General features: G+C 32.2%; 4 protein-coding genes and 1 long non-coding RNA gene across 10 annotated transcripts; 2 read left to right on the forward strand and 3 right to left on the reverse strand.

Annotated features, from left to right (window-relative positions):
• Positions 1-3,104: 3,104 nt before the first annotated feature.
• LOC126739370 (barrier-to-autointegration factor) lies at positions 3,105-6,747 on the reverse strand. The gene is made up of 2 exons (XM_050445018.1): positions 6,501-6,747; positions 3,105-3,419 (listed from the first exon to the last, which is right to left on the reverse strand). Exons 1-2 carry the CDS (start codon positions 6,624-6,626, stop codon positions 3,273-3,275), a joined length of 273 nt encoding a protein of 90 aa, XP_050300975.1. The 5' UTR covers positions 6,627-6,747; the 3' UTR covers positions 3,105-3,272.
• Positions 6,748-14,818: 8,071 nt separating this feature from the next.
• Positions 14,819-15,640, reverse strand: LOC126739361 (uncharacterized). Its single transcript, XR_007661609.1, has 2 exons — positions 15,378-15,640; positions 14,819-14,946 (listed from the first exon to the last, which is right to left on the reverse strand). It is a non-coding gene; the product is annotated as an uncharacterized LOC126739361 (long non-coding RNA).
• Positions 15,641-26,644: 11,004 nt separating this feature from the next.
• On the forward strand, positions 26,645-57,059 carry LOC126739329 (bestrophin-4). 3 transcript variants are annotated; one of them, XM_050444964.1, is made up of 14 exons: positions 26,645-27,209; positions 34,097-34,207; positions 34,264-34,435; positions 34,489-34,691; positions 40,260-40,428; positions 40,483-40,704; positions 40,755-40,938; positions 40,995-41,054; positions 45,060-45,218; positions 45,275-45,474; positions 45,532-45,662; positions 50,466-50,633; positions 55,816-55,870; positions 56,556-57,059. In XM_050444964.1, exons 1-13 carry the CDS (start codon positions 27,139-27,141, stop codon positions 55,856-55,858), a joined length of 1,893 nt encoding a protein of 630 aa, XP_050300921.1. In that variant the 5' UTR covers positions 26,645-27,138; the 3' UTR covers positions 55,859-55,870; positions 56,556-57,059. The 3 variants fall into 3 exon arrangements, with proteins under 3 accessions (XP_050300921.1, XP_050300920.1, XP_050300922.1); XM_050444965.1 differs by lacking the exon at positions 55,816-55,870 and having other exon boundaries at positions 27,124-27,209; positions 56,556-57,019; XM_050444963.1 differs by lacking the exons at positions 40,995-41,054; positions 55,816-55,870 and having other exon boundaries at positions 26,648-27,209; positions 56,556-57,002.
• A 487-nt stretch (positions 57,060-57,546) lies between these two features.
• LOC126739330 (uncharacterized) lies at positions 57,547-68,067 on the forward strand. Of its 4 annotated transcripts, none has more exons than XM_050444968.1 (8): positions 57,547-57,759; positions 62,022-62,297; positions 62,353-62,561; positions 62,616-62,750; positions 65,907-66,103; positions 66,158-66,400; positions 66,452-66,943; positions 67,003-68,067. In XM_050444968.1, the coding sequence occupies exons 2-8, from the start codon at positions 62,176-62,178 to the stop codon at positions 67,186-67,188; spliced, it is 1,584 nt and encodes a 527-aa protein (XP_050300925.1). In that variant the 5' UTR covers positions 57,547-57,759; positions 62,022-62,175; the 3' UTR covers positions 67,189-68,067. The 4 variants fall into 4 exon arrangements, with proteins under 4 accessions (XP_050300925.1, XP_050300926.1, XP_050300923.1 ...); XM_050444969.1 differs by having other exon boundaries at positions 57,547-57,682; XM_050444966.1 differs by lacking the exon at positions 57,547-57,759 and adding an exon at positions 60,660-61,306.
• A 1,617-nt stretch (positions 68,068-69,684) lies between these two features.
• On the reverse strand, positions 69,685-110,382 carry LOC126739294 (proteoglycan 4-like). The gene is made up of 12 exons (XM_050444914.1): positions 109,608-110,382; positions 104,801-105,081; positions 104,429-104,743; positions 97,869-98,144; positions 97,651-97,796; positions 92,761-92,899; positions 92,096-92,703; positions 87,496-87,728; positions 84,118-84,355; positions 79,611-79,980; positions 79,336-79,552; positions 69,685-72,363 (listed from the first exon to the last, which is right to left on the reverse strand). The coding sequence occupies exons 1-12, from the start codon at positions 110,071-110,073 to the stop codon at positions 72,044-72,046; spliced, it is 3,609 nt and encodes a 1,202-aa protein (XP_050300871.1). The 5' UTR covers positions 110,074-110,382; the 3' UTR covers positions 69,685-72,043.
• Between the last annotated feature and the right edge of the window lie 13,785 nt (positions 110,383-124,167).

Raw genomic sequence — 124,167 nt, forward strand, 5'->3', positions numbered from 1 at the left:
GTTCAAAAATTATATTACCGATTTGTATATTTGGGCAAAACGAACTAAATCAGAAGTTGCTTATCAGCATTATAAAAGTGAAAGAAAGAATAACCGCAGGTTTTTATCTAATTATAAGAAGTCAATAAACAACAGCAGGATTACAAACTCAAAAAATAAGAATAAAACAGCTTGGTCAATCATAAATTCTCAATCAAATAAAAGTAAAAAATCGCAACCAATCAAACTAAAATCAGAATCGGGTGAATTGGTAGTTGATCCGGAAAGGATTGCGGAGGCTTTCTCTCAGCATTTTAAATTAAACCCTGATCCCGGCAACAAGGTTCGTGGGCAGATAGTGGATGATGTGCTATGTCCGGACACTTTATACCTGTTTCCTACAGGTGAACAAAAAATCTTGAATATTATTATGCATTTAACCAATAAATATTCATCAGGACTGGACGAAGTACCTGTTTTCTTACTAAAAAAAGTTGCTAGCCTTATCAAAAAGCCATTAAATGTAATAATAAACTGTTGTTTTGAAACAGGCATATTCCCTGACCAACTTAAAAAGGCAAAAATAGTACCAGTACTTAAAAAGGGTAGCCCTCAAGAAATAAAAAACTACAGACCGGTATCACTACTTCCGTCGGTGTCGAAGATCTTTGAGAGATCGATCTACGGTAGGCTTGTTGAGTTCTTAGAACAAAAAAGAGTTTTTTCTGCGAGTCAGCATGGTTTTAGGAAATCAAAATCTACAGAATTAGCAATCTTTAAAACAATAGAATTTATTGCAAATCAAATTGATAAAAACGAACAGGTAGCTGGCCTGTATTTCGATCTTTCAAGGGTTTTGACATTATTGATCATGAAATTCTTTTCCTTACATTATAAAAATATGGCATTAGAGGTCAGGGTTTACAACTTTTAAAATCTTATTTAAATAACAGAGAGCAAATTGTTGGTGTCACAGATGGGGGGAAAACGACATACTCTCTTCCAGCAAAGCTAACACAGGGAGTACCCCAGGGTTCTATTTTGGGCCCTGTGTTATTCCTTTTGTTTGTTAATAACTTAAAGCAAATATATTAGCTGATCTAGTTAGTAAGTTCGCTGATGACTCATCGGTGCTGGAAAGCGTTTCCACCCAGAACGTGATCTCAATAAAGAAAAGAAATAAAAGTGAAGAAAAAAAACTTAAATTAAATACTGAAAAAACTGCCCTGCTTACATTTTCTAAATTCAAAAAAGACACATCACTCTATGTAAAACTTAATGGAAGGTCTATAGTGTTTGAGCAGTATTAAATTCTTGGGTATACACTTGGATGGATGTCTTAGTTACGAAAAACACATAAATTACTTAACATCAAAACTGAGCAGCCTCTGTAGTCTTATTCGTAGACTCAGGGATCAACTATCAATAGAAACCATTAAGATTTTTTACTTTTCAAACATTCAGTCAGTGCTGAATTATGGCATCATGTTTTAGTGGAAGGGATGCCCAAAATATTTTCAAGGCGCAAAAACGAATAATTCGGTGCATATCTGGACTCGCTCCCAGAACATCATGTGAGAAGTATTTTGATGGTTTCGGTGTAGTTACTGCCCCATCACTATACTTCTTATCACTTGTGATGTTCATTAAGAAGCATCCTCAGTTATTTCCAACAAATCAGGATGGGTACTCACGAGACATGACGACCATAACAAGAAACAGAGAAGCTCTTGGAATACCTGCACACGGGTCAGCTTTCTTTGAAAGAAGCCCAACTTACCGAGCAGTAAAGGCATACCACATGTTACCGGCGGGTCTGCGACAAATTCAGAGCCGTAACTTATTTAAACAGAGTGTTAAGCGATTTCTTATTGAAAAAAGGTTCTACTCTTTTAAATTCAATAAATAAAAATGTATCTTTATTACAGAAATTTTTGTGTTTATACCGGGTATTTGTTGATTTTAACGTATTACTTTATAATTTTATTTATTTTGAAAAAAATTGTTTTAGATCTTTTTAACTTAGGTCATAAGATTTTAATTCGAGTCAAAATTTGTTGACGTTGCTTTATCTTTTTATTAAGGATTTGGATGGCAATAAAGGAATTTATTATTATTATAAAAAAAAAAAACTGATCAAGATACATAATTAATTTTAAATATTAAAATGAGTCGTTAAAATACTCTTCAATGCTGTAGTAAGCTTTTCGTAAGATTAATTTATTTAGTTGCCTCCTAAACTTTTTAAGGTCTGTAACAGTCCTAATCGAAAAAGGAACATGATTAAATATTTTACGACTAATAAATAAAAGAGAGTTTGTCGTAAGTGAGGATTGGAAGAGATAAGTTGTTTACTTGACGAGTATTATGACTGGTTCAGGATGGTGGTCTAATGGACTTATGTATGTGTAGCAGTTTCCAATATAAAGAGTGAGAAAACTGTTAAAATTCTTTCAGATACAAAAAGAGGTTTATAAGAGACTCTCAGACCAACACCACATAGATAGCTTAATGCTTTTTTGCGAATAGTAAAAATGTTTTTAAGGAGTCCCTTGGAGCACAAACCTCAAAATGGCAACCCACACCGGATATAAAAGTTTAGCAGCGAGGCCCAAAACATGGTTGTCAAACCTTAAACTCCCATTAATGAGGATGCCCAGAAATTGACAATAATCCCCACCATGTAGTGGGCTGTGCTCATCAAACAAAAAACCCTCCACATTACACTTAAAGCCCAGAATAAGTCTTATCAATATTGAATATAAGCTGATTGCAGATGCACCACTCTTTAATTTTGTGAAGGTCCTCTACTATGAGAGATCTAACTACTTTTTGATCTTTGTTATGCCACAGAATTGTAGTATCATCGGCAAACTGACCGTGGTAGAGAGCTCAAGTCATTAACATATAATAAAAATAAAATAGTACCTAACACTGACCCTTGAGGTACACCACATTTAAGGTGTGCTATCTTTGAAGAAAATCCAGATGCAACCACCCTGCGGGACCAATAATACAGATAAAAGAAATGTACAAGATTATTTTTAAGACTTCATTTCCGATCAACATTATATAAATGTACCAGTTATGCCGTTTAAAATTAGGCAAATTAAAATAAATAGTGCTTTCTTTTTTGTTTACATGTTTACCACATTTATTTATACAATCTCACCTCACCTTATAAAACATATTAAAAATATTAGAAACTAGCATATTAATTATAACTTTGATATTAATCTTTTTAAACTTATAAAAGTAGATCATAAACTTCTTTTTAAAATAATTATCAATATTTACAAAAACTCCTCACACCAATCATTGAGGCACTGCCAGCAGTCTGTAGATTGTTTTGTGTTTGCCGAGCATGTTTCCTTCATCCAATCTTTGAATAATTCTTGGTTTTTCTTTAGTACTAAAAATTGGCCAAGAACTACAAATGCCTAAAACAAAAATGATTCTTAAAAATATAAAGTGAAGTAAAAACACACATTTACATTGCATATAAAATAAAATTTTATGAAAAATATTCAAATTCAAATCAAAGGTTGATTAAAATTATAACAAAAAATAGTCTTTAGATTTGGGTATTATGACCATATATAATTTATATATGTTTAACATTTTTCTTTAAAAACCAACATTTTTCTCAATTAAAAAAGGGAACATAATTATAACACAAGAACATTGAACTTCAAGTATCAATTTCATAAACTTTCACTAACAGAAATATCTCCGAATTATGTATTTAATTCTCTACCAGAACACATAAAAAGCCTTGTATCAATTCGAAGTTTTAAGGCTGCAATTAAGAATATGTTAGTAGCTAGAGCTTTATTCTTTAAGAGACAAACTTAAACCTAAAAAATCTACCGGCCCAGATGAAATTCCTTCTTATATCTATAAAGGTTGTGCTGAGCTTTTAACAAAACCCCTAGTGTATCTTTTCAACATCTCATTTGAACAGGAATCCTTTCCAGATATTTTAAAGTTATCAATGATCTCACCAATTCATAAAAAAGACAAGAAAAATGATATATCAAATTATATAGTAGGCCTATTCATCTCTTAAATTATTTATCTAAAATTTTTGTAAATATTTTCTATGATAATTTATATGAACATGTTAAACTAATTTTATGTGTCAGCATGGTTTTGTTAATGATAAATCCACAGTGACAAATCTGTGTATCCTCTCAGAACAAATCTGTAAGGCAATTGAGTCTAACTAAGGAGCAGTTAGATGTGCTATACACCGATTGGGAAAAGGCATTTGACAAGGTAGATCACTATGTGCTTTTAAATAAATTGGTTGGCTTTGGTTTTTCTAAAAAAGCTTTTAACTTCATGAAATCTTATTTATCAGGGAGAAATAACGTGGTTAAAATTGGTAATTCTCTATCAGATCAATATATGTCAACCTCAGGTGTTCCCCAGGGAAGCAAGCTTGGTCCCTTGCTTTTTGTTCTTTTTATTAATAACCTGCCTGATTGTGTCTCCTCATCTGTAAGTCTGATGTATGCTGATGATTTTAAACTATTTAAAACTATTGCTGTCAAGGAAGATGGTGTAAAATTAAAAAATGACCTATGTTCTGTGGTTGATTGGTTCAAGATTAATAAGATGTCCCTTAATGTTCAAAAATGTGCTGTGGTCACTTTCACTTGTAAACTTAACTATTTTCTTGAAGACTACTATACTGATAGTACCAAAATTCTTAGAAAAAACTTTATTAGAGATTTAGGAGTAACTTTTCAGACCAATATGAAATTTAATTGTCACTATAGTGAAATAGTTAATAAGTCTTACCATTCTTTGGGTTTTGTAACAAGAAACAGTAAAACTTTTAAAGTCAGCACTATCATTAGACTTGATAATGCCCTTGTTAGGCCACATATGGAGTATGCCTCTACTATCTGGTCACCTGAAGCATCATCACATTCAGACATGATTGAGAAGGTACAGAAAAGATTTTTAAGATTTCTGTATGTCAGAAAGAACAAAGAATACCCGTGTCATACAGGGCAATGTTAAAAACATTTGACTTCCAGATGCTTTGTACCAAAAGGCAGAATCGGGCAGTCATTTTTATATATTTCATTGTAAATAATGTTAAATACTTGAGCTGTGATCTAATTGAAAACATTTTTTTTAAGATATCAAGGACTAGATTAAGAATAACTAATAAAGAGCTTTTTTATATAAATAATTTTAATACTACATATCCAATCAATAATATGTTAAGGATTTGTAACAATGTCTTAAATGGCTTTGAAGATGTAGATATATTTAATATCAGGGTTAAGGAAATTAGGAGATTGCTTGAGCATCGGGACATAGTTTAGGACTCATCTTTTACTTTTTTCTTCTTGTCTTTTTTTTTCTCTTCTCTTAGGTTTAGTGTTATTGTTGTGAAATTATTTTAATATTTTTTTTGTTTGTTTTTTTTCCTGTTATAGGCTTTACATGTAATTACTATTACCCGATTTATAGTGTTTGTAAAGTTTTTTGAATAAATAAATAAATAAAATAGAAGGAATCAAATTCTCATGAATAATCAAAGAAGACTTCTATCATAATAGATTTGTCATCTAATCTTTGAACCAAATATTTTACAAGGAATAAAATAGCATCTGTGGTTGAGCAATCCTTTCTAGAGCTGAACTGCTCGATTGGAATAATTTTATTCTTGTTTAGGAAGCTGCTCAGTCTGTTATAACATGTGCTTTTATATATACTTTTAAAAAACCATCATAATTGAAATTGGCGGGTAATTTCTTAATCATATTGATACCACCCTTTTTATGTATAGGATAGACAACTTGGACACTTTTGTTGAGTGGCAAAGTTTCAATAACTTTCATTTTATTAATCACCAAAAAAATTACATTTATTTATATATACTTACTGGAATATTTAGGCATTTTATTAATAGAGAAGCAATTTGATGCTGAACATAAGAACAGTTTTGGATTTACAATTCTTAAGTTCAATGTAGGTATTAAAAATTAATGGAAGCAAATTGTAGATAGGATCCAGCCAAGTCATTAAATTGATAAATGATGGATTTCAGATTCTTAAATTCCTTGTTACCACTTATCTCATAAAGTCTGTTAAATTGATTTGTAATTGTATTCTGAGATCTGTATTCATATATTGACTCATATGATTCATATCTGTATTCACTTTTCTACTAAGGACAGCATTATCAAATGATATAGATAATGCATAACTCTTATAGGCTTCAACTATGGTGTTTAGAAAGACAATAATGGTCCTCTAATATGTTAAACTTGAATATGTAAGGGCCCTATTTATCCAGAATACTTAATTAAACATCACAAGTACTGACTTGAGTTTGATAAAAAGTGCTGTGGAGCCATAATTTACAACAGTTTGAAGGAATTTAAAAACTAGCGTATTGACTACTAAAGTTTCGTACATGCAAACAGTGAATTATATACTTTAAAATAGAGAAAAAGTAAAGAAAAAAGTCCATTTTAACCGTTAGAAACGATACTAACCTTGTCAAAGCCCGCTTCCTTCAGTCTTTCTCCTAAAACACCACCGACTCCAGCCAATTCGGTAACTGGTTTGTCGCCCATAGGTTCCGCTACAAAGTTTCGATGTTTTTGAGAGGTACTCGACATTTTATTCCTTTAAAAAAGCGTTTTTTACTAAAAGAAAAAAATATATTTTTGGACCTGAGTCAAGCCGATTTATGGAGACAGAAAATGCAAACAGGGTTAAATTCAATTTTTTTGACAATTTTGACAGTGACATTTGTAAGAATGTGTTGAAGTATCGATAAAAAAAGTCTGATCACTCGAAATTCTTGATATGTGTACTGCCTGGCTATCCCACTTATATGTAGAACACAAAACATTAATGACATAAATCTATAACTTTCCAAGCTAACTATATTGACTCTGGTTAATTTTATGTATTTTAACCAGAGTGAGAATTTTATGTATTTTTATATTATTAAATGAATACGACTGTTTGTTTATCAAGACTTTCATTTTATAAAATTACAGGAAGCCGCCACGCCAAAGTACAAGACATAAGACACACAGAACACAAATATAGACACGCAACCAGACGTAACCTAATTCTTACATATGTACACACTACAGGAGCAACCTGAAAGATGTAAACTGAACGTTAACGTACGGTGTTAAGGCCGATTCCCATCTAAGCAGCATCGAGCAGCGCAGAGCAGAGCAGCGCAGCGCGAAGCAGTGTTTTCTGGCATCAATTCCCACCTAAGCAGCATGAGACAGTATACACAGTGCAGCGCAGCACAGGATTTTCAGTTTTTGTTATTTTATTCTGGTCGTCAAGATGTCTTCATCTTCATTAGACGATTTTATATTTCTTGCAGTTGCTTTATGCCATGAATTTAAACAGAAAAAGAAAACTAAGCGAAAATATTGGGTCCATGACATATTTCTTGCAAGATTGAATTGATTGAAGGGCGAATTCACTCATACACTTTTCCATGCAATTATAAGTATTATCGAATGTCCTCAGAAAAATTTAATGAACTATTTGATCTTATGCGCATTCCTTTGACGAAACAAAATACTAAATTTCGGCAGTTTTTCTAAGGTAAGCAAATGATTGATTTAATAAGTCCAAACATTTATTTTTAAGTAATATGAAAAAATCATTTTTAATTTAACGCAACAAAATAAACTGATTTTATGTTTGATAATTTGATTGTAAAAATAAACACTAGTTAACAAAATAGTCCTAAGAAAACACATAGAAAAAATAAACTAAAAAGCATATCTCTTCACAAAAAAATGGGCAAGATTAGTGAGGTGTCTATGAGTGAGGTAATTGAGCTGCGAATTGTGAATAGTATGTAGAAGTTTCCCCGAAAAATATAGACGATTCATCTTGTACAGAGATGTGTTGTTGCATTGGCGGTCGAGTTTGTACAGATGGTGGATTCTGCATAGGTGACTGTATTTGCATTGGTGGCTGAAGTGTCTCATGAATTTGGGATGGTGTCTGATTGTGACCCAGTATTTGACTTTCACTAGAAGTTTATGTTATCAAAGAGGAGGAATTTGATAACATTGGCAATTCGTATGAATTTACTATTTGAAATACTTTATTTTTCAGGGTAGCTTGCCGTAGTGGAGGAAATGTAGCCGTTGTTTTGCCCATATTAATAAAAAAAATTCTATTAGTGGGCTATTTTCATTTACTGATGGTTTTACAAGATTTTTGGTCTGCTTTTCTAAATGACTACGTTTTTTGTCATCAATATATTCTTTTAATATTTCCGGTATTGACTCATCATTTCTGACTGCAGCTTTTAATTTCTTAAAACGCTGGACACTTTTTACACTTGTAACACGAGATGATGGTCTTGATGGAGTCTCTACGCTTGAAGAACAAGAAGGTCTGTTTGACTGTGAAATGGAAGACGGAATATCTAAATTATTTTCGGCATCATAATCTTCATACAATATGTCTCCTCTTTGGCTTTGTGTATTATTTTCTAATTGAGTATCCATTTCATCGTCTTCACTTATACCTTCTTGCTGTATTTGGCTAACATTTAAATGAGTTCTTAGATAAATAAATCACTGGTTAATAAATTCATAGTAATAGCATATGAAAAAATTTTCATACTCTCTTCCTTTAATATAAGGCTGAAGAAAAGCCATGGCATCCCAGTATTTCCATTTCTTGTTGCCTTTGGCAGCTTGTCCACTTTTTGTTTGGTTGTTTTTTGCTGCTCTCTGAAAAGCCTCTCTTAAAGTTTTCCATCTCTGCTTACAAACCTCGGCTAAAAAAAAAAGAGTAATAGTATATAAAAATATTTATTTATGTAAAAAGGTTACGAAATGAAAATTCGCATACGAAATTGACAGATGTAAAAAAATATATTTTTATATAGAATACATTAAGTATGGTGTTCTTTTTCAGGTTTTTGGCAACAGGGGCAGACTACCAGACACTCCACAATACACAAGATTATAAATCATACCGCCAATGTTATTTGGGAGACTCTACGAAATGTTGTAATGCCACAATCCACAACAAAGTTACTTCCGTATTGTGCAAACAAATTTGAAAGTACTTGGAATTTTCCTAATTGTGTGGCTGCGATAGATGGCAAGCATGTTACTATACAAGCACCTCTCAAAAGTGGATCCTTGTATTTTAACTATAAGAAATCATTCTCAGTAGTGTTATTGGCGATGGTACACGCAGAATACAGGTTCATTGCCGTGGATGTTGGAGCATACGGTAAAAATAGGGATGGTGGGATATTTACTGATTCGAATATGGGAAAAAGTCTTAAAAATGGTATATTTGGATTGCCTAAGAATCGACCAGTTACTGTAAATGGCAAACCTTTACCACATATAATAGTGGGAGACAAAGCGTTCCCTTGTAAAACTTATTTAATGAGACCTTACTGAGAAGGCGCATTGTCACATGATAAAAGAATTTTCAATAATCGTCTCTCCAGAGCTCGTAGAGTCTCCGAAAATGCCTTTAGGATTCTTTGTCCCCAAAAAATGCAGATAAAATAATTTTATCTAGTCTTTGTTTGCATAACTTCCTTAGAAATGACAATGTCTTCTTGACCGTACTAGAGCAAGAGAGAACAGAAAATGAAGCACCAGTTTTTACAAGTATATCTATCATTGGTGGAAAATGCTCCAATGTAGCAATCAAAATAAGAAATGCATTTAAGAGATATTTTAACATTGATTCAGGGGCAGTTTTTTGGCAAGAAGATGCAATTAATATAGGAAATGCTTAATGTTAAATAACTAACTGTAAAGTTATTTTATAATTGTATAGTATTAAATAAAGTAAATTACCCGTCACTTATCAGTTTTAAAAATAGTGCCTATAAATGTCATTACTAATTATTTCCTAAATAGGAATCATCAATGAGTAATTATGAGTACATTGTATTTAAATGGATAGTAAGAGCAATAACAATTTAATATAAATTAAATAGTTAATATAAATACAATCAATTAACACTTACCCTTTTCATTAAGTTTGTTACCAATTTCCGTCCAAATTATTTCTCTCCTGTGTTAGCTACTATAACTTTTATGAGTCATGTCATATAGCTCACTAAATTCAGCCACAAGAACGATAAGTTTATCAATTTTTTCTCCGTCCATAGTTTAAACTAAATCACTTCAGACTTTTAAGAAATAAAAACAAACAAGTTGGAACGAATTGCTGCCTGCGCGCGAATCTTCCAATTCCCACTTGTCCGTCAATAAGCAGAGCGGCGGGTTTACCAGCGACATTCTGCATGCCAATACTTCACGGGAAATTAAAATTTTGCAGCGCCGCGCTGCTCTGTTCGGCGCTGCAACGCTCCGCTTAGGTGGAAACGACCCCATTGAATTATACGTATCCAATTGTAAGCAGCATTTTGCTGCTCTGCTCTTATTGCAACATGTGTTTAACTTTTGTGATTGTGACTAAACAAATGTATAAATCTGGCATTATATTGTATATTTTGCTTACTTTTTGCCACTTTGCCACATCTCTAACACCAAGTCCTAAGGAATTTAACCTGGTGGTTAAATTTCCCCACAGTGCCTTGAACTTCTCCCTAGCATTCGAGGCAGAAAGTCTACCCCTTGCAAATTCAGGGTTGTCTTCCATAAAGTCTGCCAAAACTTCCACATGCTGTATTTGCATTCTTCCTAGGTACGTCAAAGTCAAAAAAGTTTATTACCAAAAAAATAGTTATAAATATAATTAGCTACATGAGAAAATAAAATTGGACCTGTTTAATAAATATTATTATATGGCAGGCTCCTAATTTAAACTAATAAAATGTATATTTCATACCATAAGCTATTGTAATTTTAATTGTTATTGTAATGATATGCATAAATAAACAAACAACTTACCGGATTCTCCAACTGCACGCTGCCTAAGGTGCGGAAAGGATCGATTTAAAACTTTTGGAAAATATTTGGAAATACTCTGTACTTGTACTCCCAAACAAAAAATCAAAATATCAAAAATTCAAACTTCAACAAAGCTCAAGAACATGAACCAACAACGGATTGTCGTTGTCGATGTCCGATAGAGATAGACACACAACGAAAAAAAGAAATAGGAGATTTTTCGACTAATAGATCGCTTCTTTTACCGTTCTCGGCAGCTTCTTAGGTACCGAGCGAAAATGACAGATGAACTCGATAGATCCCGACTCGCTATCGAGAACGAAATGGATTGGGAATCGCATTTCGTAGCAACTCGAGACGTCACGTCTCGAGAAGATGATTGAGAATCCGCCTTCTGCTCTGCGTCGCGCCGCTTGATGCTGCTTAGATGGGAATTGGCCTTTAGGGCGCAAGACAACAGCTAAGAGTGCTAAGACAGGTAATATATCCCTCCTTAATTTGCGTACAGGATGATTTACAATACAATACAATCAATATACCAAAGTGAATCTTGAAAAAAAAACGACAGAGCACTCGAAAATTAGCCGCTCAGCTTAGTAGACCAAAAACATAAAGTACTTTAAGAACGGCTGTTATACCCTTATTATCTACAAAAAGTGAATGAACTAACTCCAGAAGATTTTTCTTGTAGAATACAGTTCGCGAACCGGGTATTAGATCAGCAGCGAACTAATCCAAACTTCTTTTTACCGATGAAGCAGGGTTTACCAAAAATAGTATTGTGAAGCAAATCCTCATGCCGCTGATGAACTAATATCTGGGCAGATATCATTGGCAATTTTTTGATTGAGCCATTTGTAATACCGCCACGATTGAACGAAGAACTTTATTTGGAGTTCCTTCAGAACATTCTCCTGAATTTAATATGGAGCTTCACCTCATTTCAGCGTTGCTGTAAGGAACCATCTGAATAACGTTTCTCCAAACCTTTGGATAGGTAGAGAAGGATACATTGACTGGCCGCCTCCCTCTCCTGATCTAACACCATTGGATTCTTACCTATGGGGTCACCTCAAAACCTTGGTGTATTAAACTCCTGTCGATATTCGGGAAGAACTTTTACAGAAAATCAGGATTCATTTTGATGCGATTAGGAACAATCCAGGGTTGTTGTGGCGATTATAGAAGTCGACACGATTCGTCGTACCCGCGAGTATATCAGACGTCACGGAGCTTAAGTTGAACCTACTTATAAAGTTTTTAATGAATTGTTTCGAACTATTAGCTTCTTTATTTATTACATTCTTTTTTCAGGTAGTTTTTTCGTTTCCAGTACTTTCTAAGAACCGCACTGCATTTGTAAAAATATCTACTTGTTCAGGATAAACAATTTAAAATGGAACTTCTCTGTTGTTGCTCTGAAAAAGAATAATTATGGTTTTTTTAAATAATATAAAACAGTGAATCCTTAATATTTTTTTTTCTCTAAAACGGTTCATTTTATCGATATTGAACAAGAGCCTTTACTTTAGTTTAACGGTCAAGCTTTCATATTTATTATTTCAAAAAAAATTTAAGCATTATAATGTACAACCTAGTCCGCCCCTGAAAAAATATACAAGGTAATTGTGTTTCAAGAGGTACTTAGTAGTGTCGAGCACGTATAATTTTTATTAAATTATATTAGCTATGATATAACTAGCTAGTATTTTTCAAATATCCAAACAAAACATCGATGCTTAACAACAAATCGTCGACAATATTCTCAAACCTCGTAAGTATGAAACAGGAACTTTTCAGGAGAGCTCAAAAACGGTATTATTTACAATGTGTTAAGTAAAACAAAAATATACTGATTATATACTGTATTTATTTTGTTTATAAAAATGATATGGTATACATTTTTTGTTTTTGGACTAATATTACCGAATTATATAGAAAAATATGACTTACGAGGTTTGAATATTATAAATTAGTTATACTTACGAGGTTTGTGAGGGAACTAAAAAAAAGAAAACAAGTAATCAGGGCATTTTATTTTGAAACTTACAAACTTTGTGAAATATTTAACAAAAACTTATAATATTTATAAATTAATAATAGTTTAAATTTTTGTAAAACAGATGGTAGTCTGCTTTAAGAACTTTGGTTAGCACTTGCAAGTGGTCATACTTGTCCTTTTGAATTCCAGGAGCAGTGGTATATAAATCCGCAGGCTTTCAAGTTAAAAATTTCCCTGGTCTTTGAGGTATAAGCTGCCAAATATCTGTCATTTTTAATTTGTATTCAATAGTAAGGTTTGATCCATTATACTTCCAGGCTCTTATGTCTGTAACAACTGGATCACCTGCCTTTTTTCCGGGACGAATAGAACTATAATATTTTAAATTAGAATATGCTTTAAAAAATGTGTGTTCTAAATAAATGACATTGTAAGGCATAGGATGTTTTCGTGACATTTCAATTATATTCACGTAATCAGCAGGCACACTGATAATTCTATTCTTAATTTTGCGTTCTATTACGCTATGCACAGAATCGCAACTCATTTGTGTATGGTCTTTCTCTAAAATCTTTTGTATAATACTCTTATTTTTTAGTGCTGAACATTGCAGAAGTGCGTTTGATGAAATAGAGTTCTTATTTTGATATGTGCAACCATCACTCCATAGAATTATTTCTTTTAATTGTTCATAATGATTTTTCTCAATATAGTCTACAATGCACGAGGAAAACTCATTAGCTGTAACATTTCCCTCGGCCTCATGCCAGACGTAATAGGTAACTGCGTGTGTAACATTATTAAACAACGTAAAGTTGTGAAATATTAATTTTTTTTCTAGTATATGGCTAAGGGATAATGACTTTATTTTGGCTTCAGCGCAGTTTTCGACGTATACGTCATAAACTTCTGGTTTGGATTTAAAGATAGACTCTAAATATAACTTGCTAGATTGGGACCTGCAGTAATGCGAAGGCATTTTCGGCAGAACATTTAGAAATGATTCAAAATGTTTCTTTTGTTTGGGTTTTAGCTGAACTTTCAATTTTTCTATGTTAAGAGAAGACTTATGGTGTCCTTTTAAAGCCCATTCTCTAGCAGTCCATTCTCCGATGCCCAATGTATTTAAAAACATCTGTTTGCATACGTTTAACCTTTGGTTATCTTTTTTAAGTGATAAACTAAAGTAACAGATTTTATTTGCTGATCATTTTTTCTTGATTTTGGTGGACAAACATCTATTAGTCCTGAAACGAATAGTTAACAAACAGTTATTAAAAATTTTTAAACGATCCTCGTGAGTAAACTGATTACAGTTTCTATTTTGAGTCTTGAAATACGACGCGCGAGAACAAGCTTCACCAAGGTGTCTTTTTTTCTTTAATACTGGAATCATTTTTCCCTTCACTTAACTGCCTACCTTGGTACTCTTCTCCTTTTCTTCTTTTAGCAATATTTATATTTTTTTGCCATAATGAGCAGTCACTTTCGCTTTTGCTTTTCTTTGGGATTTGCAGCTTCTTGTCTGTTTTCGTCATTTACGAAATTTTCGTCGTCAGTGCTTGAGCACTGACTGACGAGAGTGTGAAGAATTTTCATCATCAGAATTATTATTTGCATGCTGATTTTGAACACAAAAACTATCAGAATCTTTAAGGATAATGTCGAAATGCTGAGTATTTATCCCAGTTGAGATGGAAGGCTCTGCTTGGTTTGATTTTGGTTCGCCATCATCGACTGTGATGCCAAGCTCATGAGCAATATCTTCAGGACATTCAATTATTATATTGGTTTTTGTTGCACTTATCTGAGAGTCAGTTATATCCAGTACTAAAAACTTAATACAGTTATTTTCAAAAAAATGTTCCCAAGCATTACTAAAATACCGAGTTAAAACCCAATAAACAAACACACAATCATCTAATTCTATCAACAAAAATTATAATATTAAATTACAGGTATTGGGCGTACATTCTGTTAGGACAAGTAGGAGTGACGTGATTTCTTCAGATTCGATTTGACTAATAGGTTCTGATGCTTTTGGTATTTGGCCTTAAAATAAAATTAAAATTACATAAGCTGCTTGATTTAAAAATAAGATAGTCTTTACCAAAACAAAAACTTTTTAAGCTAGGAAAATAAATAATAATATTATAGGATAATAATAATAAATGCTAACTCAACTACTATTCAATGGTCAATGGGCCAAGTGAATAAGTTTAAATTAGTTGGTTTTACTTAAAAAATATAATATAATTAATTATTCACTTGGCCCAATGTTCAAAAATATTAAACAAGTTAAAACCTATCTAATATTTGGTTTTGTATGACAATTTTAACAATATTTAGCTATGGCATTCATTTTACTTTCTTTTAAAAGTATCCTTAAGCGATGAGAAGATAATTTTATTGCTAACGAAAGTAAGTAATTTTCAAAATAATAATATTAAAAAAATACAATACTATTTATATAAAATCCATACCTGTTTGAAGGTTAGTTTCAGGCATTGAATGTTCTGGAGGTAATACCCTGTCCACTTCAGGAATTTCACTTTGTTAATTATTTCGAACGAGTGCTAACATTCTTAATCCTCTTCCAGACATGTTAGCACAATTTATTTTAAAGTTTAGCACGTAAAAACTGAGACTACTAAGAACAACGCAATTATAAACGTATTTTTTAAATGTAAACAAACGGACATACGAGGTCTAATAATATCGTTTTAAAGCGCGCGAAAACCGCCTCTAGCACAGACGCCACTAAAAAGCACCCGATTCCCGCCGGTGATCGTGTATGTTCGGAGAAAAATTCGGTCGTTTGACGTGAATGACACGAATGTTCCCGCTTTTTTTGCGTTTGTTGTTGGTTGTTTACTTTTGTAAAAAAGCTCCAACTAATTTGATCGATTATTGCGATTATACTGAACTTTCCTTTGTTTCTTTGTGAAATATTGACCATATTGTTGCTTATAGTGTTTTAAAATAATACCTGAAAAGCTGTATTAATTCCAATTCAGCGATTTTAGCTGTAAAGATGGATTCTATTTAAAACCATCAGAATCAGGACCAAACTATCAACAAAAATATGTGCCACTTATGCAGTAAAATGTTTTATTCCATTTCAGCTAAAAACAAACATATTAAGGTTATTCATAAGCAGCAGCTCCCAGATAACCCAAAGTCACACATTTCTTGTCCCTTATGCAAAGAGATTAAGTATTCTTGTTCAAATATCAATTGAACCATTTTTATTTCTTTCCTTTTAAAAGGTTTTGTGCCTTATCGTTATTTCAAGTGTGTCGCACATGTTCGAATTTCTCATCTGGCTCTCTTGAAAATATCAAAATTCTTGGAAACAGAGAAAGGCACGCAACCCTTGGGTGGGAAATATACCTGCTTTTTAAGAGGTTGACAAAAATGTAAAATAACATAAAAGCATTCTCTTTACGACTCTCTCTCAGTTTAGATCTCCGAACTTAATAATTCTTCTCTCCAACTCTCGTCAAGCAACGCTCATTAATTTCTCTCTCTTTAAATTAGTCTCGTTTATTTGTATATCCTATTTATAATCAAAGATAATCATAGGTGTTGTTATAGTTTAAGGCATTGTACATAGGCTGTTGAATAATCTAGAATATATATATTAATTAAAATATATAAAGTCAACAGGCCTTTTCTTTTCCTTCACCGACCTATGGAATTTACTCTGGAGGAAATAAAGATTTTCTCCGTCGATGTTTATGGTGTGCCGAGTCATATCGAAACATTAGTTGGTCCTTCGAGCCGGATATAAATAAAAAAGACTAAAACGTGACATCTAGTTTAAAAATAAGACTTTTTTTCGCTCGTATATAAAAAGAACAAGTTTTCTGTGAAGTGAGGTAGTGCTAGTGTTTGTGCATTGTGCAACAAAAGTGAAAAAATAAAACACATAATTCACAGTTCCAGAACTTCCAGGTAGGAGTAGTTGCTAGAGACTTATGGCCGTTAATCTCTGATAAAACTCTAATTAAATTCTCGTCGTATCACTCCAGTGTGATACAATATATCGCACAATATATGTACTTCAGCTCTTGCATAATTTCTCATCATTTTCTTTCTCTCCTTTTTGTGGTATATCTAAACTCGTTTTAGTTAAAACAAACATTGTTGTAACAAAGTCTAACAATTTTCTAATTGGAATCTGTACTATTTATTGCATGATCACAACTTCTCTATTTTGTAGTGGTTACTTAAATAAGTTGTATTTTTTATTTCGGTTGTATTCTTTTTACGCTGATATGTACTAATCTCTACGATAAGAATTATTTTCTATTAGCATAATAATGTATGCAAGCTATCCTGTGTTAATGTAAAATTATCGTTTTTATTTTGGCAATTTGAATACTATACTCACTGTAACGGGTTGTGGTATTCTCTAAATTCTTTTGTTCCCTTACATTATTAGTTTAATTCTCTATCTTTTTTCTGTTGTAAAATTATTGTAATAATTTAAAATGACTGAACAATTAGAGGCCTTAGTTAAAGAACGCGGAATATATAAAGGAAAAATAACCAAAATTATTAACTGGTATAATAAATCAGTCGACACAGAGACCAATTACATGGAATTTGAAGTCAGACTAGATAGTTTAACTCAAGCCTTTAATAAATATGAAGACGTTCAAATGAAAATAGAAATTATTGATTCAACTAATGAAGATAAAGATAGCGTCGACGACAAATATTACTCTTGTTTGGCGAAGTTGAAGACAAAAATTAAGTCTCTTTGTTTTACTCAAAATCGTGGACAAACAGTTCCTAATGAAACTCTAACGCTAAAACCTAATGTCAATTTGCCGCAGCTGAGTATACCTCAGTTTTGTGGAGAGCTCACAAAATGGAATGCTTTTTATCAACTCTTTAACACTCTTATAGTAAACAATCATATGCTCACAAACATAGAAAAATTAATTTACCTAAAATCATATTTAAAAGGCGAACCTCTACACTTAATCGAAACCTTGCAATTAACTGATTGTAACTTAGAAATTGCTATTGACACTCTTAAACAACGATATGATAATCAGTTATCAATTATATTTGCTCACATTAAAAACTTAGTTGAAATTCCTAGTTTAACTAAGGTAAACGCCCAAACCGTGCGTGATTTTATAGTACAAATTAAACAAAATATAGACTCTCTTAAAAATTTAGCAATTCCAGTCGAACATTGGGATCTAATGCTTATTTATTTATTCTCACAAAAATTAGATTTTGGTACCCGTAAAGCATACATCTCTGATAGAGAAATGCAAACATCCAATAGTCAATCGGCTACCTTTCCTAAGCTAGACGATTTGCTCACCTTTCTCGAATGCCGGTGCTCTGTTTTAGAAAATCTCTCAGAACCTTTGGCTAAAAAGGCCTCACCTCTTTATAACGGTCCACCCCTAGAGAGAAATACATCATCTCAGCCTAAAATTCATCGATATACTCATCTTGTACAAGACAATAATCGTGAACAGGGCCGTACTCAAAGTCAAAACAATAATTCTCAATTAAGGTTTAAAAGATGTAGTTTTTGCAATAATTCCTTTCACAAAATTTATACCTGCATGAAATTTAGAGACCTACCCTTAAGGCAAAAATCTGATTTTGTTTATCAAAACAAGTTATGTGTTAATTGTTTGGGTTCAAAACATCATGTACGTGACTGCAGTTCTCAGTTAGCTTGCTCAAGTTGTGGGAAAAAACATCACTCTCTTTTACATTCTCCCACGCCACAGAGTTCTGGCTCTGATTGGCGACATCCTGGCAATTCACAACGAAACTATAACGATACTCCTAACCCGCAAGTTTCATGCTCACCCTATGAACAACGTAATGATGTTCAACCCAGTTGTAGCGCCAACCCCTCAAGTGGTCCCTCCAGAAATCACCAGCAACAAGACGCTAGCGCGACCAACAATCAAACAAGCCTTGCAGTATTTGCCCACGATGATAATGAAGTCTTATTGGCCACAGCTCTTGTAAATATACTCGCTAAAAATGGTCAGAGCGTCCCTGCAAGGGCGATTATCGATCCTGGCAGTACCATATCAATAATGACAGAGTCATTATTAGGCAGGCTGCAACTAACCCCTGATATTCAAAATGTTCAGATTTCAGGTATTGGAGGAAACGTCGAGCACTCAAATAAGGTAATATCTCTAAAAATATCCTCAACACTCAGTCCCTTCTCCATGAATGTAAATTGTTGTATATTAAATAAAATTACCGAATTATCCCCTCATTATCGAATAAATAAAAACATGCTGCAAATTCCCCCCTCTATTGAACTTGCAGATCCCACATTTAACAGACCCTCTTGTATAGATATGTTGCTTGGAGCCGATGTCTATTACAAAATTCTCTCCGGACACATTGTTCCAGTCAATGAACAATCTCTTACATTAGTTGGTACTCATTTTGGTTATCTTATTTCGGGCCTAATCCCCTCTCATGCCATTTTTAATAGACCCCACGCTAATAATAGTTGTTTTCTTGTCCAAGGACAGAATGAGGAACCCCGATTAGATTACCTCCTGGAAAAATTCTGGTCAATAGAAAATTTTTCAAATCCTGTAGGCATGCAAGTGACCCCAGAAGAATTAGCAGTAGAAAGTAATTTTTGCAATAACACGATCGTGTTGACTGATCATTCATTTCAAGTAAATCTGCCTCTTAAAACTCCCAGGGAACACTTTATGCTTGGTGAATCATTTTATCTCGCAAAAAAGAGATTTTTTAATTTAGAAAAACGCCTTGAAAAAGATGCAGCCCTTCACACTCAGTATAAAGCCTTTATAGATGAATACATTTCCTTGAATCATGCCCGTGTAGTCCCCCTCTCTTTAAAAAACGAAAAGCTAGAGAATAAATATTTTTTACCCCATCACTGCGTACTCCGTGAAAGTAGTCAAACTACGAAATTACGTGTTGTGTTTGATGGTTCTATGAAAACTTCCACGGGGTTGTCTCTAAATGACGTCATGCACAAAGGCATGACTGTTCAACCGGAACTCTTTGACATTCTTTTGCGGTTCAGAAGTTTTAAATATGTGCTTACCGCTGATATAGAAAAAATGTACCGACAAATCCGAGTAAACCCAAATCAAACTTATCTTCAAAATATTCTTTGGCGAGAATCCCCTGCTTCTAAATTACAATGCATTGAGTTATTAACAGTCACTTACGGAACTAACTGTGCTCCCTATTTAGCTACACGTGTGCTTAAAGAATTGGCACTCACACATAAATCAAAATATCCTCTCGCTTCTGCAGCAATCCTTTCTCAATGTTACGTGGATGATATTCTCTGCGGACAAAACTCAATTGATGATTTAGTCGCACTTTATTTTGAACTTATTGAATTATGCAAATTGGGTCATTTTAATTTGCATAAATGGTGTTCTAACTCCAGTGTATTTTTAGAAAAAATTAAATTATCTCTTACCCCTCCTCAACTAAGCAAAGATTACAATATTAAGATAGAAGGAATCTCCAATAAAGTTTTAGGCAATCGATGGAATTCTGAGTTGGACATGTTTTATATAAATGTGCCGACAATTTCTATACAGCAAATTCTTACTAAACGGTTAGTTCTCTCAAACATAGCTCAAATGTTTGACCCCTTGGGTTTAATAGGACCAGTTATCGTAATCGCAAAAATCATTATGCAAGAAATATGGAAATTAAAACATGGTTGGGACGACCCAATTACAGGTACCATGTTAAACGACTGTACGGATTATTTTCAAACTATTTCAAAGCTTAACTCTTTAAAAATTCCTCGATATATTCTCTTCAGCAGAGACTTCAGGTTTTGCGAAATACACGGATTTTCCGATGCAAGCCGGAAGGCATACGGTGCATGTTTGTACATCCGAGCCTTCTATCCTGACAATACCGTGTCATGCCACCTCATAACATCTAAAAGTCGAATTGCCCCAATAAAGGAGTTAACTATACCCAGATTGGAACTTTGTGGAGCCTTACTACTCGCAAATTTAACTGCTCGAATTCTCTCTATCCTTGAAAACCGTTTTTCGTTTCAATCAGTTAATCTCTGGACTGACTCTGAAATCGTCTTATGCTGGTTAAATAGCCAGCCCTCTCGCTTCAACGTCTTTATTGCCAATCGAATATCACAAATACAGTCATTATCTCAAGATTGGAAGTGGCGTCATATAAAATCAAAAGACAACCCGGCAGACTACCTGTCTAGGGGTTTAAAACCTGACGAGCTCATAAACTCGAGCGTCTGGTGGCACGGGCCACAATTCTTACAATACCCCGAAGTAAATTTAAATCTGTTTGATTTTAAGAACTCCACAACCGCAGAAGAAACCAAAAAGGTCAACACAGTTTTACTTACATCAATAAATAATTTTTGGGAGTTACTTTTCAAAAGGTTTTCAAAGTATACAAGGCTACAACGAACATTAGCTTACATTTTACGATTTGTACATAATATTAGGGCTCAGGTAATTAAACGAGCCGGTCCTCTTTCCTTAGACGAGCTTAAAAAGGCAGAACTTCTTATTCTCAAATCAATACAAAGCCAGGCATTCTCAACCATATTCCTCCACCTCTCTAAATCACCCAACGTTAAAATTGCTAACAAACAAATTTTAAAATTAAATCCATTCATTGATTCAGACAACCTAATCCGTGTCGGAGGTAGATTATCACAAGCACTGATACCCTATGATCATAAATACCCTATTTTATTGCCCTCTAATAATAAGGTAGTTAACCTTTTGTTACAAAAGGAACATCTCAGACTGGGACACGTAGGTCCCCAAACACTTTTATCAAATATTCGCCTTCGATACTGGCCTCTTAACGGCCTAAGAGAAATTAAGAAGATTTCTATCAACTGTTTAAATTGTTTTAAATTTAAAGCACGGACCTTTCAACAAATTATGTCAGATTTGCCCAAGGAAAGAGTTGTACCCTCTCGACCATTCTCTAAAGTAGGTGTGGACTTTGGTGGACCCTTTTTTATAAAGGCATCGAATTTAAGGCGCGCTAAAGTTGAAAAAGGATATATTGCCTTATTTGTATGCATGGCAACCAAGGCTGTTCACATCGAACTAGTCTCAAGCCTTTCGACTCAGGCATTTTTGGCATGTCTAAAACGTTTTATTGCTAGAAGAGGTCTCCCTACCACAATTTTCAGCGATCATGGAACCAATTTCTTAGGTGCTAATAATCAAATTAGAGAACTTTATTCGATGTTGTCCTCCAAAGCAACTCAAAATGACATCCATAATTTTTCCTCTAGTTATGAAATTCAATGGAAATTTAGTCCCCCACAATCTCCTCATTGGGGCGGCTTATGGGAAGCTGCAATTAAAAGCACTAAACACCATATTAAACGTGTAATCGGTGATCAGCAGCTTACTTTTGAAGAATTTGCCACTATTTTGACTCAAATTGAGGCTATTTTAAATTCCAGACCGCTTCAGCCCTTATCCGATGACCCCTCTGACTTAAATTGCTTGACTCCAGGTCACTTTTTAATAGGTGCACCACTCACTTCATACCCCGATCGTGATCACTGCAATATTTCAAAAAATCGGTTGGATCGTTGGCAAAAATGTATTCAAATACAACAATTATTTTGGAAACGGTGGATCAAGGAATACCTTAATAATTTGCAGAACAGGCCTAAATGGTTGTCCAAGAAACGCAATATTAAGGTCAATGAGGTTGTTCTTCTAAAGGAAAATAACACACGACCTTTAGAATGGCCATTAGCCAGGGTTCTAGAGGTTATCCCGAGCAAGGATGGGCACGTTAGACTAACTAAGATAAAAACAAGCAAGGGTATTTACGTCAGAAACATAACTAAATTATGCCCATTACCTCAACTCGAAGATTGAATTTAATTAAAGTTACCTAGGCAGTTATATTTTAGAAATTTACGTATATAAGTTAAAGTCTTTGGTATACATTTAAAGTTTTAGGTATTTATGTATAAAGATTTATGTATATACTAATTTTAGTTCTAGCTCTTTATAAAACTCGTTAAGTAACAATAAGTTAATTAGTTTCCGCTTATTGAAGGCAGAGCCTTCAAGGCCGGGGTGTATGTTCAAATATCAATTGAACCATTTTTATTTCTTTCCTTTTAAAAGGTTTTGTGCCTTATCGTTATTTCAAGTGTGTCGCACATGTTCGAATTTCTCATCTGGCTCTCTTGAAAATATCAAAATTCTTGGAAACAGAGAAAGGCACGCAACCCTTGGGTGGGAAATATACCTGCTTTTTAAGAGGTTGACAAAAATGTAAAATAACATAAAAGCATTCTCTTTACGACTCTCTCTCAGTTTAGATCTCCGAACTTAATAATTCTTCTCTCCAACTCTCGTCAAGCAACGCTCATTAATTTCTCTCTCTTTAAATTAGTCTCGTTTATTTGTATATCCTATTTATAATCAAAGATAATCATAGGTGTTGTTATAGTTTAAGGCATTGTACATAGGCTGTTGAATAATCTAGAATATATATATTAATTAAAATATATAAAGTCAACAGGCCTTTTCTTTTCCTTCACCGACCTATGGAATTTACTCTGGAGGAAATAAAGATTTTCTCCGTCGATGTTTATGGTGTGCCGAGTCATATCGAAACAATTCTTGTGAGACTTATGAAAGACTTGAAGCTCATTTACAGGTAAGTCATGATATCAAAATAGAGTCCTCAACTTTCCATTTTTCCAGCGAAGAAAGATTTGAGGAATGGTTAAGAGAGCATAAAATAAGCACAAACTATGCACTTGTTCGCACAAGGAAAATTGAAGACAAGATTGAAAAAGTATATTGTTGCAATCGAATCAATTTTAGAGGTAAATTTGTAGCAATTTCAATTCTAGCAAAGTATTTATTACATACTGTACATATTCATTGTACTATTTAGTGAAGGATTGTTAAACATGTACTTAATGTGTAGCTGGTGCAGGTAACATTATATAGTCCTTTAGGGTATCCACACAAGGGGCCTGGATGATCACCAGTAGCATCGCTGTAAGCCTTATTTTTGTATTGTCTTTATGGTGTGTGAGCAAAGGAAGAGAAGCGATTCTGTTTTAGGTGAACTCCTTGGGGAATGTTCTTCCAATAATATTGAAGCTAGCCATAGTCTAGAAATTGAAATGTTTGTTAATGAGAAGACGACAGAAAATCAACAAGTAGCAGTACAACGATTGAACAAGCAATCAACAAGAGAAATTGAAAGCATATCAAACTTTTTAAAATCTTTAAATGATGAAACTTATGATAAGTAAGTTACCTTTTTATAAAATTATATAAGATGTATTAACATATACCTGTTAATGTCTAGGTGCATGAGACAACTGACATGGATGATGGAACAAATAAATAAGACAAATACAAGTAAATGAAAAATGGACAAACAAGTTTATTTTCCATCAAAGAAGAAGAAGGACCAGTAAATAAAAATAATAAATTGTATATTTTTTTCTATTTATCAGTATTTTTTTTATATAATAGTAGGTATATTTTTATAGGTTTAAGTATATATGTATACATGTATTATAATTTTTTATGTAAGTTTTAGGCAAATAGTTGAAAAAAGATTACCTATCTCATAAGTTTCTTGCAGTTTCTTCTTATGAGTATTAATCGAAACTGTGATTTGTAAATTAGTATTTTAGCATAAAATAATTAAGTCTCTTTTCAAATCAGTCATATACATGTCTTTGCAGCATTTATAAAATAAAACTTTTAATATATGGTACATTTATATAACAGTATAACTAGTTAAATCCATTGTGTTTTCACTTACCAAAATTACCTCTCTACCTAGGTATAAAAGTTATTTTAAAAAGTTATTTAAATAGGTACTTATTTCAGAAAGATTAATAACATTTATATATTTAAGATTAAAATTAAAGTACAATACTACAATATTTTATAAATTTTGTTTTCCATTTATCTATTTTTTCTAAATATACAATAACAGTTATTTGTTCTTGAACTTAATTGTTATTGAAAAAATAATAGTTATCTGTATAACAAAAGGGAGCAAAGTGCATACTTTCCTTAAGTGGATGAAGTTTGATCCAGCAAAAGCATCCACAGTGAGGAAATGACACTGCTCCTACAATACTTCATTTTCTACTTTCATTCTTATTAATAAGCACAATTTAATGTAAAAAATTAATTTTCAGTTTCATGTTTGTGACCCAATATCTTCAATATTGCGGAGGGTTGTTGGGTGGGGTCAGAAATAAAACAGAAACCTGTTTACCTAAATGTCGACGTTTCGACTTACATTAAGTCATCCTCAGGACACTGAAATGGATTCAAGTAATTATAGAGATAAAACAGTAATTTCAAGTACATAAAAAAACACTATTAAAATAAATTTTCTTTAAGTGTACAAAAACTAAAACAACAAAAACCACGACACAGTTAAAATTACATTCAGGTACAATCCGTTAAAAAAATTGTTATAAAAAAAAACAATATAAAATTAATTTTTTATACATTCACCTCTTAACTAAGTCTAGGTTTCTTAAGTTATAATTAAAACACATTTATAATAAGAGCGTAGAATTATTTTTAACATGGGTTAAATTGTAGGTGTTATTGTGGGCAAACTAGAATCAACAATAAGGCAAGAAACAAATGTTTTTATTCTTCCGAGCGTTTGTTTATTTAATTTTTATGATTCAATGGTATGTTGATAAGTTAAGGATTAGTAGATAAGAAAGATGTATGTATCTATACGTTCGACATTTAGGTAAACAGGTTTCTGTTTTATTTCTGACCCCACCCAACAGCCCTTCCGCAATAGTAAAAAATTAATTTTATAAAAAATAAACAAGATATAGTCAAATAAAAAAATTCAATTATGCTTAAGGGAAATAAAATTAAAAATTTTCTTAAGTTATAAGGTAGTAGAAAAATAAATTTTTCAAATAACACTTTCTCAAAAATAACCTGTAGTAATTTTAAATAATATCCAAAATCAAATAAATCCATGTTCGCCCAAAGAAATTTTTTAAAATATTTATTCAAAAAAAAATAATTCAATTTCCATTCCATTGGATCGTTCAACCAAACTGCATTTTTTTATACTTACATTAGGGTATTATGAATAAAATTAATAATTCAATTTTCTTGTTTGCACCCTTTATTTATATTTAATTTATTATTTAAAGAATCAATAATTATTATTATTCCAGTAATTATTTTTTACATTAATTATTCTTATTGCCAGAAACCGTTGCTTCTAGCAGCAAACATTGCTCTTTTGTTGGTTGCCCGCCAATCCCGCCATTCACATAATATTTAAATATCCGAATGGGACTGTCGGAGATAGCCGAATGGTGACGGGAATCGGGAGCTTTTTAGTGGCGTCTCTCTAACACGCGAATGTCCATATATGATGTTTGGATTGTTATTTTTGGACAATAAAATTTACGAGGTTTGGTTTGTTTGTATTATGAAGGTTAACATATTTTTATTTTTATGTGAGGTTCGGTAATATAACGTAGAAACATATGACGATTGGTTTGCTGTAAAAAAACGACTTTGAACCAAAATTGACTTACGAGGTTTGAGAATATTGTCGACGAAATATATCGGTGATCGATGCAAAAATATCGATTACTTAATGCTATCGATGAAGACGGCCCATCACTAATTTGGACCCTTGTCCTTGAATTTTCCAACCTCAATACAACAATTATTATTTTTTACAAAAAAGCCTGCATTCGTGAATAATTGTGAACGCGATTCGCTTTGTGCTGTGATTTATTAGTTTTCCTTTGATTCGCGAGACGCGCGTGTTTATTCACCTGTTAATTATCCCATGATCAATTTTTTGAAATTAATAACAGTACAGCTATTGGTTTCCAGGCCACTTTTGTGATATGAGTTAAATATTGATCATCTATTCATTAAAAAGTACAATAATTATGGTAATTATGGCGATTATGTCAGGAACGCAAACTGCTCTTGATGCACAGAGGAAATGCAAATGAGTCATTTTTCTTTTGAAAGGCATGCCTCACATGTTTGGCAATTAGCAAGCTATAAATCTACATCGTTTCTATTCCCTGAACAGCAGAAGCACTCAGCTTGATTGCTTTTGTGTCAGTTTAATTTCAAAAGAATATTTACAACTCCCGAATTTTAATTTCTTCATTTTGCTAAGCAATAGTGTCTTCTACAGCTACAGTTTAAAATGACTGTCACATATACTGGTGAAGTTGCTACCTGTAGAGGCTTGGGATGTTTTTTGAAGTTACTGGGAAGGTAAGATATTGACTTTTAATGGCATTTGCCGAATATGGTTAAGAGTTAGCTGTTTTGAGATATGTTAGCTTTTAGTTTAATTATTATCAAGCCAATTAAAAGAATAAACCTCAAGTCATTTTAAGTATTTATTCTTCTCATATTTTTTTCTTTTTGCGGTTCATCCATTACTCGCAAATACATCTCAGCCTAAAGGCTTATTGTGCTCAGCCTGATATATATCTATACTACCCAGCCTAGCACTTCACTGCCCTTTACCAGCTAGTACAGCTCTTTTGGTGCTCGGGTACCTAATGCTTCTGGGTCCAGTGTCTCTCCCAAATAATTGTTGCCTTTTGTGGCACAAGGCCTTGCAATTGGAAGTTACATGTCAGTCATTTTTTTCTAACTATTCTATTTGATTTAATATCATATAATCTTTGTCTACTCTAACTTACATCAATTATTTTTGAATTTACCATACTTCATATATTAAAGCAATTATCTGGTTACAAAATTGATTTTTTTTTACATTTTTTTTTTTCTTAATACATATTTATAATATTGCCTATTTCATAAACTTAATAAACACACAAGTCCAATATATAAATAAACTTCTAAGCAATGTTTATATTAGCATTGGTACCGAAGTTACATTTAAAAGAAATATGTTATTGTAACAATGTGGCCATAGAATTACATATTAGCAACTTTGTTAATAGTGTAAGGATTGCTTAACCATTCTAATAAATTTATAATAAGAAACTTCTTGTTTTATTTCATAAGACAGATCATTATAGGTTTGTGTCGCTGCGTTGATTGGGTTTCTAAGGGCAATGTTTGTTCTAGCACTACTTAGTCGAATTTTGTTGTTTCTTAGATTATGTGCATGTATTTCACTAGAATAAACAATAGTGTAATTTGATTTTTGTAGCTTATTAATTATTTTAAATATTAATTTTGCTTGTTCTATTTTAAGTATGTGACTAATTGAGTGGATTTTCAATATTTCAAATATGTCCCCCGCATGCATAAAATAATCAAGATTAAATAAAATCTTGAGTACTTTACTCTGCAAAATTTCAACTCTTTGAAAATTGTACTTACAACAGGTTCCCCACACTGGAATTAGGTACCGCAAGTTTGAAAGAAAGTAAGCATTATATATTTTATATTTAGCTGCGTTACTTAAGAAGTGCTTACATTTATAAAATGCTCCTGTAAAGGGAATTATCTTACTTTTTAAGTAGTCAATATGAGCGTTCCAATTAAGATTCTCATCCAGTGTAAGTCCCAAATATTTTATATTATTTACGTTCTCTAAAGTCGCACCATTTAGACATATTCTAACTTGATTTATTGTCTTATTTTTCTGTTTAAATAGGATATATTTGGTTTTGTCCAAATTCATTTTAAGATTATTTTGTAGTAACCATTGACTATATTTAGTTAGATCATCATTTACCCTATTAACCAATCTATCACAATCATTATCCGAATACAATAATACAGTATCGTCCGCAAATGTATAATATTGGGCGTCTAACCCTGCTACCCGTAAACTCAGAACATACAGTGAGTACAGTAATGGTCCCAACACTGACCCCTGAGGGACACCACAGTTAAATGTTAAGATATTACTTTCTTTATTATTTACATGTACATATTGTCTTCTATTAAGTAAGTATGACCCAATCAAAGACAGTGCAGATCCCCGAAAACCCATTTCTTCCAGCTTGTTTAATAATATGTCATGATTAACTAAGTCAAATGCCTTTCTTAAATCGACAAAAACTGCTATGACAATTTTGCCTTGATCTAAATTAGCTGACACATAATTAAGGAGATCTATAGTAGCACTTAAAGTGCTGCTGTTTTTAAGAAACCCATATTGGTATAAATCCTATGAGATATATTTTTCTATAAATGACATCATCCGCCTCTTAATCACTGTTTCGATAATTTTTGAAAAGACACTTATTATAGATATAGGCCTGTAGTTATTTAATTGGGTTTTAGGACCAGATTTATGAATTGGACATACTTTAGATATTTTGAGGTCAGGAGGAAATTCGCCTATGTTGAACGCATTATTTATAAGTATGACTAGTATATTTAATATGTACTCTTTTATATTAGTTAGATTAAGTATTGTAATTTTATCATGGCCTGGAGCCGCATTTCGTTTTAAGCTTAATATTATGTTGCTTACTTCATTACTGTCTGTCGGCTCAAAAAATATACTATTATCACATTTAATCTCCTTAAAATCTTGTTTTAATATATTTTTTGTATCAGTCCGCATGTCCTCGATTATGGTCGCACCTACCTCCGTAAAATATTTGTTCAAACTGTCTGCAATTTTTTTATCATCATTTTCTAATAGACCATTAATTTCGATTTGGTTTATATTGCTTTTAGTAGAATTATTATTTAAAAACAGATTTATTGTATCCCACTGTTTTCTTGTATTTTGTGTTATAATATTTATTATACTAATTCTAATTGTTAATTTAAATATCCCATAATACACCTATACAATAGCAGCAGATTATAATGTGTTACTTTTACATTCATTTAAAAAATAAACCTTATCTGCAAATGCAATTATATTTATTATTTGGATTTAGATGATAAAATTGAAATGAATCATGCAAAGAAATAATGGTTTCTGGGATCAAAATTTTATACAAATACAAGATGTTGTCTTGTTCATGTAATCACGTGTTATCTTGTTCTACCAATAATTAGCTACCTATCAGCTAGTTTTTAAAGTACAAATATTGAAGAAAATTGGCTGTGAGTTAGGTGGTGAGTTGGCAGTATAAATTGCTAAAAGGCAATCCTTTATCTATGATTCAATAAGTAAGAAATTGAATCCGAAAATATGAGTTCTATTACTGTCCAATCAAATGAAATGCTTATTTCTCTAATTAAATTAAAGTTTGTAGTCCTTATCCTGAAAGACATATCATAGAGCTTTTAACATTTAATATGCCATATCTCATGTTGAATCAAAATTTGGCATGATAAAGCATCTCTATTACAATGATTTGCAAGAAATCTTAAGACCTATGTACTGCCTCTGACCTGAAGCATAAATTATCAATGTTTTATAACCATCAAGTTGGAATAGAATATACCCTAAATTTTTGAATTTTGAGCAGAGACTAGAGAATAAGTTTCTATAAGTATTCTAGAATTTTATTAGTTTTTGTTTTTTTTTTTATATTGTATTTTTTTATATGCAGAACTGATTTGAGTACTCTTTGGCAAGTCTCCTGAAGTATTACTTTCACTGTGTAACAGACTGTTGAAACTTCCTTGCTCATAGCATTAACAAAATTTTAATCAAGTGTGTATTATTATCAGATATTTTGAACTTTTTAAAATCATAAGGTTTAACACGTCTTTATTAGAAGATGATGTTAATCTGCTCTATTTAGAATAGGCACTTGGAAGCCAAGCCAGATCATTGATATATCACAGTAAAATACAAACAAAAATAGAACCATTAAACTAAAATAAAAATCTCAACATACTATAATAATAGAATTAACTTTTTTTTAATAAATTTTGCTAATGTTTGTTTTTTACTAAGATATCTAAAAAAATTTGATTGAATATATTTTTTTTACAAACATATCTCAATGACAATCAATATATCAGAGTTTAGATAAGCTTATTAAATTATTTACTTATTGGTTTGCAGGTGATTGATACCAAGTTCTTATCATAAAAAAATAAATATTTGTGTACACTCTTGTATGTAACTGAAGCAAGATTTTTTCAGTTGTTCATTATTGGGTCAATTTTTTAATTTTTAATGGCTGAAAATTTCTCTGTCTTTTTAAATAATTTCCAAACAACATTTACTTCTGGCTAAACCTTCTGAGCAATCAACATAGAATTTTCAAAAGCCTTGACTGACTGGGGTAAATCATTAGTTACTGTTTTTATAGGACACTTTTCTCTAAATTTAGCTGGTGATTATGTCAGAATTAGCTAATTTTTTTTCAACTATTTTGTTAGGTTTATTTGACTTGTTTATAAATTTAAAAAACGAGTAAACTTGGTTCTCATGATAATTTTAAAAAAGATTCAAGTCAATTTCTAATTGCTATTTTGGGTTATTGTTGAGTTGTTGAAAAATGCATTAGCATGGGGTGTTCTATAAAAGTCAAATTTAAATTTCAAGGTAAGACTAAGTAGTTGTTCATTTTTAAGAATTTTAAATTAATTGTTGAATTGAATAATATGATGTGTGATAAAGATGTATAACTAATGTGATGTGCTTCAGTAGTCCATACTTGAGTATGGGGTACCAACTTATAAGAATTGACTGACACTTTACTTTTTTTCGTTTTTTTAATATGAATGTGCATAAAACTTCTAATATAATTATTTTTTAAAATTGGTATATGTACCTTATTCTATTAAACTCCTCAACTTGGTGTAATATTTTTTAAATATTTCTCAAACTCTTAACCATGAACTTAAATTTCAAAGTAATCGACTGGAAAATAAAATATAGATCTTATTTCAATATCGGATTTAATGAATTTAAATCTAGTCAAATAAATTCATATTACATTTTCCAAAAAATATGTAGCATATGATAACCATGGTACAACAAGAATTTAGTTCAAAGCTTATGACATTGTACTACTATTTTTAATACTAAGATACTTGCAATTAAAATTGAAAAACAATAATATGTCTTTGGAATTTGAAAATGCATATCGGGAGGCAGTAAAATAATGTAACTAACTAAATAGCATCAATATACTCATGGTGGTGTCGCAAAGTATTCTTTTGCATTTAGTCAAACTCAAAGTCAAATATTGCTTTATTGTTATAACATTAAAATGTTTTTAACAAAGCTAGAAAAATTAAAACTTACAAACTACAAGTATAAAATTTAAAATTAAAAAATAAATATTTAAGACACAAATATAAAATACGAACATACATACAAAAACATATCTTAGATAGATTAGATCTTAGCAAATACCTCCGAGATAGTGAAGCGTCCAACAATAATATTCTGGGAACCAAATTCCAGAGAATCAGGAATAGGATAAGTAGAGTTGTCGTAAACTGTAGCAAAAAACTTTGCAAACAAATCAGTAATTGCTTCCCTAGACTCTGCCATTTCCTGGCCCAAAAACATCGAATTTTGAAATGCATTGCTCTTTCTTTTGTCATTGACAAACCTCCAAAAGTAACGACTATCGACACCACTGACCTCTCCACTTTATATATATTCACTAAATACTTATACTTTTAATATATTCACTAAAGCAACGATCGTGTTCTACTTTACATCGAGATCTAAGGGTCGAAAAACGAGCATAAAAGTCAGGTGAGGGAGTAGACGTATATTTCCTGTGTGCAGCCTTCTTTTTACAAATTAAGTCTTTAAGTAAAGGACTAAACCATTTAGGAAAAGATGAAGACCTTAGTCTCTTTTTTGGAACATACAAATCAAGGCAATCCTGTAAAATATAATTTAATTTACCCGCATTAAATGCTCCACTGAGATGTAAGGAGTAGCAATTTTTCTAGAACTAAATTTATTACTAACTGCTATAAGCACCTCTAATCTTTGTACTTGATTCCAGGCTATGGTCAGTGCGGTAGATGGTATACCCAGGCACAAGGATTTCACTGTCAGAGATATCCCCATTCAACCAAGTCTCAACTAAGATTATGACAGAATAGTCAGACAGCTGCACTCTGCGATGAAATTGTTCAATTTTAGTGCGCATACCACCAACATTTTGGCAGTAGAGGCTTAATCGTTTTTTGAGTTGTTATCACCATCTTGAGACCTCACATTTTTCAACGGCATGATCTTGGGTACTCCTCTAATGTACCTGGTTTCCAGATTTTGTTCTCCATTATTAAGGCGATTCGAAAGAGTAAGCTTTAGTTCCTTAAACTGCTTTCTCTGGAGAAAAGTCTGATCAGGACCTAATTTAGCACCAGTGTCACTATACACTCTGCTCCTTAAAATCTTCAATGCCACTTGTTCATTAGCAAGAACAGCCTTGATAGGTCTCACTCCTGTACCCCTCTTCCTAATATGAAAAACTTTACTAATTTGATCCTCTGGTCTGTCCTTAGAACATTGAAAGGCCTTTCAATGTTCTAAGGGTCTGTCCTCCACCACGTTCTGAAGCAAGCTTCTAACTTTGTTCGTATCAAACGCCACTTTCTCTCTTGCATCCTCAGATGTCGACTCAGTCACATATAAATTATAACATAATTAAAACATAAAAGAATCTTAGGCTTTAAAGGGCCTACCATATATAAGTAATTCCTTTATATCTAGTATATTTTAAAAACAGTGTATATTCACATAAGTATTTTCATTTGTGATAACTGTAATTAAAAAAATAAAGTGATATAGGTTATATAAGTTAGCAGTTATCCATGCTTATTTTTATATGTGTATTGCAATGTTTGACGTTGCATGTTAATCGTTTGAATATTAAAATATGCTCTAAATACACATTAGACACATCATTAAAATATTTAATTTGCAAATTTACATTCAATTAACCTTTGTACTTAATTTTAGACCATATGATCATACAGATACAGAATTTATAATTGTCTTTGTAACTTCCATGGATTTTAAATAGCTAATATTAATTGTGGGTAAAAGTACGAACTCTCTACTTTTTGGTATGGTAAGGGGTGCATATTAAAAATGTTCTTTTTTAACAAAATAAAATTTATATCTCTCATGATGAATAGACTCGACTCACTAGAGGACACCTATTTTCTACAGTGTTTATGCTTTGCATACCTGTATTATTTATATTTAAAAAATGTCAGTGGTTCAATATTTATACTAGTTAAAAATATGATTTTTCTAATGCAACACATTTTTTTTCTAGGTGGAAAGGAAGCATTTACAAACTAGTATGGATAGACCTTTTAGTATTCTTAAGTCTATATTATAGCCTAAATTTTACATATAGATACCTGTTGGATAAGGCAGGAAAAAAGTAAGTATTCCATTAAGTATAAATTTCTTATCAATATATGCTAATCATTTTATAAGGCTATTCGAAACAATAGTAAAATACTGCTTTGACTATGGCAGTTTAATTCCATTATCATTTGTGTTGGGTTTCTACGTATCAGTTGTAATGACTCGTTGGTGGAACCAGTATACGGCCATACCGTTTCCGGATCCTTTGGCGGTGTTTGTAAGTGCTACAGTTCATGGTCAGGTAAGAGTAATATTTCAGTTAATCCTTTAGTGCATTTAATATTTTAATCTTAGGATGAGAGGGGTAGGGTGATGCGTAGGACAATTATGCGTTACGTCTGTTTATGCGTCACGATGACCTTCACAATGATCTCGCCTAGGGTGAAAAAACGTTTTCCCACCCTCGACCATTTTGTTGATTCGGGGCTATTGCATTTAAGTGAGAAAGAAATTATGTTAGCATTGAACAAGAAATTCCCAAAGTATTCCAAGCATTGGTAAGTGTAATTGTAGCGAACGTTCGTATTTAATTGACATGTCCTAGAACCGTCGTACAACCTGTAATTACTTGTATAAATTGTTTATAAAAAATCGCATGCTATTTAAAATTCCTTAACAAACACTTGCTTTTGCTTACATAACTTAAAACATTTTTTTCCTATTTAGTTGATGAAATGTATACTTGGAATTATTGGTATTTAACAGCAGTGGAGCTTATCGTTTATAATTGTAATAGGCTCTTCAATTAATTAGACATTTTTATCTGATTATACAAACCCATGTCTTTAACTATAAAAATGTTTTTTGTTTTAATTGATGCATATCAAAAGCTTCTTAAGTGCTAGATCTAAGAGATATTGTAGGAAAGTCGTACATTTTCGCCTAAGAATTTTTTTCTTTAAATATTGGTTCCACTGTATTTAAAAGATAAGTCCCAAATTGATTTAAAAGATTTTTTTTAAAGAATTAGGTGGGGTCAAGTGGTAAAAAGACACGCGATTTCTCTAAATGTTGTAACTATGATGCATTAAATGTAAAACTGGCTAATGGTACTGTATTGTGAATAGAGAGTTCAGTTTTTAGTGATTGTGTCACTGAATTTTTGAACTTGTATTGATCGACTTATTTTTGCGCATTATAAATTTTCAACATTAAAAGTGTTGATTGTCTAAAAGTCAATATGCCAATGTAAACAAAAAAGCCACAACATATGAAGTTTAGAGAGAAGGAAACAATAAAAAGTATTTTCTTGGAACTGACAGATACAAAAAAACTCACAAATATAATTGCAGAGTTTAAGCAAAACAACTTACCAGGTGTAGACAAAATTACCTTTGAGGATGTAAATAAACTTATCAGTGTTATAGGCGATAACTTAGTGGTAATGATTGACAATATATTGGATACAGGAATTATTCCAGAGGATCTAATAACGGCAATTATTATCCCAATATACAAAGGTGGCAAATATAAATGAATTATGAATCTTAATAATTATAGGCCTATCTCGCTTATGAGAACATTCTTTAAACTGATAGAAATAAAAAAATAAAAATAAATACTAATAAAACGATATAGTAATAGCTTAGGAGCTGTCTCAGACCTTCTGGAATATGTATCAAATGAAATACACAAAGAAAAATATGTGATGGCTGTTCTTGTGGACCTTCAAAAGGCCTTCGATACTGTTATTAAAAGGGGCTACTAAAATGGGAATTTGGGGCATGTGTGAAACATTATTGTGGACATATAGTGGCATAGAGGATTTGAATGTGGGTGTGGCATAGGGATCAGTGCTTAGTCCTTTGCTCTATTTACTTTCTTTTTCTTTTCTCTCTTTATTTACTTTGCTGGCTTAAAAGCTAGATACTTCATGTTTGCCTATGATGCAGAACTAGTATTTTCAAGACAAAAAAATTCTTGAAAAAGAAACTGTGGTTTAGAACTCTACTATAAGTGGCTTAGCCCCTTAAAGTAGAAATTTAGAAAATTGATATTTTGCATCTGGATGAATTAAAAAATCACAGTAACATATTCTTTACTTTTTTGTACATATTTATAATAACCCTGTACTAAAATTTCATATGGTAAACATTTTTACTGATTGCGCCCATTAATTACATTTTTGCCGCCCAATGTCATTCTTCCAGTAAGTTTTTTTCAAAAACATAGCGGAAAAGTGGTATAACTTGGAGAGTTATATCACTCTTTACGAGGAAAAGTGATATAACCAAATTTCACAAAACTGATGAACCAAAGAAAAATAATAGCTGTAGTATGTTTACTATGATATCTATTACTGATAAAAGTGTTCAAAAAATATAGAGCTTGAAGAGCAAAACATTACTACTACTTATCTTACATACTAAACTTACAGTAAGGAGAGTAAGAACAAGTTATTAAACAAATTAATCTTCATCAGAATCAACAGCATCTTCTTTTGTCAGTAAGTCCAGGAAGAACTGATGCTGAATCGGGGGAATCCACTGAAGAAATTCTATCATATCTTTTTTCTTAGCTACAGTAACTGATCTACACACTACGTACCATAACACTAAAAAAACCTGATAAACAAGAAAAAGCGAGTTTAATAGGACCTGGCGCGACATCGGAACAGCGTGGTGCCTTGACTTATACCACTATTCCAGCGAACGAATACATTATGTTAAGAGGAATAACGTTAGGAAGCTCTTATCTTAGCTAAGTTAAAATTTTGACTTATACCAGTTTTCGACTGAATATATTAGACCAGTAGAAACATAATTAATGGTATAACTCAAAAATTTAAAAATACTGACATATACCACTTTTCCTCTGAGCGGCTCATATATAGTCATAAGTAATAAAAATAAGTCAAAATGTAATTAATCTGATAATGAACAAATGAAAAGGGCTTAAAGAAGTGACATACTATAAATAACTTGGTTTCAACATTAATAACAAACCTAGTTGGAATAATCATGTACAAGAAAATAGTAATAAAATATCTCCTGTGCTTGAGGCACTAAAAAGATGTTCTCACAAGAAACAACAAGACAAAAAAGTTAAAAAAAAAACAACCTCATTTGAGATATCTTATAGTTTGTTGGGGAAATGTTGGAAATTAAAAAATTGCAAAACAAATCAGTGATGTTTATCTTGTCAATCAAGTTTGATACACCAAGTCAACAGCTTTATAAAATAACAGGGATTTTAAGTATAGAACAAGTACAAGTACTTTTGAACAAATTAAATTTGTGAAGTGTCTATAGCTATATAACATAAAAACTAACTTTGAAGAAAAATTACAACCAATTGAGAAGCTTAAGGCAACAAGGTATATAAGGCCACATTTTATTGATAATCGAGATTTTCGCTGAATATTATGCAGAATATATTGGATATTTTTAATCATTTTAGTTCAATGAGTATAGCAAACAGAGATTACTATCCAACTGATAGTGACCTTAAATTACTTCCTGAGTCTAAAATAACGATAAGCAGACTAAATTGTGTCTTAAAAAATCTTAAAAAGGAATTAAGTATTGGATTGGCCTTCCCGATCACCTGATTTGAATCCTATAGAGATTTTTTGGCCGCACTTGGAAAACCTAATTAGAGAGTTTTTTTTTTGTTTATATTTTTAAAATGTTTCCATACATTTGCTCGCTACGGTAAGTATTTTTAAAGACTATTGATATTTAGAAATGTGCTTAAAATGTTTAAACTCGAGTGTTGCTTATTAAAGCTAAAACTTCTTTTGTACTAAGAGTTACCGACTACCATTTTTGAATGTATTTTACTAGTACAGAAAGTGTAGTAAGACGTACCACCTTTAAAGTCGTTTTTCTCAAAAGTTACTGAATGTGGCTTACGTACAGTAACCTTGTTGCTCCGGGCGCTTCAATTAGAGACTCCTAATTTAGGGAATACATATTGATTACCAAATTGTGTCATTACAGAATTATAAGATGTGTAAAAAACTGAAAATTTTAGTGAGAAGTAAATAAGTGATGCCAGCCATATATCTCAATATATAATACGATTTACTAAGTATGCCTAGCCTATTAAGGACCGTAAAATGTCATTAATACAATTTTGCAAAAAAAAATTCTTCAATACGGAATTATTGGTTAATTCTTTTCAAGTTAAAGTAACGCTAAAGGGAAGTTTGGTGGATGAATTAAGCAAATGGTTGTTGCATATATTTTTGGCTTCTTTTTCTGAATTCTTATGACAAGACAACAAATCGTTACACAAGATGTAATATTTCCACGTCATTTAATAACAACCACCAATTTTAAGGTCATTATACCCTGTAAAGCTTATTAGTAAATGTCAAACTTTCAACAAAATCAATTGTATAATTTATAATCAGTCATTTTTAAAACCAGTCTCTGTATTTTTTTTTCAGATTTTTCTTTAATTATTTGAAAATTATTAAATTTTAGTGCAGTGGAATAAAATTTACAGCAATATACATACACAAAATACATATTGAATGCTGTTTTTTCGTTTAACTTGAAAATCGGAATTTGTCATATAGATCCCTCCTCCAATAATCTATTTTTTTTTATCATCATATAAAACACAAAAGAATATTCGTAGAGACAACTATAACATGACGACTTAATAGATGTAAGTGTCATAAATCTAATTGTCTAAGTGTCATAGTCTTATTAGGTATCGTTAGATATAAATTTTTTAAGAGAACAACAAAAATTGATTTTTGTTAAATGAATGTATTAAAATTTCATAATATGAAAACATCCTAAAGCATTTAAAAAACAAAACAAATAATAAACTCAATGACATTTATAGTGATGAGATCAATCCGGTAAGGTGCAACAAATTTATAGAGCATTATTGGTAAATTAGACTTTTCCTTATTAAAATATTTTAAAACATAAGTTATGTTTTTTCAGGTATTTTTGAGTACCTCAAGTTTCAATAATTCCAATCACGCATACCGGATGAATGAATTGATACTAGTTAATCTATATTAAATACAATTTAATCCAAAAAATATCGATAAGTTCAGATTTGACAAAAAAAAATCATCATCCTCACTAGAAAATCTTTTATAACTTACTTTACACCTGATTTTTATAGACATTATAAGCTTGATAAGATAAATGAAATCGGATAAATAGTGTCCTAGAAAGATAAACGATGTGTTTTATTAAGGTGTCACATCATTCAAGGATTTATATAAAATGCGTGAGTCTTTACTCAATTAAAACTGCTAATTTTTATTACCAAAATAGTGGGTAAACTCTAAGTAATAAAACACACAATTTCTTTGAAACGACTGTAAAATATAAATTTATGTGTAGTTAGCAAAAAAGTTTTGGCTGCTAAAATATTCTCACTAGTTGATCTTTTATTATTCTCGTGACATAAGTGTGAATTAGTTTGGAAATAACGATGTTTACCTATTGGCTTGGTGTTATTGTATAATTTGGTAGGACTAATTACATATTGGATGATTAAAGTCTTAAATTTTTTTTTTTATTTAATCCTTTATTTTGCCTTAATTCTATACCCAGGCATCAGTCATCTTAACTTAAAGTCCCGTGACAAAATTTGAGATGGTATATGAGAGTGTTTCCATAGTTGAGTCATTTATTTTAATTACTTGTAGGATTTTTTGATATTCTCGGTGAATGGCGTGTAAATTCTTATCATTTTTTTTTACTGCTTTTACTGTTTATCAAAATTTATATTATTCTATGGTTTTCAGTACAAAAATCATTCAAAAAAATAAAATCTTACCGCATTTTGCCATATTCTTCATTTAGGATCCTATGGTATTACCATATGATTCAGTCTTCTAGTAATCCTACTAAGCCAATGTGGAAAATAATAAATAGACGCCGAGGAATTTTAGTTCCTTCAAAAACAAAGTCACTGCAAACAATTCGTATAATAGGGAGGGGAAACGAAACTTAAAGAAATAGTCACTTTTGCCTCAAAGAGACAGGCTTAAATTCAATAGCAATAAATGAAACTCAAATATTATGTCTTTACCCATTAAATTGACGCCTTCTAAGAGCCGCAAATATTACATCAGGACAGTTTTTCAGGTTGCCGATAGTGTGGGCTTCGAGTATAATAACCAGAGCGAGAAAAGAGGGCAGAATTCGAGACGATTTTGCCGTAAAAACTTTAATCGATGAATTGAACAAGTTCAGAGGCCAGTGCGGGTTGCTGCTAAGTTTTGACACTATTAGTGTACCTCTAGTGTACACTCAGGTACGATTCGCATGATACATGGATTTTTATTATTGATAAACAATCGTTTTTAAGGTGGTTACTTTGGCGGTTTACAGTTATTTCTTAACCACTTTAATGGGGCACCAATGGGTCGACAATAGCAGCTACAAGTTCGACTTATATTTTCCGATTTTCACCACACTTCAGTTTTTTTTTTACGTGGGATGGTTGAAGGTGGCTGAGAGTTTAATAAACCCGTTTGGTGATGATGACGACGACTTCGAGGTTAATTGGATGGTGGATCGAAATTTACAGGTTAGCGGTATACATCATAAAGTACACATGTTCTTATATCTTTTTTTTAGGTATCATATCTGATAGTAGACGAAATGCACCATGATCATCCCGAACTAGTAAGAGATCAGTATTGGGATGAAGTGTTCCCGCAGGAATTGCCGTATACAGCTGCGGCTGCTGCAGCTGAATCTATGAGGAATACGCATCCTCTGCCTTCTACTGCTAATATTGCTGTAAAGCCGGAAGAAGGAGGTAAATATGATCTTAATATTAGTTTTCTCATTTTAACAGGACATTTTTAAAAATAGGTTTTAAGAATCCTGTCACAATACTCGTACAGGATCCAGATTTAAACGTTTTGCCTTCAGGTGACGGTTGAATTGATGTTTAATTAGCAATAACTGGTTTTAAATTAACTCGTATAGTGCATGTGACTAAACCAGTGGATTATTTAGTTTACTAAAAGAATTATTTAAACTGATGCCCAATATGCTACTAATTATATAAGGTAAAATGAAAATCCTGCAGCCTCACTCCACTTATTTATTAAACATGATTATGTTTTTTTTTAAATCACACTGGTGTCCATCATCAAGGGATAAAATGTCTAAAATTGGTATCAGTTATATGCCCCAGGGTTTGATTCCATGTCAAAAACTCTCTATTTATTTTTATTGTTTTTTTTATTCCTTGGGAACTTAAAAAAACTGAATGATGTTTAATAAATTTGTATGAAACTGGCGGGAGACTGCAGGATTTTCATTTTACCTGAATTTATAACTCCACTGCAAGTATGAACTATTAATTCAGTACTAATTATTTGTTTAAAATAACAATTAATAACTGAGAAAAATCCATGCAGCTTTTGTTCTTTGTCAGTCGTTAGTAGTCGATAAGAAAAACTTTAAAAATATGTATTACTCCGTTGCAGTTTTTTCTAGAGTCTTAATATGATTAATATAATAAACAAAAAACTTAGGTTAGAATATTACTGATTTGAAACATAACTAAAGATATAAAAACAAAAAGTACTAAAAGGTTTCATTGGGGATCTTAGACTCGACCAGTTTGAAAACAGTTAATAAATGGTCTTTTTGTCAGTTGCAAGAAAAGTTTCAACACTCCTTATCTGGGAAAACGAAGCATTTGCGTACATACGTTTATATAGGAAACTGTCATTATCTTTTCATGCATAATCAGTCGCTGATATTTGTCGCACTATTTTACTAACGACCTTGTTTTGGAAGTAGAAAATGAAGATACAGACTTCGCAAATTTTCGGGACGAACGACACTAACATCACAATAGTATCTGACTCTTTTGAAGATGTGTGCCAGTTGATATCAGTGACTCTAGCAAAAGCAAAGGATTATTTTGTTAAAAATAAACTCACATTAAATCAAGATAAAACGCAATTTATTTGCTGTCGAACACTTCAACGAAGTAATATTCCGGACTCAAGTTTATGAGTGACAGACTAGTGAGCTCACTCTAATTAACACTACAGGGTGTTTCAGAACTATCGGATCAAACTTCTAGGGGTTGTTCAGTGCAACAGTAGAATCCATTTGAGTATAGGAACCCATGTCCGGGAATGTGTCACTACGTCACTACGGCCCTAAGACGCGTTTAAATTTACAAAAAATATTAATTACCTAAATAGGATCTGATGCATTTATTTTTACCTTTTGTATATGATACCATCACAACAATTGTTCAAAATGTCTTCCTCCAACCTCAATACACCGATTTAAACGCCGCACATGATTTAGGCGGACTACACCAAAAATTTGATCCTCGTTTTGAATGATTTCAAATGCTGCTGGTATTCGTCCAATTAAGTCTAGCTCTGATTCCCCTGGAGTTTCGTAGACTAAAGACTTTACATGTCCCCACAAGAAAAAATCGAACGACGTTAAATCGGGTGACCTAGGAGGCTAAGAAACTGCTCCACCTCTGGCAATCCAACGGTGCCCAAACCGCTAGTGTTGTAAAATGCTCGAGAATTTATTTTTCGAGACCGTTCCTCGAGCATGAACGAGCACGAACGAGAATTTTCAGCACATACGAGCATAAATGAAAAAAATGCAAAGGAAACATATTAAAAGGAAAATATCTGAAATTAAAAATGTTTGTGTTTATTTATGTTCTATTTATTAAGTTAAACTTTCAAACAACCTATTTAGGAATTCTCCTCCGAACTATCCTCTCCCTTTTCGCGCTCGCTTGATTTTAAATCACTCAGAATTTCCGTTAAATTAAATTCAGACTCGTCAGACTCAGAAGAATCATCTTCAATGGTATTAATTTCAGCCCCAGATTTGGTAGTGAGTTTTATTTTTTTATTTCGGTTCCATTAAATTGGTAGAGATGTTTGGCTGGCCGGTATTTAAGCTTATACTTTGACTCTTTAACGCTATGGGAACGTTCACATTTTTGGGGAACGTTCGGATTCATGCTCATTCGTGCTCTTGAGAATAAACGTCACGAAAAAAGTCGTGAACGTTCGCGAACGTTCTTCGAGAATAAACGGGAACGTTCCATTGCTCACAACACTACAAACCGCTGAGCCAAATACTCGCGTACTTGTACAGCAAAGTGAGCCCGCGCTCCATCATGCTGAAACCACATTTGCTGTCGTTTAGTGGAACATTTCAAGGAGTTCTGGGAGAACTTCCTTCAAGAAACGCAGATAAATAGGTCCTGTTAACCGTTCCGGTAGAAGGTATGGCCCAATTAAATAATCATCAACAATGCCTGCCCATACGTTGTGTTTGTGTTTTCTTGGAAAAATTGCATAAGGATTTTCTTCATCTCAAACATGGCTATTCCTACTATTAAAAATACCGTCTCTTGTGAAAGAGGCTTCATCGGTCCACAAAACATTTTGGTTGTGCAATGATGTGATCCAGAAGCCATCGACAAAATTGAACTCTAGGATGATAATCGGCTGCAGTCATACCTTGAACTTTCTGGAAGTGGTAAGGATGGAGTTGTTGCTCGTGTAGTACCCGCCAGAGAGAAGTATTTATATTCTTAGCGACGTCACGTGTGCTATTTGATGGTTCATCGGCAACTCGCTGAAGCACCTCTTCTTCAAATTCGACCGTTTTTACGGTTCGAGCAACACCAGTATCATGCATCTTGGTCTTAAACTTTTGTATCCAAGATGCTGTCGTTCGGGATAACGTTCATGATACAACCGCGATGCTGCTCGTGCATTGCAGTTTGTTGCTCCGTATGCCAAATGCATATCCGCCAATTCTTGATTGGTAAAGTTTTCCATTAGCAATAAATGTTTAAAAATTGTAAGCTATAAAATTTTTAAACATGACATTGAGAATTGACATTGATAAGCGTTGATTTTATACAATATTTGTTATGGTATCATGTAAAAAAGGTAACAAGAATTCAACAAAAAACTAAACTCCGTTTGTGATACTATACGAATTTTTAAAAAGCAGTCAAGCATAGAAAGGCGGAAAATATGTAATATATTTTACAATTTTTTAAATTTTATCAAGGTTTGGGGTGGATCTAGTATGTTGGAGGTTATTTTTCTTACAAAAAAGAGAGCAATTTGAACAATTCAAAATATGGCATTTAGAGATTCCTGAAAGAGAAAGAAATTAATTTATTAACTGTGTATGCTTTACAGGGTGATTTCAAAGATGGTAAAATCCGGGAAAAATTGAGAATTTTTGAGCTTAACAAAAGTTCTGAAAACAAAGTTCCGAAGATATCTAAAAAAAATACGAAATGTTGACAAATCGATTTTATTGTTTTCTCAGATTATTTCTTATCCGATTTTCAAATAATTTACACATTTGCATTGCCACATTTTTCGGACTACATGATGATGTTTTTAGATTTTTAATATGATGTTTCGCCTTTTGCCAACCATCATCAACTTTGTTTTTTCTTAAAGGCGCCATATTTGGTTTTTGCATTTTTTAAAATCTTTGCAAAATTTCCTTTTTAATGATGTACCATAAGTAATATTTTGTATTTTTAACAGCTGAAATTAAAAAAAAAACTAAATTTGCCGCAGTAAGCTGTGTATAAACCTGACAAGACAATATTTAAACTGTCAGTAAATATTACAAGATAAACCGAAATACTAGCAATGCAATAGTATAATAGTGGACACACATTACTGCAGGTTAAACCCTCTAAGAGACTAAATAATAAAAAAAATCTTTATAATTTCTTAGTGTTTTTCATGCCGACCATCTTACAGGGCCATTATTTCCAATCCATCTTTCTCTAAGATAATTTAAAACTTGTTATCTTTGATTTAAAATAGTACTTTTTTTACTATCGATGAATTTTGTATGTTTTTGCATGGATTTGAAAATGTATGATATTTCTAGAGTTTCTCGAACCATCTTCTGTAAAAGTAGACCAAATGACGAATTCCTACGCAGACAACTTACAAAGTGGGCCGATCACCTTCACCGCTCACAAGCAAAATAGTTTTAAGAGTAGGAAAAACTCTTCGAATAGTATTAGTATAGGCGCTTCTGTACCTGGTAAGATAAATCAGTTAAAAACTGTCCACTGATCTAATATGTGTTCGTTATCACAGACTCGATGCCAAGAGTTGGCTCCGTAACAAGCATGTTAAAGAGGTTCTTTAGTAGAGACGATAGCAAAAACGATTCTAGAGGCGAAAATTGTCTAGAATCGAACGAAATGAATAATTTAATGTCTAACGAAGATCTTTCTAGCAAAGATAAAAAACTCGCAGCTAGCATTAGAAGAATCGCAGACGACGTTATTGAAGAGGTAAGGTAACAGCGTATCTAGAAAATATGGGAGACATTTGTTCTTTTTCTTCTTTAGGTCGATGAACAGACGACGATTACGTCGCAAAAATCGCAAAAAGAACATCGTCCAACTGTGATGCAGGTTTTTGGGCCCCCGAAACCGTCCAAGCCTATTGATGTACCACATTCCAGTAGTTATGGCAACAGGTAAACCATTTTTTCGATTTAATATTTGATGCTTTTCAAATATATATTAAGTTAATATACACTATCGGACAAAAGTAGAGCAACGAAGTTCAATTTTATTCATGTTTGAATGAAAAAAGTTATTGGGTTGTGATTTTTCGCTAAGCTTAATGTCACACTATCCTTACACTGAAAGTAATATTTCAGTACATTTTGGTGTACTTTTAATCATTTTAAGAACGGTAAATATTAATGATTTTAAAAATTCATAAGACTAAAGTAGAGCAACAAATTGTATTTAACAGTATTTTATTTTACTTTAGTTCAACAAAAAATATTTAACACATTTAACAACAAAAACAATTGAAAGTAATACATTAGTAATTGATAGAATATCCATTATTATTAATTACTTGCTGACAACGACGCGGCATCGAAGCAATCAACTTCTGAGTGACATTTTCGGAAAGACTTGTCCAAACTTCACTAATTTTATTTATTAAGGATTGTTTATTTAGAAACATTTGGGTATGAATACGACGTTCTACTTCTTCCCAGAGATTCTCAATGGGGTTAAGATCTGGGGATTGTGCTGGCCACTGTAAAACACGAACATTATTTTACCGAAACCACTGTTGAACAATTTGTGAAGAATGTTTTGGATCGTTGTCCTGTTGAAAAATAAAACGCAATGGCATTTCCTATTCTGCATAAGGAAGCATAACATTCTGCATGATATCCCTATAAACAAATCGGTCCATCGTATCAGTAATGAAGTGCATAGGGCCTACTCCATTCCATGAAAAACAACCCCATAAAAATACACTACCTTTACCATGCTTAATTGTAGGTGTTACATATTTAGGATTAAACATTGTATTGATTGGTCGACTCACACGCCTCATTCCATCAGAATTGAATATTTTGTAGCGCGTTTCATCACTGAATAGAACTTTTTTCCAGTCATTGAAGGTTCAGTTTAAATGCCGGCGTGCAAATGCCAACCTTGCTGCTCTATTTCTTATTTAAACTAACGGCTTTTTAGCTGGACGTCTACTAAATAACTTTGCGTCTACTAACCTTCTTTGTACTGTTCGTATACCAACCGTAATTTCTGGAATTTCGGCAATAATTCGAGGTGCGGACTTCCAAGGACCATTTTGGGAAATCCTTTTGATGCGTCTGTCAGTCATTACTGATGTTTTCCTTAGCCTTCCCGATTTTGGAAACTTCTCTAAATGTCCCTTCTCATTATACGATGATATTATTTTAGAGACAGTGTACCGGGGTAACTCAAACTGTCTTGAAATATCGGCTTGTTTGTTATCTTCCATGAATCCATTCACAACTCTTTGCTTCAAGTCTGTTGAAATTGGAATTCCTCTCGGCATGATTAATCTTACACAGAAATGTTCAAAAAAAACATAAAAATCACCTTACACAATTATTTTATCCCTTTACTTTTGCTAAAACCCTTCTTTTGAACAAATTATTTGAATGTTGCTTTACTTTTGACGCGTTACTATGAAGCATTTAAACTTAAACGTCAAAATAAAATCATTTGTTTTGATCGCGAAAATTTTTGTTGACATTGATAATCATAGCCTATTTTGTAGTTTTAAAACTTAGTGGCTTTGTATACATTATCATGCATTTATAATTTTAAAATCGGTTTTGCTCTACTTTTGTCCGATAGTGTACATAAATAGAAATAATATAAATACGTAATATACATAGGGGATCGAGTGATGGATACATTATCTTAGAGCTCTTGAAAAATGCCTTCTTTTGTATCATTGTACTTTCTATTGTATCATAACAATAGAAAGCCACATTTCAGAAAATTGTTTGTTTTCGTTATTTTGAAGATATTAATAAAGCTTTCTTTCAAATTCTTCATGTATATTTACAATTGTTTCTAGATATAGCAGGGCATTTCTGAACTATTCTATGCTGGAGTGCTCTTGCGTTTTAAAAACCACAGCGAGCGAATTCTCTAACTCGATAGAAAGATAATTTCTTTCTATTATAGAAAAAAAATCTAAACGTCTAAACTCTACTCTCAGTCTTAACTGGCTTCGATCGGGTAGAGTTCGGGTCGCCGTCGGCAACCATCGGAATAGAAATATAGAAAGAGGTTGTATGGTCTTGCTATTACTTTCGTCTCTTTTTAGTACAGTGAAAAAAATATGTATTTATCTTTGTTGTGGGGATGTTTTTGTAGCAGATTTGAAAATCAACGAATTCTCATATTCTCATATTAGACCATTAAGCCCCATTGTGCAAGGACCGACGTTTTTAAGAAGTGATAAAGGGAATAGGGTCGGCTTGAAAGTGGTTCTAAATGAAACTTACTTATAATTAAATAAAGAATAGTATTTTATTAGAAAATGTTAAACCATAAAAGTCCACAAAAAAATAAATTTGTAACACACCAAATATAACGATCATTAAGTTTATAAGGTCATATAGTTTATCCACGCTTATTTACGTCCCGAAATTGGGAAATTCTCAGTGATTCCACAGAAGGGAATAAAATGGGTTTTATTACTCATCACAAATTTTGAAAATACTATATATATATAATTCTTTTATCCTTAATTCAATCGTTTGTTCTTTCTCTTCCATTTCTAAGGCAAAATTAATAATATTTTTATCTTAAATCTACATTTTAAGACAAATATTAAAATATAAATTTAATAGTAAATATATTTTAATTAAAAAAAAGAAAATATAGTAAGCTATTATAAATACACACTGCGAAAGAGATAAGATAAAATTAGGAGGGTCCATAATAAAATTCGCAGTCTTATTGATACCTAAAATTACTTCAAAAATCTATAAGAAAACTTCCCTTATTGGCATCCCTTATGGATATAGGCAGAAAACAGAAACAATAACAAAGCATACTTATTACTTAAAAGATCGATAATGTCGAATGACAAATAATTTCAGTAATTGACATTGTGGGCTGTGAAAAATCCAATTAGCTATAAAAATAGGCTAATGTTTGTAGATTGGGTAGTATAAGAATGCCTAAAGCCGAACGATGCCGAGTGACATAGAGAAAAGGTTATCGAGTGCTAATCGCGCATAGAAAGATGTTTTCTTTCTATATATTTTCTTGTGTATTTCTATGTTTATCAAGTTAGAGAGTACCGCTGCAGATTTTAGGTGAGCCCACAAAAAGAAGTCAAGAGGTGTTAGGTCCAGCGATCTAGGTGGCCATTCAATAGGACCTTCTTTCAATCCACTGGTTAGGATAATGATCATTTATTGCCTAACGGGAACTATATAATGAGGAGGCGCTTCATCCTATTGGAAACGTTCTTCTTAAGATAAATTTCCCTCTGATTTTCTAATTCCCGTACCATTAGTAGTCGTTTCACAGATCTTTTAGCATACATTTAAATTCCCTGGCATAAATATTGGACCAATAATACCATCTGCCAATATACCAGCCCAAACATGAATTTTCTGGGGGTACTAGTTCGTCACGTCAGTAATGACAGTTTTGCTTATTAGCATGCCTATTTAAATAAAAGGTATACTTATCACTACAGCAAATATTTGTAACTAGTTGGGGTTCTGCTGTCATTATTCTGTCATTATTTTACATAACTGGATCTTACTCAGCAAGTTCTTACAGTATTTGCAGTTTATAGGGAGAAAATTCATGAAACTTAATTACCTTTCTTATTCATTTGCCACCAGTGCTTAACGAGTTGATAAAGTTAAATTTATTGCAAACTGACCCAGAATTTCAATTTGCCCCGTTTTGTCGACTAATGTCAGTTGATTTCTCTTTTTATTCGTAATAGAACCAGTTCCATCAAATTTGCCATAAATAACTACCAGTTTATTAACAATCAGCCTGTCAACTAATTCAAATATATATATAGTCTTGTCATCATTTAAAGTACTAAATCTGGGTTTACCGTTAACATTGCCAATTTAGACGATTACGACCAACAATTTTAGCCGAGCTTCGTTATGTTGGATTTTCTGTTGAAGCTGTCTTCTCTTTTTAAAAATTGCGTTGCAACGACCAATCAAATGGGCATTCAAAAATTAGATTATAAAATTTCAAAAAATCTCGAAAACGCTGGCTAGTAGCGACTTTGACCAAGATACTTTTTTTTACGTGAAATTGATAAATTAATTTTTTTGTAAAAAAAAAGATAATTAAACAACAATAAGAAAATGATCACGCTTTAAAGTATAAAAAACCGTGGATGTAGCGCCCTCTACAAGTGAGAACCATATCAAAAATGTCCAGATGGCAATTTGCGTTCAGATATCTGCATACCTATCAAAATTAGTAAGAAAAAACAAAAATAAAAATAAACTATTCCCTGTATCTTAAAAATTAAGCATTTGCGGACATAGGTTTTATAGGGACTTTTTTTATTATTTTTAAGCAAGGAAACCCCCCCTGATTTTTTTCGCAATATTAATGAAACACCCTGTATGTATAATGCTATAGAAATATTTAATAGTTTTGTGATATTTTATAGAGACACATCATAACAAACCTTCAGAAAAAGAAACAGAAAAAAAAGAAAAGTTAGTCTTCTATTTTTAAACCAGTAGAATTTATACATGTTCTTGTTGCTGGTTTTTGCTTTTGTTTTCTTAGTTAAGTTTCTAAAAGATAATTACATTTTATCAAGCTCTCAATATGGTTTTCTTCCAGGAGTAGCATTATTCCATCGCAGAAGGTGCGATAATATACGTTACAGATCATATAGTGAATGATTAATTTTCTTTCAATTGACTTATCGTAATATTGATCTTGGTTCTTATCAGGATTTAATTTTCCAGTTTTGATCATGAAACTGTATATGAGCCGTATCCCCCATTGTCTCAGTCAGCTCCGGGGCGCGAAGGGGGAGATACCACCGATAAAGTCAGCATTGGGTCAGCAACTGACGAAGAGGAGGACGAATTTGAAAATCTAAAGAGGAAACGAGACGAAGAGAGACTTAGTCGGTAAGAATTTTAGAATTCTTATTTTGGCTTTGAGATACCTAATTAGTGGCCATACATAAATTACGTTTAGTACTTTTATTTCGGTGTCGCCTGCACATCAATATTTTTTTATTGAAAATCTTGGAAATTATTATATTAAAACAATACGTCACCTGTACAGGGTCTCAAGTTTGAGACTCACATTTAGGATCTTGGAAACTAAAGAGGCTCATTCACGTTCAGTTAGGCGGCCAGGAAAAAACAAAGAAAAAACGTGTGGGTAAATTTAGTGATTGCAAGTTACACTGACTTAAAAATTATTTAAGTATGAACCATGAATGTTTCTAGTTTTTGCTTAATTTACTTAAACCCACTTATTACCAAGAAGGATATAATAATGTAAAAAGCGGAGAGGATGTTAGTAACATTGATATGTTTTGCATGGTTGATATTCTTTTGCTTTCTTTATTAAATACTTTCAAGTGAATGCTTAAGGTCTTTGATTTTCTATAGCAATCATTTTTATGGTAAATATGAATAAATTATTTAAATAAATAATAATTAACAATGAATTTTACTACAAACCAAAATTTTGCCGGCCATCCAGTATCGGGCAGCGAACTACTTACTACACACGTTTAGTTATTCCTGTGGATTACCAGTACGTCTGAAATAAAAAAAAAATATGCCTGTAGAACGTCACAATGCTAATAAAAAGTTTAAATATTTTCTTCACCTTTTGGCAACCATTATCGACATTTTTTTTATCTTATGGGTGCCATATCTAATTATGCCAAATTTAGATTCCTTTTACATTAGAACATAAGGTGTATGTGGCAACCTACAGTGCCGGCCATAAGTGGAAAAACTTTTTGTTTCTTTATTAAAGTCATTTGAAATATAAATCCTATAAATCTGACCAAATAAATTAAATTTTACAAAAAAAACTGTTTTACTTTAAGAACAAAAATGGAGAAACTTTTGGGTTTCATGCTATATTTCACTCTATTTTACACACACAGAAAATAATAATATAATAATAATATATAATAATAATCTTTATTTAGCATAAAAAAAAGCTACATATAAAATACAATACATTTTTACAAAGTCAATGAAATTATAATATTTTTGTAAACCCAGTACATTATAACCTACTTTCGTAAGCAGGAATAACAAATATCGAATTAATACATACGTGGGTCACCGCAAACCAATGATTTGACAAAACAAGTTATTGTACTATAGAAATATAAAATCGCATAGCGGCAATGACGACACCTGTATCTGGGTCAAGTTGTGACCTAGTTGAATTGGGTTCAATGGGGGATTTTTTCCAGGAACCACAGCATCCCAGTAATCCATGGATGCCGCTTTATTCCGGTCCGCAAACACCGTCTCGGCCCCGACCTAGGCCTTTTCCCACAGTGGCCCATCCAAAAGTTGTTAAAAGCCACATACAAGACCACAAATGCACTCCTACTAACGTATTGTTTAAACAGATAAAATTTTAAAAAAATTAAAAAAAAAACATGAATACTTTGTGGCATAACCCAATTCCTTATAACCTCAGCACATCGAAGACTGTGAATAACATCTTCAGAAATGCCATTACATGCTTCTTTCAAGGCTTGGGATAAATCATGTTTATGATGGAATTTATTAGGATTTGATTATCTTTAATTAGATTAACTAAATTTCTCTCTAAGTGCTCTCACAAGTTCTCGATAGGATTTAAGTCCGGACTTTTGAATGTTTTTTTCACGTGGAACTTTCAATAAAGAACTTTACGCAATTAATGCTATAAGTAACTTTGTCTCTGCAAAAATCATTAATAAAATTTATTTTAAATACGTAAAAAAATATAAGTATTTCTGTAATTTAATTCATAATCCTAAAAACGTGTTTATATTTGGTCAAATATCATATTTTCATTGCATTTAAAATACATATATACAAAATACGTTCTTTATCTTCTTCTCCCAGGGTTTACGAAATTATTTAAATGTAACCAATGTCAGGTGGTGTAAGTTGGTCAGTCTAGAATAAATTTCTTAACCAGAATTAAAGAATATCACAATAATATAACCTCAGTTTAATAAATTTTAAGACACTGATGTCACAGTGACTAAATCAGCTTTTGTAAATCATCTCTTAGAAGCTAACCATGATTTTTCACAAGAAAATATACAAAATAGTTACATCATTAGGTACATTAATGGATGTCCCAAGGTTGTAAGGAAAGACAGCCTGAGAGATAACACACGTAACACGAGAAAAAACTAGCCAATACCCCATTACAAATGTATTACCAGAATGTGGGAGGGCTTCGTACCAAAACTAGCACAAATATATGGTTTTTTTAATATGTACCAACTGGTATCTGATCAACCTGGATCTTCTGTTTACCAACGATAGCGCCATGAAATGTTTTAAGTCTTCAGATCCACTTTTATGTGACTCAATTCATCATATTTCTTATACCTGTAATTTTAAAGTAGACAACAATGTAATGTTGGATTCACTTAAAGTTGAGGAATTTTATTTTGATTTTAAAAATGGGAACTATCAGGGTTTAAATGATTTTTTTTTCTATAAATTGGGATACTATTTTCAATGATAGCAATATTAACATTATGGTGTCAGAGTTCTATAACATTTTAAATTTTGGTATACAATGTTTTGTGCCTCAAAAAAATAGAAGACATCTAGCTTTCCTCCATATTTTTCTACCGAATTAAGAAGATTGGTATTTCTCAAAAAAAGTAAGCATAAAAAATACCAACTATCCCATGATGAAAGAGATTATCATGAATTTACCGTTCTGAGAGCTCAGTGTAAAAGGTTAAGTCAAGAGTGCTACAAAAATTATCTTGCTACTTTGAATGAGAACTTGACTAGTAATCCGAAAAATTTTTGGAAGTTCGTTAATAAGAAAAGAGCATCTAACATTGTGCCAAGGGAAATGTTTTTAGATAATAGTGTTGCAACTGATAGTCAGCAGATTGTTGATTTATTCGCTACTCACTTTTCTGCAGTCTATTCAAATGCAAACACAACCCCATCCGAAAAGTCTTTTAGCCAAATTAATATTGACTGTCCTGTCATAAGTCTGGCTGAGGTGTTTGATAAGCTGGGGGCTTTGCCTAATAAGTTAATGATTGGTCCAGATGGAATCCCCAATATTCTTTTAAAAAACTGTCGATATGCACTATCACAGCCACTATGTAAACTTTTTAACTTATCTCTTATTTCTGGAACATTTCCAGACGTATGGAAGGAAGGTTATATTTCTCCTATTTTTAAATCAGGGTCGAGGGATGATGTCAGAAATTATCGTAGTGTGTCCATAGTGTCATCCATCCCCAAAATTTTTGACAGCCTTGTGTTTGCCCATTTGAATTAGCAATGTAGAGAAATTATTGTTGAGGAACAGCATGGTTTTAGAGGCGGTCGGTCCACTCTTACAAATTTACTCATATACCACAACAAGTTGTCAGATGCCTTGGAGAGGGGGTATCAAATTGATGCTGTATATACAGACTTCTCCAAGGCGTTTGACAAGGTAAATCATTTGTTATTAATTGAAAAATTGAGAAATATAGGTTTTTCTGATAGATTGCTAAAATGGTTGTTTAGCTTTATTAGTGATAGAAAGCAAGTGATTAAACTTGGTAATTTTATGTCTAGGGTGATTGAAGTTTGTTCTGGAGTGCCACAAGGCGGACACTGCTCTCCTTTGCTATTTAGTTTGTTTGTTAATGACCTTAGGGATGTCTTGGAGTATTGTGAATTTTTAATGTTTGCTGATGACCTCAAACTTTTCTTGGTTAATATGAATGAACTTGATATCAGCCTCTTACAGAAAGATCTTGATGGCCTTTCTCTGTGGTGCCAAAATAATTTGTTGGATTTGAATATTAATAAATGCTTCCAAATTTCATTTCATAGGAAAAAAAGTAGGATACCATCATTTTACACAATTAACGGCCAGAAACTTCAATTAAAGGACGTTGCTAAGGATTTAGGAATACTGTTTGACACGAAATTAAACTTCTGCAATCATATAGACCAAATAGTAGTAAAAGCTAATAGAATGTTGGGTTTTACGCTTAGAAATTGTGAGAGGTTATTGCAAGCTTTGATATCTGTATATGTGGGATTGGTACGATCACAGCTTGAGTATGGCTCAATTATCTGGACTCCCCAGTATAATGTCTATAAGTCATTACTGGAGAGTGTGCAAAACAATTTTTTAAGATATTATAACTACATGTTTAATTTGGATCTTATTGCTAATCATGATTATTCCCAAATATTGAATTATGTTAAAGTTTTGTCTTTGGATAAAAGAAGAACAATGTTTGACATCTGTTTCGTCTATAAGTTGTTAAATGGTATTATATCCTGTCCGGATTTACTTTCCCAAGTTAAATTTTCTATTCCTCAGAGAACACTTAGACAAAATAATGTATTTCATATTGGGTTCCATAGAACCAATTATGGTAAAAACTCTTTTTTGGTGAGATCTCTAGATTTTTTGGATCGGGAGGAGAGGCTAGATGTTTTTGGCAATTCATATGGGTCTTTTAAGGGTAGTTTAATGAAAATTTTGAATACTTAGTATTGTTCAATTAATATTTTTAATTAATATGTTGTTTGATGGGTAAACCAAGTGAGAATTTATGTTCCTAATCTGTTAGTTGATACAAAGATATTTCTTTTTTTTTTGTTCATTTACTTTAACTCTTAATAGTTTAAGTAAGGATTATTAATTATTGACATAACTGTATTTTATAATTTATTTTTTTTTTGTAATGGGGGTTTCCCGTTTAATGAATTAAAAAAAAATTGATATCACTTTGTTATAATGTTTCAATAAGACTACTAAAAACTTTAGCGCAATAATAAATTTTTATTAACAATAAATAGGTAGCGCTTTTGTTTTTAGTTGGTAAGTTTTTTATTGTAACCTTTGTAAATATTAAACTTGTGACACTGATTTAGCATTTCTGTTAATAACTATAATTTAGTATAATAATATAATTATATAACTCATTCCTCCTTTCTTGTTACACAATTTTATATTTTTTCCTCAACATGTGATGTAATTTATGGATGGCCTCTATGCATGTATATATTTTGGTTAGACTGAGTTATGTGTTTTTGGGGAAATATTAACAGTAATTTCTTTTATTTTAAGACTGAATTTTGTTTTGAGTCCGATCGGGAAGGATAGCGGATAATACACGAGCTTGGTAACATTACAAGTTCCCTTTTAGTGCTTATTTATCTGCTTAGAGCATTTTTTCTTGTTTGTTTTCTATTTTACTTTGCATTCTTTTCACGTGTACCAATTTCAGGTTGCTTCTACATTTAAAATATTATTACGCGTTGCTTTTTTAAAACCTTATTTTATTAGATTGCAACCAGTAGAAATAAGGAAAAAAAAGACATGCAGTTGAAAAAATTAAAAGTGTAACTAGTATACCATTGGATTTTTAATATTCAATATACAGAAATTATCAAAAAACATCTTATATTAAAAATCTACATATCACAAAGTTGTGAAGTATGATAGTTATATTTTTTTAAATGAAACACCCTGTATATTTTTTACTTATTTTGATTGTCTCAGAAATGCCTATTTAATTAGGAAATGATTTATTTATAGACGAACTAAAAATACGCAGGAAAAAACATAAATTATAAGCGTTCGGCAAATTAACAAATACTTAATTATATTATATAAAAATATAGTATTTCCATGTTTTCATTTTTAACTGCGGAACGATATCAGCGATTTGCTGTACAATACAGCCAAGCATATGAGAACTCTTATTATTTTCTGCATGTGCATGTTTTTTTGCTTTTTCTTATACTGCTTAAAATATATTGTTACCTCAAAAGACATAATTAAAATACCATATTCTTTTCATGCAGAATTAAAGAAAACTTAGCCCGCTCGATAAGTATCCAAAAAGTGGACGGCTCAGACGACACGGAATGCTTGTTAAAGAGGAGATCTTCGAACCTCTCAACTTCACCTCCAAAGTCACCTCTAACCCCATTGTAACAATAATTTTAACTAAGCAATTTTCTAGCTCAGAATACTTTATTTTTGTCACGCTAGGTTTTTATTTTCGTACCAGTGCCTAAAAAAGTATTATATTTGTGATAAATTAGCGACTTTATGATATTAGTAAGCAATTTTATAATATAAGGAAAACTCACATTATTTATTACCACTGCTATAGAATTATATTTTTCAATAACTTTGTAAAAGTACGGGAAATGCCTTTGTAAGATCTGGATATTTTATAACTTGTTTATGGGTCAACCTCATTTTTAGTTTAAGATACGAAATTATTGACTTTTGTAATATTTTGTCTTGGTAAAGAAATACCAAAAAAATATAATAAAATGTTTTGTTTGGCAAGGAAAAGTGTTATTTCTATATAGTGTGTTGCATGGTGAGTATAAGGGGATCTCAAAAACTACTAGAAATTGAAATATTTTATGGGAAAATTTAGCACCTCGTGTTGCTAACTATTCGCTTGTACGTCAACCGATTTAATTTTTTTGGCACTGTTGAATAATGCTGCGTACAATGATCTGTTAGCTAGACGTGAGGAGGCGATTGACAGAACTTTGCCAAATATAAAATTAAACATATCCCTGTATATCTAAATTGCCGCGTTTCTTTTTTTTAAGAAGTTTTTAAGGGTGGTTTGTTTTAAAATGAGAGCAGTGTATACTATATACCCCCGTATGCAAAGATTGCTGCAATTACAAAAAATCGAAAACTCAAAATTAAAGAAAGTAATACAACGAAAGCAGTAAGAAAAATACTAGATTTCATTGAATTAATAACAATCTAACTTAAACAAATACTTGCAAATTATCAAACGATATAAACTTTATCAAGAATGATAGCGTTACATGTTTATTGTTTAACACAATATATACGCAGCAAATAGTAAATATCCAGAAAACTCCACCCACAAGCAACGATGCACCTAGGTGACAGCAGTGCAGTGCCAAAACGCCATAAGCGATCATTAAAAAAGGTTTTTTTCGAAAACATATGACTTACATTCTTTCTCATATTTTTTAATTTTTAGACAATTTCTTATTTTATTTTGAGGTATGAAGTTATGTATTTTTGGCGCATAGTTTAGAAATCTGAAATTAGCATTAGTACTACTCCTAGGCAATTTTTATAATTTTACATTTATACAATACAATTTGATATTTGCTTTTTAATCAAGGTCTACATATCATATTTCCTTTTTGACAGATATATTGCCAGGATTCCTGACGGTTACTTACTTATTTTATTTTTATAGACAAGTGATTTTAAGTATCCCCAGATATTATAAAAAGCTAAGAGGTTAAAATCTAGATCTAAGGACTATGCCCAAGGTAGATATATTGACTACCTCTACCAGTCCATTTAGGAGGATAAACATCGCCTAAGAAAATAGTCACTTGCAGTGAATGATGGGCTGGTGCACCATCGTGCATATACCAACTGTCAAGTGTTAAATTTATAGGCACATCTTGTAAAAGAATAAATAGATCATTGCTTAAGTTTTGGTAACTTTCTTTATCAAGCCTACCTGGCAAATCAAACGGTCTCACAATGCAAAACCAATGGCACCACACAAAATGTTGACTGGTTGAAAGGCCTTTCAATGTTCTAAGGTTGAGTGATAACTCATATTGACAACGGTGTTCTTAGAAAGCATGAGGTATGGTATTTCCATCGAAGAGATATAAATATATCTCTGGATTTTTTTTTCGGACAAATTTATCTTTTCGAGAGATGAAGATCAAAACCTTGGTTGTATATGACAGAATCTATAGCCATCTGTAAGTATTAACCGATAAAAATCTTTTCTATTGTATGGCTATCGAATCTGCGACGACAAAAATTTATGTTGCCTAGGGCGCAATAGCGAAAGAGGAACTGAGGTGGGCAGGAAAAAATATCAGTTCTATCAAGTTTGCATATTTAGTAATCTATAATCATGATTATATAAAATTACACACGCCACTGAGTATTTTATGAATGAAATCAGCTATGGTTTATTTACGACTGCTTCTTTTGATTCGCAGATTGGATTGTCAGACAATACTAGAAAATTTACTATTAGAATACATGCATAATATGGTGCCCAAGCTCAAAGTATTGAAAATGCTAAATTAATTATGTGATATTATAAAAAAAACGTTTTTAAACCAGAGATAATGATATTTAAGCTTATTAAGTTAAGTTTACTAAATTTAGAGACCTTGGCCCTACTCAATTTTTCTTGTGCCTCGTTTTGCTTACTTTTCATTCACAGCTATGCAATGATACACTTCTATGGGGCTGTGCTCGAATTATCCAATCCTTTGCTTACATTTGGGTATACTTTCCTTGCCTTTTCTATACATACATATTGTGAGCAATATAGATTTATTAGCCACTCATCATCATGAGTACATGCTATCACACAAGCAACAAACCATATTATTAAACTTTGGAACTTTGTTGCTTTATTAATTAGAAAATTCAAGATACAAATTTATTTACAAATTCCAGAAATCTAATTTTATAGTCTCTAATGTAGTGTTTCACCTAGACAACTGAATGTATGTAAGCGCAAACTAGAAGAATTAGGTTTGCTCTTAAACTCACAATGCAACACAGAAGTAGATATTAGAAAAAAATACATTATTTTATTTATCTGTTTTTGTCCCTATCAATGCATGTCCCTATCAGTGCATTCTGAATTATAAATGTTTTACTAAAAGTGTTTTACTAACTTGTGTTATATTTCTAATTATTATTGCTAGCACATTATATAGCTTTGGAGCTAATTAATTAAAAGATTTTAAATTAAAAGTCTTGTTAAGACGTACCGGTAGTACTAAATGTCTATTAACATTTTATTCTTGTCTGATGAAAATGAATTATTTTGATTTTTTCTTTTTTATGCATTAGAATATACAATTTTTGAATATTAAGCGCACTATATCATCATACAAGCTCAATCAGTGCTAAATAATTTACTTTTTTTACAAATAACCTTTAAAATCCAGTTCTGCACAATTTGTAAAGGTCGTAATAAAGTTTTATAGGTTCCACTCCACAAATAAACTAGTAAGATTGGTATCTAATATTGCTCTTAAAATATATAATGTATAAACCAACTTTCTAATTTTGGATGCAACATTATTAATATGGGTCGCCCATTTAAGATTCTGACCCATCATAATACCAAGGTATTTATTTTCGTTACATGGCTATATAACATCTGTATCATTTATGTTTATGAAATTGAAAATTGGTCAAACAACCTACTGTGTTTTTTAGATATTAAAGAGAAGTCTTAAAACTAGCTAACCATTCTTTTACTTTCCTAAAGCCCAATTTTACACAATCCCTGACTTTCTCCCATATTCTCCCTTTAAATATTAAGGCATATGGACTGAGCAGGATGGGACCAAGAATTGTACCGTGCGGTATTGGACAGTTTTTGAACTACTTACGCAATTATTAATTTTGGTATGTTGATACTACAAAATTATATAAATAACTTTCAAAAATGTGTAATACTGAATGTTCTAATACTTCAAGAAGTTTTGTATTATAGTATATATGTTATTGTTCGTATTCTGTATTTCATGTTGCTGGTAGCATCCACCGTACTGGAGCCTTTAGTAAAAGCATATTGATTTTTCGATAGTATATCTTTATCTTTCAGGAATCTGACTAGTCTGTCATTTAAAGCTTTTTCAAAAATTTTTGCGACGTTACTCATAAGACTAATAGGCCGATAGATTCGTCTTTTGTGTATTGGTCTGATTTATAAATTGGTGTAATTACAAGCTCTATTATGAGGTTGCACTATTCCAGTTTTAAATATTAAATTTATGATATATATCACAGGAGGACCCAGATGTAAATGAAACAATTTTATTCATTTTACAGATATTCCGTCTTTTCCTGGAACTCTGTTTGCTTTTGATGTAGATATCAGGGTAAAAACCTCTGACTCTGTACTCAGTAAAATTCTTCGTCCTTAATATTTGTAATTTTCAGTTTTTTCCATTTTGTCTTTTTTTCATTTCCTGTCAATGTTTGGATTGTTTCATGTTCCCACTTTGTAAGGCTTTCTCTTTTTTGTAGTAATCGTGCTTTGCTTTTAAAATTAATTTGTTGAGGGTACTGCGGTAGGCTTTAAATTCTGTTTTAAGCACTTGGCTAGGGTTTTTCACTTTTTTTTTTTTAGTTGGTTATTATATAATCATATTGTCGTAAGAAAATATATCGGAGTGGTCCAGCATATTGGGCAATTAAATATTTGAATGTTTTACCGACAAATATTAAGGAAATGCCAGTATCCTCCGCCCATGTTGTTCTCGATTTAAGCGCAATCGGGTGGAAAAGCAGGCGCCGACTCCTGCCACAAGATTCGCCGCGTTTTCGCCCTAAACTGAAATAATCAATAGATTTTCTCAACCCTCCCCCCGTATGCGCTTTGTTTTCCCCCAAATAATATCTCTACAGTTTTGAGGTTAAGATAAATTTAATAATGACCTACATCTAGTGCAGTACATTTTAAATCTAAGAAATCAGATTTCTGGGTTTTAAACTCGTTGGTTTTGGCGATATTGGTGCAGAAGCAAAGGTAAGATTATTGGTAAGTTTAATTTTTATTATTCCTTATAAAGCCTTCCTCAAATTATTTTTGTGTCTGTGTGTTATTTTTGAGCTCTTAACTCTTTTTATGTCTATAAAATTATCAACATGGTTTTATTTTAATTTAAAAAATTATATAAATATAATAGTATAATAACATAAGGAAAAATTATTTATAAAAAGTAGCAATTTGTTCTTACGTTTATTCTTAAATTTCCAGGCGGTTGAATTGGAGTCTCTTTTCTCTCTATATTATTATGATGCTAGCTATAAGTTAATAATAGTGGAAATGTTTAAAAGTCTTAATTCTACTCGTAATTCAGTTCTCTTGCACTAATAACAAAAACAACATAAATCAATTAAATACCATAATTCGCCTTGTGGCCATATTTTAAACCAAAAGTAAAATACATCATGAATTTAATCATTTTTCAGTCTAAGACCTTCAAAATTCGCACAAAAAAGTATCAAACGATTTTAATCTCTGTTTGAAAATAATTTGAAATACATACAACTCTTGCAAAAGTATTACTTTTTTAGAAATCCGTATTTCCAACTTAGGACAGTAATAGGAATACCCATGGATGTCCTAAACCATTAATCCAATGGATGTCCAAAATTGGCTTAGACATAATGAATAATTGTTGGACTAATTTCGGACATCCTGTGCTTTCTGGACAGCAAATGCGATATAGTTACTTCTTCTTTTTCCATAGGTACGGAAGCTCGACTTAACTCACCGGTTTCGTCATCTCTTTAAACCATCTTCATTGTTTGATCCCGGCCTCTAAACTGCTGTACAAGGTGTTTCCGAGTCCCGGCATCGCCCGCAGCGTTTGGGCTTTGCCCCAACATACCCACGACAATAATATGGTGGCGGATCCGGACCATCCAGCCGCCCCCGAGAATCACAGCTGTGATGGGGGCGGTACTGATGGGGCGGACATTACCGAGCAAACCCACAAGAGTATTTTCGATCTGGTCAAGGCAGGGTAAGCCCTATTTAGGTACCAGTTTTAAACAGGAAATTTTGACAATTATATTTAGGGACCTTTCTGAAGTGGAGGAATGCGTAGAAAAAAACGGGATTGGGGTTCTTAAAGAAAGGGATGAGTGGGGCTACACCCCAGCCCACTGGGTATCTTTGGACGGTAATGTGGAGATAATGAGGTTTTTTATCGATCGTGGGGCTCCGATTGATTTACCTTGCCTCGGGACTCAGGGGCCTAGACCTATACATTGGGCTTGTAGAAAAGGTGAAAATGCTGTATTCAAAGATAAGAAATATTCTAGAAAATAAACATTTCTAGGCCATGCCGCTGTGGTTCAAGTTCTTTTGCAAGCAGGCGTCGCGGTAAACGCGGCTGATTTTAAAGGTCTCACGCCTTTGATGACCGCTTGTATGTTTGGCAGGGTGGCTACGGCTGCTTACCTTTTAGGAATGGGTAAGGTATAATAACGTAATTAGACAACGTATCAATAAATGTATACAGGGTTTTTAAAATTACGTCGGTCGTTTAAAATACTAAATTCGTTATTATTGGAGTTACAAGATCGTTAAATAGGCGAACTAGTAGTATTTTTTCCGCTGATTACAATAGTGAAATTAAATAAAAATGTAGCATTTTATGTTCATGAGTTATGTCAAAAGTTTAATTTTTGGGACAACCAGTATGAAAAATTCTCAATCTATAGTAAATTGAATGCTAAACAAAAGTTATCATATGATCTTAAAATTAAAAAGCAATCGATGGATTTTTATAATCGTCAAGGTCCTTATATATCCTTAAAGAGGGAGACAAGAAAAATGTTCAGTATTTAAAAAAACTTTTCTTTATTTAACTCTATTAATAAATTTTAATTTGGTTTAAAAACATTAAAGTTGCTCCAAGGATTTTTGAGCTCAATAATATTATTGATTGCATCAATTATGCTTAGCTGAGGATCTTCAAGAGTACCATACTGCCTTTTATATCATCAACATCTTTTAAATAACCTCAAAAGAAAAGATCGAGGAGGCATACGGATAAGGCCGTTAGTTAAAATGGTCATAAAAAAAGGTCGTGTAATAGGGTATCAATCTGGCGAATATTATGGACTTATATCTTGTGGAAAGTAGATCTGTTGCCTATCCATTAAATTTAAATTGACATTCAACATTTTGACGTATCGCTTACCAGCCAATGCGCCTTGATAAAATACAGGACGAACAGTTGTCAAGCCAATTAAACCACACCAAACATTTACATTAAAGCTCTCTGCGGACTACAGGGATACAAGTTTATCGGATTTTCTTGACTCCAATAGTAAGTATTTTCCTATTATACATGCTCCTGTTCGAGATTGGTTTGACTCATCACTCCAAAGAATTAAGCGCCAAAAATTAGCGTTGAGCCTGACTTGACAAGTGAACTATTTAAAAAACTGAATGCAACTTTCTTGATCTCCTGGTACAAGCGTCTGTATAGGTCTGCACCTATAAAATACAAAGTTATGCCTTTTTAAAATACTGTGAATGGTTCTCAAACATAATTATTGAGTGAATTAGTCGGATGAGCTGACTAAGCTAACAATCATCAATTTCAGTTGCTTGGCATATTATGAATTATGAAAAGTTTTATCCTTTTATTTTTTTTTAAATACCTTGACCTAAGTTATTTACTCAAGATATTTCAATTTGTCACTTTAATATTGAGGACATTCATAAAACAAACGATCGTTGTAATGAAATCAGAACCATCTTGACATTCTAAAAAACTCAATTTTGATTTTAGGGTGAAAGGTTTAGAGTTTAATTTACTATAGATTGAGAATTTTGCATACTGGTTCTCGCATTAAAGAACCGAGCTTTTTGAAATAACGTTCGATTTTTTATTTCATTTTCACTATCGTAATCAGCGGAAAAATGAGTATTAATGTGCCTATTTAGCTGACTTTGTAGCTCCAATAATAACGATTAGCAATAGTGCCTACTTAACTTTGAAAACCTTGTAGAGTGAATATCAATAGTAATGAATGCGTAATAATAACAGTATATAGTTTTGTCAACGATAATCTACTTTATTTCATCTGATCGCTATAGGCCGAAGCAATAAATATTTTACTGTATACTTTACATGTACATGTACCAATATTTACGGCAGTATTTTTATAAAACTTTTGACTAAAAAATGTTTTCTTTAAAAAAAAATAGGACCGATAAGGGAATATATGTTGTCGCGTTTTTACCATTCGTGAAAGCGTGAATTATAATAATTTTACTCTTATGTAAAAATAGTAACCATTATCTGATATACAAATGTGTTCTTTTTTTTGTTTTTCTTTAGCACAAGGAATTAGTAATTTTTTATGGAAAGCAACTCTTAAGATATCTAAAATCAAGTGATTTTATATGTTGTTGTTTAAATTTTGCTTTTTGATTAATAATTGTTTTTATTTCATTTGGTAAGGTATTAAACATTTTTGAAGCCATGTATGTTATACATTTTTGTGAAACTCTGTTTTTTTATATTTCAGCGACTTTTTCTGATATTTGTCGAGTTTGGTACTGATTTCAACTTATTTCATTGATTATTTTGGGGTGTTAGTGTGTTACACATGTATAGTAGTATTTTAGAAGCATGTAATTGGCGCAACCTGATCAGTGGAAAATGCCGATACAATTGATCTGTTGAAATATAGGTCCTTGTTTCAGTTTTGTTTTTATGTTCTTTTATTTCTTCGCATAATTCATTCAGCTGCGTGTTTTTGTCTTTTTGACAGGATCACTTTATCTTATTCAATGCTTAAGGCCTGTCTTTCAAAATCATATTCTGGTCCTAAAGGTTTTAATTGTTTCATTTTTTCGTTATCCATTGCTTCTTCTTTCTTTTCGTGTAATTTGTGATGCTTCTAGCAGCAATATTTAATATTGTTTCTGTCCAGATAATGTTGAGCGACTCATATGATTCTGTGGCTCATTTAAGTCTATGTAACTCCGGTATCAAGGTTCTTGTGTATCTGTCATTGTTTCTCGGATGCTACCTAAGACGTTCATTTATTGTTTTTTTTTTGTTCTTCCGTAGTTTCATGCTAATAAAATTTGATGGATCGTTGCTGCAATCCATACCTGCATAGGTCTTAAGGTTTTTAGCTATAGTTTTCCAGCGAGATTTAATCAGAATGTGATCTATCTGTTTACAAGTGTTATGCAGGTATGTAAATGCATATCACTCAATCCTGTCTTAACTGTAAATAGGTGATCCTCAGTGCAAAAGTGTAGAAGACGCTCTCCTCTAACATTTTTTTCTCAGAGGTCATATAGAATCACAGTGAGATTTCTCTATTTGGTAGTTTTTCTAGCATTTTCTCTTATTTATTATAGAACGCATCAATTTATTCTTCTTATTTCCCTCCGCTCGTTGGAGCATATATTTGGATTACATTCAGATCAAACTGGACTGGCCTTGAAATTTAAAAAAATGATACGATCACTGACTGTTATATACTCTTTTGCAATATGTTCAATATCTTTGTTAACTCCTACTGCCACGTCATTTCTCACTATAAAGACATAATCTTTCACCAATCTTGTTGCCCTACTGACGGTCAAATACCTCCAGGTGCCTTCAACCATCTAGTGGACATAAACGGAGACACCGCCATGCATTGGGCGGCCTACAAAGGCCATCCTGATCTCTTGAAGCTCCTGATGTACTCTGGAGCGAATTTACAAAAACCTGATCATTTTGGATCTACCCCCTTGCATCTGGCCTGTCTTTCTGGATCGTTGAGTTGTGTTAAGCTTCTGTGTGAGAAGGTTTGCTTAATCTATGTAATTTTAAAAATTCTTTAATAAGTTCCTATTTCTTAGAACGATATAGAGTTGGAACCTAAAGATAAAAACGATAAGACTCCACTGAACCTCGCAATAGGGCATCGCCACATGGATATAGTGGACGTGCTTCATACAGCCATTAAAAGACGTTCTGCATGGTTTCCACCTGTTAGTGAAATTTGGGGGCTTCTCTTTGGGAGGGCGGGACATTCGAAAGCCCCACTGGTTTTCTTTATGTCTTCTGTTTTACTTTGGGTTTATCCTATGTATGTTATACGGGTAAGTTATAAATATCTGTTTAAAAAACCACTAATTCAGCAGCATTTATAGGTGATCCCAATAACCTGGAATATCTTACGAGGCTCCCATTACTGTTTCATTTACTGGAACGTCGTTATGTGGATTTGCTGGATTGTAGCTAACCGAAAGAATCCGGGCTACATTCCCACCAACTCCGACTCGTATGCCCGTTCGATAAAACAAATTCCGTACTTTGACAAGTGGAAGAAAAGAAACGCGATGCTTAACCGGTTATGTCACACTTGTAGAACTCTTAGACCTATAAGGGCGAAACATTGTAGGGTATGCAATAGGTGCGTGTCATATTTCGATCATCACTGCCCTTTTATTTATAATTGCGTCGGTCTGAAGAACAGGACTTGGTTCTTTGTTTTTGTCATGAGTGTGGCGATCAATTGTTCATATACGATTTACTTTGCGACTTACTGCATCGCCATAGAGGGCTTCGGGATCATCTATGTGTTGGGGTTGGTGGAAGCGTTTGTCTTTTCTGGATTGGGTTGGATACTTACTTGTACTGCGGTAAGTTAATATGTCTTAAATTATTTTATATTACTTACAGCGAATGTTTTCCCCAAAAGGTTCTTCATGCCTGTATGAACTTAACTACTAACGAAATGGTTAATTACAAACGTTATCCTTATCTGCGAGATAAAAGGGGTCGTTACTACAATCCTTTTTCCAGAGGACCTGTGCTCAATTTGATCGAATTTTTCTTCTGCACACCGGATGATATGGAAGAGGAACCATTTTATGATTACATATGATATAAATATGTGTGCGAAAAAAACCTCAATGCCTTAACTGCCTGTGAGATTGTTACTGGGAAAAAACAGAGAGAGTGGAGATGATGTGGGTTTTAGCTTCTTTAGACAGAATGTATTTTTGCTATGTGAGAATTAAGGGTAATTTTTGTAAAAAATTATTATTAGGCCTTAAAAATGTACCAACTTGAAAATAACTGATCCTTAACAATCTATAGATAGGTCTTTAAATCCAGTTTACTTAGATTGCTCTTAGTCGAGCAAAGAATAATTATTTAGAATCTAAAAAAATCAAATCTGATAAGTAAATAGTACCAAGTATTCGACAAAGAATAATTATCGGCTGTATCTCTTCCCTATAACAAGGTAAAATATATAGTAAGAAACCCTGTTTTAAACGAAATTTTGATTCTTTTGTTCCGATTACCCAATCCGGTTCAAATAAAAATAGATCAATCGCTCTCACTCTCCTATTTTAGCAGATATAACAAAATGGTTCAAAAAATCTAAATATGCTGACGATTAGTGTTGTAATACTCTTATCTAGTGAAAATGTTATAAAACAAAATGTTTATCCGCATTATTAAAAGTTGTGCCCTCTGGTGGCCGTTTTAGAAACTTGGAAATAATTTTCAGGTATTTCTCCTTGCATCAAGACTATATAATTTTTTTCTGCATGCAATTATACTTTTCAAGATACAGCCGAGAGCTATTTTTAGTAGGACATGCGGTACATTTCATGCTTAAGCTAATATTCGTTATTCTCGATAGCTTTTGTGAAAAATCCTTCCTACTAAATGTGTAAAAAGTTACTTTATATCCGAAACTATCTCTGTTCCTAGAATAAATGCTTGTTTTTTTTTAATGAAATAAAATCTGTGCTAGTAATTTGTTTTATTTTTTTGTGTGTAAGTAAACCCTATTTTTATTTATCGAATTAGTATAAAATTAAATAAGGATATGGATGATGAGTAAGAAGTGTTAAATGTGCTAGGTCGCTTAAATTTTAATCTTTATATAGAGGCTAACTGGCATCTTTTAAAATTTTCGAAAAATGTTAAAAAAAAATGATTTCAAGAACGCATTTTAGGCCTACGAGCAGAATTTAATATTCATGTCTATTTAATAATGCAATACTTTTTTGCCTATAAAACAAATATTTCTTTCATTTAAAATCTGTTAGATCTCAATACTTAAATTATCTTAAATGTATAATCAAAGAGACCTATCATTAAATGACAGAACGACCCAAGGTTGCGCTTTGGTTTAGCGATTTATTAAATAATTAGACCAAATTTCAATCTCATTGTGTCGTTATACAGTGTAACAATTTGACAACATAGCTATATCTGATAAAGAGAAAAAATGTAATAGCTATTCCTTATTATACTGAGGCCGGAACCTTTATACGTTTTTTACTTTTAAAGCATTAATAAATAACATAATTTCTGTAACGTCAAGGAAGGTAATAGAAATCAAATTTTTACAGTCGTCTAGATAAGTTCTACTCACAATAGTTTTTCTTGTAATAATTAAGCATGAAATCCGATTTTAAACTGTAAAAATAGTGTTGAGGGAGGTATAGGAAAAATTATAGCTCTGAACATAAAAGAAGTGTAGATTTTTTCATTTTAACAAAAAACCTAATTATTCGCAAAAAGAATCTTTATACGGATTCACACAAAATACAATCATTTTTAAAATTAGACTAAAGATAAAAAAACAATAGATAAATAAAACATTTTAATACCTATTTCATTTTCAAACGATGTAAGGGTGTGAGACATCCCAAATAGTTTAAACAATCATTATAACTGATAAAAAATTTTGTTTTGTGAGTGAGTAAAAGAATATAAATGTTATATTGTAACGTAACTCAGGAAGACCTCCTAGAACGCAGATGCTTCACTTTCACCTACTACTAACTCGCGTTAACTGTCGTTTATTTGTTTCTAAGGTAAACAACAAATCCGATTAAAATGTCATGAAACGAGATCTCTCTCTCCCCTATAAAAACAGAAAATTTCAAAAGAATAGTGACTGCCAAAGCAAGTATACAAGGCCTAGAAAATTCAATCTGCCATGATTAACATTAAAATAACCTAAAAGAACGCGATTCGAATAAATGGAAAAAGAGAAGTGACAATCAGCAAACCTTCTAAATGCTCTTATAAAAAAAAAAGACTTTCAACATGGCTTTGACCAACGGAAAAAACCCATGGAATGGTTTGTGGTGAAGGGGCAGCATTCGATTGTAAAAATAAAACTCTTTCATACACAGTCTCGTTATTTAATTGACAATTTATTTCAATTTTTAAGACTTACCTGACCTTTTCAAACCTCATTGATAAATAAAACAGTAGTTATATTATCTTAAAAAATATTTATTATGGTAAATGAAAAAAAAGATCCTCTCCAAAAGAAAAAAAAAACAGATAAAATTAATAGACATTGTAAACATTGCCTTGCGGAAAAAATAAGGATAAAGAGGAGCAAAACCATAATTATATCTCTAATATAATAATAGCAAATTATTTACACATTAAAAAATGTAAAATTTACAGTTATGACATATCTGCAGCCTTCGAACACTACTATCTCTACAAACATTACGAGAACTTACAAAATATTTTAAATATTTTCTCTTTCTCTACTAAAGTTTTTAATTATTATAATAATCAACTTTTAAATCATAACTCTAAAAAGTGAGATACGCATGTTATGTATACGACATGCCCACGTTAAGGAGAGCCAGTACAAGGATCTCTGTAACCATGAGAGAGATTGGTTAAATGGGCAGAATTTAGCGACTTTAGATGGTCAATAACATGAACTTTGAAATCTGAAAAAATTCCGAGTAGACATCTGAAAAAACCGAAATTTGGAAAAAATTTAATATTTTCTGCTGAATTTATGAAACCTTTTGTAGTTTTTGAAAATAAATGACACTTTCTGATAGCCACTTTTTTCCCTCTTTAAGAGGCCGTTATTAAATTTTAGGTCTTTCGATATCCTGGTTTTTCAATATCAAATATTAAAAGTACTTTTAAGTCGAATTCAACGGTATATAATCATTATTTCACTATACCCTACACTTTACATATTTGAATTTATTTTGTAAAAATGTTTTCGAATGAACGAAAATTTGATATGCTAGCTTGTTACATTTTAAGTTATCGAAATTGTTATAAGGCGGAGAATATGTATTTGAATAAATATCCCGAAAGACGGCATCCAAATAGAAGAACTTAGTTTAAGAACTAACTTACAAGTTAGAATGCAATCTGACAAAATACGGCTCGTTTAAAAAACCATGTGCATTCCCGATAAAAACCAAGTAACGATGACAAAGTGACGAAAACCCTGATTTTCAACAAGGGAAAGAAACTGAATTTCAACACATATTGAATATAACGCAGCCGTGAATAAATCCACGGCACAATTCATTTAAATAAAATACAAATTTCATCCGTATGTTTACAGACTGTCTAGGATTTAGACCCGGTGATGCAGAAATAATGAAAATTTTCCTAACCAGAGCATCGGGTCTGAGGAGAGCAAGGTAACGAAAAATGCTATTTTCAATAGAAGAAATCACCATTATTGGGCTACAGAAAATGCTCGTTTGGTGAAAGAAATACGACACCAGGTGCGTTTTGGATTCGATATGTGGTCTGGTATTGTGGAAAGAAGAATTTTAGGCCACCATAATTCATTTACCAACATAATTTGAATTCTGAGCGTTACCTTGAATTACTGTAAAACGATTTAGAGGAAGCTTTAGATAATTTGCCTCTTGCAGAAATTGGAAACCATTGATTTCAACAAGATGGAACACCTACCTGCTCATAATGCCAGAGTAGTTAGGGACTATTTATCAACTAGATTTCCACGAAGACATATCAGCACATTATTTAGAACGCCATGGCCAGCACGTTCCCCCGACATTACTACCTTAGAACTCTATCTTTGGAGGTATGTTGAAAATTATGTTTACAAAAACAATTTTGTAATCGAAGATTGGAATACCAATGATGATGAATAATGTGTTGGAATCCATGATAAGGAGATGCTATTTATGTTTAAAAAATGAAGGAAATCTTTTTGTACTACCGACGTACATTCTTTTATATACCTTTTTATTGACTATTTATTGTTATTGTTTGTTAACGTTGTTCAATTAACTAATTAGCCAGCATTAAACTAGTTGTATTAAGTAGGCCTTAGATTGATTTTTTCAATAATATTACTGTTCTAAATATTTTTTCAGCCACGAAAACATGAAAAAGCATGTCTCTATGACGACCATTTTGTTTCTAAAGCCTACTTTCTTCTGAGGCATCGAAGATATTTAATAATGCTTAACTTGTGCTATACCGTTGAATTCGGAATTTAAAGCACTTTTAATATTTTATACCGAAAAGTCAGGTCCGTATTTGAAAAAAAAAAGTGATGATGGTGGTCGGAAAATGAAAATAGCAATGAAAAAATGTCATTTCTTTTTAAAAATCTTTTGTTATAAACTCAAAAAATATTAAATTTTTTTGGTAATTTCGGTTTTCTTCGGATATTCCCAGAACTATTCGGATTTTTTAAATTTCATAGCGGCATGTTATTCAGCACCCAAAGCCGCTAAATTCTTCCCATTCACCCAATTTTCTATCTCTTACGGATACGGAGATCCGTGTACTGGTCGTCCTTATCTTGGGCACGTTATATTGCCAGTTTGGTACCTATCGAGATTGTAACGTAGGCGTTGTGTCAAAAAAAACCTGACATTTGACAGGCAAAAGCAATGTCATTAAAACAGTAGTTCACAAAACAGAAAACGAATGTACTTTGTACTTGCACAACACATTTACACAGAGTCTGTTAAGGTCTGTCTCCACGTGGCGTGAAAGGGTATTTTTAATATTTTTACTCTGGTTCCGGGTAAACTGTTCATGAGCAGTTTTTGTAGATTGGGCAACGGCAAGATTTCCACTTGCGGTGGATTGCTGGCCGTTTGGATCGCCCCACCGTTCGATAGATCCGGTACCGGTTTGAGTACCGGGATACTGTCTCCGGTACCGCTCGGTTTTTTCTCTTTTTTGTTTGAATCTTCGCACTGGTCGACGAAAAGCTCGGTCACCCGGAGGAGTTCTAGGGTTACGCCCCAGACGAAATGAGTTAGATATCCTGGAATAAATTTAATATTTAAAGATTTCAAAATGTACTGAAATACCCTGTCTTAAAATAAATTCGAGTAGCAATCAAATCATTAACAATTTCCGGATTTTCATTACCATGAATGCATGCCGTGAAACTATGAGCAGTTTGTCTGGTTGCAACATCTCTGACGCAAGGATGCCAAATGTTTATGTAAAAATTGCAAAAAATTTTTATCGTCACTTATTTTGACAGACACAAAACAATACTGGTTTTACCTAAACAAAATATCAAAAAAATTTTCAATAAACTATAATAAGATACTCTTGAATGAAGTCGATATTCAACGTTAAATAAATGTAGATAATGTATTTTAGAGAAAAAGATAATGACACGGCAACGTCGCTCGATCATATTGTTGATGCATCCGACACAAGGAAAACACTACCAGTGACGTGGTCAAAAAATATTTATAAGACAAATATTTATTAATAATAGAGTCAAAGTTAAATATATATAATATTACCGTTTATGTACTATTTTTTTTAACGCGCTTTATTAGAGTAAAGATTTAACATTTTGCATAATTTTATTGTACTAAACAAAGATCAGTTTTACATCACTTATTTTATAACAAAATGTGGAAAATCTCTCGCATTCAGTAGAAAATTACCAAATTTATGGAACATTCCTATTAAAAAAAATGCTATAGGCCCTCCCTACAAAGATACAACCCCTTAAGGAAACCGCTGGAAATTGGTTTTTCTTGAATAACTTTTGAAGTACTTGCTATAATTTAATAAAAAAATGATCAAAACTACTAAGGACCTCTTAAAACGGAGTCCTTAAAACACATTTACCTGGTTTATTTTATCAGGGGCGGACTAGCTTGTGCATTATAATGCTTAAATTTTTAGCACCCTGTATGATAAGGACTCTAAAATGGATAGCTTGAACCTTAAGGATTTGTACTTGAGGCAATATCTTTTATCATATCTGAGCCACCAAGACTTAAAATCTTTAATACTCAAATTACGAGACAGTTTTACCACTATAATACTCTATTTCAGAAGTGTGTAGAGCAATAAAACCTCATTAGGTATGCAAAAGTGGTACCTGGTGATCCACCAATATTTTATGCCACTACCTTAGTTGAGTATTAGTTTTAATGTAAAATTCTTTCTTTTCGTTGATTGCAGGTAGTGCCACCCGGTTTTGGGTCAATTTATGAGTTTTGCCCATTGTTACCCACTGATAAACATTGAAAACGGTTCGCCAAAGGCGTGCAACTGGGACTTGTTTTTTACCTTATAATTAATGTACTTAAATGCTATTTTATTTTAGAAAGTTACTTTTGTTTAAATGGAATAATATATTTTTTTCACAAATTTATTGAACATAATATGTAGAGTAAAACAGTTGAAAATGTCACTTTTGGATCTGGCACTTTTTGAACAGTGTATAACAATTTTAAATTATAATAGATTGTAGTCTTCTTCGTCATCTGACGAACTGTCATCACCTCTTGACATTATAATTAAAGGATCGACTGTCTGATCGATGAGGTTGTCAAGATCCCACATTTTGTCCTCTTGCTTAATTACATACTGGACTGCTTTTCGCCAATTCTCTGGTGTCGCTTCCGTAATGGCTTGATCAAACAGTAGCTTAACATCTTTCATTTTAAAAGTCGTGTTTTGTCTTGCTACAAATCTTTTTACCTGCGCCCATATCAGTTCTATAGGATTTAGTTCGCAATGATATGGCGGTAAGCGCAGTACAGTTATATTATATTTTTCGGCTATATCTTCCACGGCGTATTTCATGAAACGAGTTTTGTGTAAGTTTGCTATTGCCAGCAGTTCTTTTTTTATCAAATTTGCTTCAAACGCAATACCTTTTGCAGTCAGCCAATCGATAATTTCTTGCTTTCTCCAACTTGAAGTTGGCGTCTTCTCTATTCGCCGTGAATGATAGATTGCGTTATCCATAACCACCACCGAATTAGCCGGAAGAAATTTTATCATTTCACCAAAATAGTCCTCGAAAACGTCTGAGTTCATGTCTTCATGGTAATCTCCTGTGCGAGTCGACTCAAAGGTTAGCAGACCTTCTTTTAAAAATCCCTCTTCGCTTCCAATATGTGTGATTATAAGTCTTTTTCCTTTTCCCGAAGGTACTTTAATACCCGTAGACAGGCCTTCTATGAAAGCTTGGCGAGCACTGGTTATATTTTTGTCTTGCCACATTTTTTGGACTATATAACCTTCGTTAATCCACGTCTCATCAAGATAAAAAACTTTCTTTTGCTCCCTGCGGTACTGCTTGATACTTCTGAAGTATTGTCGTCTCCAACAAACAATTTCGTCGCTCTCCAGTAAAAGTGCTTTGCGGTTATGCTTTTCCCAGGCAAAATCCATATTTTTTAAAGTTTTCCATAAAAGTTTTCTACTTATCAACGGAATACTGTCATCTCGGCCAAGCTCCATTAAAATTTTGTCTAGGGTGGGTATTTCCTTTTTAAAATAAAAAGAGTGAACTTTTCTTCGAATTATACATTTAGCATTTTCATCAAGGACTTTTGTAGGTCGTCCTGGCTTTTGCTTGGGAGATTCCACTTGACCTGCTACTTTTCTTTCCCGCAACAATTTGAAAATGGTGGACTTTCCAATTCCACTCATTCGAGAACATTTTTCAACAATTTCTTGCACAGTAAAACTAGGGTAATCGTGTTTTATGCAATCATGTACATTTAAAATAATAACTTTTTCACTCAGCGATAGTGGAGAATTTTTAGTACATCTTTTCGTTGGACTGAATACCTCCATTTTTTAAATATTGGGATAATAATATTGTGATTACACTACAGCGTAGCAGTGACTACTAACGTTTAAAATATGATTTAAAAGTATTTATAGTCTGTATATATTACCTGACCTCATTTTTGCATGTTACAAAGCGTTAAAAGATAGGTACCTATACAAAAGGATTAAAAGTATTTATTTAGTATTTAATCTCTTTCAAAATAAAGGCATTTAATCCGTGAAAATTAAATTCATAAATATTATAAGTACCTGCGCCTATGAACTACCACGAAATGTAGCCAAACAGAACGGAATTCCCCAGTTTATTGCTCTATACACTTCTGAAATAGAGTATAACCAAAACCCTTTATTTTTACTCATGTCGAGAAGACGTGTTTTGCTAACGATGTTAGCATCTTCGGGAGAAGGTTAAAACTAAACTAAAACTACTTACAAATGGCCTTATATGCTAATAACGTAACTAATAGAGCGGAATTAAGTGGTAAAACTGTCTCGTAATTTGAGTGTCACATCAAAGATTCCAACCATAGGACTAACTTTAATGATAATATTATTATTTTCTATTTCACAGTAAACTTGTATTGCTGACTTTCATAAAAAGTGTTCGATGCTTAATAATATTGAAAGGCTAGAATTAGCATTGTCATGAAACTATGAGCAGTTTGTTGGCTTGCAATATCTCTGATGAAATGATGCCAAGTGCTTATGTAGAAATGGAAAAACCACATTTTATAATATCATAAAAATTTATCAGTTATTTTGACAGACACAAAACAATATACAACTGTTCCTATTTTATAAAAATATGAAGCATTATTTTAAATAAAATATGATAAAATACTCTATAGAGCAGTGAACATTAAATGAATGTAGATAAGGTATATTAGAAAAAAATGCAACAACATCGCAACGGCGTTGCATTGTTGATTCCATCGTCAAAAAATATTTACATAATAAATATTTATTATTAATAGATTATGCTTTAAATTATAAAAAATATTACCATTTATGAACTTTTTATGCGTTTTTTAACGTACTTCATTAGAGTGAACGTACTTATCTAATAAAAGCATTTTTATGGAAATTAAATATTTTATATTTATTATAGAATTCTTAATAAGTTTTTATTATTCTACGTTTAACTCAAACCAACCCAACCCAACCGTCGTCAGGTTGTTCCTTGATACGATGTTACGACAATATCGGTATTTATTTGTGAAAATATCGGCTTAAATTACCTTTTTCCCATGATGCAGCACAAACGGCACAAGTTTTTACTATCATAAGAATTCACAAAAACACTGAAATGAATCAACTTTTTTCCTTTTTAAATCAATAACTAATGAAAAAACACAAAACTTTACAAACGCCGAATGTAAACACAAGGTGTGTCACAAGAGGACATCAGCTTTTGCCTGCGGTGTTCCCATTTGAATTTTTTTAGTTTTAGGGTTAAAAAATTTAATATTTTTTTTGCTTTAAAGATGTTATTTCTGCGCTTAAAATAACATACATCTATTTCTAATTTTTATTTTTAATCCGAAATCTAACATCAATAAGTTAAATTAACATTATCATATGTGTTGATATAAAGCTGAAAATGTCCTCTTTTGAAAATGCGTGTAAACTTGACAACAGAGAATCGATGAATATGTTTGTCAAGAAAACAACCAAAACACACAATGAGTGTACATGTTGAACTCAAACAAAGTTGTTGTTTACTAATTCTGGCCTTTCAATGTTCTAAGGTTCCATGTATTGTTTAACTGTATAAACTAGTTCGTGTCATAGGGGAGAAATTAATGATCACGAAATAGTTAATTAGTGTCTCAAACCTCTCTATTTCAGTTAATGAAGCCAACATTCTCACGGTTGTGTGATTTTTGTTTTGTCCCGGATATCAGTCAAAGAAGAAATTAAAAAAATATATATATTTTTTTTTCTATTAATTAGCAATCTTCATTGGAAACTTTTTTCCTTATACCTTCGAGATAAATGTAAAAATATGCACTACCCGTTTTAATATCATGTAAGTCAAAAACCGAAACTGTCAGTTGATGGAGCTAAAAGGTTTTTAGAGCTAGAACTACATTTTTTGGTCTCAACAATTTTATCTTAAATACCATTAAAGGGTGTCTTAAGTTGATTAATTTAACCTAAAGTTTAGCGTAACTTGACACCTAAATTGACTCTTAGCGAATTATCAAAAGCTAAAAATGTTAATGATATTTTTTGTAATAAAACTACTGTTCTGATTTTATTTATAGGAACTTATTTAAAAATGTTAATTTATAGTACGAGCCCTAATAACTATATATTGGAACAAGTAGTCATTTTACGAATAAAATTCCAGTTTACCGTAATTCTTTTAATTCATTTTTTTTTATTTAAAAATAATAAATTAATAACATTTTTTATGTTTTAGAGAATTATTTTTAAGGTTTAATAAAATTTTGATGTTAAATAATATTTATTTAATTGTTTGATAATCAAAAAATGTTGACAACTAAATGTTGGAACATGGGTTGCTTTTGCTCAAATTTTTCCAGTTTTATTAGCGTGACGCGAAGATGGCTTTGAATAAACAAAAGTAAGTAGTGCTTTGTCAACAATAAAAATGTTGATGCGTCACTTGACCATTAATAATCAATTACTGTCATTTTTATTACGAGTAAAATACACTAATGGCTCGTGGAAAACCTACTGATCTAAAACTGCGAGAAATTATTATCCGGCAGTACCATAAAGGGAAAACAATGCGAAAAATCTCCAGTGAATTAAATGTTGCAACAACTACTATATTTAATATAATTAAAAAATATGGTGAAACTGCCAGTATTGGTGTTCGCGGCAAAAGTTCAGAACGTCCAAAAGTTGTTTCTCAAAGAAATCTAAGGAACTTGATTAAAATTGGTAAGTCGGGAAGAAGAAATACTTTACGAGAAGTAACTGCCAGGTGGAATAGAGATAGTGAGGTCTTAGTTTTTATAAGGTATGTTTAATAGGCTGTTCTGTGCTACATTATTTTCATTTTTCTCATTTTTTCGTCTAGGCCAAAGAAAAACCATTGTTAACGGAGACTCAAAAAAGGAATCGTTACATTTGGGCCAAATCAAAACTCTCGTGGACCAAAGAAAATTGGAGTTATTAGTTATTTATAGCGACGAAAGCAAATTTGATGTCTGTGTCGGAGATTATCGAAAGCGTGTTATTCGGGACAAAACAGAAGCATTCCATAAGGATTGTCTTAAAAGGACTGTAAAGTTTCCACAGGGCATCATGGTGTGGGGTTGTATGTCAGCTAAAGGGTTGGGAACGTTACACTTTATTGATGGCATAGTAAATGCAGAACAATATCAAGACATTCTCGAACATTCGCTTTTACCAAGTGCAGCAAATTTATATCCATCTGGAGATTTTATCTTTCAACAGGACGGTGCCTCATGTCATACTGCTAAATCTACCAAAAAATGGATGGGGGAACATAATATTAAAGTTTTGTCACACCCCTCTAGCAGCCCGGATCTCAATCCAATCGAAACACTTTGGCACAAAATGAAGCAACGCCTAAGAAATAGTCCGCAGCGTACTTACAGGAAATATGGAATAGTTTCACCCCTGAATTTTGTGAAGGTCTAGTTGGTACAATGCCTCATAGAGTTAAGGCTGTTATTCAAGCTAAGGGCGACGTTACGCCTTACTAATTTGTATTTTCCCTTTTTAAAACTCACTTGTTCCAATATTTAGTTGTCAGCATTTTTCAATTATTTACCAAGTAATTAAATACTAAATAACTTAAAATATATAAATAAATTATAAAAACAATATTAAACATTATAAAAAAGCTTGTTCATTTCAAATTATTTATGATTAAAAAAAAAATTTAATAAAATATTTTCGCTAAATGGGCATTTTATTTCAAAATAACTGCTTGTTCCAACATATAGTTGTTAGGGCTCATATACATAAAAAAATTGATTTTAACGAATATCCCTTTTTTAGATTTTAAACAAAAATTCACGTATATACAAATTCTTATTTTGGCGATGGGTCAAGTTATGCATAACGCGATCCATTTAACGTCAAAATTTTATCGCTTTAAGTTAATGCTTACTAAAATTCAACAGATACATTACCCTGAAATCATAATAGATAATATTCATAAATTACCACTTACCTTGCAGCCTTAATACCCCCGACAAAACCATATTGTTTGTCGTAGCGCTCTGCGAAATATACGTCGGAATAATCATCAACTTCTTAATGTTTCGACAGCCTCCGATCGCCTTATCAAATCCGGTTTTCACATCGAAATTCACCAATTCCAGCTGCTCCAGATTCTTCATGTTTTTCACGGCGTCGAGTATTTCGAACGTATGACAATTACCTTGGCCCTAAAAACATTTATTTAAAAATTACTTTCCCGTTCAATTGAACAATCAGGTGACAAACCTTCTCCAGCCTTAATTTTTCCAACTTGTCCAACTTCATTAAAATGTCTTGTCCAAAATCTTTGGGAAAATCGCTGCACTCGCCTAAATCGAGTGACTCTAAATTCTTCAGCTCCGCGATCACGCTCAAGTCAAATTTATGTAAATCATTAATAGAAGTTATCGAGAGGATCTTTAACGTGACTAATTCCTTTAGTGAATTAATTGAGTTTATGTTCAGGCCCGTCGTTGATTTTATTCTCAATTCCCTTATGCACCGCAGGGATTTTAACGGGTCCAGGTTCATGCTTTCGCATTTTATCGTCACGGCATTAATCACTTCTAGGAAAGGGTTGGTGGTAGCCAGTTGTTCCACTACTGACGCGGGGCACCTACAATCAGAATCATTTTATTGACTACGTTTTGTAAATAGGTACAATTGTTGTAAGTCGTAAAAAAAAAGTTTCAAAATATACATTATACAATATACATGAAATTTCCAAAACTAACAAATAACAAGAATTATAAAATATACACGATGCCTGTAACTATGTATTTTTGCAAAGGTATTCAAGTATTATTATAACCCTGTAGTATTTAGTTGGGACAAAAATTCCTTCCAACAAGTGCTTAAATTTATTATTATAGAGATTTTAACATTAACTGGAATCTTATTGTAAATATCTAGTCTTGGCGATTTTTTTATAGATTTTTCTAGCCTTTTAAAAATATGACTTATTAAATTTGCTTATCTTGCGCTACAGTTGTGAAAATTTGACAGTAGTCCCTCTATAGTCCATATTAAATATAACCCTAATTACTTCTTTCTGTAAATGGAAAATGTCAACTGAATAGGTAGAGCTTTCCCATAACGCAACGACATATGAAATATGTGAGTGAAATAAAAAGTAATATGAATCCATTAAGAATTTATCGTGAATAATACATTTTAGTTTATGAATTAAGTATACCACTGAAGAAAGTTTTCTTTTTAGTGAATTTGTTATTCGCAATTGCCGAAATCGGTCACTACCCGAAATATTTACTCACAACGCGTTCGGGGTATACAAATTTATCCACAACAACACGGAAGATATTTTTTTTGAGAACTGAGTGAATCTAATTGACCAGGACGTGTTGTGGGGAAATTTAAGTTACCCACAAAACGAATAGTCTCTATTTTACCCACATCGCGTTCTGTTCGTTTGCTTTACCCAGAACAAGTTTTTAATAAAACAATGAAATAAAAGAAACTTATTTAAAGGTTGATTATTAAAGCTACCTATAACATAATTACATTATAGCATTTAGAATTACATAATAAATTTAATTTTACACACACACATGACTTATTTCCACATTCCTTAAAAACGAGTTAAATCTTTGCTTAGCCAGAAGATAACATAGCTTCTTGCCGTATATTAATAGTGGATTCTTCAGCAATTTCAGATAACGATAAAAATATAGTTGATAACTGAAATTCATTCCTACTGCACAATCGTTTTAATCTCCCATCTTGGTTCCCAAAATGTACAAACCTTGATTAGCTTTTCCCACAACTACAGATAAAACATTTTAGGAGTTTACCTTTGTTCAACCCCCCCAAACCCGTACTGGTACTAAAGGTAAAACCCGTACCAAACGCCCGCGATTTACCTTTGTTTTATTATTTTAATGTTTTATTAAACATACCAGTTTGGTAGTTTAATAAAATAAAGGTTGTGACTTACATTAACTGGTGGAAATTTGCTTTGTGGTTAAGCATTTTACCAGCTTGTTATTCAAGCCCCCTTTTGCAATTTGATGCTTTTCTCTCGCTATTAGTTGACCTTTTATTACCCCAAAGCAAGCACATGGCAAATCTAAGTCAATTGCACAATCCATATGAATTGATTCGTGGCCTCCACTATCTCTGTTACGTGGGAGGTACATACAATCACAAATATACAACAATTGGTCTTAATATTTTTAACTTCCAGTCTTCCATCATTTTGATTAGTTTCTGTTTCGAATTTGATTCGGTTTCCATATCAAACTGGGCTTCGTTTTCTATTCCCTGTTCTTTTTTTTTTCTTTTTTTCTAACATCAGATTCAGGTACAGGATTAGCTTCTAGGGACTCTTTTGCGATATTTAAATGTTCCTCAAGTCGTTCTTCGATCGTAATTTAATTTACTAGACCAGTGTCCAAACACGAATCTAAGAGCCTATTTTTCTATCAAGGTCAAAACATAGCTTAGCAATTGTTCGTTTTATACCTGTGTGGAAACTGCGGTTTTTGGTACTTTCAATAATTTTAAGACCCTTTGTCCAATTTGTACTATTATTGTCTAAAATCCAGGCTACCATATTTGTCCAGGTTATCACATTTGCTCTCTCAACAGAGCTCTAATTCTGGGAATGTCGGGGCTTACCCTAAACTAGTTTAATAGATACCTGTCGCAGACTGATACCGACCACTTACCTCTCAACGGATCCTGGGTAACGCTTAATAGCCACAACGCAAAGTGGGCAAAGTAAATTATTCACAACGCGTTTTGGCAATTTAGGTTTACGCAGTGCTCGAAAAAAAGTCTCTCATCGCATGGTGGGTAAATGTTCAAACTCACAACGCGTTGTGGGTAAAAATTTCGGGCAGTGGTCGATTTCGGCAATTACGAATAACATATTTATGTGACGTGTCCAGCATGATGCCCAGTAGCGCAACACTTTTAGACTCAAATTTGGAGTGACGTTCGCTTGAACAATAAAGTTTTGCGATTTTTTACGGTTTAATTTAAGACAGTTTTGAGTAAACCATTTGTCTACGTTACCCATGGCTTGGCAGCTTAAATCTTTTAGTAAATTATTGCCTTTGTTTTTGCACGAAATCGAATTATCGTCTGCAAATGCTTTACACTTATTAGGTGCTGGAAATTTGAACCAATTGTTAATATATATGATGAACAGCAGGTGAGGACCAGGACAGAACCCTAAAGAACCCCGCTGTTAATCCCACCAACCTGAGAGACAGAATCACCGCGACTAACACACTATTTTCGCGGGAAAAGATAAGATTTGACCAATTGAAGAGAAACGCCTCTTATGCCGTATCGATTTTTTCTATAAGAAAACTATGGGAGACACAGCCGAAGGCCCTGGAGAGATCATATAACATAAAGTTCACATATCCACGCCCCCGACTATGTACTCCACAATCTTACTTACTGCCTGCTTGTAGAACGGCCTTTACGAAAACCAAACCGTGAAGTATCCAGTAAATAATTTAAAAAAAAATAGGATATTCTATTTGTTATTAGGATTTCGAAGATTTCACTTACGATAGGTACTACAGATATAGGCCTATAGTCCGACACCGAATTGGATAACTTGAAAAAATCTGGAAACTTAGCCTCGTCTACGTACGTGCACGTAAAAAAAATACACAAAAAATAATTCGAGATCCATTTTTATTACACCCGATTCAAATTTATTAATATTTTTGGATATTATAATATTGTCAATGGATGTAGATCGTCGGCCGCAAACCATTGCAATTGAGAAACAACATTACTTCAATTAACTTACAGTAAAAGTCAATATTGAAGTCCCCTAATGTAATTATACAATTAGATTTTTTGTGGGCGCTTCAGTATTTATCAAAAAATGTTTTTGCCAAGCCTGCAGGTAACCTGTAAATAGTCAAAATTAAAGTTCTACTATTACTAATTTTTAACTTTTGGAAAAATGGGACTTTAATAAACATATTACATCTGGGACGATTGCAATAAGAAGTTAACGAAGATCTAGTGGTAAATCTAAAAACAATATACATTATTTCACTTCAGTCTATTTGATTGTGTAAAATTTTGAATAAAAAATTCAATGCTACTTGATCTTTTCTTGTTTGTAAAGAATCGACTTGAAATCTATTAAGTCGTTCAGAATGATCCAGTCCTCTAACAGGATAAACACAAATATTTAGTTTGTTACTAAGAGATAAAAACAGTGGACCATAGGATTTTACATGGTAAAACATGGGGCTAAATTTTTTTACATGTATGTCACGGGTTGTGATAAAAAATGCCGTCTATAATCTAAAATAATTAAAAGCTGAGTAAGATCACTTATTATTATTTATTATTTTACGCAAAGCATAATACAATAAGTAAAACAAGAGTGATAAACACTCTTTGATCTTGTCTAATTTGAGTTAGAGCACTCATTTTAGGAATCATCTTGTTACTCTCATAATTGATGATTCACTCATCAGTGTAGAAGAAAGTTTCAAGTACTCAATCAACTGTGAACAAAAATTGAGAACTTAATGAGTAAAAAAAGGGTTTTATTATCAGTCATCATCATTCTTTTTTAATTTATACGAGTAACAATGACAATATTATTTCTTTTACATTATTTAAACAAGGAAAAATTGACAAATGATTATTGTAACCAATATTTTGGTAAATTCACAGCTATTTAAAAGCGCCTCAAAATATGCCACGGATATATTAATTATATACTAAGCCTTGGAAAATAAAGTAATCTTACCTGCACAATTCAATCTTTCTCAAACTATCCACCCTGGCTATCGCTTGGGAAAACTCCGGCCAGATGTCGTCGCCGCTGTTTGGCAACAGCATTTTCCTCAAATCCAAGTGGACGGTGCCGTGTTTCTTGAGGGTGTTCGCCAAACCTTCAAAACTGTGCACCTGTGAATTCTTCATTCTCACCGTTCGCCACAAGATCGGATGACTGGCGATGTCACGCCACATCGTACACACACAACCTAATATAAAAGTAATATTAAAACCCCATTCAGCAATTTTCAAGATAAGTAAAATACCGATATAGTTATATATAATTTTTATAGCACTGTTCTGATATCTACACTATTGGACAAAATTATAGCAACAAAAACATTTTTAATTTTATTTTACGATAATTTATTTAAATAAACTTGTGCACAACGCTTCTCCATATTTTAAACTACTAGTATTATTTTGGCGGTCTAGTGTGGGACGGAAAGGTATCGCAAACAAGCGGAATTGGTTACCAATATTATGATCTTAATTCTCAATATATCAAGAAATAAAAAAAATTATTGTTCTAAACTGAATCTAAATACCATAAAGTAATTGGGAATCATGGCACTAAAGTAAAATTTGAACGTGATCTTAACACTCAATAAACCGAAAGTTTTATAAAAAAACAATTTTTTTTAATGGAACCTAAATGCCATAGTTGAAGCAACAATTTGTTTAAAGTGTGTTGTTTTTCCTAAAAATAATGTAAAATAGTGTGATTGACCATCACTCTATTTTATTGGGATCTTAAAACTCAAATGGGATTAAATTTGAATAAAATCACTTGTTATCATAAATAAACGTTTAAACTTAGCAAATAGGAACGATAGAAAAACGCGTTATTGAGGTGATCCCAAAAAAACTCTATATGTCGCAAATTTGCGATAAAAAGTCTTTCAATATCCAAAACTTTTTTTACAAAAAACCATTTTCCTCTTTTTATGATTTATTGTTAGTAATTCATTTATATCATAAATAAATATAACTCGATTTCTACTGATTATACGTTTACTATAAGTCCATAGATCTGGCAATAAAATGAAACCAATTAACTCCACTATAGAATCTCCAACTTACAACATTAAAAGTTTTTGGTAAAAACCATTTGAGACATTGAAATTACCTTATGAATGTTTTTCAGTAAAAAATAGTCAACAGTTTATTTAAAGGGTCAATAATTTAATTTTATGTGAAGATATATATCTTCTTTATTCCCAACCTAATATTCCTATACCTGATTAAACTTTTAAGGAAAGTAATGGTTTCGATAATATACGAGAAATAATTAAATTAACAAAATGTTGTATGTCAAAAAATATTTTTCAATGCAACAATTCGTATCATGAACAACTTGTTATGTTATGAGTTAAATGCAAAAAATACACTCCAATATTTTCTACGAGATATGTTTACCTTCTAACGAGAAACAAATAACCAACTTTCATTCTTAGATACTCTTGTCAACAAAAAATATAATCGGTTAGAATTCTATATTTATAAAAAAGAAACAAATACTTTTAGGTACATAACTAATAACTATACCATTGTTTTCAACATAAAATGGCTCATGCATCGTTCATTGTTTGATACATTATTTGGTCTCATTTCATTTACGTACTAACAAATTTCTAATAAGCTGATTAGAAAACACAAGTTTAAAGTTAATATTAAAAACTCTATAACATTTCAAAAAGATGAAAATAAGCAAACTTTCGTTACAATACCATAATATGATCCGATCTTGATGAGAGGCTTTGATAGAGTTTTTAAGGACTTAGGTCTAAGAATGATCTATTAAAGTTCAGCCAAGTTAAGAAATCTTTTAAGAAACCCAAAACATTGAATGGCGACCAATGAAACGTCCGGGAACGATTGTAAAAAAAAGTACATAGGACAAACAAGAAGATCATATATTGTTAGATTTAAAGCTCATGTGAAATATGGAAGAGTTGAAAAGTCAAGTTTGGCTGAACATGTTTTGAATGCTGGCCACTTTGTTAACAACAATCGAAAATTAGATGTGTACGAAAGTTTAGCAACATTTAAAAATGCAAAAACCATTCTTAATAGGGATATTATAAAATTGTTTTGTTATTCGATTTCTACTGCCTCGTTCGTGCACTTGTCAAAAACAATGCTTATACAACCGTCAATATACGTTGTAATGCGGTAAATTTTTTTGATCAACTATTTGTATGTTTTTCGTGCTTGTTTTTGGACCTAATGTTTAGATTAACTATCCCTCAAAAGTGTTCTTGTTTGTTGTCAAGTTTGCTTCATTTAAGCGTCCAAAAGATTGCCTTATTAACATTTTGTGTCAAGATGGTGAAAAATTAACAATTTTTAAAATTGAATATAAATCTGGCTCACGCGTTACTTGGGTAATTGTTATTAATTATAACCTGACGATTGATACATTTTTGTATAGCGAGTCAGTATGTATTTTAACATCAATATGTAATGCCATAAATGAATGTTATATAGTTGTTGTATGTTATTAAGCTACCTTTAGAAGAAAATATACCGATAATGACAGCCAATTGTGATTTTAATAACAATGCTATTCCCAATTCTGTCAAATCATCAAGTGATATTAATAAAATTAAACGTGTGTTTGATTTTCTGTCAAATATCCTAAAAAATTTTCGAAATCTTGATGATAACAACATAGTGCGTGCTTTATGTTCATTTGTGAATAATTAGCATTGCTTACAACTGCAAAGGCAAATTATAAAAATTCAAGTAGTACATACGTAATTTTGTGATCGATTCTCTAAACTATTCGTCCACATGCCTACAAATATTTAAGAGATTGACTATAACTTGAAGTATGAGTATTTGTAATAAAGATAAAGATGACAAAATAGGTTTTCAATCTAAGCTCGAAATGTATTTGGTTTGTTAAAGGATCATCACAGGACACATCAACCAGTTAATAATAAAGTCTCTAGCTTATTCAGCATTTATCATTATGATGTCGTGTGTCTGTCCTAGCTTTAAGGAGGTAATTTACATAGCCCCTGCCTCGAAAATTAATTCAAAAATCCCTTAGCATTTTATTAAAACCATAATGGAAAATCTAGAGGAAAGCGAAGCCAGACAGTAGTATTGTTTATGTACATTTTTTATCAAATGTATTTTTAAGAATTACCTTATTTGTAATTAATAATTAATTATTTAATTTTCCTCCTTTCGAGAGTTCAGAAAAAAAAGACTGATCGAATAATAAGCCACTTAAAAAAGTTAAATTTTGTCCAATATTGTAAACATGTACTTAAATGGTTTTGACAGGCAATCAAAATTATTCAAATGTAAGCATTAGTAAACAATAAGTAGCCTTTACCTGCTTTAAGAAGGTCTTGAACCTTCAAATACTGGAACACGTAAAGCAACGTGTTATACCCGAATGACAAATTCTGCAAGTAGTTCTCCATGAAGCTCGTCTCGTTTTTCTCGCTGTCTGACAGCTTTACTGCTGTATTTATGTTTGATATACTTTTCAGGTTGATTGGAGGCTTCTTTTTGGGTTTCGAGGGCGTAGGCGGGGTAGGTTCTATAGGCTTGACTCCGCTGGACCTAGAATAGTAGGTAATAAAAATAATGCGAAATCTTCTTTATAGAAGCAATATTATATTTAAATTTGGCTAAGCTTTGGCGGAGACAGTACATTTGTCACATAAACACCTTCCCGCAAGTTTTAGACAGAGAAAATGGTTAAAGCTATGGCAAAACTTGATCACTGTACCTCTAATTCAGTTAATGAATTTCACCTTAATACACTCACGTGATATTTGGATTACATCATCCGAAATTCATGGGTTCATAAATAACTATATAGAATGACAGTCCAAATAAAACTTTTTTTTAATATATTGTTCGTTTTTGTGTTATTCGATAAATTAAAAAAAAATATATATATATAGGGTGGAAGGTCGTTTAACAAAATATTTAAAAATTGTGATTTCCGAAAAAATCCTAAAAAAAAACAAACAAAAATTTTTATTTTTGATGATACTAAATTCTTCTTATTTATAGAGAAAGTTGGTTTTCTCTCATGGTTATGAAGGTCTCTGTATTGGCCCTCCTTATCTTGGGCATGTTATATATCAAAGTTTATTAAAATCTAGATTCATCTAGACATATTAAACAAAGATAAAATTGTTAATTCAAATATGCAGGGTGGTTCAGTTTCGAAAGCGGAAACTTAAATGTCAGATTGAAAACCTCAAAATAATATCAGTTTGTATTGTAAACTGTATTCGAAAAATGTTGCGCGTTACAAAGATACAGTGTGTCAAAGTATTTATAAAACTACTTTAAATATTTAAATGCAATGTGACACATTTGGTTAGATAATGAAGATGCACCTCTTTACGCAAAAATTATTATTTTACTTCCATCAGTGGCACGCGTCGTATCTTCTCACAATTTTATTGAAAAAAATTCTTCGTCACTGATTTTATTTTGAAGTCTTCGCTTAGTTTACAACATAAAATGACCAAATTTTTTAAAATTTAATACGTTTTTTGCTTAAATTCATTAGGCAATTGGACCTATATTTTTTTTCTTCAAATTTTGGAGTAGTCCATGAAACAAAAAAGATTAGTGTCAGTATTTTTGCATTTTATTATGATAGTTTTTTGAATGTTCAAATTCAAATAAGGTCATTTATTTTTAAAACAATTATTATTTTAATATTGTTTTCTATAACATCGAATACGCAAATATTCATTTTTGCTACAGATTTTGTGACAGAAATGCGGAAGCACCCTAATAGAAGAATTTCAGATGCACGCGTTTTTATTACAAACTCGTAGAATTTTCGGAACTTTGACCTGTGTGGTAATAATGAACAAAATAGAAAACCGTTGAAATAATAATCTAAATAATCATATACTTCGTACTTGATAATAGGCTTAATAATCCAAGGTATAGCTCCCGCAAAGCCTTGGATAATATTCATATTTGAACATATCACAATCCCAGAGAAATTATGCCAAGATCATTTCAAAATGAATTTTTGGCAGACGTGTGGTTGGGCGCAATGTTTATGGTCCACATTTCCTGCCTCCAAGATTGAACTGTTTGTGGAGTTTCTTAATAACGATTAATCCATTAATTTATGGCATAAAAGTTAAATTTAATTGAAAAGAGCTCCTCCACATTTTGGATTAGATGTGCAAGAATGGCTAAATACAAATGTTCGGCTAACTGGGGAGAAATGACTTAAATAATAAACTTGTTGATGGTATTGGATCAGTAGCGTGGCCACCCAGGTGACCGGATCTTAATCCGCTAGACTATTACATATGGAGGTACCATTAAAGATAAAGTTTATGCAAATCCTATATTTACAAGGGAAAATTTAATTCTAAGAATTCAGCAAGGCTAAAGTGAGATGCGGCAAAATCGTCATGAAAGTCAACAGCAATACATGCGTTAGTCAGAAGATATCAAAAATGTATTGAAATGGGTGGACTATATTTTTGAGCAATTTTTGTAAACTTCCGTTTAAGTTTCTTTCATTTTCTTATTGTTGTTGAAAGTCACTAGTTTTAATTAATTTTTTTATGTTATTTTTGTTTATTTTTTTTTTAAGTCAGTAGAAAAACTCTGGATCCGTAATTACGTACCAAAGCCTGAATCCACATTGGTACGTAATTACGGATCCGTTGAAACCACGTGATTGCTATCAGCCAATGAGAGACTCGAAAGGTTTCACGTACCTACGTGAAGGAAAACACAGATAGAAGTTGGTTTAAGGTCGGGGCACACAAATCCGTACCGAGGACGCACCGTGCCCGCAGCGCAGCTCGGCCATGTCTCGGTTGTCAACAACACTATAGTAATCATATGGCGAAGTCTTAGCATCAGCGCACCGTGCCCGAGCATGTAGCACGCACCGCATCCGTGACGAGTGGGAATAGTTTTGTTTAATTTTCAACGGTGACGCGCGTTGTACGATCTCGAACAAGCAATAAAATATAGCTATTCAAAATGGAAATTGAAAGGTTAATAGAGGAAGTCAGGAAGTTTCCATCACTGTATGATCAAAAAAATGAAAAATATAGGAATACAGATTATAAGGACAGAGTGTGGAATAAAATTTCTTTGGAATTGAACATAAAAGGTTTTTTTTCCAATTTTTTCAGTAGCTTATGAAACGTGGATTGTGTCATTCTAAAGTACTGATAGAATTTTGTCTCGTCATTCATCAGATGAGGAAATAGTGTGCTGAATTCTCCTTCTGTAGTTATTGCTTTCCAAGCACCGTGTATCCATTTTCTTCTCAAATTTTTCTTTTTATTTCTGACTTTGTTTTCTTCCTCTTCCTCCAATGCAATAGCTAGCATTGCTAATTCACTATTACCAAATTTCGAGAACATTTTTCTTTGAAATAAATTTAATGTACCAAACCCAATTAACTTTCGATCCAAACTGAATACTTTGAAGTGCGTCGTGACCGTCCAATGCGATGCGGGATGCGGCCGTGTGTCGGAGATGTGTGTTTTAGGAGATAACGCACCGAGACACGGCCGAGCTGCGCTGCGGGCACGGTGCGGTCTCGGTACGGATATGTGTGCCCCGACCTTAATTCGAACTTCATTCTGTTTTTTGCGTCCGTTGTGCTATTTGGTTTTTAATGTTATTTTTGAATTTTTACCAAAACATTTATTGCGTGGAATTCTGTAATTTCTAGATAAATCCTTTGTTTTGTTTGATTAATTAGTTTTGCTAGTTGTAATTTTGTATGTCGAATGTGGGTTGGGACCCCGGACTGTACGTATTTTAAATGCGGCTATTGTGCATTTTTCATTAATAGTCAGTGCCAAAATTATTTGGAACACCAATGTTTCCAAGTACTTTCCCTTTTTTTTTATTTATTTTGTAGTTTCAACAGGCGATGGCCAAGATTTGAGTGGAAAAGTTGATTTCATTCATTTCAAGCCAGAAAACCTCTATATGATCCGAGAATCCCTTTACAATCAAGGCATAAAAATCAGTTAAAGCAATTGTGGAAAGTCAAAGCCATAAACACCAAAAACACGAGTAAAAATATAATGTCATTTTACGGATACTCATATATCTCTAGGGGATGGACTAAAAATCACAGATATGCTTGACAGCCTCACGTATCCGTAATGTGGATTGAACCAATGTGGATTCAGGCTCAAAGGCAATTTTTCGTTATTATTTTGAATACTACAAAAACCAGTGGCGCACCATTTTTTTCATTAGAATTGTGCGAAGATGTGTCCATACACATGCTACTGGGAGAAGCAACATAGATTTTTTTTCATAAGAAAATGTATCTTTGGTACTTATCGAAAGGTACCAAATTTCAATTAAATATCTGAACTAGTTTTAAAAATATCATCAAATTTAAATATTTTAATTAAAACTTTCATTCTGTATTTTTGTAACGACACATTTTTCGAACATAGTTTACATTACGAGTTCTATATTATTTTTTGAGGTTTTCTATCTGCCATTTCAAGTTTCCGCTTTCGAAACTGGAACTCCTTATATAGTTTTTGACTCATTTGTCACACCTGCCTACTTTGAAAGAAACGGAAAAATTAACTACAGTAACAAATGGCTCCTACTAGACATACAAATTAATAATATAAATTTGTTTGGCATTTTCAGGCTTGTGGAAAGTCAAAAAGGTAAGCGGGCAAAAGCGGGCTCTCTGGGAGTACTAAAGCAAAAAAAAAATAGAGGAGAATTTTAAGGAAAAAATGCCAAAAATTCATACGTTCTAGTAGGAACCAGAAAGCGCGTTAGTCAGACCCCAATGAAAGTTTGAAATAAAAACCTGTAAAAAACAAAAAGAAAAAACTGGGACAGGAAAGAATTCGGTAAAGAAAAGAAAGCCTGAAAACGTAAACAAAAATATATTACTCTCTTTTCTGTTAATATCACAATATACCATCACTCACTCTTCCTCAATATTTTCTCTTGTGCCTTCCATTGCTTCATCGCTGCCTCCCGCTGGGGACATCGGCTCCTTCTTCACCTCCGAAGGTGCCGCCTCCTTAGGACTCGTCGGACGAGTTATCGGAGGCGTGTTTGGGGCTTCCGGAGCCCCACTCGAAGACACCGCCATTACATTATGCTTGGGAATAACTAGATACTTCTTGCCGCCAATATACTCCACGTATTGAGGCCTGGGAGTTTGAGATACTTCCGATGTGCCGACTAGTTTTACATTTTGGGGTAACCAAGAGGTCACGGACCCCACAAGAGACCTCGTAGGAGATCCCAAAGATTTCGGAGTTAAAGGGGGTGGAGATATGATCGGAGGAGACCCAATAGGACTGGTAACAGCAAGGGGAGGAGAATCTCTAGATGTTGTCGGCACATCAATCGCGGGAGTCAAAATGGGAATGGGGTCGAGCGAATCGGGTCTGGGAATGCGGTGAAGTTTTGGAGGGGGCGGGACATTGACGGGAGACGTCGCGGTCGCTTTAAGGGTATTTATTGGGGTTAATGGGGGCGGACTGGCGATGTCTGCGCTTACTGGGGTCTGGCTTTGTTCATGACAGTTCTAGAATTAAATTTATTATGTGCTATTTTCAATGCATGTGGTTATTGGTGTTCTCACCTTGCATACGTACGGGAACTCCAGATCGGAGGTGAGCCCTATACACTCATGATGGTATAAACAGAGACACTGGCGACATTGAAGAGTGGGTATTATACCTTCGAGCCCTTCGCATCGGATCGAGCAAGGCTGGCATTTGCTAAAGGTTTTTATAAACACCTTGATTGTTTGCAAGTATTTAGCAAATAAAAACGTAAAGCTTCTTAGTTTATCGCGGTTCTACTTACTTTTGCGTTATTAACTAATATTATCTGTGTTTTACTTTCCTGGATCATTGTTTTGACAAACAGGTACTGCACCGTCACGCGGCAAGAACGTTAATTCATTTAAATAAATGTAATTTTTTTTATTTGGTTCCTATAGTATAATATCTTTGGAGTAAGTGTATGCAGGGTGTCCAAGATAAGGATCCTAACAATGGGGATCTCAGTACCTATTGACGTTACAGCCTAGGTTACATTAGAAAAAAGTTGCGTATTTAAATGCCGTTGAGAAAATTCAAAAATTTTCATGGCCTGCCGAGATATAGGGAAAAACGGAAATTTGCGAAAATTGATTTTATTTTTTTCTGACCTTATTTTAAAAGATATAAAAAAACTAACAACACTTTTTCATTGGCACTTTTTAAGAGCTACGTGATGGCGTTTTAAAATTTTGTATCCGACGTTTCGTTGTCGAGAAACCATAATCAATTTTACTTTTATTATGGAAAGAAAAAAGTATACCCTGTATCTGATTCAATTTTTTATTACAAATTCAACGATGTATCACATGTCACATTTTTTCTATGAGATGCAAGCATAAATGCGATATTCCTATTTTATTGACATATTTTTAAGTAGGCTTTGCAAACAAAATAATGCTTTTTTTAATAATTAATTTTTAATTTTTTTTTAATAACCATAGCTTTGTCTGCATTTAATCTTGACAAATTAACTTTAATTTGAGTTTTCTCAAAACTGAATTCGGTACACTTATACCCCTTGGCTTCTCAGTCTTTCATATACAGTGGCGGCCAGCAAATTAAAAAAGATACAATTTTTAATATTTTATGCTAAAATCATACGGTATATTTTCTATTTGCACATAAATGTTTTTATCACTTCATGTTAAGCTTGCACATGCATAAATATTTGGATTTGAAACAGATTTGGAATCTGATATTTTAACAATTTAGAAATACCTTGGACAGCTAAATAAAAACGATTCATCTTTTGTTTTTTTTATCAATTTTTGTCGAATATGAATGTGTAGCATTTATTTATCATTTAGTTGGTGTCTCACTTAAGTAATACAAGGTCAATATAAAACAAACGTTATGGGTAAAAAAAAGAGTTGTGACCCTGAAAAAAGACAAGTAATTTTAAATTTGATTCAAGAAGGGCATTCATACAGTAAAGTTGCAGCAATGCTAAAATGTTCCAAATTTATGGTTCATAATGCTATTAAACATTATAAAACATTATATCACGGCACGGTTAGAAATGTACCTAGGAAGAAAAGGCCTAGAATAACAACCGCAAGAGAGGATAAAATTATGGTACGTTTAGTAAAAAAGTCGCCCCATTTAACAGCAGTAGATATCAGACGTGAAATGTATGCACAAAACGATCCGAAGCCATCAGTAAGAACAATTCGCCGCCGACTTAATGAGTTTCAACTATTTGGAAGAGTTTCCCGAAAGAAGCCACTGGTCTCAAAGAAGAATCGTAAACTCCGATCGCAGTTCGCACGCGATCATTTGAGTTGGACTCTTACCCAATGGAAAAATATACTTTGGTCGGATGAAACAAAACTTACAGTTTGACCATCGGATCTGTGTCTACGAAAAGAATGCGGGCGACATTTTGAAGCGTTGTCACGTCTTACTGCAAAAATGAAATAGTATTGAATAAAAAGTAAATATAATGGTAAAATTAAGCTATTTAATCATAAAAAAGATAATAAATAATGTAATGCAGTTTAAACCATATTTTTTAGTTCTATTTGCTAATGTTTTGCATATTATAAAATCCAATATTGACTAAGATTTATCCGAAATTCCTAATAAAACTTACAAAGCCGGCAACGTCGTGCTTTCGCGGAAGCATCTCGCTGTTTGGGGACAGGTGATTGGTTGATGACATCGCGGCCATTAATTTATTATTTTTATGCAGCTCTCTGTCTTTCTCTATCTTATTGGATCGCATCCTACCAGGTTTTGTGTAATTTTCGGAATAATATCGATTTCTTGCGGATTCAGTGGCGGCGGCGTATGTTAATACTTTTGAGCTATTAAACTGTTTTTATTGTTGTATTTTTAGGTACCTACTTGATTTCTGATCTATGACTTTTGAGTAGTGTAGCATAGTTTAGTTTATTTGCTATTATTGTTGTTGCTGTTTTGTTGTTGTTTTGTGTTATTTGTTTCTTTGTTGTTAAAGTTCATAATTTTTAACAGTTTTTGTGTTATTTACGTTAAAATGAATAACTTTATTCATAGCCAGGCAAGGGAAGTGATTGCGAATGTTTATAGGTAAGTAAAATGATAATAAGAGAATTATAAAGCCTAAGCACAGTTATGAAAAAAAAACATTAAAATAAAATCATAATTTATGCGACACTAAATTTCAAAAATTATGTACCTAATGTTGTAATAAATAAAAATCATATTCAATAAAATAAAACCAAGCTCGATTGCTTTACAAACAAAAAAGATTTAAAGTTAATGTTGGTTATTTTGAATATAAAATGTCTATAAATATAAGTAATATGAATCGGAACGACGACTAAAAAAAATCGAATATCAGGATTATATACTTCTTGTACAAATTTTTAGGGTTTGCGATGAAGAAGCTACTAATAACTTAGTTAATCTACCAGTAAAGCGCAAACTTGAAAGAGTATCTCAATATACTGGCGTAAGCATTTCAATGGTGAAAAAAATTTACAAAGAAGATGAAGAAAGAATGCGGACGGACCCCAACAAAATGCTTTCTAGTCCCGGCAAAAGAAGACCGCGAATGACGAAGGTGGAACAAGACGACAACTTTCATTTTCAAATAGTTAAACACCTAATAAATCGATTTTATATGGGTTTAAAGTTGTGCCTACTACCAGAAAGCTGTTGCAAAAATTGCCAGAAGAAGAAAATTTTCAAAAAATAACATCTTTAAGGTATAAATACCTAAGAGAAATAAAAAAAACGCCGAGCCGAAGGTCGCAATATTGTCTATTTAGATGAAACTTAGATAGACAATGACCTAACGTTTAAAAAATGCTGGCAGAGTGAGACTGTTACTGGAGTGGTTAGCAATATATCTTCAACAGGTACAAATTGATTATACTTATTTAAATAATAATTTAAATTATACATATTATGTAGTAAATTCAATGTTTAAACAGCATAATTCGGATTATCTGCCGTGCTCTTTCCCTCGCGATATCCAGGCATCGAGTACGGCACTCTTATTTTAAGTGAATAAGCTAAGTAGGTGTATTACAAATTTTGTGTTTTCTTTACTTTACTTTTATCTCAAACTTCCCTAATCTTGTCTGTCATTTTTTTATTACATATTTACAAATAAAATATTTTAGAAGACCTTAATTTCCAAATTAATATCTTACCTACAAATACCTATTTCAAAATTAAAACCAAACCATATTTTTTTAATATTTAATACATTCAAATCTGTGTAATCGGTTTATAAAATTTCGCACGTCACTGGCCATTTCATGAATGAAATGAGGCGGGTCTAATCTACAACCACGTTCCCCGCACCGATACCGCTTAGCTACAGATTGGTTGGGCAGACTTTAATCGCATCGGATCGCATGGTCATACTTACGTACGAAGACCACCTGGTGAGGAATTAAATCCAAGATTCACAAAATTAACTGTTAAACATGGAGGTGGTTCAATCATGATGTGGGGCTGCATGTCATGGTATGGAGTTGGACCAATTTATAAAATAGATGGAATTATGAATCAGGAGAAATACAAATCTATATTTGAAAATGTGATGCTTCCATATGCAGAAGAAAAATTACCTATTACCTGGAAATTTCAACAGGATAATGACCCCAAGCATACAGCACGTTCAGTAAAAAGGTGGTTTGAACAAAACGTCGTTGATGTAATTGAATGGCCCTCGTGTAGTCCAGACCTCAACCCGATAGAGAATCTGTGGAATGATCTTAAAAGAATAATTCAGCCAAAGCAATTTAAAAACATGGACGAACTAGTGAAAGGTGTTCAAGAAGCTTGGTATTCCATCCCAATTACTTGCTGTCAAACTTTAATAGAATCTATGCAGATGTCTAGCAATAAAAGAAGCTAAAGGATATCCTACCAAATACTGATTTTTTTTGGTGTAAAATTAAAATATTGAATTCGTTTTTAATTTGTTGTCCATTAATTTTGTAAACATTTTTTTCCCTAGATTTTTGAATAGATTACTATTGATTTATGGTAGAATGTATTTAATATGTCTAACCCTTATAAATAAATATCATTCGTAAAACTGCATAAAATGGTTTTCCAAAAAAATTAAATTTTGTGTCGTTTTTAATTAGCTGGCCGCCACTGTATATATCTTTAAATTAAAGCAACGTCAAAGCTAAAAAAATTCTTGTGTAAGCCAGCAGTAATTACGTATTTAACGTAAGTCGAACAATCTTCATAATTTCCAAAATTTTGTATTTTTTCAACCATCCTTACTTTTTGATGAATATTTTTGCCACACTGAACATTCTATGTAAGAATTTTCAAAAAAAAAAATCGGTTTTAAGACGTCCATTTAACTTAACCCGACCCCTTTTCGGGGTTTCAATTTCAATTATAAACATTGTTTTTCATTTGAATAGGACAAATCGTGAAAAGAAATTTGTAAACGACTCTAAACAACTTACCTAGTTTTCCCCACTCTGGGCGATACCTTGGGCGTCTCCACCTTCGCCGGTTCTTCACTCTTAACGGCCAATTTTGCCTTTTTCGCGGGCGGTCCCTTATTCTGACCCTGTTGTCCCTTCTTTATCGGCATTTTTTGCTGTAACGGCTGAAAAATAAAATTATTACTCAGTCAAAATGTGACTTAAGTGACAAAAACACCTGATTAATAAACACTCACCTTCTTTCCAGGTGTAGTAGTTGTGGAAGCAGCAGCTTTTTTAGAAGGACTCGGTGATGCACCTTTAACTAGTTTTTCCTTATGGATAACTGTTGGTAAAGCTGCGGCTGCGGCCCTTCTCGCCCTTCCAGGGGTCGCGGGAGTTGTTGGAGTTCCGGCAGTTGACGGCGGAGCGGTTGAAGCTGACGATGAAGAATCTGCTGCTGCTACTGTTGAAGCTGCCGCTTTGGGTGCAGGTTTTGGGGAGTCAGTTATGTTGCTCTTTGGACTCAGCGGCTAAGAAACAAAGTCAAATCAAATCAAAATACCTTTATTTGCCTAATAAAGACAAAAAAAATATATATAGGGTGATACGGGAAAAATGGATCACTTAATAACTATTTTACTCTTTAAGATAAACAAATAAAGTTCTAATTTAAAATCAAGTAATCACAGAAAAATAGTTTTCATGACATTTTATGACTTAAATCTTTTGCATGTCTACTTAAAATATCCAAACCATTAATTTTGGCATTTATTTAATTTTCTTTTAATAGCACATTTTTGGGAACAATCAGTTTTGAAATGCGGTTTCTTTTCCCCATAAATTTGATGATGATTATTTTTAAAATCGGTTAATAGATAAGCCCATAAGAAGAAACAACCTAAGTCACAAAAATGAACGAATTTATTAATTTAAGTCGATTAAAATAGCACACATTGGTTTGATTTATTAATTAATAGAAAGCATTGTAATGACACGCCGGCCTATTTTTTTATCATATTTTGTCAAACGCATATTTTTGAATGCAATATTTTTTTCATTTATTCAACATTTACCTAACATAACATATAGGTACACACAAACAGAAAACATATTAGGTTTATAAATTATTCTAATATAAAATGTTTACATGTATTGTTCGAAATGACCACCTTCTTGTCTAATAAAAGTTCGTATGCGCGGGAATTTGGCGTACGGCATATCAACTTTTTCTTCATTGTTAAAACATTTCAAATTTACTTAAATAACAAATAATAATTGTGTTTGACAACATGTCATGTATTATGTCAATTGAAAAATAATTGAAGAACGCATCAAAATGCAGCCTCCTATTCAAAAAGTTCAATCAAATCCGTCTATGCTATTTTTATTATATATATATATATTATATATTTTTATTATATATTATAAGTGACTTAGTTTTTTTTCTGCTTATGGGTTTATTTATCAACCGATTTAAATAATCATATCAAATTATTGGTCAAAAATTACCGCATTTCAAAAGTGGTTGTTCCCAATAATGTGCTATTTAAAAAAATAAAATAAATGTCAAAATTAATGGTTTGGACATTTTAAATAGGCGTGTAAAAGATTTAAGTCATGAAATGTAATGAAAACTATTTTTCCGTGATTACTCGTTTAAAAATTAAAACTTTTTACGCATTCATGGCATCCTGTTTTAAAATTTTAAAAAATGATTTTTTCTATGAGTATAAAACAAAAAGTAGCAAATACCATATCATTGTTTTTAGAATATTATTTTCTATCGAAATACGTACTATTATACCAAGTGCCCAATTTAAAATAAGAAAGTTAGATGGAGAACAATAGATATATAAAAAGGTGCTCTTATAACTATTCTATCGGTATACCAAATTTCATTTGTTGATCTTGAAAAGTAAAAAAGTTATTAAGTGTTCCCTTCTTTCTGTGTCACTCGGTACATGCATAATAAGTAACTTAAGAGATATTCATGAGACAAATTAGGAAGACATAGCGATTATAAAACCAATACAGACACGAACAACACTGAGAAATCACCAAACCTCGGCGTATCTGTATGCTGCCACCCTTCTAAACACTAAAAACAATACCTAATCTATAAAACTTATTTAGAAAAAACAAATAAAATAAAAATAAAATTTTAAGCAATTAAATAAATTTAAACATGAACAAAAATATTGACTGTGGAGTGCAAAGCACAGAGGAAGAACCCCCATGAACAAAAATCGGGTACAAGAAGCCAATGGCTAACTAACAACTAACTTTAAGATATATTATTTTAAAATAAAATTATATTGGTATTATAGTAAAAAGTCAAACTAAAAAAATTTTTTTAGTTTCAATTTTTCTGTGTGTATATTTAGTTTATTTATGGTTGGCTAATGCACATTGTAGGTCGTAGCAGGCAAAAGTTTATAAATTATATGAAAAAACAAATATTTTTCGGAGGGTCTGAAAATAAAAATTTTAGAACTAAAAAAATAGTGGGCTCAAACAAAAAATAATTGCAAGAAATTTGAGAATTAGTGAGGGTGCAGGGTACAAAATGTTAAAGAAAAATCGGTTAATAGGCGATGTCAAAAAAACCAATCCTAATATTGACAGAACATTAACGGAAAGCGATATGTAAGAAGACCAGTCGACAAAAGATTTGATGTTAAATATCCAATTCCAACGGTGAAACATGGTGGTGGGAATATTATGGTGTGTGGATGTTTTTCCCGATCTGGTAGATACTGGTCCTATAGTGAAAATAGACGAAAAAATTGATCCCTGTCTATAGGGATATCCTTAAAAATGTAATGATACCCTATGCGGAGGAAGAAATGCCCTTGTGCTGGACATTTCAGCAGGACAATGACCCAAAACACTCTTCTAAATTAGTAAAAAATTTTTTTTCCTGAAAATAGTGGGGATGTTTTGGAATAGCCAGCGCAGTCTTCAGATCTCAACCTTATTCAGAATCTTTGGAACCATTTAGAAAGGGAAATTTGAAAAAAAAAGCAAACAAGCATTAACTTTGGGAAACCATACAGGAGGAATGTGGATTCTGTGGAAATTTGCCAGAACCTCATCAATTCTCTACCTGGAAGATATCAAGCAGTATTGACTGCCAAGGGATATGAAAAAAAATATTGAGAAGTGATATTTTTTTTATTTATTGAATAAAATATGATCCCCTAATGCATGTAAAAAAAATATATTGTTATTAAAGATGTACAACAAAAGTATAAAAAACTTCAAAAAATTTCCATACTTTTATCCAAAAAGTATTACATTTTACACACACATACATATTTACAAAGTATTATTTTCATATAATTGTTTAAAGATTTACCCACAGGTCCCCTAGATTTTAAAGTATTGTGATTTGTAAGGCGGTCTATAAAAAGATACCAATAAATTTCAGTTAAATATTTTGCTTGCTATCAGATAAAGCAATAATATAAATATAACTGGTCAAAAGTAGATAGACAAAAACAATTTTGGAATTATTTTTTTGTCTAGATATTTATAAAATAAAATTAGTATAGTATTCCTTCTCTTTAACTCAAGGTGCAACATGCCACGCGGAATTAGATTCTCTCTTGATTTAAGACAACGCATTATTAATGCATATCGTGCGGGTGATCGTCAAATCGATATTGCTCGTAGATTTGATGTTAAAAGAAAAGCTGTTTGGGCAATTATCAAAAGATATGAAAGGACAGGATCATTAGAGCCAAAAAATAAATCTAGTCGACCAAAAAAACAAAAAAAAATGGACATTAAAGCTGTATGCAAATTAAAACAAATTAGCCAGAATAACCCTTTCATGATTTCTCGTCAAATTCAGATAGAATTACAGGCTCTAGGGATTTGTAATGTGTCCTCAAGAACTGTAAGACAAAGGTTGGAAGAAGAGAATCTATTTGTATGTAGGCCAGCAAAAAAACCATTGCTTTCAAAAAAGAATCGCTTAGCCCGATTGGAATTGGCCGTCAGCATATACAATTTGCTGTCATACAAATATTGTCAAAGCATGCATGGAAACGTGTTTGCTGGAGCGACGAATCGAAGTTTAATTTGTTTAATTCCTATGGAATTCAATATGTTAGACGTCCTTCTGGCCAGCGTTTGAGTCCCAAGTACACAAAACCCACAGTTAATCATGGAAGTGGATCAGTGATGGTTTGGGGTTGCTTCTCAGGTTATGGAAGGGGCCCGTTACATCGCAAAGAGGGCATAATGGACAGGTTTATGTACAGGGATATTCTAAGAGATGTAATGTTACCCTATGTCGAAGACAATTTACTATTGAGATTCCAATTACAGCAAGATAATGACCCGAAGCATTCCTCCAAAATTATAAAGCAATTTTTCGAAGAAGAAAAAATACCAGTTTTAAAATGGCCATCCCAGTCACCCGATCTTAATCCCATCGAAAATTTATAGGAAATTGTAGATCGTGATATTAGGGATACAAACTATTCACATAAAGGTGAATTATTCGAACGGTTGCAACAGAAATGGAAAAATATTGGTTTTAAACTCATAGATAATCTTATTGAATCAATGCCATGTAGATGTCTGGCTGTAATAGAGAATAATGGGTATTTTACAAAATACTAATATTATAGATGGTTTAATTTGTAATTTAAAAAAAATACTTCAAAAAAAAAAAAGAGTATTTGTTATTTTTCAAATTTGTCTATCTACTTTTGTCCAGCGTATATTTAGTTATTTCTTATTATTTACCAAATTAGGTGATTGTTTCTAAAGAATGTTTTATTATTTTTATACATACATGTTTATGTTGCCCATAATATACTTAAATATCTTTATTATAGAATTTTTATTTCCTTTGATTTTTTTAAAAAACCATTTGTCTATCTACTTTTGGCCATTACATTATATGTATATTTTAAATAAATGTTTGAAATATACATACATATTCATACTTACACTTTAACAAAATGTATGTGCCAACACTATCATTAAAAAACAAATTCTTTTTTAATAGCTTTCGTAAATTTGTTTAAGGTAAAATTTTTAATTTCATTTGGTAGTTCATTCTACAATTTAACCCCTATAAAACTAAAGAACTTTTGAAAATTTGATGTTCTATAGTATAGAAAACTTATCTAAATACAGTGTACTGTTAATGTGTTGATTTTGGTAAAATAATTTGTGTAGGTATGTTGGTTGAAGTAAAATCTGTATTGTTGTGACGAATTCATAATGAGTTACTTATTATATTGGGTATTACGTCACTTATGTTGGTTGACCTGTATTTAAAATCTTATATGTAGAAGTCGTTAAGTGGTGTTTTTGTCTGTTTGTCATTGTTAGAATGAAAACTTTATTTATATGAGGAGTAATGTGACCTCTGTATGATATGTCAAATAAAAATCAACAACATTTTCAACATTCAAAAGACATTTGCCAAGTCTGCTGTTAAAGAACTACTATAAACCTCCGACGCATAGTCCATAAAATGTAAATAAATAAAATGATTATAAAAAAAATGATTGTAAAAAATGGTATTTTAATTTAAAAAAAAGTGCTATATTATTTAAGAAAAAATCTTGCATACAAGCATCCTAAAAACTAAAAAATTACAAATTCATAGAACAACTAATACATAACATTTTTTAAAAGCACATTTTTTGATTACCCTTATGTGATAAGGGCATTCCGTTATGTATTTAAATATCTTAGAAATTATTTACCAAGACATGAATATACTTTTAAGAAAAATAACATCCAAAAAATAGTGAAATGGGATCATATATATACACTATTAACTTGACCCTTGTTTAGAAAGCTTGATATTGATGCCAATAACTACCAATGCAAATAATTCTAAAGTCTTTTTGACACTACAAGGACTTGTTTCAAAAATTTGTAAAACTGATAAGATACATATTATCAGTAAAATGTATAAATTCACACCAGGACATATACAACATTTAATTTTAATAACTTGGGTTCCTGCATACTTAAGAGTATTCATATAAATCATTCAATAATTTATCAAGGGATCAAATTTCATCATTTGAATTTAATAGTATTAGTAGTGATAAGCAGTTGAGTATGTAAGATAAAAAAAAATTACTGAATAAGGCATATTGCAGCCTAGATGAGTTTTATTTTATAAAGACTAGAGACCATTGTGATGGAATTTGTGTTTGTTGTATGTAATGTTATATGTATAAGTAGTACATTGACTGTTTTATTGCCAATAACTACATGTCTTATTTTTATATTATTTTTGATGACTCATATTTCAATGATAATATATGTTTGCATTGGGATATTATTTATTACTAATTTTTTGATGTTTATTGAGTTTTTTTTTGTCTGAGGGTATACTTTTTTTTTCTTCAGCTTTGTAAATAATGGTGTAATACACTCTTTATATAGTAAAATATTTTTTGCATTTGAAAATGTTTTTAGCACATTGTTTAAGAGTTCTATCTATATACCTATATATATTTGTGAAGAGGATTTTATTTTTAATACTCAAGCATTGTTAATTTGATTTAATATTTCTTAATTTATTGCTTTGCTCTTAATAACTTGCATTTGACAACTTTATTTTTGTCTTTCAAAAATTTGCAGTCATTTTATTTCATGTTTTTGGTGTTATTGTTTATGGCTTTAATATATTTTTTCTCAATCATTCAAAAACAGTATTTTACTGTGTAACTTATTGTGTATAAAAATAAATCACCATTATTATGGCTGTTGTTATTAAAGTAATGCAATGGGAAACAATTATGGATTTTATTAGAATTAATAAACCTCTTACCTTCTTTGGCTTTTTAATTTCCAACTTCTTAGTTTCAAAACTTTCAGAAAAGCTCTCTGATTTAGGAATCTTGGCATTCCTAATAATTTCTTTCTCGGGATCATTTACCCCCAATGACTCTTTGGTAAAAGAAAAGTTGTCCAAAGACAAACTTTTATTGTTTAAATGGTCCGACAATTCTCGAAATGATCTCACTTTTTTGCCAGCTGGAGTGTAGTAATAGATATCTCCCAACCGTTTTAATGAGTTACTTGTTGACCTCCAGACCAACTCACGTTTCCAGCCAAATTTAAATGGTTTCTGGTACTTAGGATCCTAAAACCCAGTTTAATGTTAAATGTTGTTTCACTGCATATAAAATGACATCCAAACCTGTAAGTCCTCTTTGGATGTCGATGACCTACTGCCTTTTTTAGGTAATCCAGGGCTCCTTACTACAGGCAAATGATTTTTCTTTACTTCAATATCCAATGGTTCTTCTTTAATTTGTATGTCAAGTTGGAGCTCTGATGAATTGGTTTTACTTTGTGGTGGAGTAGAGGGAAGAGATGACTTTTTGTTGGGGGTCAGTAGGATTTCACTGTACCTTTTATTTGGTATCCTGGCCCTTTTCCCTTTTCCCATGATATTACCTGATTTAATGGAAACTTCATCTGAAAGATAGTACATAGTTAGTATATAATTGGAAAAATAGAGTGTAAAATTATTTTTTTTTTCCATTTTATAAAGGTGTTTTCAAATGTCCAAATGATACATTTTCATATGAATTAAAATCAATAATGTTACTATTAGTTAAAGTAAATACATTTTTTTGCTATTGTTTAATTTTTGAAAATAGTTTCAGGCATTGTTTCCTAAGAAAAAATATATTTTGAAGAAACTAGGATCTTCTTTACAAAGCCAATATAAATTACTGTAGTTTAAAAGCTTAATTTTACAGTAATAGCACTACTTATAAAGTAAAAAAGTAGACTTAACATACATCAGATATAAATAAAATGTATAAAATAACTAGACAAAAAACAAAACATGAAATTAAAATATAATGAGGTAAAATATAATATAAAAAACATAAATATAAATAGTGGAAGAATAAAGTAAATATGATATGGAGTATCATAGTATTATATAATACTAAACACTAAATTTAACTATTCACTAAACTTTTTGTTGGAGTTTTATTAATGACCTCAGGTTGTACAACATATAATTAATTTTATTGCAAATATTGTTTATTATCCTCTCACATTTCCTTTGAATTGTTATAAAAAAAGGCATTTATTTCCAACAGGTTTGTTACCCAATTACAGGAAAGAATAAAACAAAATTACCAAAATATGTATAAAAATGAAAAATCAAAATGCTTAACATTTTATGTACTTAAACAGACTATATACATACTAGAAGGACTCTGCATCACCTATTTACTTTATACTTTCTATAAAGGACCTTAAACTGTCAACAAAAATATTGAACCGTTCATGTAAATTATTATTAATATAATTCTGACACATTATATTAATAGGATATTTAAACAAAATATTAGTCCTAGAGGGATTTACATAAAAAAATCTAAAATGCCTAGAGTTTATTCTTGGTACCCGAAAATGTAATCCAGCCAAAAGGGTGGGACAGTCAATCTTGTTATAAATAAGGTTATATAAGAATTTTATGGAAAAAATTTCTCTTCTTTTTGCTAAGGGTATAATATTAAATTTATTTAAGTATAATTGACTATCCAAACCTCTGGCTGGAAAGACACCTTCCTTTCTCAACCAGAGATACTTCATAAATTTGCGCTGAATGCACTCAATATCATCTATCAGCTATAAATTGGACACCAAATTAGAGATCTGTATTCTATTTTTTAATGTGTATGTAAGAGAAGAAAAGTAGTTTTAAAGTATTAATATTTTCAAAATGCTGACAGTTTAGATAAATAAAACCCAACAATTTGGCAGAGTCAGAAATTATTTTTGCTACATGTTTGGCGAAACTTAATTTTGCATCCTAAGTAATTCCCAGATCAATCGCCTCATCCACTCTGGCTAACACAACATTATTTGCTCTATAGCCAAAATTGATTGGCAACAGTTTTCTGGAAAATGAGAGAATAGAGCATTTATTAACATTTAAATATAGTCTATTGACATTGCACCAATTCTCTACTTTATTAAGATTAACCTGAAGGAATTCACAATCGTCTTCATATCTATTTTGGTGAACAATTTTATATCATCTGCAAACAGTAAATTCTGACAAGACAGTAATTTGGCAAGATCGTTTATAAATAATAAAAAGAGAAGCGTGCCCAAAATAGTTCGTGATTAGATTGCGGAACTCCCGAGCACACTTAATATATATGAGACTTAAAGCCTTCATATTCAACAAATTGTTTACGACCTCATAAGTAAGATTTGATTAAAGCAACTAAATCCTTAGAAAAACCAAAAAATGTTAGCTTATGAAGAAATACAAAGTGGTCAATTTGGTCAAAAGCTTTGCAGAAATCAAGGTATATTACATCAACCTGACCTCTATTATCCAAATGCTGACACAAATACTCATTTAGGCAAGCCATGTTTACTGTACAGGAGCGATTTTTGACAAAACCAAATTGATTAGGTGCTATGTCTAATTTGACATGGGCATATATTATATTATAAAGAACTATTTCAAAAAGTTTGGAGAAATTACATAAGATCAATATAGCTCTGTAATTTTGAATGTTATTCTTCGGTCTTCCATTTATCGGGAAATACTGTTGAAGACAAGATAAGATTAAATATGTTATGCAAATGATTTGAATAATAAGCCTGTTTTGTAAGCCTAATAAGATGAGCCCTCTAGTAAGCCAACTTTCTGCTCTTCTTTAGCCTAAAAATAGGAAAGGCACGATTAAAACGACAAACATTTAACTATACTCAAGTTGTAGAACTAACTTAACATACCATAATAATGCCGGATGTTTATGAGGTTATTACTTCCTCTAAGAATAAGCTCTGTGCTAGACCAGACGGGATTCTGGCATTCTTCCTAAAGAAATGTGTTTATGTTCTTATGAAACCAATACTGTTCATTTTTAACAAATCTCTAGGTACTGGTTCTTATCCCACTCTCTGGAAGAGAAGTTTTCTAAAACCCATTTTTAAATCTGGTAGTAGAAATGAAATTTCCAATTATCGGGCTGTGTGTAACCTATCTGAGTTGCCAAAGCTGCTTGACTGCCTGGTCAGTCATAGAATTGCCTGGAGTTTTAAATCTTTATTTAATCCTGAGCAATTTGGATTTATAAAAGGCAGATCTACTGATGCTAATTTGGTGTATGGTGTATTTGCTATATGTCAACTACCTCTACCGCTGCTTGGAGAAGGGACTTCAAGTTGACTCAATATATACAGATTTTTCCAAAGCTTTTGATCGGGTTAACCATGGGGTACTCTTGCAGAAGCTTAGGGCTTTAGGTATTGTGGGGCCTCTTCTTCAGTGGATCTCGGGATTCATCAGAGGTAGAACCCAGATTGTTAATCTTGGAGGTACATGTTCCTCTGAAATTTTGGTGCCATCTGGGGTGCCACAGGGCTCTCACTCGGGCCCTGTTTTGTTTTGCCTCTTTTTGATTGATTTAGTTTGGAAACGTGAAAATTGTCATGTGCTAATGTTTGCTGATGATGTGAAGCTATTTAGGCTTATCACATCCCTTTCTGATGCTGTGCTCCTGCAAAAAGACCTTAATTTGTTCTTTGATTGGTGCCACTTGAATAGAATGTCCCTTAATATCAATAAGTGCCAAAAGATTACTTTTTCTAAGCAAAGAAACCCTATTGCTTTTCTTTATAAAACAAATAATGTAGCAATTGGTGTCAAAACAGAGGTTTCTGACTTAGGAATATTTATTGACTCCAGGTTGTCTTTTAAAAGTCACATCAATCAGGTGACTGGTAGGGCAATGAAAATGCTGGGTTTTATCCAACAGTCTACAACTGATTTGTCTTCGTTTACTTTTAGATTACTTTATTGCTCTCTTGTTAGGCCCATCTTGGAGTATGGCTCAATTGTGTGGTCCCCGTCATATAACTGCTACAGACATTGAACAGACAAAATAAATTTTTAAGGGTGGCTGCTTTTAGATGTGGTTACAGGAGACAGGAGTATTACTATCAGTGGGTCAGGGATAACCTGAACTTACCCACATTAGAGTCACAAAGAACATTACTCGACTTATGTTTTATGCATAAGGTTTTAAATGGTACTATAGACTGTCCCGAGTTATTGTCTCTTTTTAAACTTAGGGTGCCTTCCAGATTGAATAGACAATCAGAAATACTTTCAGTCCCATTCCACCATACCAATTATGGCATTAATGAGCCAATTACACAAATGGCTCGAAGTGCTAATGGTCTGTCAGGACAGATAAGCTTTTTTGACTCTAGGATTACATTTTTTAAGGAGCAGTTAAAGAATATTATTTCATAGGGGCTTTAATTAATTAACTTATCTACACCTTTCATTGATTTATAGATAGTTTTGTATCTGAATATATATGTTTGTATGGGTATGCTATGTTACACTTTTGTAAATGGATTTTGTATTTGTAAATTCCATAAATAAATAAATAAAAAGTACTGAAATAAAATAAGTAATAAGGTTGGAATATAAAGGTTGTTACAAAATTCATTGAAATATTTTAAGAGCATATCATTGGAGTAAATTAAGATTTTTTTTCCTATAAAGATGTGTCCTAAAATGCTTCCCCTCAGAGCTACAGCCCGGGCCCAAATTGCTCAAAGAAGAAATTGCACAGGTGTTCAAGTACCTGTCATGCACCATCCAGAAACTAGATAGTACAGCATAACTTAGAATATAAACAATTTAATTTAATTTAAGCCAATTTCGAGTAAATAGAACAATATCAGGATTTCCTGCTTTTCTTGAGTACTTGCACCTTGTATATAGGTCAAAATAGAGCACTGTTTTTTGAAAGTAGAATGCATTGTTAAAGAGCAAAATCTAATTTTTGAACCACTGTCTTTAGATAAAATTTAGCATGATGTTTCAGTTGAGAAGTATCTACAACCACTATAAATGTTAAATTAATTGCAGGCACTTCCAAAGCAATTAAAATTTAAAAGTTAGATTTAACAAATGTACTGGAAATATGTGCAAAAGAAGGCTTTACCTGTTAGATTGTTTTCGTTCTCTAAATTTTCCCCATTCTTTGATTCAAGATTTTCCTTTTCCCCTAGGGTTTCATTTCCTATATCATTTGTACTCTCATTCTTTTCATCAGCTTTCCTTTTGGTGCCTCTAGTGGTTCGCACTGGTCTGGCCTTGGGTACCTCTTGCTCAGATTCCACCTTGTCATCTGCTTTTTCTTCTGGCTCAAGTGTGGCTACTTCGTCAGCAGCGGTTTCTATTTCATTTTCTGGTTCTTTTTGGCTTTCACTCATCTCAGGTTTTGCAATCTCCTCATCGCCATTCTCAGTGGGATTTTCCGACTGTTGAGGGGGCACAGGTTCCTCAATACTAGTTTCCATTGGTTCACCCTCCTCATCTTGATTTGTTTTGGTTTCTTCTTGCGGCTTTTCCGTGTTCTCCACGGCTTCAGCCTCGGTGTTTTCCACTGTAGTGTCCGTATTTTCCATGCTTTAATGCAAATTACAACAAAAACTGACGATTTATGGGAAAAATTTGTTGAAGCATCGCAGCACGGACCTGGGCTGAAAGTTGCTATCACGTTATGTTGGCCACTTTCAACGCGTCACTGGTTATTACATTTATTCCTCGCACTAAATAAACTGCAAAGGATAAACAAAAATGTTTGATATTTTCTTATTTTGCACTTTTTGCCAAAGTTGCATTTGTCAAAAGTGGCAGAATTTGGGATATTTCAAGACCGGATCGAAAAAACTCAAGCGATTTTGACAACGACTTGAAGCTGCAGATAGCAGAAGCCGTCCAGGGGGCGCCACTGGGCAAAAGTGAAATAGAAAAAATGGCGCCAGAATGTTCAGGCGGCGGGACACTTAAACATATCGATATTATGACATTTGATACGTATTTTCGACCAGTGTTTTTAATTCGTGAACATATGTTATTAACCATTTGACATTTCTGAAGTTTTTGTAAGTTGATTTATTGAATTGAGGAAGTCTATTGCTGGGCATTAAAAAAAAAGGCAAGAAAACGATTTTGCCACCCATCTCTATACACTTAAGGCTGGGCAATCTGATTGGACTGCGTTGAAAAGAAATTCCACTGTTGCCAATAGTCCGACTTACTTTTCCGCCGTTTTTGGGTCTCAATTCCGTCAAAATCCGCTAAAATGTTGTCAGAACCCTTGGACCAAGTTGGATTCAAGTGATTAAATTTTATTAATTAAAAAAAAATGTCTTAGCAGGTGGAACTTTTCTTCTCCTTCTTTAAGTACCTGAAAGAATCATTGAAGAGAAATATTGATTCCTTTTTACAGCTCATTAATTTTATAATTTTTTTTTCTTTTGGTTCCTTCTTGTTTTTTAAGCACATGAAAGGTAATAACGAATTTTTTATAGGTAGTTGCGTTACTAGAAACTTCAGCTCTGCTAGTCTTTTTCCTCAATTGCCGAGAAGAAGTTTTCTTTAACAGACAAATCATTAATGTCCACTATACCACGTAATATCCTACTTCTTCTGCTTTCTCTTTTTTATGTGCCTGGAAAAAGTAACGAATTTTTTGCAAGCAGTTAAGTTACTTCAGTCCACAGCATTGAAGAAATTATTGATTTTTTCGTTACAGGAGATAGATCATTAATTTTATGCTGCTTGTCTTCTTCTTCTTCTTTTTCTTCTTCCTCTTCTTCTTGTTCCTCTTCTTCTTTTTTTCCTTCTTCTTGTTTCTCTTGTTCTTCTTCTTTAAATGCCTGAAAGAAATTAATAATTTTTCTTTTACAGGCAGCCACTTGCTCACCATTGTCTTTTTTAATTGTGCTAACCGTCTGGAAGAAATCAATTTTTTCTCATTCCTCTTTTTAAATTAATTTCTTCATTGATTTATTTTTGACTACTACTAAACAAAAAAAGCATAGTTATAATTTTAATGTCATTTAATATATTAAAGTAAAAGAAAAACGGCAAAAATTCTTTATTTGCCTCTCGGCTTTTTTCTTCGTTGAATTTGGTTTAACTGCTAAATTTCGCACCAGAGACCAGAGTTTGTCAGACCTGTAGTGTCTCAGTGTAACTGTTTAAACTTTTAATCTCGTCAAACTTGCAAAAAGTTTGATTATTAATATGATTTATAATAAATAAAAGGTTAAATAAAAATTTTTAAATGACTTGACGCGAACAGAGGATCAAGCACCCTCTAAAATACTGGACAATGGCAAGCTTAGTATTTTCTCTCTAAATATTCAGTCCTTAAGACATAAAACTAATGATTTATTTCTTTTACTGGAAGAGCTTCATTTTCCAGAAATCGTTGCCATAACTGAACATTGGTTGCATGTTGGTGAGCCTGTGGTGATGGATAATTACACTACAGTTGCCAGATTTGATAGAACAAATCTAACTCATGGAGGTACTGTGATATTATCTACTAGCAACGACTTTTCAATGGTAACCAAGTTCGATAATTTAGTTTCCGAAAAAATATTTGAGTTTTCCATTGTCTACAATAATAATTTTGATCTTTACGTTGTTTGTATTTACAGAACACCTGATGCTGACGTAAATGTTTTTTTCCAAAAATTACTAAGCTTGCTTGAGTCTCTGCCATTAAAAAGCAAACTCATTTTATGTGGCGACCTAAACATTGATTTTTCCAGTGTGTGCTGCTCAAGAAACTCTCCAGTCCATTTTCGACTCTTTTGGCTTAATCATGCATATTAAATCACCTACCAGAATAACTAAAACCAGCTCTAGTACAATAGATTATGTCGTATCTTCCTTTGAGCCAGATTTCGTCGATTGTACTGTCTTAAGCCCATGTTTCTCAGACCATGAAGCAATGTTAACAAAGTTTTCCATAACTAAATCTAAAAGTAAAAATGTTCCACGCAAATTAGGCCGTATTTTCTCGGATAAAATTTTTTTACATTTTAGGCACCTTTGTCAATCAACTGACTGGAATATTCTCTCTGACGAGGTTGATTCAGAATTCTCTAGATTTGTAAAAACGCTATCTAGTCTTTCTCACAAGTCCTTTCCTTTGAGACCTCTTAAAAAGAAGCAACATAACCCCTGATCTACCCAAGGCTTGCGTACATCTGCTAAGAACATGCGCTTATTATCTCATCTTAAGAAATTTTCAGACAGCGCTTTTTTTCATGAATACGTAAGACTTTACAAAAAGATTTATCAGAGAACTTTAAAAGCCGCCAAGGATATTTACTATAATAGGAGACTGGCTAAATCTAAAAATGTGGCTAAGGAAACATGGTCGATTGTTAATGCTTTGAGAAATAAGCCTTCTTTGTCGAATACTATCTCCACTTCATCTGAAAACCTTAATGATTATTTTGTAAATGTGGCAAATAATTTAATGAGTACCATAACTCCTTCCCATGATCCACTTTCATATCTTCCCATTGCAAATGAGAATTTCCACAGCTTCTTCTTTACGCCCGTAGTGTTACCAGAGCTTTGCAGTTCAATTAGGGAAATCAAAAACAAAGGCTCTTCTGGAATTGATGGAATTACTCTCAAAATGTTTTCAAATCTGCCCGAATGTACATTATGTCATCTTATTACTCTAATTAATCAGTCTTTTCAAAAAGGTGTTTTTCCTAACTGCCTTAAGTTGGCGATAATAATTCCACTACATAAAGGAGGAGACAAAGATCAGTCTTCCAACTATCGCCCTATTGCTCTTCTTCCCACACTTTCAAAAATTATTGAAAGATTGGTTAAAAAAAGACTTCAATCATTTTTGCTAAAATATAAAATACTTACTTCCCATCAATTTGGATTTTTAAATAACAAATGCACAAATGATGCTATGTTTTCTCTTTTTAATAATGTATACTCTAGCTTAAACAACCAACACCCTACAGCAACAATTTTCTGTGATTTTTCTAAGTCCTTTGATTGTGTTAATCATGACATCTTATTAAAAAAGTTGCAATATTACGGGTTCAGAGGAGCGCCTTTTGAATGGTTTAAGTCGTATCTCAGTAACAGAAGTCAAGCTGTGAGAATTGATTCGACTATGTCTTCTTGCAAGCCAATACAAAGTGGAGTGCCTCAAGGTTCCGTACTTGGCCCTATTTTGTTTCTTATCTTCATCAATGACATTGCTAATCTAAATATTAACGGTAAAGTCTGTCTATTTGCTGATGATACTAGTTTTACCTGGAGTGATCCGGATATTTCTAAACTTCATAAAACCGTATCAAGTGACTTAACTACTATCAAATCATGGTGCGACTCTAATCTCCTTTGTCTCAACATTTCCAAAACTAAAATGTTGTCCTATAAAAATACCTTGCAATCTTTTGTACTTGGTAATGCAACAATTGACGAAGTTGATTCTGTAAAGTTTTTAGGGCTAACTGTTGACAACTCGTTAAAATGGGACACACATATTGACTTTTTATCAAGAAAATTAAGTTCCGCTTGTTTTGCGTTAAGATCAATTTCTAAGGAGCTTAGCCTGTCTACTTCTAGAACAGTTTATTTTGCCCTTTTTGAATCGCACCTTCGATACGCCCTTCCATTCTGGGGTACATGTAGTGCAACTCAATTTGACCGTATTTTTAGACTACAAAAGAGAGCTTTACGTTATACACTGAGACTTAAATACAGAAGTCATTGCCAGCATTTCTTCAAAAAATTTCAAATATTAACTTTTCCATCTTTATTCATATTTGAGTCCCTTTGTCTAATACGCAAACACGGTTCAGCATCTGATAGGCCTTCCCATAGTTATCTACTTAGATACACGGAACATGATCTATACCTGCCTACCCCACATTCAGAGTTGGTCAAAAGTTCCATATTATATAATGCAAAAAAAATGCACAATCATCTGCCATTGGAATTTAAATCCATCACATCTTTTTTTGCATTTCGTAAAGCATTAAAAGCATTCTTACTGGAGAGAGCTTTTTACACAGTTAACGATTTTTTTTTGTAATCATTGATTTGAAATTTCGCACTAGCAGATTATGTATTTTTACTATCTGTACATGTTTAGGTATACTGCTTTTTGTAGCTATTTTAGGATTTTTTATAATTTTTTACTTTTTTAAACATTTTTTACATTTTTTTTTAACGTAGAGAGATTTTTTAATGATCTTTTTTTTTGACATTGTATACATTAAATTGTATATTTTATAATAATATTTTTGACTACTTACAATTTCTAAATTGTATTAATCTGTATATATTGTAGATAATCTATTCTATTTATTTATTTATATTTTTTTAAAATTTTGTTTTGTTTTTCTTTTTTTTGATTGTGTTTTGTTTGTATTTTTGTGTCTTTTTTGTTTTACAGCTTTGTCTACAAATTGTAACAATTTCTTGACAATAAAGCATTGATTGATTGATTGATTGATTGAAAAATACCGAAAAGGGAAGCTAGAAAAGGAGGAAGATGACAGGCGGTTAGAAGGTTCGTTAAAAAAGTTTTTTGCGTCATCAACGAACCCACAACCGGCACAACCTCAACCTTCAACAAGCCAAAGGCCGGATGTTCAACCTTTGACGTCAACTGAAGCCGATGCCGATGTAGAACAACCAAATGAAGGAGATCTAGAACCATCAGGAGATGAACTGAAACAAGATGATCACTCGACGAATATGCCAGCAAATACGCAAACTGAGAACATTGAAGCTATTCAGGTAAATGAAGAACGATTTAAAGATCCAGCATATTGGCCCGAAATATTAACGGATAATATTAGATTATTGATTTTAGGAATAAGACCTGTTCAAATTAAAAATATTAATTATCCCATTAATAATTTAAATAGATGTTTTAGCGCTGCTTACTTTGAAAAAAAATTAACTAACAATAAAAAAATGTTCCTAGAACCTGGCTTATTTACTCAAAATCTAAAGATTCAGTGTACTGTTTTCCTTGTAAATTATTTAAAGCTTCTGATAATAGTTTTAATGAGGGGAATGGCTATAGTGACTGGCGACATTTATCTCGGACTTTAGAAAGACACGAAACCAGTAAGGGGCATTTTGAAAGTGTTAGGAAATGGCTTGAATTAAAAAAATCAATAGAAAAAGGTTTAGTTAAAAGGTAAAAAGTTAAATAGAAAACTGTGGACTCTATCAATCAAAATTTATTTCAAATGGAAAAAAAAAGATAGACTTCGATTTTAGAGAGAATAATATCTGTCATCCAGTTTTTAGCTGGACAAAATTTAGCTTTTAGGGGTAATAGTCAAAAACTATTTGATAAGGGTAACGGTAATTTTCTGAAATTAATTGAGACGATTGCAAAATTTGATTCTGTAATGGCCGAACATATTGATAGAGTCCAAAAAGATGGGAACAAAATGCCGCATTATTTGGGAGATAAAATACAAAATGAATTATAGATATTTTTAATAGGAGAAAAAGAAAAAAGTGTATTGTTAAATGTTTAAAATTATGCATCATCATTCTTGACTGTACAACTGACGTTAGTCACCAAGAACAAATTACCATTACTGTAAGATTCGTTTTTATTGATGATTGTTCTAAAAGTATAGAAATTCGAGAACATTTTTTAGGATTTTGTAAAGTTACAAACACTACTGGTCAGGGGCTAACAGATGGTTCAAATTTAGTAGTTAATGATGCAGCAAAAAGCTCTCTAGAAGTAACTAATTTTTTTAGCATTATTCAGGAAATATATGTCTTTTTTTCGGCCTCAACTTACAGATGGAATGCTCTCTTAAAAGAGCTGCCCAGGCTAACACTAAAGCCCTTATCGGATACCCGCTGGGAAAGCCGTATTGAGGCAATAAAAACTCTCATATTTGAGTTAGAAAAAGTGTATGATGCTCTGTTTACGCTTTTTAATGATGAAAGCAGAGATAATGAAACAAAGAATATTGCAATATCGCTAATAAAAAAAATAAAATCATTTAAATTTATTTGTTCGTTAGTTATTTGGTACAACATTTTAGCAAAAATTAATATAGTAAGCAAAACACTGCAAAAGTCTAATATTATTTTACCAGAAGCTGTACAGATGCTAAAAGAAATCAAATTATTTTTGACACAAATGAGATCGGAAAACGGGTTTTTAGACATGATAAATGAATCTAAGAAAATTGCGGAAGAAGTAGACGCCGAAATTTCCTTTCCAGCCATTCACTCAATAAGACCAAGGAAAAAAAACGTTTTTTGATTATGAACACAAGGATGAGCCAATCCAATCTCCAGAAATAACTTTTAAAGTAATTTTTTTTTTTAATATTCTCGATATTTCAACCTCAAAATTGGATGAGAGATTTCACGATTTACAAAAACATATTGAATTATTTGCTTTTTTAAACAATTTGAAAGCATTTTCCAAACCCGAAATAATGACCTATTGTAAGAATTTAGAAGCTAAATTAACTGATCCTGAAACAAAAAATATGGACATAAATGGATTGGACCTCTATAATGAAATCGACATAATATTATCAATTTACATTAATGATAGAAATATTTTCTCGGCTAAAGAAATATTAATATATCTGGTTGCTAACGATTTGAAAGTCATATTTCCAAAATTATTCGTAGCTTTAAGAATATTTTTAACAATGTCAGTCACTGTAGCTCATGGGGAACGCTAATTTTCGAAACTAAAATTAATAAAAAACTACTTAAGACCCACAATGAGCCAATCAAGACTATCAAATTTATCAATAATAAGTATTGAGGAAGACATTGTTTCTAATTTAGATGTTACCGACCTAATTAGGGAATTTGCATATAAAAAGGCAAGAAAAGTAAATTTTAGCATTTAAACCAGGGTTCTCATTACATTTTTTTAATTTCTTTAAATTAGTATGTAAGTAAAATATATTTTCTTTAGGTGTTTATATCGTTTTAATTACATATTAATATAGACATACTTATATAAGTAAATAATATATGCTTTTATGTATATTTTTTGTATAGATAATATTGATATATTGATTAATATATGTGTGTTTGGAATTTAATTCAATATGATTTTTTTATTACACCCTTTTTTTTAAACGTTGTACTTTGGTAAGAGTATTTTTTAAAACACTTTTTATTTTACTTTCCTAACTCTTAAGAAGCTTAATTGTATACAGGGACAAAGGACACACATTTTATGAAGTGCTTGATAATCGTTAGTTTTTTGTAATTGGTTGACACGTACAAAAGAATAAAAGTTATTTCGAAATATTGCAGATTTTCTAGAATAAATAGTAAATGCTTAGAAAGCATCTCTACAGTTAAACAAACTCAAACCAGATACAACAATAGAGAATGGGAATACTAAAATACGCAGTATACTGTTCTGTTCTCAGAGTATTCATTTAGTGACACATTCAATAAAGCATAACATATCAATTTGCTTTATTGTCAAATGGTTGGTCGTCGATCCAGGGACAGGGCCATTGCCCTTACATTAGCCTTGATAGGAGATGCTGCTGTCATCCTACAAAGAATGTCCCGCGAAGAACATGAAGTGTACTTTTACTTAATGAGGTATTTGGAGATGCGTTATGACCAGTCACACCTAGAATATGACTACCATACGCAGCTAAAAATCTGATGCCAAAAATCAGGGGAATCCTTGCACGTTTGGTTCGACGTTCCAGATCCAAGAAAGGATCATGGAACGTTTGGCAGTCGTGCAAAAGAGTTTTCGTCGACGCGTGTGTGGATGGAACCCTCCGCCTTGTGCTGCGACAAAGACAATCATAAGATCCGACATAGTACAATCCGTACTTTGAATTAAGTTTTATTAAGGATCTCCTAAACCAACGCGAATTATTTGCAGGGGATTCGTAAGGTAAAGTTCGCAGTGAAATCCGTAGCGGAATCCGTAGGGAACCTCATATTAAAACGAATTTAATCGCATCATATACGTCATATTTTCGTTATAGTTCGTTCGAAAAGACTATTCATAGATGCACAAAAAATGTATACATCTTCAGAGAAAGAAGAACCCCTTGTGTTACTTGCACTGGAAAAATATAATTTAAGGTAAAATTGATATTATAATCTAAAAATAAGTAATATTGTGTATCCTATTTAGGAAAAAAAAGAGAATGGGTTCACGATATTAATAAAGAAAGACTTCAACATGGGGAATATCTTACATTAATGCCACAATTACGAAAAAACATGAAGCGATGTTATATCTATTTTAGAATGACTATAGATTGTTTCGATGAACTTTTACATCTTATAGAAAATGATATGCGAAAAGCAAATACAAATTACCGAGAAGCCATTTCGCCCGAAGAACGATTAACCATAACACTAAGGTAGATAATAAAAACATCAAATATTTCAAAAGCAGTTTATTAATAAAAAAATATACCTACATATGAAATTCTGTAGTAAAGGCCATACATATATAAAGGTATTTATTTCTATACTAATGGATTAAATGAGTTAAGGAAGTTGATAATTCTTCTGCTAGTTGGTATCTGATGTCATTATCATATTCTTGGTTGGTTAGTGTGATATAGCTGTTTTCAGAATGCGGTTTGTAGTATTGGGAGCCTTCTGATTGATCGTGGAATGCAGCATCGTTTGGAGTCATTGGTGAACATAGGGACATCAGTGAATTATAAACGGATGGGATATTGGATTAACTACTTGTACTTGCAGGTCTAGGTTGATAGCTATTTGAAGAATTTTCTTCCAATTAAAGTAACTCCTGTTCCATGATGATTTGCGCAATTTTAATTTTTGTTTCAATTTGTCTCCGAGGAGAGAAAAATTTTATGGTAGCGGCATGGGCCAGAAAAACTTAGTCAATTGCATTCTTTCCCCCTTTTTTTGCTTTCAAAATATGTTATCATATCTTTTACAGAAGTTGATTGCTCAGAATTGCGATTACTGTTTGCTTTGTGTATACCAACTGGAGTGTTCGGCACAGGTGTAAGAGTAGGAGCAATACTGGAAGTAGGTGCAGTTAATTCTGATTATTGAACCTGAATAATGTCCATATTTGGTTTTTGAAAAACGCCAGATTGTGTTTCTTGGAAGTCTTAATTCTTACTAATTTGTTCTGATTCGGAAATTTCACTTAATTCGACGCTTTTAGGTGACTCCATATTTATCAATGCTGTAGATTGCAGTGAACCGATATCGCTAGCATTAGATATAGTTTTGGCAAAATTTAAAAATGGTTTAAATGCTTCCATGTGATCTGCCCATATCCATTTTTTAACATTAGTTGCCGCTTGCCCTGTTTTTGATTTATTGCCTCTAACATATTTAGCATAAGTATCGCGCAGATTCCTCCATTTTTTTTAATATCCTCGCCTGAAAAAAAAACTGTTTTTGGGTATCTAGCTACTGGAAACACATTTTATACAATTGGTCATAGTTTTAGAGTTGGTTTTTCGACAGTAAGTGTAAGTGTAGTCACAGAAGTGTGTGAAGCTTTATGTCAAAATTTGCAACCCTATAGGTATATATTTACCCGAACCCACTACAGACATATGGAAAAAATCTGAAGAAGGTTTTAGAAATACAAGGCAATTCCCAAATTGTATTGGTAGTATTGATGGCAAGCATGTTACTATAAAATGTCCAGACAAAACGGGATCTAATTATTGGTGTTATTTAAACAAGTTTTCAATAGTATTAATGGCTATTGTTGGCCCGGATTATAGATTCATTTCAGTTGATATTGGAGGTTTTGGCAAAAACAGTGACGGTGGCATTTTTGAAGCGTCTAACATAGGAAGAGGATTCGAAGCAAATTTAATAAATGTGCCCGAACTAAAAAATCTCCCAGGACAAAATGAATCTTCTCCTCATGTCTTAGTTGGAGACCAAGCTTTTGCATTAAAACCATATTTGTTAAGGCCTTTCCTATACAAGCAAAGTAAAACAGATGTTTTTAAAGAAAATTATAATGTAAGACTCTGCAGGGCAAGAAGAGTGGTAGAAAATGCTTTCCGCATAATAGCACAATAATGGCGTATATTTTATAGACCAATGGAAACAAAAGTTGAAAATACCATTCTTACTGTGCAAACTGCATGTATTTTACCTAATTTCTTACGAACAAAAAACTGTGATGATCGATTCATGGAACTTTTAGACCCACCAGAACCTGAACTTAAGGCTTTTCAAAATTTTAACAATGACCCAAGACGAGCAGCAAGATTAGCATTTTCTGTACGGGACAAATTTGCTACTTTTTTTAATTCAGGTCTATGAAGAAGAGTATTTTATGACATATTTTGTGGTAATAAGCTCCATCTCCATTTTTTTATTTTAATATACTCCACTTTATGTAAGCTTCGCCACCAACTGCGTGCTTAGTCGGACGTATTTGTACGATATATGCAACCTATAGGTAATATTTTTACACTGTTAAATGTTTCATTCTAGATATACCTAAAAATAAATAAAATCTAATAAACAGCAAGTTTAATTCTGAAATGCACGTTGTAACTAACGACAAGGTGTAGGAAGGGGTCTAGGAAAGGATTCCGAAGGATAGGAAAGGACGGGAACAACCACGTGTTGACTGGGTGGAGGATGGGTTGGTCCCGGAAGATCGCGAGAAGACGGCTTTCACGGTGGATGCGGGATTATGGCAATTAAGTTACAGTACATTTGAACTGTGTCCCTGCCAGTTTTTAGCGACTGATAGAAACGATTTTAAGAGAAGACTTGCCTGGTTTACCTTAATGATATTATTATGGTACAAAAATCATTTGAGGACCGCATGAAAAATCGTGAAGAAGTGTGTCTGAGTCAAAGAGGTTCTGGATTAAAGTTAAGCCCAAAGAAATGTCATTTGTTTTAAAAGACTGTACAGTCTCTGGCCACGCTGTTTCCAATCAAGGAGTTTCTGTTGATAAGACAAGGGTTCAGACTGTCAAGAAGCTTTTTTAAGGAAAAAAAGACCCTATAAAATAATTTAGTAGCACATAATTTTTTCGTTCCTCGGACGCTACTGAATGTAATTAATTATTTAAATTAAATTAGGACTGAATTAGCCGGTATCTACTATAAATATTAACTGAATCCTGATAAAGACTGACCACATATTTAACTACCCTATCTTAAATAACAATATTTGGGTATAATCTAAAAAAAGATTAAATACAAATTCATGAAAAAACTTGAGTTCCAAAAAAGTAGGTCATTCCGCGTGACCGTCCAAATTGTTTTCCCATTGTTGTTTCTATTTACGATTTAAATTGTCCGTATTACTAATTGATATTTAATTAAATTATTATAACAAGATAATTAATCTTCATTTAAAATTAGTTTATTTTTATTATTACGACATCAAACTTTATAAATCATTATCACTTTGGTCAATGTGTTTTTCATAGTTTCATTGGTAATTTGCAATTAAATTATACGCATTTTCTGAAAAGAACACTTACATTCGATATGAAAAACTAGCTGAATGCGCTTTTGTTAAAAATGAAATAGAGGATAGAGGAAATGCTATTTTTTTAGGAGGAGGTTACTGCAGTTCATCCTGAGTTCCTATACCACATTTCTTACATAATTTGGTTGATAAATGGGTATGGTACCAAAGAACAAAAACATCTTTAGTAACACCTTGGTGTATGCACTTGTGTGAGCTAAAAATGAAATAAAGATTATATAATATACTGTAGCGTTATTCCCGTTCATTAGAGGTCAATTAAAACAATCAAAAATAGTCAACTAATATATTTACACAGCTCATTCTGAAAACACGATCACTCACGACAACTATAGATATTTTATTTTACTGTATTTGTTTACAATTATTTAAATCTCGCGCCAATATCCCGAACTCTACTTCACTGAACTGACAACTGACTTCCACCGGATGCAGCTTCTTATATACTCGGCGGAAAGCTGTTCCGGAAGATTCCCGCCAAATATTAATTTAAACAGTCTTCATAAAGAATTTTGTACATATAGCAGTGATGTGGTAATTTAAAGAAAAAATTATTGGTTGAAGTGAGTATAAAAATGTCTGGAAATTGTTTTTAACTTATAGCTAGACAACACAATTTAAAATGAAATAAAGAAAAATAAAACGTTTACAAAACTTCAAAATTAAGTCATAGTTTTACCTTTAGCGAGGTTAAAATATTTGACGGAATTTTCGTTTTTGAATGTAAATTATACTTAAGCACTGTCTAAAAGGTATATTTTTTGTATAAAATAAAAATATACGGATAAATACGACTTAATGAGTTCTTTCATTTAGGGTGTCATAAAGGATGTGGTTACATTTGAATTTTTTTAGATTGTGGGTAAAACGTCTTTTTAAATTTTTTTATGCCATATATATAGTGCAATCAAAATTATTCAAGATCTGTAGCATTAACATTCGTGTATTACATAAGGTGTATAAATTATAATACACTTTTTCTTAAGTAGGTAACAAGAGAAAATTCGTTAAATAGTTAAACAGGTTCTTTTTAGGCTTTATTAAGTCAATGGCCGAACTCGGATGGAATTGCTCAAGAGCCTAAAATATATATTTTTTTACCCTGGTATCAAATTTTCCAAATTAAATATAATATAATGTTCATTACTTTTTCTCCGAAGTAGCTAACTATTGATAAAGAACATGAAGATAAAGTACCGGATGAAACGGAGCGCAATAACGAGAAGACAACATTTTTTATTATGAAAAAAGGTAAGTTAAAATCTGGTCCTAAACCTGACCCACGGCAAGACGAAAATTCGAGTTATCTTCTTTTCGTTTGTGCGGGTCCACACGCATGTTGGGGTGTATGACCCCATCATAAGCCCGCTCATGAATGAGTTTTGATTTTTAGAGAAGTAAAGAAGGAGCATAGAGATATTTTTGAAGAAATGCTTCTGGATTCGTCTGGAAACTGTATATTTAGACTAGGTTCTAAAGAAGCCGACAGGGTGATCCACGAAACAATTAATAATTAACATTTAAATTTAATTTTCTTACATCTCAAGTTACCCTCTAAAATACTTTAAGCAACTATAAAAGGCCACTTATCCAAACATTTAACGAAATGAAAAAACTCTGCCACTGAATACTTCATTATTAGTCGATATTTTTATACACGTTGAAATACCACGTGCAGGCAGGTGGGATCTCTCTCCGAGAGCGAACCAAGTTTTTCCATAGCAACGACACATATGTGGAAAAACTTATATATATAAAAGATTTTAAACTTTAAGTCTTTTTTGTGTCTTTTTGTCTTTTTGTTTCTCATTTCTTTGTTCAAGCCCATTTCCTTTCAGTATCCCCTCATGATGAACACCGCTGTTCGAAACATGGCAGGAATTATAAACCAGAATTATGTTTGGTAAAGAAATGGAGAGACTGTAGAATTTTCATTTTAATTTAATCTACGACTCTACTATAAGTATGTACTATTTCCTCACTGCTATAATAATATTATATATTATATGTAGCAAGAAAGTTCATTTATTAAATAAAAAAAATAACTAAGACTAATTATACCCTATATACTATGCGGGCGAAGATGACAAGCCTAGTGGAGGAACGGGATTCCTAATACACAAGTGCCATAACGCAAAACATATTTTCCTGAGGGAAATTTTCCACGAGAGTAATCTATCTTTTTTACACATCA

Source organism: Anthonomus grandis, chromosome 8, assembly GCF_022605725.1.
Source record: "Anthonomus grandis grandis chromosome 8, icAntGran1.3, whole genome shotgun sequence".
In the NCBI taxonomy this organism is placed as follows: domain Eukaryota; kingdom Metazoa; phylum Arthropoda; class Insecta; order Coleoptera; family Curculionidae; genus Anthonomus; species Anthonomus grandis.

Excerpts from the sequence above, each read along its gene's own strand:
- LOC126739370 (XM_050445018.1), bottom strand. The coding sequence starts at position 6,626 with ATGTCGAGTACCTCTCAAAAACATCGAAACTTTGTAGCGGAACCTATG. Across the intron at positions 3,420-6,500 it reads AGGAAGCGGGCTTTGACAAG|GCATTTGTAGTTCTTGGCCA; the intron begins GTTAGTATCGTT and ends TTTTTGTTTTAG.
- LOC126739329 (XM_050444965.1), top strand. The coding sequence starts at position 27,139 with ATGACTGTCACATATACTGGTGAAGTTGCTACCTGTAGAGGCTTGGGA. Across the intron at positions 34,436-34,488 it reads GTGCTACAGTTCATGGTCAG|GATGAGAGGGGTAGGGTGAT; the intron begins GTAAGAGTAATA and ends TTTTAATCTTAG. Across the intron at positions 40,939-40,994 it reads TGTAAAGCCGGAAGAAGGAG|GTTTTAAGAATCCTGTCACA; the intron begins GTAAATATGATC and ends TTTTAAAAATAG.
- LOC126739330 (XM_050444968.1), top strand. The coding sequence starts at position 62,176 with ATGGTGGCGGATCCGGACCATCCAGCCGCCCCCGAGAATCACAGCTGT. Across the intron at positions 62,298-62,352 it reads TTCGATCTGGTCAAGGCAGG|GGACCTTTCTGAAGTGGAGG; the intron begins GTAAGCCCTATT and ends AATTATATTTAG. Across the intron at positions 66,944-67,002 it reads GGATACTTACTTGTACTGCG|GTTCTTCATGCCTGTATGAA; the intron begins GTAAGTTAATAT and ends TTTCCCCAAAAG.
- LOC126739294 (XM_050444914.1), bottom strand. The coding sequence starts at position 110,073 with ATGGAAAATACGGACACTACAGTGGAAAACACCGAGGCTGAAGCCGTG. Across the intron at positions 97,797-97,868 it reads CTACTACACCTGGAAAGAAG|CCGTTACAGCAAAAAATGCC; the intron begins GTGAGTGTTTAT and ends TTTATTTTTCAG. Across the intron at positions 79,981-84,117 it reads AGAAAGATTGAATTGTGCAG|GTGCCCCGCGTCAGTAGTGG; the intron begins GTAAGATTACTT and ends TTCTGATTGTAG.